This window comes from Engystomops pustulosus, chromosome 6 (assembly GCF_040894005.1).
Source record: "Engystomops pustulosus chromosome 6, aEngPut4.maternal, whole genome shotgun sequence".
In the NCBI taxonomy this organism is placed as follows: Eukaryota; Metazoa; Chordata; class Amphibia; order Anura; family Leptodactylidae; genus Engystomops; species Engystomops pustulosus.
This window is the reverse complement of record NC_092416.1, coordinates 11,362,421-11,506,599: the sequence shown is the minus strand read 5'-3', so window position 1 is coordinate 11,506,599 and position 144,179 is coordinate 11,362,421. Positions and strand designations below refer to the sequence as shown.

The window sequence follows — 144,179 nt, the reverse complement described above, 5'->3', positions numbered from 1 at the left end:
AGTTATATTCTTGTACATAGGGGGCAGTATTATAGTAGTTATATTCTTGTACATAGGGGGAGTATTATAGTAGTTATATTCCTGGACATAGGGGGCAGTATTATTGTATTTATCTACCTAGGAGTTTAGTGTTATTTGTGCCTTATTCCCTTTAATAATGGAAGAAATAGTACTAAGTTTGCTGAGTGAGGAGGAATGTGTTGAGAAGGAAGAGGAAGACACTGAAGAATATAGAGGAAGTGCAGTAAATGATTGGGTCGATAATCCGCTCCTCGCATTATAGTGAGATGGAGATGATTATACTCCGGACGCTCTTTGCACTTAGCACATGGTTGGTACAAGTGGAAGGTACAGTAAGTAACTGCATCCACTTCATCCTCCTCCCGGTGCTCACTGGTCCTGAACATTTCTTACATTGCTTTTATGGCCTATCACAGGATGAAGAAATTATTTAGGACCGGACACTTCCATCTTGATCTCTATAGCAGAAGTAGGGAACTAAGTAAGACTATGTTTATGACCTATAGCATGGGTCCTAAATTCGAATTGTTGGAGTATGACTCCCATCATCCCCACAGATTCTTAGCAACAGTAAACAGACAGCACCGCTCTCTTTGTAGTGGCCAGATCAGGTTACTGCAGCGTAGCCACCATTATTTGATGTACGACCTTCAGGGGTCCCAATTCTCTAGTGGGTGGGAGCTGCCTCTATCAGTGGGATATATTCCCTAGAAGCCATAACCGGAGCGCGGTGATGATCCGACGATGTCCCAATCTCATTCTGTTTTCCTTCATTAGATACAGATTCATCACAAGAAATATTCATTATATTAAAAAAAATGGATCTTTTTTTTCTGATTGCAATCGTAATAAATCTCAATGAAGCGAAGTGGAAATCTGTTTATTAATATAAAGTATAACTCCGCCGCTGCAGCGCGATCCGGGAGATAATGAATCTCAGATTTACTACAGATGAGGTTTGGAAATAAGAAAAGAAGTTTCTCTTAAAGGGATTTTCCGGTGTAATAATATAAGGTTGCTGAATGTTGCACCCGACCAATCTGATATTCATGATCTATTTTATGGATATATTTGCTATATATTAACTTGGAAGATCCCTTTAAATGAGCGTTGAGTTACTGAACACAGCTGATCCGTCTGGTACTGGGCATCTGAACCCCAATATTCTGTAATTTGGGACTTTTGTTGACGATAGACCATCAATTATTTTTTCCAGCACAGAAGATAATTGGACCCCAACCGCAAAGTTTGGGTCCTTGCTGACCCCAGCCATTAGATTGCCCCCCAGCTGATATATGTTGTCTTCAATCGGTGCCGCAAAGATGATGACATCATGGGAAGCAACGCACCACTGGGATATAAATGCCATGGGGGATTACTGGTAAGGGTTCTGGATACCAAACCCAAGCACAGCCAATCATGAAAGCGGGTGTGCTTATCACTACAGAAAACACCTGTTTTATAAAACCCATGCCCCCTTTCATCATAGTTTATACAATTGAAAAAAGACACATGTCCATCAAGTTTAACCAAGGAAGGGAAGAGATTGGATGAGGAACGGATTTAGGGGAAATAATTCTATATAACATAACCATCAATGTTATTTAGGTGTAAAAAGGCATCTAGACCCTTCTTGAAGCTCTCTGCTGTCCCTGCTGTGACCAGCGCCTGAGCTCTCTGCTGTCCCTGCTGTGACCAGCGCCTGAGCTCTCTGCTGTCCCTGCTGTGACCAGCGCCTGAGCTCTCTGCTGTCCCTGCTGTGACCAGCGCCTGAGCTCTCTGCTGTCCCTGCTGTGACCAGCGCCTGAGCTCTCAGCTGTCCCTGCTGTGACCAGCGCCTGAGCTCTCTGCTGTCCCTGCTGTGACCAGCGCCTGAGCTCTCTGCTGTCCCTGCTGTGACCTGCGCCTGAGCTCTCTGCTGTCCCTGCTGTGACCAGCGCCTGAGCTCTCTGCTGTCCCTGCTGTGACCAGCGCCTGAGCTCTCTGCTGTCCCTGCTGTGACCTGCGCCTGAGCTCTCTGCTGTCCCTGCTGTGACCAGCGCCTGAGCTCTCAGCTGTCCCTGCTGTGACCAGCGCCTGAGCTCTCAGCTGTCCCTGCTTTGACCAGCGGCTGAGGCAGGCTATTCCACAGATTGACAGTTTTCATAGTTCTCATGAAGGATCCCGAGTTATTTGGTGAAGAACTTTTATCTCTGGGTGAAACCCTGTATAGTATACTGAGAGCCAATCAAGAGTTGGTGTAATTGTAATGTTTCTGTAAGGGAAAGGTTTGGATGAATTGGAATTGGTAAATCCCCCTTCCCAGCTGTCCTTACTTAGTTGCCAAGCCTCCCCTAAGTGGTAGGTGCCAACTGGTTGACATTCCCTACCTGCGACCTCTCAAAGTGCAAACATGGAGCCAAAGACAAAATAATACAAACACAAATACAGCTCGGAACCAAGAGTACAATGCAGTACACAATCTAAATTCAAAAAGGGATAGTCAAGATAAATGCCAGCTGTATCCAAAGAAATGGAAAGCAAACCTTTTATGTGATGTCAGAGTCCCGGTCTAGAAGAGGATTGGACCAGTTTACTGATATACAAACAAGGCAGACCAACAGGAAAGAAATGTGAGTAGAGGAAGATTGTGTTTATCTCACCTAACGTAACCGGCTGCAGCCCAGGACAAAATCCACAGGAGACAGTAAACCAGTGTTCAAACTAGTAAAAACAGAATATAACAAACTCACACTTATCAGCGAATCCTAAGCTGTACTTTTCGGACAGAAGATGGCGCTGATGCCCAGAGGTGAGGGTGTACAGGTAAATTGCTACCAGTTTTCATGAACTGTAGCATCCTGTAAAACTTGCCTAATTGCTCTGTAGCACCTCCATCCGTGGTCTGTCTATTTAAAGGTTGCGTCCTCATGATAGAGACTTATCCCTTTATAAAATATTGTCAAAAAATATGTAATGGCTTAAAAAGATGTATGAATATATTGTTTTTAACCCAAAGTCAAGTATTTGAGCAGAATTCTATATGTAAGAGTTTAGGTTTGTATGAATAATGTATGTGAGCGCGGACGGGCGGACATTCGCTTTCTGTATTGTACAAGTTGAAAGGACGTAATAAAGACTGAATTGTTTCAGACCTTGGGGTGATAGAAAGAGAAAGGCTGGTGCCCTTGTGAGAGTTTAATCTTACATGTAATAACTTCCTCCTAGACCTCTGTCACTGTGTGAAGGCGCTTGAGTATTACATCTCTGAACAACGCGATCTGCAGTAGAATCTAGACTCCTGTGTTCCTTCTGTCTACTACGTGCATCGATTGTGTTTGGGTTAAGTTCATGTATTATTGTGAATCTTTAAATGCTTCTAATTTATTCATTACTAAGTTTTACTTGCAGCACCATGACTGTCCTCCTGGTGCGCTGTTATGAATCAAGTAAGAAAAGTAGAATTCTCTGTGGCTCCCACTAGTGGTAAAAAGTTTTACTGCAAGATCTTATTATATTTTGCAATATATAGAGGGTACAGAAAGTATTCAGACCCTTTTACATTTTTCACTTTTTGCTTCATTGTAGCCAATTGGTAAGATCCAAAAAGTTTGTTTTTTGCTCATTAATGTGCAATCTTCTCCCAAAAAAAGAAAAACCTGGAGATAAGTATTCAGCCCCTTTGCTCAGTGTTGAGTAGAAGCTTTGGAGCTGGTGCAGCCAGGAGTCTATTACGAAGATGCTACAAGTTTCTCTCCCCTGGATTTGGGGATCCTATGGCTCCTCCTTCCAAATCATCTTCATTTCCCTCAGGTTGGATGGTGAACATTGGTGGAGACTTTTTCCAGTCTCCCCAGAGCAGCTCAATTGGGTTTAGGTCCGGGCTCTGGCTGGGCCAATCAGGAATGGTCACAGAGATGTCCTGAAGCCTCTGCTTTGTTATTTTAGCTGTGGGCTTAGGGTCATTGTCTCGTTGGAAGGTTCCGCCACCGCTTAGAAGGTTTCTCCACAGCTTAGAATTAACACCAAAAAGGTCATTCTTCGTCTCATGAGACTGGAGCATCATATTTCTCATAGTCTGGGAGTCCTTCATGTGTTTGGTTCACTGTATGTGGCTTTTCTATGTCTTGCACTGAGGAGAAGCTTCCATCGGCAGCCTCTGGCATAAAGCCCTGACTGTTAGAGGGCTGCAGTGATAGTTGACTTCTTGAAAATTTCTCCCATCTCCATACTGCATCTCTGGAGCTCAGCCACAGGGATCTTGGGTTCTTCTTTACCTCTCTCTTGCTTGGTTTGGCTGGACGGCCAGGTCGAGGAAGAGTTGTGATTATTCCAAACTTCTTCCATTTAAGGATTATGGAGGCCACTGTGCTCTTAGGAAACTTTGGTGCTGCAGAAATTCTTTATAACCTTGGTCAGATCTGTGCTTTGCAAGAATTCTGTTTCTGAGCTCCTTGGGCAGTTCCTTAGACCTCATAATTCTCATATACTTTGACATGGACTGTGAGCTGTGAGGTCTTATATAGAAAGGTGTGTGCCTTTCCTAATCAAGTCATTTCAGTTTAATTAAAAACAGCTGGACTCTAATGAAGGAGTAGAACCATCTCAAGGAGGATGAGAAGGGAATTTGAGTTAAATATGAGCTAAAGGTCTGAATTCTTATGACCATGTAATATTTCAGATTTTCTTGTTTAATAAATTAGCAAAAATATCTACATTTCTGTTAGGATGGGAGCAGAGTGCACATTAATGAGCAAAAAAATAACTTTTTTGATCTTACCAATTGGGTGTGTGAAAAAAGAGTGAAAAATTTAAAGGGGTCTGAATATTTTCTGTACCCGCTGTATAAAGGAAACATGTCTTTTACTGATCTATTTATCTAGCATTTCACATCAGCCAATGTCATCTACTACAAATGAATTTCCATGCCTGAATATTCGCCTCCCGACTCAGGTCACTGCCTAGAACTGAGTGGGAAAAAGCCGCGCATGTGCAATGAGCCGGCAGAGGTCCTAAATCCCCTCCGCCACTCACTGCGCATGACTCATGCAGGGTGGCAAGTGCAAAGGTGCTGTAGCATAGCAGCGAATAATGTTCCATAACTGTAGGGGGGGTTAGGGAGCTGCTGTGGACCTGGGCTGAGTCACAAAGTAACTCGCATGAATAACATGCGCCATGTGACTCGCTGAGCCTTCTGGCAGGGTACCAGGTAGAGGGGGGCTGTAGCTGATCAATCCATTGGAGGTAAGGGGACTTTATATAAAATATCCATGAGGGGGGCTGTTTGGGATGATAAACTAGTGAATATTTTAGGGAACAAGAGACTTTTTTAGTTTCTGAATTTTTAATGCCGCCACATTCACTGCAAAGGGGCCACTGAGGCTCTGTCGCCAAGGGGCCTACTGACACCTGGAGCCGACCCTGCTACAAGCCATTCTGTCCTTCCACTATCTCCCCCTCAATGAAAATTTTTGAGTATTTCTGCATTGCTTCATTTTAGTTTTCTCCTGGTTACTTGTAGATTCTATTTAACCGTATGTAATTATGTACTAGACCTCAAGGTCCATTGTACCTTGAGGTGAATTGCTTATGGTATACTAACTGATAGGAACCCACTAATCCAGAAAGTGAGGGGTATCCCTGCCAATGATCCCCAAAAGAATAAACTGCACATACAGTACCATTAGTTTTAGCATACTCTACTTCTCTGCTGTAGACAACCTGAAACCACTCATGTGACCCCGTAGATGACCCCACTAGCATTGTGGTTGGTGAAAACTATTGACATCTGTGGATGGAGGTAGAAAAACAATTCTAACTGTACCAGAATTAGTGGAGCAGCACCTATTATAGGAGGTAATAGTTGAATTTGGTGGAGGTGGTAAAAAAATTCAAAAAATGAAAATATTACTGTTTTCACCTGAAATTAAGCCACAGCTCTGCGTGAATTGTTTTGGCTATGACAAGTATCACCACTGCTTGGGTCCAATCTACATAACAACATGTAATGTCTGTCAACAGGTATTCCGAAAAAATTTGTAAAAATCGGCCATTTTTTTTCCCAATTCTGGAAAAGTTGAAAGTTCTTGTCAAACAGTTTCTACCACTTCTTGGTCTTCATCATCTGTAGGTGGTCTTCCAAGTCACTGATGGAACCGCTACCCCCATCATGTGCAAAAAGAGGATTTAGTTGGTAAAAAACCTCAAAGAACAGCTGTGGAGCCACAGGTTTCATGAAGCCAGTTTTGGAGATAAAGCAATGAAATATGATACGGCTTCGGAGCCACGGTACATAACCCGAACAACAGTCTTTAAGGCCACTCAACCCATCGAGTTTACAAATTAACAAATGCATTTGCACGCACATTGTCCTCATTTACATACAAATTAGTTATTCATTGGTAATAAAAGGAATTGGGTTAAAAACCCCTGAAGGAGGCTTCAGACGGCACACTGTTTCAAGGCTCCTCACATCATAAGCCGCAGCTACCGGGAGAGACCTGATCTGCGGTAGCCCACCCCGTCTTCAAAGAGGAAGGGAGAAGACTCTGTTGACTTGACGATCTGAGTTTTTTTGACCGGCCCATGTTCATTCTCATCATGGGGGATGAGCTTCTTAATTATTGAGCGTTTTCATCACTTAAGAGATGTCATCTATTATTAATTCATTAACCCTCAGAAGACCTACTGGAAACACAATGATCCATATATGAAGGTTGTCCATTTACCATATGGCATAAGGACTTTTTTATCTCTGTTCCTCTACCTCATTTGGGGGGACATGACCGGACATAGGATTCTTGTAACAGTTTACAGTTGCCAGAGACTGGTCATGATCCATCATTTGCTTACCCTTAGGAGAGCCGTACCCTATCAGAAATACAAGAATCCATCTATGTACCATGATTAAGACTCCAGGGAGTGGAAATGTATAGGTCAGTTCCTACTCTGATGTGTATTTGGATTTTTAACACAACTTTGGAATAAAGTTGAAGATTTTAACCCTATATCACCCTGGTCTCCTTGGGATATGCTGGATTTCTTTTTCTTGAACAATTCATCCATATAGGGCAATGATGGCGAACCTTTTAGAGACAGAAGGGGTCATTTACTAAGGGCCCGAATGGCAGTTTTCCAACGGGTTACACGAATATTTACGATTTGCGCTGATTTTCCCTGAATTTCCCCGGGATTTGGGCGCACGTGATCGGATTGTGTCGCATTGGCACCGGGTTGCACGCAATGGAAATAGGGGGGCGTGGCCATAAGAAAACCCGACGGATTCGGAAAAACCGCCGCATTTAAAAAAAAAAAATGGCTTGGTGAACTTCAGTGCATTCAGCGCAGCAGCGACACCTGGGGGAACTACCTTAATGGATCGCCGGAAGACCCGAATACTCCACACAGAACGCACCGCTGGATCGCGACAGGACCGGGTAAGTAAATCTGCCCCAGAGTGCCCAAGCTACAACCAAAACCCACTTCTATGTCGCAAAGTGCCAACATAACAATGTAAGCAGTAACTTATTTATCCCTGCTGTATCACAGGTTTCAATCATATTGGCGTCCTGAGTTCACCAATACAATAGAAACATGGAGAAATTTGGATTGTAGCTTCCCACCAGGGAGCCCTGCAGAGGAAGAATCAGAGGACCCAGAGCAGGAGCTCCAATGACAATCCATCTCTTTCCACCCCTCCCAGCTCCTCCTGTAGTCCTGGTAGCCAAGGATGTTGCTTTTTAATAGTGCTGAGCATGGCGCGTCCTGGGCTGTATTGGACCACCACAGGGGGATGCCTTGAGTCCGATCTGGCAAACTCAGTGTTGGGGTGAAGGCTTGGGTGCCCACAGAAAGGACTTCAAATGCCACCTTGGCACCCGTGCCATAGGTTCGCCACCCCTGATATACTGATATAGGGTGATCATTGATTGTCTTTGGATCCTGTTTCTCTCCCTCCTGAAGCCTGGGAGCAATAATATCTAGAATTAGAGTTGCCAAAAACTGGCCATGATCTATTCTTTATTAACCTTTAGAAGATCAAATATCCCACAACGACCCCTCTTTAAATGGTTACCATATTCCATGAAGAAGAAAGAAACAAAAACATCACCGATCTCAGATAAAAATGGCGGAGGAGGCAAGAAGACTGCTGATCCAGATGACAGATCCCAAAGTAACAATTCTGAAGAAGGCTGCAGCACAGCTCAAGATTAGATGAACAATCCTGTGTCTTTATTCTCCCATCATACAATGTTTTGTCTGCCAAAGCAGTCATGATCATCAAAAAGTTGTACGATACGTGAATAAACACATTATACCGTTCACCAAATCTTGAGCTCTGCTGCCCTCTTCTTCTTCAACAACTGTTACCAAATTCCATAGCTAAGAGATTGGTCATCGTCCACTATTTGTTCGTTAATCCTTGAGATACCTTTATCCTATTAGAAACAAAACTATAATCCTGTTCGTTGCTCCTCTCTCTCTTAAAGGCTCGAGGAACATGACTTTTTGGGACATAGAATTCTGGCAACAAATTACAGTCGCAAGAGATTGCAGTCATCCATTACCATTTACGGTAAGTCTTGGAAGAACCTTCTTCACCCTATTGGAAACCTAATGATTATTCTTCGAAATGTAGCCACTACTTTGGTTACTACACCTTATTACTTATCTCCTGAAGTCCTGGGTAGGCATTACTTTTCTGATGGGAATATTACAGTTACCAGAAAGTGGTCATTGTCTTATTCCGCACTAGGAGATCTTCACCCTATCAGAAACTCAATGATTCCTCTTCGAAAAGTGATGATTTTCCATGTATGACTCTTGGGCCTTCTCTCTGTTCTGGACTGGGGGTTGGGAGGGAATTACTTTTTTGATCAATGAAATCCCAGTTGCTAGAGTTTGGTTGTCATTTATTATTTGTTCGTAAATCTTAGGATCCACCTTAGATGGGTGACCGCTTTCCATCTTTGGTTCCAGTTGCTCCATCGTTGCTCCTCTACCCTTAATAGTCCTTGTCTTGGATTGGATTCTGGAAACCAATAACAGTTGCCAGAGGCTGTCTGCCTTCCATTATTTGTTAACCCTTGGAAGAACCTTCACCCTATTGAGAATAGATTGATTCTTCACCAAATGATGGTCACTTTTGGTCTTTGTTCTTGTACAGTTATTCCCCTTCCTCTCGAAGACCTGGAAGTGAGAATTACTCTTCGGGTCTTAAAATTACAGAGTTTTCAAAGACTGGTCATCATCCAAATACAGTAATTTGTGAAGGGTGACCCTTCTACAGCATTGGCTCCTATACATTTCTGCTCTTCTCCCATGACTTTTTCGGACACGGAGCTACAGTTGCCAGAGGCTAGTCATCTAATCATCATTTATTAATAATTAACCCTTAGGAGACCTTCAACCCATCGATAACACAATAATCTTTGAAGGGTGACCACTTTGGCTGCATTTCTTCTCTCTCTCTTCCATCCAGACCCCCCCCCCCCCCCTTCCGCGAAGGCCTAGGGGCGCGACGCTTTTCCTGGCCATTTTTGGGCCCTTTGCAATCATCAAAAGAATCGCAACCTTGCCAAAGATTGTAAGAAAAATTATACCCTTCAGGTGCATTGTATCAGAGAGTCTAATCAGTAACGGCTTGTACTCGGGGAGGAAAATCACCGTTCAGGCTTCTTTCATAGACAAGAGAGTATTGTCTTGCATGAAAGAAATTTTCCCTGATGCCTTATTTCTCATTTCTACGACTTGTTACCTTCTTTTAAAGGGGAATATCAATGACTGTGAGAGCGGCCGCCGGATGCGTCACCATTATGTTTTATAACCATTCTGAGGGTCATATATAAAATGCCTGGAAATGCCTTAATTTCAACTTGTTGTAAACTCATCGGGGCAGAGACGTCCTCCTGCCTCCTGCCCGCACATATACTACACTCCAGTAACTCTTATTGGCCAATTTTTTTCTTAAAGCTCCGGATGCATTTGTGTTTTATATTTAATAATAATAACATTTAATGCCCCCGTGATGAGAGGACTCCAGCTGGGTTACCCGACACTCCGTAGACGCCATAAACAGAAATTACGGAACATTTGACTTTAAGAACCATTAACTTTATATGGTTTTATGTTGTGGTTGCGTTAATTATTTGCAGTGGTTAAGAATGTGTCTGTTTACTGCTAGTTTCATAGGTTTTTATGCAATTGTCAAAATATCATATTGTCATAGGCGTCTCAGTTGTATTTCCCATATGGCAACTATAGTTTCCAAATAGAATTGTTTGCTGTTCAAGCGTCTGGAAAACTTGGATAACACAACTTAAGGGAACTTTAATGGCAGCATTTATATAAATACTGTTCTCCTGATGCATTCACTATGTACATACATGACATTACTTATCCTGTACTGATCCTGAGTTACATCCTGTATTATACTCCAGAGCTGCACTCACTATTCTGCTGCTGGTGCAGTCACTGTGTACATACATGACATTACTTATCCTGTACTGATCCTGAGTTACATCCTGTATTATACTCCAGAGCTGCACTCACTATTCTGCTGCTGGTGCAGTCACTGTGTACATACATGACATTACTTATCCTGTACTGATCCTGAGTTACATCCTGTATTATACCCCAGAGCTGCACTCACTATTCTGCTGCTGGTGCAGTCACTGTGTACATACATGGCATTACTTATCCTGTACTGATCCTGAGTTACATCCTGTATTATACTCCAGAGCTGCACTCACTATTCTGCTGCTGGTGCAGTCACTGTGTACATACATGACATTACTTATCCTGTACTGATCCTGAGTTACATCCTGTATTATACTCCAGAGCTGCACTCACTATTCTGCTGCTGGTGCAGTCACTGTGTACATACATGGCATTACTTATCCTGTACTGATCCTGAGTTACATCCTGTATTATACTCCAGAGCTGCACTCACTATTCTGCTGCTGGTGCAGTCACTGTGTACATACATGACATTACTTATCCTGTACTGATCCTGAGTTACATCCTGTATTATACTCCAGAGCTGCACTCACTATTCTGCTGCTGGTGCAGTCACTGTGTACATACATGGCATTACTTATCCTGTACTGATCCTGAGTTACATCCTGTATTATACCCCAGAGCTGCACTCACTATTCTGCTGCTGGCGCAGTCACTGTGTACATACATGACATTACTTATCCTGTACTGATCCTGAGTTACATCCTGTATTATACTCCAGAGCTGCACTCACTATTCTGCTGCTGGTGCAGTCACTGTGTACATCCATTACATTACTTATCCTGTACTGATCCTGAGTTACATCCTGTATTATACCCCAGAGCTGCACTCACTATTCTGCTGCTGGTGCAGTCACTGTGTACATACATGACATTACTTGTCCTGTACTGATCCTGAGTTACATCCTGTATTATACCCCAGAGCTGCACTCACTATTCTGCTGCTGGTGCAGTCACTGTGTACATACATGACATTACTTATCCTGTACTGATCCTGAGTTACATCCTGTATTATACCCCAGAGCTGCACTCACTATTCTGCTGCTGGTGCAGTCACTGTGTACATACATGACATTACTTATCCTGTACTGATCCTGAGTTACATCCTGTATTATACCCCAGAGCTGCACTCACTATTCTGCTGCTGGTGCAGTCACTGTGTACATACATGACATTACTTGTCCTGTACTGATCCTGAGTTACATCCTGTATTATACCCCAGAGCTGCACTCACTATTCTGCTGCTGGTGCAGTCACTGTGTACATACATGACATTACTTATCCTGTACTGATCCTGAGTTACATCCTATATTATACCCCAGAGCTGCACTCACTATTCTGCTGCTGGTGCAGTCACTGTGTACATACATGACATTACTTATCCTGTACTGATCCTGAGTTACATCCTGTATTATACTCCAGAGCTGCACTCACTATTCCGCAGGTAATTTACAAGATAAGTAATGTTATGTATGTAAACAGTGACTCCACCAGCAGAAAAGTGAGTGCAGTATAATACAGAAGATGTGGATCAAGGATGAAAATTGGGGTGTAAAACCATCACTCTATTCAATGCAACTTATGGCTCAATTAACAAAAATGTATAAAGACTCCTACATGACTTCTTTAAATAACCGCACATTAAGACTGTAAGTAAACACCCCCTCTGCGTGGTGATCCCTCAGCACTGAATGTCACAGAAGAAAATACATGTAGTCTATTAGCCGTCAATCTACAAAGAAGAAAAAAAATTTATTTTCTGATTTTATTTGAAGCTGAATTTCCTTTCCCCCCGAAATGAATGGCGCTGAAAGTTGGAGGGGATGTTATCAGCAAATTGCTATTAGAGGTACATCTACCATTAATAGACCACTAGGAGAGCTTTAGTGAGACGTAATTATAATGTGAAGCGCGTTGGCAGCCTCAAAGGTCTGATTTATGTGCGCACCGGGCTTTGAAAACCTCACGCGTTTTCTATTCTACGAGAACAGAGGCTCGTCCTATTCTCAGGGCCGGGCGGCTGTGCACAACACAGGAAAGGTTTCAAATGGATGTACATTATCAAAGATGCAAAGAGAGGACGATTTTCATTAAATAAACACATTGGCGCCGCGAGTGGGAACGCAATAAATGGTTTATATAATTACGTGGCTGCATGAAAGGAGAACCCCAAAAAGAAGAGGGATTGACCTTGAAATACTTAATGACGGGATATAGTGAGCATAATATGTTTCAAGGAAGAGCTTTGTTAAGGTTACTTATCTCACCCGGTTCCTCATGGGTGGGGTTTGGTTTTGAAGGGTTCCTCTTCTGCCAATACTTAAAGGGGTTGTCCGGGATCTAGGTTCCCCTGACTAATCTAAAGCTATGTGTGGATTAACTAACTTTCTAATATACTTACCGTTCCCGAAGTGGCTGGTTCCCCTCGTTCCGGAGCCGGTCACGTGACGTCTTCTTCTCTCTTCACTTCCGCTGACGTCACATCCACAGGTCTAGCTTCTACAAGTTGCCGCCCCCGGGATGGATAGGTGGAGTCTTCTCCTCCTCGTCACTCGACGTGCGGGGAAGTCAGAAACTATCCGGCGCATGCGCAGTAGAGGAAGCGCTTCGATGCGGCCACTGCGCATGCCCGGAATAGCTAATACTCTGCAATGCCAAGGTGCGCATGGCACGTCCGCCGCCGCGTATTCTCGTCCAATCACAGCCCAGCTTGCTTGCTTAGACGCGGAGTGGCTTGCTGGGCATGAGAATTGTACGAGAATATCACTAACGATAAAATTACCATTATAAAACACCTTATTTTCTTAAGCTATGTATATAAAAAGAGAAAGCCTCCAGAGATGTGGTCACCAAAGATTTTTCGGTTTTGAAATCCTCTTTGACTCTGGTTGGTCTCGCTCTTTTCTTATAGGTGGAGTTAGCTCGTATATATGACTCCGCCTCTTCTTATCTTCTAAAACTAAGACATCACCAATAGTGTTTCTCACTCATGGATAGTGTTATCTTGTCTAGAGTTCTGTATAGGGATGAGCCTGATATTGTGTCTCCAAACTCCGACTTCAGCCAGAAGTTTGGGTTAGGGCTAAGCATTTGGGTGTTATCCCCCTTGGGAAACACCCAGAGGTGCTGATCCTAGGGCAAATGGGCAAACACAGCCGCCATTTATAAGCTCAGTGCCAGCACCGATTGCTGGTGTTAACTGGTGATGAGTGGACCTGCATTTAGATGGTTTTAAGGGAAGATGGTGGCATTTAAAGGGATATCACGATCGGTTTTACTGTAGGTGTTCAGATTCAGGGTTTTGTTATGTTTGGTTTGTCCGAACTCTGCAAACCCGAACCTCAGTGGGTCTGCTCTACACTTGTTCTGTCTCCTTGTTGGGCCTTGCCTATATGGATAGTCCTCCAGATTCTCTAGATTTCCAGCTATTTGGCTCAGGTTTGTTCCACGCTGTTTTCTTAGGTTATATAAGCGTCTATAGGGCTCCACCTTTTCATATGTTCCAAGAATAAGACCCTTTTTTAGTCTTTGCTCCTCATGGGTGATGTTCAGTGATGACTGGACCTAGGGGTGTAACTAGGAGAGGCAGGGCCCCATAGCAGACTTCCAAATGGCTCCCCCTTACCCCAACAGAAAATATACATTTGTATACACATATATACTCTTTTCCACACATACACTCATTGATCCACCCATGTGCACACATGTATACACTGATATATACATTTATACAGTAACACAGTTCTGTCCCAGTAGCTGCTGACCACATGGGGGAAGAAGGCGGCAGGAATCAGTGATGAGAGACCCTATGATTGTCGTTCTGCTGTCCTTTCTCCTGACATTTCATGTTTCATGCTGTGTACTATGGAAGATGTGCCCTGTTATATACATATTATACTGTACAATGTGCAGATGGTGCACATCCTCTATTCTTTAGTTTGTAAGGTTGGGTGGAAGGGTTTCCCAGGCACTGTGGGCCCCATAGCGGCTGCTATGGCTGCTATTGCTGTAGTTACACGACCCATTACAATTCAGAGTTTTAAAAATCAGTTCAGGTCTAGGTACTGAACCCACCCAAAATCTTTGCTGGGACCAGTCATTGACAACTCTTGAAATGCAGCTGACATAGGCGCCATGCATTTCAAAGAACAACATGTAACTTGTCTGTGCTGCTCACTCCTCAGCTCTCAGCCCCCCACCTTTGTGCTCCTGTACAGCTCTTCCCTCCTGCTCCTTTACAGAGCTCACAGCCTGGTGAGCTGACATCAGTGGGGGAGCTAACCTGACTCTAGGAGGTTCAGGTTATCTCCCCTCTGGTCCTCATGGGTAACTTCTATAGGGTTGCACCTCTTTGTAAAAATAAGGCGGCTGTAATAGAGGTCATCAAGATTTCCTACATTTCTAAATTGTATTTAACACACTGACTTACACTGTGTTCCTCATGGGTGGGGTTAGCTTTTATAGGACTCCACCTCTGAAAATGTATACAAAGTAAAAGATGGTAAGACATCCATATTTCTCACATTTCAAATTCATATTTAGCTAACATTGTTCTACGTTGTTCCCCATGGTTGAGAGATGGATTCCAATGGTCTAGTCATCATTTTCTAGTTTTCAAAAGGTTATTTTGCCCCCGTTATTCCCTATGGGAGAAATCAAGGATTTTAAATCAATCACACTGACATCCTGGTGTGTGCACTCTCTGATAGGATCTGGTCCTCTTTGAGCTTCCTATGCCCTTTGTTTTTTAAAAAAAATAGTCTTGAAGGCTCAGAGCCTGGAGCCCCACAGGGTCATTTGTATTATTTTTAAAGACTTGTATTTGTATAGTTAAGAGCATAAAAAGCTAAAATAAGAGCAGATCGTTACAGAGGGGGCACACACCAGTATGTCAGTGCGCTGGGTTTACACTCCTTCATCCTGGTGGTAGATTTCCTTTAAGCAAATGGAAATAAAGTAGATCTGAAATCCTCAGTTCACTCCTCCTTTTACCTGAGAGCAGATGTTTTTGGATTCGTTGTGACCTTGGCATTTAGAGAAGACTTGACAATTCTTCCCAGGGTATATATGAATTCTATATGATCTATGGGTGACATAAGGGATTAGTGCAATGTAGTCATCAAATATCCATGGTCCCACCTGATACCAAGGAGCAAAGGGACTCATTTGTTTCCATCTTAATTCATCTAACTTCAGCGTTACCTGATAAAAGTGCAGGATTCCTTTAAGAACATGTTGCCTGTGATGACCATATTGTAATATAACAATGGCTGATAACAAACTCCTCCTACAGCATATTGCAAAGAAGTTTTTTCACATTTCGAAAAAAATGATTTTGGAAATCATTTTGGACCTCTGTTGGCCCCTGGTTCCATCATCGTTGCTTGGAGTCCTTGGATCTTTCAGTCCTTTGGGGCCAGAAATTATAATGTCTTTCTAATCCTAAGCATTGGTGGTGCCCTGAGGCAAACAACTCTGTATATGATGACATCACTTCCTGTCCCCCGATTCTATCACTGACTCGTGCCCCTGGGTCGTCCGGTTCAGGAAGTGATGTCGTATAGCGTATACATTCTGTATGTAATCAAGATAAAGATATGTCCTGGCACCACCACTTCTAATCTAATATTTTATTCAGTAAAAATGAAACAAACTCACATATAAAAACTCAAAAAACTAAAGATTATATAAAAATAAAGATATACATAATACATTGATATTTTACCTTACAGTTATTTCATCTGCAATAAATGTACTAAGGTAAAACTTGCCAATGCATAATTTTTAAATAATCAGATTTTATTGTTGTGTAGTGATGAGCAGAGGTCCGTGCCTAAGCACTGAGTCAGAAGTTTGGGTTTGGCGTTTGAGCTGATCAGGAATACCCTCCGGCACCAGTATCGGTCGCAGGTGTGAACATTCATTCCTGCAAAAACGACTTTTATTCTTGCCCACGATGCAGTTCATGAGATGGGCCAGCCCAATCATGCAGTCAAGCAACCTTGCCTCCTACTGTACATTTCCACTGCCCAACCCGCCTCCTGCCTTTCGTATGCAATCCCGGAGCCATGTCCTCCATTCAATGTCACTCTCCGGCCTGCAGGAGTTCTCGCGCCTGAGATCTTGTCTCCAGCCTTATGCGTACCTGGCTGGATCACAGACGATATGTGCATGCTCCACACAACAGCAGCACAGCCAGGTGATAGGCTGAGAGTGATGTCGGATGGGGGAGGCAGGTTGGGCAGTGCATAGGAAAGGCAGGAGTCAAGTTGGACAGTGGAAACAGCCAACAGGAGGCGGGGTTGATTGACTGCATGGTCCAGCTTCCCCTCCTCCTTGACTGCATCTTGGACAAGAATAAAAGTTGTTTATGGAGAAATGAAGGAACGTTGGACTTCCAACCTCCTGGACAAGGTACTTTTTGTGGCTTTGGAGGGGCTCATGTGACAGGTTCCCTTAATATGCTGTGTTAGCTTTGCATCTGAAAAGCTGGTGGATTAGCACTGGCTTCTGGTTTGGGTCCTCAAACCGATCTTTTGTTCGAGGTTTGGCTGAACTCATCAAACCCTAGCCCGACTGGGTCCGATCATCTCTATTGCTGTGTATATGATTCATTTTTACTGAGTAATAATATTGCATTAGAAACAGAACAGTTTCTTGTGCACATCACTTCAATCCTTGATGTATTAGACTAAGCCTTCTGCATGTAATGGCTAAGCCAATCATAGTCAATGGTCATGAGCCGATCATTCAGACACAACCGCTAAGGCAGGGGATTGGCTCAGCCTTCATATAATGTAATATTTCCTGTCGAAATGGGACTGGAAGACCAAGAGACTAGACAGTTACTACTGAATAAAGGGGGCCCATCGAAGAGGCACCATGTGTTATTTATTTTTCTTCCGATTTTTAAATTAAAGTCACCCCTTAAAACACGAAAAAACCATTTAAAAAATTAAAAAAACTGACCACATTAGCGGACACCTTGGGTCCATCAGTAGGTCTCTGATATATATCTGCTATGATGTGAACCAGAAGCAATGATGTCACTTACAATCTCCATGTGAAAACTGAGCCAATCACAGGGATCTGTGGTCATGTGTAAAGACGTAACCTGACGTTCTGGTTTAGGGTTTGGGTGTCCATCTTGGATGGCGGAAATTCGGCAAATTGACGACCCAAGCTACTAGCCATGGCTATGATTGGCCTGAGGAACTACCCCTGACTGATCATAGCCATGGCTAGTTGTTAGCATCAATTTTGATGGATTGACTCTTCAGCCAACAATACGTCTGAGCTGAGTGACTGAACCCAAACCGGAATGTTGGGTGCGCTAATCTCTAGTCATGTGTAGTTTATTCCCGGAGGTGATTCCATTACGGTCTTACAGTCCCAATACTGGAAGATTAGAAATCTGCCTGAAAATTGGACTTGCCCTCACGAGGGTTGAGTAAGTGTTTTTGTGTATATTTTCATACAAAATCTTCCCCCGGGATTTATATAACTCTGTTCATTGGACACATACTGTCTGTCCTGCTTCATGAAGTGGTCTCAGTCCTGCTCCTTCAGTAGGTATATTTTATACATCAAAGAAGTCATTGAGCTGAATCGCTTTTATATTTCCGGGGTCAGTCCGGTAATTTTGGCTCTTTGATGCCACAAGTCGCTCTCATTGAGACTTGATGCTTTGGTTTGGGTTTGGCCTCTCGCTCCCCTCTGGAAATGGATTGTGAGCAGAGGTGAGTCACGCAGGCTGGGACGGCACGGCTGCCGATAAGTCAGGCTGGAGTGATGTATGGGGAGAGCATTGATCGCAGCTCTTTGTGGCGTGTGCTGAAAGCATTATTTTAGGCTGCTGTGTTTATTTATGGACAGAGGAGAAGCATTAAAAGCTCAGAGGTTAAAGGGGATCTATAGCCTTCCCCAAAATTATTAACACTCTCCTTCCCACTGGGGGGCCATTTCCTCCATTTGTCCATATTAAATGCCTTCATGGACAGTAAATTCATAAAGGAAAAAGACATATGTATAATCTTCAAGGAATGGAAATCGCATCTGCATCTCGAAGGATAAGTCCACCTCAAGAACAGAACTCCACCAGTGAATGGAAGAGGAGTTGTCGCCACCCGCCCCTTTTTGGATATTAAGTTTTATGCCACATGAAATTTATAGGTTTTTAAGTATTGGTGGAAAAAATTTGAGCTGTGTAATGCCTTATTCAACCTGTAGGGGCTCTGCATAAAAATTGAGTACTTGATGCCAAATTACCCAGCAAGCATGTGTCCTTGCTAGGTAGGAAAGGAGAAGCCATCAAGCTGGAGGATTAGCGGATGGTTACTCAAGGTATATTTCTGTGGCCACCCAAGGCTTCAGGGGTTCATGGCTGACCAAAAACTCAATGTAGATTGTGGTTTTGTACCAGTTTAATATAATAATTAGCCAGACCTGAAGAAGGACCTTCATATGCCAGGACACATGACCATTTCTATGCAGGTTCTATCAGAAGATTTGGAAATTAGAGTATTAGTTGCATTGAAAGCTTTTGGGGTCTAGTTTCTTTATTTATGGGTTCTTTTCTGTGGTCCGTATCTACAGTTGGGTCCTCCTTACCTGTCAGAGTGTCTGGAGACATGTGGTCCACAAGATGATTGGCTTTTTCAAAATATGATTTTATGATGATCCTAGGATCTTACTTATTTAGGTATCGGGTCTGGGGTCTCAGTTTCAATTGTTGACATAGTGGCTCGGTTTGTCTGCAGAACTAAGGCACCCAAGATTAGGGTTGAGTGGACCTAGTCCGATAGCTGAACCCAGAACACAAAGCTAATACCCACGATCGGTTATGGTGTAAATCCTTGTCATGCTGACAGCAAAGCCATTTTCCCTTGGATCAATTCTCCCTGTGATTCCATGGAAGAGCAACAATCCTAGTCAAAATGGCGGCACCTTTAGATCCACTCATCACTACCCAAGAGATCTGGATACCAAACTACCTAGCCATCAGAAGAAGTCATCATGATGGTCTGGATTGAATGCAGAAGATATGGAAAGGTCATATCTTCTGCAGGTGTCCCAAAGCTTGTTAGTTTTAATTTCTCAAGAAAAAATTAGTGTAATTCCTTGAACTGGATAGACAGTCTCTGTATACCCAAAGTCAGTTGTCACTACTAGAACAGAAAGGTGGTGTTGAATGTAGACAAGATGTGGCAGGAGGTAATAACATAAGGGTGGTAGTAACCGGGCCGGTTTATAGGGAGGGTGCCCGGGCGGTGCGCCACAGGGCCCCTATTACTTTGTCCTTAAAGGGGTCCCCACCAAATGCGGGCAATACGGACGGTTGCATGACCGCCTGAATCGCCCACACAGTGTTTTGGTCAGGGCTCCCTGGGCCATAACCCACAGACGTGCCCTGACTTCAGTCTATGGCAGTGTGGAGGAACAATAAGTTCCCTTCTCTGCCATAGACGATCGAAGGTATAACATGATGGTGCCTGCAACAGGGCCATCTTGGTACACCTCTGATATCCACTATCCTGACACCGTGATGGAAGGGAAGGAGGTTGGCGCACATCGGGGGAACGATGGAAGGTGAGTACAATTTTAATATTTTACTTAAGACCTTATATAGGTATTATGAGGGTGTATATAGTTATAATAGGAGTCTGAATATAGTTAGTTATTATATGGAGGCTGTATATAGTTGTTAAAGGGGGGCTGTATATAGTTATTATAGGGGACTGTATATAGTTATGGCGGCTGTATATAGTTATTATAGGGGGCTATATATTGTTAATGCTGTGGGATTGTATATAGGTAATGTTGGGGGGCTGTATACAGTTATTGCTGGGGGGGCTGTATATGGTTATTACTGTACACAGTGATTACTGGGAGCTGTATACAGTGATTACTGTATAGTGACTGCTGAGGAAGCTGTATATAATCATTGCTGGGGAAGCTATATATAGTGATTACTGGGGGCTGTATGTAGTGATTGCTGGATGAGCTGTATATAGTGATTACTGGTGGAGCTGTATATAGTGATTGCTGGGGGAGCTGTATATAGTGATTGCTGGTAGCTTTATATAGTGATTAGTGGGGGCTGTATATAGTGATTGCTGGAGGAGCTGTATATAGTGATTACTGGTGGAGCTGTATATATTTTGATTACTGGGAGCTGTATATAGTGATTGCTGGTAGCTGTATATAGTGGTTGCTGGGGGAGCTGTATATATTGATTGCTGGGGACTGCATATAGTCATTAATGGGGGGCTGTATAAAGTGATTACTGTGAGCTGTATATAGTGATTGCTGGAGGGAGCTTTATATAGTGATTGCTGGGGGAGCTGTATATAGTGATTGCTGGGGAGCTGTATATAGTGATTGCTGGGGGAGCTTTATATAGTGATTGCTGGGGGAGCTGTATATAGTGATTGCTGGGGAGCTGTATATAGTGATTGCTGGGGGAGCTGTATATAGTGATTGCTGGGGGAAGCTGTATATAGTGATTGGGGGGCTGTATATAGTAATTGTTGGGGGAGCTATATATAGTAATATCTGGGGGCTGTATATAGTGATTGCTGGGGGAGCTGTATATAGTAATTAATGGGGGCTGTATATAGTGGTTGCTTGGGAGCTGTATATAGTGGTTGTTGGGGGCTGCATATAGTGATTGTTGGGGGAGCTGTATACAGTGGTTGCTGGTGGCTGTATATAGTGGTTGTTGGGGTAGCTGTATATAGTGATTGTTGCGGGGCTATATACATTAATTGCTGGGGGGCAGTATATAGTGGTTGCTGGGGGCTGTATATAGTGAATGCTGGGCGTTGTATATAGTGAATACTGGGATTAGTATAAAGTTATTGCTGGGGAGCAATATATAGCATTTGCTGTTCCCTGTCTGGACTACATTCAATGGGGGCCCCCACCAGATTTTGCACCCAAGGGCCCCCACCAACCCAAATCCTGCCCTGCTAGTAACCTAAGGGTAAATTAGCTGAACGTCCCAGATCTGATGCTCTTAATAAGATGCAATTGACTAATGGATAAGCCTCAGGAGTTGGGGATTTGTGGGTTTGAGTCCAACCTAGATTGTATCATGTATGATTGTGGGGGCTCCACCCCTTTAAATGTATGAAGCTGCGATGGTCATGGAGTGCAGTCTGTCTTCTAATTTTCCTGTTTTTCAATGATGTCAGATTTACAATAAGCAAATAGAAGCGTTAACTATTCTGGGACGGTAATGAGTGTAAAATAATGCACATATCCCCGGCGCTGGGCTCGGATCAATAGCAGAGCTCAATAATGACCACCTAAGGGGAAATAGGGCTCATGACATAAAGGTATCAGCGCAGGTAACAAGACGCTTACATTTCCCCTGTATAATGTGCTGGAGCCAATCACAGGGTAAGGTCACCTTAAAGGGTAAACACGGAGCAAGGCAATATCCATCCTCATCCGCCCTACGGAGCACAACCCGCCCCGAACAGCCACCTCCACCTAGAAATACTTTATAAATGATGTTTAAAATCCAATCATACATGATGGAGGAGGGGGATCTCACCGCGACTATGTACAGACTCCCGGATACAGGACCCCGGGGAACAGCAACCAAAACTATTTTCTGATCGATAGTAGAGCTGATGCATCGAGCGGCATCTCCATAGATTTACCTGAGGCTAATACAATAAAAATATGTTAAAAATTGTCTACTGGAAGAACAGTTCTGACGGTACAGAAAATCCTCGGAGCAGGACGCGGCCGGATGGAAGAAATGAAAGGAGGAAAATAAGAAAGAGAGGGAAGAATTATTACAAATAGAATCTGAATTATTCAATGTATACAATCAAGACAACTGGCTGAAGCAGCAAATTGTGAATCTATGTGTGATATGTAGGAGGCAGCTTACAAGGGAGGAGAGTTTTAGGGTAATTTTGGGTAATAAAGTAAAAATAAGACTACTCAATGTCTGTCTGCTGCTGCAAAAGCCACAATGTATAAATGAATATGCATCAGTTCTCTACTAAAAAAAATTTATTATATCTAGTACTGTATATACTCGAGCATAAGCCGACCCGAGAATAAGCCGAGAACCCTAATTTTACCACCAAAAACTGGGAAAAACTATTGACTCCAGTATAAGCCGATAGTGGGAAATGCATTGGTCACAGTCTCCCAGTATATAGCCAGCCACCCCCCTGTAGTATATAGCCAGCCACTACCCAGTAGTATACAGCCAACCAGTCCCCAGTAGTATATAGCCTGCCCCATGTAGCATACAGCTAGCCAGCCCCAAGTAGTATACAGCCAGCCAGCCCCAAGTAGTATACAGCCAGCCAGCCCCAAGTAGTATACAGCCAGCCAGCCCCAAGTAGTGTACAGCCAGCCCCCATGTAGTATACAGCCAGCCCCCAGTAGTATACAGCCAGCCCCATGTAGTATACTGCCAGCCAGCCCCCAGTAGTATACAGCCAGCCCCCATGTAGTATACAGCCAGCCCCTATGTAGTATACAGCCAGCCAGTTCCATGTAGTACACAGCCAGCCAGCCCCCAGTAGTATACAGCCAGCCCCAAGTAGTGTACAACCCACCCCCATGTAGTAAACAGCCAGCCCCATGTAGTATACAGCCAGCCAGCCCCATGTAGTATACAGCCAGCCCCCAGTAGTATACAGCCAGCCAGCCCCGAGTGGGGCTCCCAATTCTTGGCGCGGCTCCTGGTGGCTTCTCTCCTGTCCTCTCTCTGCTGTATTAGCCGACAGAGACGCTTCCTTGCAATCTGCTGGCCGGTGCACACTATGATGCAGCGACTGATGATGTCATAATGTGCGCCGGCAGATCTCAAGGAAGCGTCTCTGTCGGCTAATACAGCAGAGAGAAGACCGAAAAGGAGCCACCAGGAGCCACGGCAAGAATCGGGAGCCGTGCCGAGCATCGGGGGCCGGAGGGTGAGTATCTAAATTTTTTTTATTGACTCGTCTATAAGCCGAAGTGAGGTTTTCATCACATTTTTTGTGCTGAAAAACTCGGCTTATGCATGAGTATATACAGTATATATAAATGTCATGTCTGACTACAGGTGTCAGATATCTGAAAATTGAGATATTTTGGAACAAAGGGTTTGGGTTTGTAGTTATTAATAACAAAGCAAATGTGTGCGCTCAATGCCAGCCTGCTGCATCGTAAGCCAAAAATATAATGGGTATACACCAGTGCTCTGCCATAAATACATAAAAATCCTATAAGGTTTCAACCTAAATTTCGCATTTCTACAGCCTGCGCGCTACTTTTACAGAAATATATACAATATATTATGGCAAATACATTATAAATTATTGAAATAGTAAAATTAATTTGGCAGATTTTTGCATTCTTTTCTATTAAATATTCAGCAACAGAGGAGGATTTGGGTATAATTATTAATAATAACCCATTTCAGAGCACTCAATGCCAGTCTGCTGCGACAAAAGCTTAAAAGGACATTAGGGCAGGTGCTTTTGCTTCAGTTTTGTGGTAATAAAATAATAAATCAGTTGTCTGGGCTGAACATGTCCATAGAATAAGTTCTCAATATCAGATAAGTTTGGGTTCAACATCTAGAACAGAGTAGAAAGTGGACAGCGCCAATCACCTTGTGGTGGATGAATGGAGTCACTGCAGCTTAGCACCAATTCAGATGATCTACAGTAACTTTTTTTGGCCACTACACAGGAATCGGCACTGTCTGATGGTTCTGGTTGTTGGACCCCCAAAAATCTGACGTAGAATACCAATACTATGACTATGTACCATACATACTCGAGTACAAGCCGACTCAAGTATAAGCCGAGGCCCCTAATTTTACCACAAAAACCTGTGAAAACATACTGACTCGAGTATAAGCCGAGGGTGGGAAATGCATTGGTCACAGCCTCACCAGTATATCGCCTGCCGGACCCTGCCCCATAGTATATAGCCAGCACCTGCCCCCAGTATATAGCCAGCACCTGCCCCCTAGTATATAGCCTGCCAGCCCATATCCCCCAGTATATAGCCAGCCCCCTTTTCCCAGTATATAGCCAGCCCATATCCCCCAGTATATAGCCTGCCGTACCCTGCCCCATAGTATATAGCCAGCACCTGCCCCCCAGTATATAGCCTGCCAGCCCATATCCCCCAGTATATAGCCTGCAACCCTGCCACAGTATATAGCCAGCAGCTGGGGACGCCGGAAAGGTGAGTTTTGATAATTTTTTTAACTCGAGTATAAGCCGAGTTTGGGTTTTCAGCACATTTTTTTGTGCTGAAAAACTAGGCTTATGCTTGAGTATATATGGTAATCCATATTTTTAGTACAGAAACCCCCTTTAACAAACATGGCCTCAGACAGAATTCTATATTTTTTAAATCCTTGCCAAAACATTTTCAGAAAACAATCGCCTTTAAAAAGTCCTCAATATAATTAAAAAAAAAATAATTAATGCGATATATAAACCATTAAATTATAGAAGCAGTGAAATAAAATATTCCGGCTGACAGTAAAATGACAGATTTAAGATGAAAGTTAAAGTCAATTTCCTGTAAAAAAAAAGTAAGAATCAAAGACGGAGACAGATCAGGTGGAGTGAAATCAGAGCTCTCAATGCCAGTCTGCTGCATGAAAGGCTCAATAGATGGCCAATGTATCGGTTACATTGGTTACATCAGGGTCTTCCACAGTGCTCTCTATCAGGCTGAGAAGAAGCTGAATTTCATCTGGTTCCTTGCAGTCATCAGTTGGAACAGTGATCTAGTGGCTGGGCTGCTGAATGAAACTATCGTATATACTCGAGTATAAGCCGAGACCCCTAATTTTACCATCAAAAACTGGAAAAAAATCTATTGACTCCAGTATAAGCCAAGGGTGGGAAATGCATTGGTCACAGCCTCCAAGTATAAAGCCAGCAAGCCCCCAGTAGTATATAGCCACCAAGTCCCCAGTAGTATACAGCCAGCCCCCAGTAGTATACAGCCAGCCCCCAGTAGTATCGGACAGCCCCCTTTAGTATATAGCCAGCCAGTCCCCTTTAGTATATAGCCATCCCCCTATAGTATACAGCCAGCCAGCACCCTTTAGTAGCTAGCCCCCTTTATTAGCCAGCCAACCCCCTTTAGTATACAGCCAGCCCCCAGTTTACCCAGCATGACTTACGTGCTCACCTTTGGGCTCACTGATGCTCGGTGCGGCTCCTCTTCTGTCTACTGTCATAGCCGGGAGAGCCACAGCTTTGTGTTGTGCCGGCTGGTGCACACTATGATGCGGCCACTGATGACGTCATAGTATGTGCCGGCCGGCAGAGTGCATGGCCATGTCTCTGCCGGCTGTTACAGAAGACAGAAGAGGAGCCTGGGGGGGGTGGAGCATTACGGAGCAGACAGAAGAGGAGCCGCGCCGACATGAGGGAGCCGTGCCGAGCATCGGGGGCGCCAGAAGGTGAGTACGCAAGCAGTTTTTTTTTACTCGTGTATAAGCCAAGGTATGGTTTTTCAGCACATTTTTTGTGCTGAAAAACTCGGCTTATATGCGAGTATATACGGTACCTCTCACTTCTCCCTACTAACTTTGCTCTGAACCGAACATGATCACACTCCCAGAGCTCTGCCCCTGTCAAACTCTCCTAAATACCCAGTGTGCACTATCCTCTTTGCTGTTTAACCAGTTAAAGGGCACCTACCACCACGAATCTACCTATAAAGGTAGATCGGGTGGTAGGTGGATGTATGGGACGTGAGGATAGCCCTTTTTAGAGCTAATCCTCACGTCCCCGCTAGCGTAGCATAAACTTTATTGCCCTAATATGTAAATTTAATTAAGCGGCTACCGGGGCGTGGAGTAGCCGGACACGAGGCTACACGTCGCGGCTACTCCACGCCCCAGTAGCCGCTTTCCCCGCCTACCCTGTGATCTTCGGCGCGCAGCTCCTGGCAGCTGCGCGCCCTTGTCCGAGAAGCCGGAGTTCTGCGCATGCGCAGTAACTCCGGCCTTGTTCCCGAGATCGCGCATCCTCGGGCTCCGATCTACCTTTATAGGTAGATTCGTGGTGGTAGGTTCCCTTTAAGGACCGGGCCATTTCCCATTTTTTCATTTCCATTTTTCACTCCCCACCTTCAAAAATCTATAACTTTTTTATTTTTACACGTAAAAAGCTGTGTGATGGCTCATTTTTTGCGTAACAAATTGCACTTCATAGTGATTGCATTGAATATTCCATGCCATGTACTGGGAAGCGTGAAAAAAATTCCACATGCAGTGAAAATGGTGAAAAAAACGCATTTGTGTCGTATTCTTGTGGGCTTGGATATAACAGCTTTCACTGAGCGCCACAAATGATGCATCTAATTTATTCTTTGGGTCGGTACGATCACAGGGATACCAAATTTGTATAGGTTTTATAATGTTTTCATACATTTACAAAAATTAAAACCTCATGAACAAAATTTTTTTTTTTATTTTGCCGTCTTCTTGTGCTTATAACTTTTCCATACTTCATTGTATGCAGTTGAGGGTGGTGTCATCTTTTGCGACTTTTGATGATGTTTTCAGTGATATTATTTTTAGGACTGTATGACCTTTTGATCACTTTTTATAGAATTTTAAATTTTTTTTTAAATGGCAAAAAAGTGCCAGTTTTGACTTTGGACGCGATTTTCCGTTACGGGGTTAAATGCAGTGAAAAACCGTTATCATATTTTGATAGATCAGGCATTTTTGGACGCGGCGATACCTAATGTGTTTATGATTTTTACTGTTTATTTATATTTATATCAGTTCTAGGGAAAGGGGGGTGATTTGAATTTTTAGGTTTTTTTATTATATATATTTTTTTTTTTACTTTTTATTTTTACCATTTTTCAGACTCCCTAGGGTACTTTAACCCTAGGTTGTCTGATCGATCCTACCATATACTGCCATACTACAGTATGGCAGTATATGGGGATTTTACTCCTCATACATTACAATGTGCTGATAGCACATTGTAATGAATGGGTTAACCCGAAGCTACCATGGCGACGGATCGCCGCTCCCCGATGACGTCACGGGGAGCGGCGATCCTTGGAAAGATGGCGGCGCCCATGCAAGAAAACACCCGCGATCGGTGCCGGCAGAGACTTACCGGCTATGGAGAGGGCTCGGCCCGCGAGCCCCCTCCATGCATCGGAACGCGACCACCGCCGTGAATACACGGCGGGCGGTCGCGAACCGGTTAAAGAAGCTCTTTGCTAGCTATATCGCTGGTGCTGGTACTGAGCTACTTCTGTATTTCTGGTTTACAAATCAGCTCTCATTTCTGACTGTTCTTTGTATCTGTGATTTTGAACTTTTTTAGCTTTCTCTGTTATTACCTGGATTGTCGCCCTTCCCTTTGTATCATCTGTTTGTCCATCTTGTTACTTCTCCACACTTTGGCACAGGAACCGTCTTGGTGGTTAACCCATATCAACTAGGATATGCAGAGGCAAGCAGGCAGGGCGGTTTGGGGGCTAGAGTTACAGCCACCCCCCTGTAGTATATAGCCAGCCACTACCCAGTAGTATATAGCCAACCAGCCCCCAGTAGTATATAGCCTGCCCCATGTGGCATACAGCCAGCCAGCCCCAAGTAGTATACAGCCAGCCCCAAGTAGTGTACAGCCAGCCCCCATGTAGTATAAAGCCAGCCCACAGTAGTATACAGCCAGCCCCATGTAGTATACAGCCAGCCAATCCCATGTAGTATAAAGCCAGCCCTATGTAGTATACAGCCAGCCAGCCCCCAGTAGTATACAGCCAGCCCCAAGTAGTGTACAACCCGCCCCCATGTAGTATACAGCCAGCCAGCCCCATGTAGTATGCAGCCAGCCAGCCCCAAGTGGGGCTTCCGATTCTTGGAGCGGCTCCTGGTGGCACCTCTTCTGTCCTCTCTCTGCTGTATTGGCCGGTGCACACTATGATGCAGCGACTGATGATGTCATAATGTGCGTCAGCAGATCTCAAGGAAGCGTCTCTGTCGGCTAATGCAGCAGAGAAAAGACCGAAAAGGAGCCACCAGGAGCCGCGGCAAGAATCGGGAGCCGTGCCGAGCATCAGGGGCCGATGGGTGATTATCTAATTTTTTTTTTTTATTGACTTGTGTATAAGCCGAAGTGAGGTTTTTCATCACATTTTTTGTGCTGAAAAACTCGGCTTATGCACGAGTATATACATCAGTATCAATGTTCTTATATCAGTTTTCTGATTTTCCAAAATGGGATTTAAGCCTGGATGTCATATTTCTAAGGACCTGCTGAATAAGAAGTTTTAATTACAATTAAATATAATAACTACTATAATAAATATAATAAATAATTTGAAATAAAATTAATTAATGAATTTACCAAAGATTGCATCTTTCTGGAAATCTTGTAATTTTGGAGTAAAACACCTTCCATGGAGAAGAATTTGGGTGTAAACTAAATACAGTATATACTCGATTAAAAGCCGAACCGAGTATAAGCCGAGACCCCCAATTTTAACACAAAAAACTGGGAAAACCTATTGACTTGAGTATAAGCCGGGGGTGGGAAATGCATTGGTCACAACCTCCCAGTATATAGTCAGCCAGCCCCTGCAGTATACAGCCTGCCAGCCACTAGTATATAGCCAGCCAGCCCCCTGTAGTATATAGCCAGCCAGCCCCTGTAGTATACAGCCTGCCAGCCCCTGCAGTATACAGCCTGCCAGCCCCTAGTATATAGCCAGCCAGCCCCCTGTAGTATATAGCCAGCCAGCCCCAGTAGTATACAGCCTGCCAGCCTCTGCAGTATACAGCCTGCCAGCCCCTACTATATAGCCAGCCAGCCCCTGTAGTGTATAGCCTGCCAGCCCCTGTAATAAAAAAAATATTAACACTGTACTCACCTTTTAGACGTCTCCCGTAGATCCTCTTCTGTGTCAAATGCTCAGGTACCGCCTCGGGTCCTTCGATCCTAATTGTGTTCTTCGGCTCCTCTTCGGCTCCTCTTTGGGACATTCCACTCCTCTTCAGGTCTTCGCGCTCGGCCGGCACACAAAATTATGTCAGCCGTTTGCCGACGTCATTGTTTGTGAGCCGCCGGCATCGCGAGAGGATCTGAAGAGGACCGGAACTTCCCAAAGAGGAGCCAAAGAGGAGCCGAAGAACCCGAAGAGCATCCAAAGGACCCGAGGCGGCACCGGAGCAATATGTATCACCACATACAACCTGTGCAATAAAATAAAATTGTCACTGAACCTGTATGGTGATAAGGAGATACGTGATATTTCCACATCTGACCTCATAAAACCAGGATAAATAGTGATCAAAAAATAATATTTACACCGACATGATACCAAGAAAAAGTACAGCTTGTCCCGCAAAAAACAAGCCTACAACAGGACTGTAAACGAAAAAATAAAAATGTTCTGCCCATTGCTACACGGCAAAAACATGTGAATTTCTCCCAAAATGAGTTTTATATTCTACAAAACAAGTCAACCATTAAAAATGGTGGCCAATATGTAGTGTTTTTGGTAATTTTCAGATTTTATGTTGTATGTGATTATTTTATGGGATGGGGCATCAGGCGACTTTTATTCTGTTTTAATAATTGTTTTATTTGATTTTTTTTATTTCAAAACATTTTTCTGACTTATTTAGTTCAATTCGACATAAACTGACTGTTAGATAGGTGCACTGTTAGATGGTGCTGGAAGCACAATCTAGTGGGCATCTATTGAAGGCAGCTCTGTGGTCCTTTATCAGACCTCTGGGCTGCCACAGCAACAATCGGCACCTCCATGTCCTACACGGAGGGTGCCAATCATTCCTGTAATGCCCTATAGACACCGTGATCACTATGACCGCAGAGTTTATAGGGTTAAATAGCCGGGATCGCAATAGTCGCAATCCCGGCTGGTACTGCGGGCGCCTGGCCTGGATCCCGCGGTGATTGCAAAGGCTCAGCTTCTGAGCCCGAGAAAAGACCAAGACATAACTGTACGTCATGGTGCAGCAAATACTCGCACCTTAGGACGTACAGTTACGTCAGGGTGCGGGAAGGGGTTAAAGGAAAGTAAAGTCACTGATTTTGGAACTATGTAGGGTTTGTAGTGAAATATTTTCAAGGCATGAGGATTTGGGTGCAATAAATCATTAAATAAGTAAACTATTTAGATCATAATAATAAGGCCAGTAATAAATTATATATAGTAAAAAAAAAAAATTGATTAATATTAGAAAAAATCTGGATGAAGTGATAGAATAATTACTAATAATGAGCACCTCCATTTTTCTGAAGATCTTGTCCTTCCCTGTGACGTCACGGGGAACAACAAGATCCGAAGGAAAATGGTGGCCCATGTGCCATTGGCGGCTTTGCCCGTTCCATTTGCATAATCGGTGCTAAGGATTGACCAATTATAAAAGCTGCCGGTGGTGGATTTACAAGAAACAATTACTGGTGGTCGGATTGGGGTCAAAGTTCAGCCAAAACCGGCAATTCCGATTCCTAAATCCCCCTCATTACTAATAATTACATATTTCAGAATAAAGAAGTCATTTTGGTGTAAAACATCTGTAGAGGAGAAAGAGAAGGTTCTGGGTGCAATTGTAGATAAGAAGGTAACTCCGAGCTCTCAGTGTCAGTCTGCTGCAGTAAAGCTCATGAGATAACGTCATGCGCCAGATCTATCACTGTGAATTTAGTAGAAGTTTTCTAGTGTAAACACAAAAACAACAACGGGTTCAGACCTTACCAAACAGGAAGTGGATGGGGGGGGGCGGGGTCTTTATTGACCGATTTCCTATATTACTATGTAAATTATTTAAGATATCAGTTTTCTGGCTCCGTTCTGCATCCGTCAGCGTCATCTTTTTTTTTTTTTATTTGTTTATAATATAATCAAATTTTATGATATTTTTATGACGATTGTAAAATCCTGTGACAGTTTTATTGAAGGCGAAGCCGCATGATAAGGAAGCCTGTGGATTTTTGTCCAGTCTCGTGTTAATAAAGCTTCATCACGGAATGATGTAAGGATCTGTACGTTTCTCATTTACAATACTTTGCATTTCAATTATTTATGATCCTTTCTTAGATCTTCATTTTCATGTCCGCAGTGGGTAGCTTATATTTTTTATACTTTTATGCTATTTTTATATATAAAAAAACATTATTTTTACTGTCGATGTTTTTTCACCCTATATGGGTTGTATTATGACATCTCTGTAAATGACTCTCATTCTGGTCAACATCTGCAAAGAGTTTGTATGTTCTCTCTGTGTTTCCGTGGGTTTCCTCCGGGTCCTCCGATTTCCTCCCACACTCCAAAACATACTGGTAGGTTGATTAGATTGTGAGCCCCATGGGGACATGAACCGATTTGGCAAAAACCTCTGTGTAGCGCTGTGTAATCTGTGTGCACTATATAAATAAAGCAATTATTATTATTATTAATTCATTACATGGGGACAATTCATTTGAATGACTGCATGTAATACCACATTCCGCCTCTAGTGGTCACTGTAGAAAAGTAAGCCACCTCATTTTCAACAGTTGTACAAAATTTTGGGGGAAGCCGGGAGACAATTAATTGACTTGGTACCTCTTGATATTAAAGGAGTTATCTGAGAAGCCTTTGACAGTACCACTAATGGTATGTAGAAGGTTTTTTTTCATCATTTGATATGTGTCAGTCTTCACTGAAAATCTGGAATTCCATTCGTAAACCCGGAAGCTCATCATGACCGATGCTTCTTTTTAAGAACACACTATGACGGGGGTGAATGTTATTGTAAAAGGGCAAAAATACTCAAAAATCAATCTATTATGGTGCCCCCTAGTGGTTTTAACCTGAATTTCGTAATTCTTGGATCTCTCCTTCCATATTTTTTGTAATCATTTCCGGTGAAAATGTTCTTAAGCTTCACGAGTAAGTGGAGTGTGTGTCCTCCCGCCACGTTCTCTCTCCTCTTCATCTTCGCTTTCACCTTGAGAAAGACTCGTAGAACGAGTTAGGCCAATTAAGCCGATCCGGGAGTCTCTAGCTGCACCTCTAATAGAAATCAGCAATCTGTCGGCTCGGCCCGTCTGCCGGATTTCCACACTAGACCCTTGATCTGCCGAAAATTCACTTCACTATTTGAATCAATTGAATTAGTCGCAGATCAATGGACTCGTAAATCTGCCTTCTCCCCGAGTCACGTGATTTCATTTCCACGGACTGCACGGAATTAGCAAAACAAGATGAGATTCCAAATCTAATTTACCCCGGAGCAGTACAGTAACCGTGTTTATTAGTGTAGTGGGGGGGGGGAAGGTACATAACAAACTCCTCGTGACAATGTGACATAATATCTGGACACAGAAATGGAGACCAGCTGATAAACTGGGATAAACTTATGGAATTAGTGATAATATACGATATAGAATGTCTGACAGTTACATTAATACAATGTATAAGACCCTCCCCCCCCCCCTATACACTGTATCATTCATAGTTATTGGTTATCGTTATCCACTATCATGAGAATACAGTTCCCATTCTCACTGATAAAGCGCCAAGTCGAGGACACATACTGCCGCTCCATTCAGTACTATGGGAGAGATGGAAAGTGCTGAGCACAGCGCTCAGGCACTCAAATAGACAGTGAAGGGGAGTGCTGGAAATTGATTGCTGAGCACAGAACTCAGACCCCAGAGCAATGCGCTTGCAATTTCCTCTCCTTCCGTAGCATTGAATGGGGCGGCAGTATATATGCTCAACCTGCTGCTCCATAATAATAATAATAATAATAATAATTCTTTATTTATAATAATTATTATTTATATATATTATTATATAGCCCACACAGATTACGCAGCGCTGCACAGAGTTTGCCAAGTTGGACCCCAATCTATAGAACCTACCAGTATGTTTTGGAGTGTGGGAGGAAACCAGAGGACCCGGAGGAAACCCACCCAAACATGGAGAGAACATACAAACTCTTTAGAGATGTTGACCTGGGTGGGACTCGAACCCAAGACTCCAGCGCTACAAGGCAAAAGTGCTACTCACTCAGCCACCGTGTCATCAGTGAGAACAGGACCCCCATTTTAGTGATTTGTAGCGGCCATAATAGAACCACCCTACAGAGTTAAGACCAATGTCTATCAACTACTGATATCATTTCCACCACTAGATGGAGCTGTCACCACCAGTAAGTGTCTTCCTTAATGTGAAATGTGTTATTTTTTAAAATTCTCACCAAAACCTGACCTTATGATACAAGTATAGCTCAGATGTAGCCTGCAGGTCCATAAAACCCACATATATCCTACACTTTCTGGGATTTTCCTAAGATTTCTGTAAAAGGAAAAGAACTCATATAAGTTTCAGGTCTTTCCAGCTTAACTGCAAGTAACATTCCCGCCACTAGTTGGCGCTGTGCAGCGCTGTGTGTTACTGATAAGGTGAAGACCTCACCATAGAGCACAGAAAACATTTCACCACTAGATGGCGCATGACTTTTTAAAGTATTTCCGCTAACCACAGCACACCGTGTGGCCATACATGGTATTGCAAGTCAGAAAATATTTATTTTTACATTACCAGATTACATGAAAAATTAATTCTTCTGTTCCTTTTATATTTTAAGGGCACATTGGACAATCTAGTCATAGGATACCCTTTACAGCTGAACATAGCTCATAAAACCCTAATTGTGGGGTAAAGGTCCATAAGACCCACATATGACCCTTACTTTTTTATCCTTTTAAGGTTTCTGCAAGTATTTTTTAAACTTGGGGTTTTAGGTCAATCTATTTCAATGGTAGGATATTTCAATGGTAGGAACAATTTTCACCACTTGTTGGTGCTGTGATCACTTCATAATGTGTTTATGATAAGCACAGCGCCTCCTATGTGGCCATACAAGGTATTGCAAGTCAGTAAATATCTATGTTTTTTAATGTAAAGGTAACAGCAATGAAATATTTAGTAAGAAACAAAATGAAATGTGAATTTAACTCTACCACATCACATTTATGGAGCACAGAATCTGAATTGTATTCTCCGGGTCCTTAAGGTTTCCCCCATCCCTACAAGGTTTTTATTGTGTTTTTGTAAAAGAAGAAGGGTTTACAAACCCAATGTACTCAGGACAATCATTTTCTATCACACAATTCCACTACAGAGTGTTGTGCATCCGTTTAACAGCACTCCGTGTGGTCAAAAGTGGTAGTGCAAGAAAAAAGTATCAAATAAACAATATGTAATGTAATATCTACGCAATTAATATGAAAAGTGGCAGAAACTTTAAGCAGAATGGTAAATACACCGCACCTACAATCTACCGATCACCTATGTCCCTTGTACACTAGTCTGCTGGGTCCTCCAACGAGGAGGCTACTCTCTGCTCTGCTTTATTAATGGAGGTGCTGAATGAATCCTCTTCCCTCCATCTTGTTTATAGTTGGAGACCTCATATCTCAGTCCTCAGACTCCGGGTCCATAATTCCTCTCCTCTCTGATTGGCCGGTTTTATATGGCAGTTATGGGGCAGTATTTTTTCCTATTTTATTATTATGGATGGCCCCTTTAAAAGATAAAAAAAAAATAGCCATTAGACTATTAATGAAACGGCTCTGAGATTTATCTCTTTGTCTTTTTCGGACGCCATATGGTTGGAAAACATTTCTATTATTTTGTCATCTAACTGGGAGACATTTATGATATATTATTTTCAATTAATGCACTCCAATGGAATCTAATTAACGGGGGCTTGGAAAGGGATGTTAAAATGAGACAATAAAACACTAGTCCGAGTATACCGGGAGGACGGGGAGCTAATTGCTTGCTACATGCAATGCAGAGTTGGGTGTGAGGACCTCGGGGTCAAGTACATCAAATGGAAGAGATCAAGAAGACACTGCAATACCATTGATCACCACTAGGGGCTAATGTAGAGACTGATGAAAAAAGAGGTTTTAGATAATAAACACTCGCCCAAGTCTATTACTAGAATGAAGGGTTAATCAATAACAATATGGAAATAAGATTTGGGTGCAATGTGCTACATCACTTGAAACAGATTAAGAAAACCCTGCAATACCTCTGATCGCCACTAGGGGCTAATAAAGAAACTGCAAGAGAAGGGGGGTTTAGGCAATAAAAGACAAAGCCCATGTATTCCCGGAGGGTGGAAAAGGTAATTGCTTGCAGCATCCACTACAGAACGAGGTGTAATACTTATTGGGGCAATAATATTATATGAAAGAGATGTAGGGGATACTGCAGTACCACTGATTACCACTAAATGAGGATTGCCCATGTATACTTGGAAGGTGATGGGGCAATTCATTGTACAGACAGTCCCTGGGTTACATACAAGATAGGGTACGTAGGTTTGTTCTTAAGTTGAATTTGTATGTAAGTCGAAACTGTATATTTTATAATTGTAGATCCAGACAAAAATGTTTTTGACAATTGGAGTTTCAAAAATTTTTGCTATAATGGGACCAAGGATGATCAATAAAGTTCCAGTACAGACACCTTACAGCTGATCATTGCAGCCTGGGACTATAGTAACATCCAGAGAGGTCACCAGAGGTCACAGTGGGCAGAGGGGTCCGTCTTTAACTATGGGTCGTCTGTAAGTCGGGTGTCCTTAAATAGGGGACCGCCTGTATTATACTTTCTGGTTTGGATGTACTCTTGAGGTCGAGAACACCATGTGATACCACTGATCACCACTAGGGTCCAATATAAAATCGGTAAAGAAAATGTATTTTAGTCTCTAGATCATTTATATGAGATATATAAGGGTTAATATTTGCAACGTTCAATTAAGATTAAGGTACAATGCCTTTCGGGTTAGGTACATTAATTAAAAAGATTAAGAACATCCTGCAATACCACTGATCACCACTAGGATTTAAACAAAACTGTAAGTAAAGGAATATAGACGAGCCCTTGTGAACTTGGAGGGTGAAGAGGTCATTGTATGTAACATGTATCTCATATATGGGCAGGTACATCACATAGAGATCAACAGCTCCCTGTAATATCAGTGATCACCACTGGGGGCTAAGACGATTGTAACAATGAGGAACATTATTTTAAAATGCTCACCTCTCTACTCTATGGGATGGATTGGTCAGTTTTGAAATTCTGAAACCTGTATTCCTGTTTTGGAACGGTAACTGTGACTAAAAGATCTAGATTAAAACCTCTCTGCAATACCACTGATCACCACTAGGGGCTAAAACAGAAACTTCCAGAAAAAGGGATTTTTTAACAATAAAAATTATGCCATGTATATGGAGAAGATGGAAAACACCACAACTACAACCTGCATGTCTGATTGAGGTGCAATGTCCTTTGGTGCAACTATATAAAATAAAAGAAGTGAAGAACGCCCTGCAATACCACTGATCACCACTAGAGGCAAACACAAAAACTTCAAAATAAAGGGACAAAGGGAAAAAAAATTCCACTTATTGTGACTTTTAGCTCCGTTAGGTCTCTGGGACTTACTATAGGTACTAAGGTTAGAAAAATAATGTGGGTCAGTTGAGTGTAGCCTGCAGGGAAGCCCGGTCTTATAACGGCCCATAACTCCTATAGGTATATTTATCGATGGGAAGTAAATCTCCACCACAAACACTTGTTCCACCTCATCCCTCAGTTGTCCACCACTGGGGAGAAGTTGATGAGCAGAATTTATTGACATGTCCATGGAGCCATTTCTACACAACCTTCATCTGGTGGAACTGGTCATTATCCCTCCGAGGGAGATCAATTCTCAGATGTGGTCACTGAAGCGGTGAGGGAACGTGAGTGATCACCGGGGATACATTATAGCACTGAGATGCCAATATCAAAAGATCAAGGGCTCCAGTGTGAGCCATAGAGAACCACTGTCTCCTGACACAATGCATTATGGGAAGGGGGACTCATGGTAATCTCCATAATGATCTCCCCATGAATCGTTAGAGACCATGATTGATCAGAAGATTGGATTTGCATCCTTCATTGAGTAAACTATTTTCAGAGTGGCTTTGGTGGATCCTCATCTGAAGACTAAATATAAACTGCAGATATTATCTAACATTTGTGAAATATTGCAGCATATTAAAGGGTTAATATGATAACATAACAAAGAAAGACTTCAAGATGTCAAAGTACTGGCCGACTCATTGATTTTAGTTATTATCATGTTTTACTTTTTTTTTTTTTTTAACTATGATTGTGTCCACCAGGGGGAGCAAATCTGACAAAGATCTACAGCCCTTCCGGCTGATGCAAGGCAACGTCAATTTTGAATTTACGGGAAGTATGTTCTAGACATGAGGAACATATTATACCGACATTACTATGACTACTGTCTATAGCGCCCCCATGTGGAGACTAATGCAGCAAAACTATATATATGTCTGATCTATGTGCTACAATGTCTAGGACACACCGAATAGTTGTGGTTGTAGGCACCAATACAGCACCAATACAACAGCTGGCTAGTGAAGAAGGTGATATAAGAGGGTCTCAAAGGACAGAAAGTCTCATATCCTGCACTGCAAGATACCAATATTCTGGCACCTCCTCCCCTATTGTTGTCCTTTGATCATTTTTTCCCAACCAATACTAAGAAATGGGTAGATGAGCCCCAGTTACACAGCCAAGTCCAGCCTCCTCCTTACTGCCCTGAACCTGTCTGTAAGACAACTGGCTGAAGCTGAAGTCTCCCCTTGTCCTAACTATCCAATGTCCTGCTGTAAGATAACTGGCTGAAGCCGGAGTCTCCCCTTGTCCTAACTATCCAATGTCCTGCTGTAAGATAACTGGCTGCAGCGGGAGCCTCCCCTTGTCCTTACTATCCCGTGTCCTGCTGTAAGATAACTGGCTGAAGCCGGAGCCTCCCCTTGTCCTAACTATCCAATGTCCTGCTTTAAGATAACTGGCTGAAGTCGGAGTCTCCCCTTGTTCTTACTATCCAATGTCCTGCTGTAAGATAACCGGCTGAAGCCGGAGTCTCCCCTTGTCCTAACTATCCAATGTCCTGCTGTAAGATAACTGTCTGAAGCCGGAGTCTCCCCTTGTCCTAACTATCCAATGTCCTGCTGTAAGATAACTGGCTGCAGCCGGAGTCTCCTCTTGTCCTAACTATCCAATGTCCTGCTGTAAGATAACTGGCAGAAGCCGAAGCCTCCCCTTGTCCTTACTATCCAATGTCCTGCTGTAAGATAACTGGCAGAAGCCGGAGCCTCCCCTTGTCCTTACTATCCAATATCCTGCTGTAAGATAACTGGCTGCAGTGGGAGCCTCCCCTAGTCCTTACTATCCCGTGTCCTGCTGTAAGATAACTGGCTGAAGCCGGAGCCTCCCCTTGTCCTAACTATCCAATGTCCTGCTGTAAGATAACTGGCTGCAGCGGGAGCCTCCCCTAGTCCTTACTATCCCGTGTCCTGCTGTAAGATAACTGGCTGAAGCCGGAGCCTCCCCTTGTCCTAACTATCCAATGTCCTGCTGTAAGATAACTGGCTGCAGCGGGAGCCTCCCCTTGTCCTTACTATCCAATGTCCTGCTGTAAGATAACTGGCAGAAGCCAGAGCCTCCCCTTGTCCTTACTATCCAATGTCCTGCTGTAAGATAACTGGCTGCAGCCGGAGTCTCCCCTTGTCCTTACTATCCAATGTCCTGCTGTAAGATAACTGGCTGAAAACGGAGCCTCCCCTTGTCCTTACTATCCCGTGTCCTGCTGTAAGATAACTGGCTGAAGCCGGAGCCTCCCCTAGTCCTTACTATCCCGTGTCCTGCTGTAAGAAGATGGTGAACTCCGGCGGACCTGAGCAGTGAAGTGACACGTGCATGATCTTAGTGAATCGCGGCACAGTGCATGATCGGCGGACAATGCACTTTCGGTGAACTCCTCCGGACCGCTAAGTAAATGTGCCCCATGTGTTAAATTCCGCTATTACATGACCTATAACTTTGGTGATGTTTCTGCCCCTAATATCTGACACTATGAGAAGATCATTACATTCCCGGATTCGGTTCCCTTGGTGGGGGCGGGCGCCGGGTGTAGCGGGCCATGTGCATTAGTGACAGTAGCACCGGAATATACAGGATTAGAAAGTTTGGGGACGTCACATCTGACCCCACATCCGGAGCCCCCCCCCATCCCCTGGCGTATGTAAGGTCGCGTGTGCGCCGATTAACATTTCCGATTCTTTAGAAGAAAACACAAGTGGTGAATAATGAAATACATTTAGAAGTTGTCGGCAATTACGGCTGACCCAGCTGCACTCCGCTGCCGATCCGCAGACACTAATGTTATGCCGAGTCCTTAAATTGAGATATCGGGAAAAAATGTTTATTCCTTTCGTTTTTTTTTTTGCCGTTATCTCATTGGGTAATAAATAGACTTGAGCTTCATGCGCTGCCGGGGCTTAGGCCAGAGGGCCCCGCGTGGAGGCTCCCGCACGACCCTCCCATTCCATACCAAGAAGAAGAAGTCGTTTTCTGTAAGATGATGTCTGTGTTGAGCTGCAGGGTGAATGTGGTAAGAGTGCCCCCTACTGGTCACCAGGGGGTCCGCAGTATCAATGCGTAGAACGCACTCGTCTTTGATGGTGGATTTAGAATATTTAGTAGCGGCAGTAGCTCAAGAATATTAAATGGATCTGTGACAATGTGACACCGGAGCTGATGTATGGCGCCGCGTCTCTGCCAACTCACAAGAACGACTAAGGTGAAGCTCTAAGATAAAACTGATGTAGCAGAGCTGAGGGTGTCGTGTGCCTACTCGTACAATGTTGGGGATGTTTTGATGTAGTACTACAGGCAGTATGTGCATTGTTATATTCCCTATTGTAGCATTTAGTCAGGTTAGTTTTCGAGGTAAAGGACCTGCGGTCACATGACCATAAGTCTACAGGTCCTTTACACATGGAAAGGAGCAGCAGGAAGATTGAAGTCTGCAGAAGAGGCAATAAAGAAAGGAAGGTGAACACTCCAGACAATGGGGCTCATTTACTTATCCGGTCCAGTCCCGATCCAGCAGCGCGTTCCCCGACGCTGATTCAGGTTCTGCCAGGATTCACTAAGGTCGTGCGCCCGATGTCCACTAGGTGTCGCTGCTGCGCTGAAGTCCGACGGAAATCACCTCCTTCGTCTCAGTGCATGTGAGTGCTATTTTTGCGACACAAATTTTTTAAAAAAATTCTGCGGTTTTTCCAAATCCATCGGGTTTTCCGATGGCCACGCCCGATATCCTGCATGTGTCGCTTCCCCGCTCAGGTCCCGATGCGCCACAATCTGATCACATGCGCCAAAATCCCGGGGCAATTTGGCGCAAATTGGAAATATTCGGGAAACCCGACGAAAGTGCGGCGTTCGGACCCTTAGTAAATGAGCCCCAATGTCCCAGTCTAGGAGAAAAGTGCTGCTGCTGGTATGAAGACTATGCTGTTTGGGAGCAGTGGAAGAGGGTAAATTCTACAGCCTAGGGGCAGCACTATAGTGCAGTGTGCATTGTGGCTGCACTACTGGGGAGGTATTTTGTGCTACACTGTGTTATTTGGGAGGTAATTGGTGCTTTGGGGCTGGTATTTGTCACTTCTGTGGAGGTTTTTTGTCCTGCACACTGGTATATGATGCACCTGGGGATGTACTTGGTGCTTCAGGGGGAGGTATTTTGTGTGGTGCTTTTGAGCAGGTATTTATTGCTCCCGGGCAGGTATTTGTCACCTCTGTGGAGGTATTTTGTCCTGCACACTGGTATATGACGCTCTGGTGGATGTAGTTGGTACTTTAGAGGAGATAATTTGTGCTTTATTCTGGTACTTGGTGCTTTTGAGCAGGTATTTGTTGCCCTTGGGGAGGTATTCGTCTGTTATGAGTTTTATTGGGTTTTGTGTTAATGTAAAAGAATTTTGTGCTTCCCAGTGCTTAAACTCCACAGTGATATTTGGTGCTCCTAGGGGGGTGTTTGGTGCATTTTGGGAGGTGTTTTATTGAGTATTGTGTTCTGAACTTTGGTACTTGGTGTTTTTGGGCAGATGTTTGGTGCTCCTGGGGAAGTATTTGTCAGTTGGGAGGAGCTATGTGGTGCTTCTGGGGAGCTGTTCAGGATGGATTTGGTACTTCTGAGGAGGTGTTTGGTGATTTTATGGAGACATTTTGGGGCACATTTACTTACCCGGTCCAGTCGCGGTCCAGCGGCGGGTTCTCCAACGCTGATTCGGGTTCTGCCGGGATTCACTAAGGTCCGTGCGCCGATATTCACCAGGTGTCGCTGCTGCGCCGAGGTCCGCTGGAGTTCACCTGCTTTTTTCTGGTGTATGTGAGTGCTTGATCTTGCGACACAAATGGCTTTTTAAATTCCTCGGTTTTTCCGAATCCTTTGGGTTGTCCGGTGGCCACGCCCCCTGATTTTTGGCGATTGCGCCAAAAATCGATCGCGTGCGCCACAATTGCGTGAAATACAGCGCAAAACAGAAATATTCGGGAAAAACCCGACGGATTCGCGGCTGCGGACCCTTAGTAAATGTGCCCCTTTGTGCTGCACTGTGTTATATGGTACTTCTGAGGAGGTGTTTGGTGATTCTTTGGAGGTATATTGTGCTAAACCATCTTATTTGGTGATTCTGGGGAGGTGTTTGGTGATTCCTTGGAGGTATTTTGTGCTGCAATGTGCTATTAGGTGCTTCTGAGGAGGTGTTTGGTGATTCGGTGGAGGTATTTTGTGCTGCTTTATGTTATTTGGTGCTTCTGATGAGGTATTTGGTGACTATGTGGTGGTATTTTGTGCTGCACTGTGGTAATTGCCACTTTTGGGATGGTTTGTTGTTTTGCATTAGAGTCTGTAAAGTTGCTAGGGTGCAGGCTTTGCCTTGTGGTATTAATTATTTGCTGCTGAGGCCAATAAATATTCCTGTTATTGGTGTATTCTATCATATTGTATCGGGTGGCTGTTTGGCGGTGTTACTTATGCACAGTAAAGTTCTGTAATTTTCAGTTTATAGTGGTGAGAGTAAGGACCTGTACGGGTCCATTATTCAGTGTTGTGTGGGTTGTTCCTGGGTAGTTCCACCAATTGCTCTTGCCATGTGAACACTATGGCACTTGTATCTGGGGACTCCATGCATAGTATGACACTATTATATGGGCACGGTGTGGCATTATTTTTTGGGTTTTGTGTGGCAAGTTTTAGCCAATGTATAACATTGCTACTAAGATATTACATAGTCCTAGAGTATTTCCGCGCTATTTGCCGGTGTTATTTAGGCACATTGTATGGCGATGGTAACCGGGCACCATATGGTACTGAGCACGGCCCGGTCTGTTCCCACCAATCGCATTTCCTACGGAGGTCTGTGATATACAACATTACCATCACCTATAGGTTATCAATATTAATTTTCAGAATTTTCCTCCCGGTTCTGTATTGTTTTCCTATGTAACGCGGGGCCGCGGCTGCATCTTTAGACCCAGCAATTAGCTCATGTTCTCAATCAATTCCTGCTAATGTTCCCAATCCATTTGCGGAGACCAATTAGGCAAAATGTCAGAGCAGAGCTCAAGTGCCGAATTATGTAATAGAAAGTGACCTTCAGCCGTCACTCCGCGCCTGAAATAAAACCGCACCCGCCGCCTTCAACCACATAGATTCCTCCACCTGGAAGCCGTCCAATCCTCATAACCACCCGGCACAAGAAGAAGTGCAAATAAATTAGTGCTAATGACTGACGAGGATTCTGCTCAGGTAATACCTGTCATTATACAAAACACAAATCCCAGAGGTTCACGCTTCTCAGAGAAATCTCCAACGTGTCACCCTGATAACCTTTACTGATGGCGCCGATCCAGAAGTGGTGGCGCCGATCCAGAATACAGCCGTGATCAGTGACTCCGGCTCAGCTACGGTAGTCTGACGTACATCTGGATAAAAATTAGCTCTCTAGATGATGCTGCCTCTCTGCTGTCACCTTTGGGAAGGGTAAGGACCCCACTCGGGACCTAGTGTATGGTCCTAGATGTGAGCCAGTGGATGAGGACTGGCTTGGTTGTGGCCTAGCCCCTCATGTCCTGGTAGCACAGTCCTAGTGTTGGCCTCTTCTATGCTCATCGGTGGGTGAAGCAAGAATTGGGGGTTGTGTGGTAACTCTGGGGTGCTCCCGGTGTATTATGGGTCCTGGGTGATGGTGCAGGGGGAGGTCCTTGGTGTTAGATTATAAAACTTGCAAGAGGCCGATCAACTTTCCTCTCTGGCCACATGCAATGGATGTCCAGTGTCTGGGTGAGGTGTCCATTCGGCTCAGGGGAAGGAACTGCTCATCATTCTGCATAAGTGGCCTCCAGGGCTGGGCAAATAATGTATGTGGAACTGTATCAGCTCTGCTGCATCAGCAGTACAAATCTGTACGGTGTATGCATTAAATCTTCTCTAAGAAAAAAACTCGGGTACCATGGCTGAGGCTTTATAGCCTTTAGGACTCAACCACTGGAACATTCTGTGGAGCCAGCTAATAAAACAGCCTGCATGTGCACCACGTGACTTAAAATATAAACATCATTAGAATATGTACAAATGGCAATCAATCTATCCACTAGGACCACTAGATGGTGTTAGCTAAATATGCAACCTATATAGGCAGAAATAGCTAAAGATGGGTTAAGAAAGCTGGGTTACACTCTGGAAAACCGTGTCTGTGAGTTACAGCTCCTAGTAGGGTGATCAATCCTACTGGGTCCACTCTAACATGATTACCAGATACAGAATTTAGCAATAACTCCAACTCTCTGAGACATTGTAGAAGTATGTAGCTTTCACTGCCGGGCTCCAGGATACAACTGTGATCAGCTTAGCTGCAGAGCATATAGGTGCCTATAGAAGGCTGAAATAAAACTGTATTAAAATGAGTTCTCTTGCAGAAGCCGTGTCTCTAGTGCCACCTATTGGAAGATTACAGCTATTTTTGTAGACTTTCTATAACAGACTATGGGAGTCTGGAATACAACTGTCTGTTTTTCGGGTAACACTTTCTCCGGTGCCACCTTGTGGTAATAGCAAGTCCATGGCCACCACGTGGCACTAAAGGGTAGGTTCTGCTCTTCTTCTATATTAATGGAGAACTGACTTCTGTCGACGAAACCTCCTTTCTAAAGTCCATGAGAGAAGGGGGGTAAGTAATAACCTGTAGGCACTTATCTTCCTTTGTTCCATCACTGCTGCTCCGGCCACATCCGATAAAGTAAAGCACAGTAAAGCCGAGGGGGAGGATCATCCCAGTATGAGACCCCCAGGCTGGTATCACTCCCATGTTCCAGGGTCCACTTAGTGTGTACATCATCCATGACCTCCCCATGTGATGTTATATGAGACTATTGATCCCGGAGATCTTTACCTCCCCCCATTGTATCACATTGCGCCCACAGATGCTGCGAGTCACAACGTTTCCATCTATGGGTTTTGGACTATTTTGACAGGAGGTGATGGATCTGTGTACTGAGAGGGAGGAATAGACTCTACTGCAGGAGCTTTAATAATTCATATCCCCAGAGACATCCCCCTCTTAAAGGGATGTGTATTTATAAATAGATCACAGTACACGGTGGTCTCATCTCCAGGCACATATCACGTTCACCACCTCTGTACCCCCCCACTTCCTGAAGTCTATAGTTGGAATCACACAAGAAGTTTTTGATGCCGTTTTTGGTGCCAGGAGGAGGGACATCAGTGCATTTACTAATGCACAAAATCTGCATATGTGTTTCTAGTCTGAGATAGACGCTGGCTTGTCTGGATGACTGACGTAGAACTCAATGATGAAGGCCTTGGCCAAAGATGTCAGATACAGTAACCCCCATATACACAGGTAAGATTCCAAGTATTGGGGCCCCCTCCATCGTGAGAACAGAGGTATCAATGGGACCCCCATTTTCCATGTTTAACTCATCGTTCTATTAAAATTGGAGAATAGGACACTCAAGTCTCCATGCTCAGACTGACCCTCTATTCAGATGAGGGAGAGGACCCCCAATGTCAGTGCTTTGTTGGCCTTTCTATTAAGATGGGGATCCCCAATCTTCAATCTGGACCCGCTTCTCCATATTGAGATGCAAAAGAACCCCAATTCTCTATACTGGACTTGGGCGCTATTTAAGCAGGAGGAAAAGGACCCCCATTGCTCATCTTGGACTTCCTGCTCCGTGAGGGACCCCAATTCCTTTCAATTTTCAGCCATCTAATGCTTCATTTAGAGGGAACAACTGGACCCCCCTTGATTGGTGCAGCCACCGTTCAGCAAGTTATCCTTACTCCTATGGATTGGGGATAGCTTAAAACCTTCACCCAACCCCATTATCCCGTTATGGACAACACCCGCTCTCCTCCATACATGATACCTTCCCACTTTGGAGACTTCCAAGTCGTAATCCATTGAGGGTTGTACGCCATGACCCCTTTAAATTGAGTAGCAATCGGAGGTCCACCTAGTAATGTGATATTTGTGGCAGATTAGAAGCTGAATGAGGGTTGATGTCACCTTTAAGCGCAGTCTATAGCAGGCGAGAGCTCATGATTGCAGAATGTAGCCCAATTATGTGAACTGCAGCGTAATTGTCGGCTTTTCTATAGACTGTAATTTCACTCCTAGAAAGCGGCTCTCTCCGGAGACTCTATGATCTCACCACATAACTTACAGTTTTACAGTTTTTTTTTACTCTTTATACTGTAAATTCTCGGTGGAAAACTTTGTAGATTTTTTTGATCAGTTGTCGGATACAGATTTATGGTTAATGGGGTTATCCATGGACGTGGGAGGCTAAAGCTTCTGTTCTAGACTCCGTTATGGGCCCCGCCAATTCCATGGGTGGCTTTTAGGGTAAATCTTACTCTGCTTCCATGGAAATATATTAACCGCTTATCCTTTGGGCACACACCGTTGGTCTCCCCTCTTTTCAGCATCAATGTGGACCCCAACTTTGATGGAGAACCACTGCAGTGTAACCCAGTCACCAGCTTCTTTGTGGTCTCCGCCTTCCTCCAGCCTTGAATCCTTCCCAGTTCTGCATTTTCATTGTATTTTTCCCAATTCGATGTTTTCTGGCGACGACCAGACATCAATATTGCAAATTCTCCTGCCCTGAAGCATTCGCGAGCGGTCTTCTTAACAAACAACTTTGTCCTCTCCCTCAAGGTTGCGCGTAGTCAACCCTTTTCCTTCCTGTCACTCGAGTTCACGTTCCTTCTGCTGACGGCTTGATTCTTTGGCCGCTGCCTCTGCAAGGCTCGCTGCAGCCTAGGTCAGTCATGCAAGGGTAACCTAGTAGAAGGCGAGTGCTGCTGATGCAGATAAGTGCTGCTATATTGTCTACACGTTCTGGATGGAGCACTCTCTCGTCCATTAACTGGATTCCACTATCTCTCTGCAGAGCTCTCACCTGCCCGAGTCCCCGGGGATCATGGAGTATTTGTGATTTATTACACCTGACTTTTCTTCATAGTCCCATTTCTCCTGACTCTTCATCACTACAAGGGGAGGGGGGGATCAAATCTGAGAGCACCTTAAAGGCTTAGATATTTTTAGAGTGGATCCATTACTTGCATTCTCTGCATTGCAGCCTAAACAGTCTCTGACGCATTTTGGGTAACTGAGAATATAAGGCTATTCTCGGTTGTGTCCAGCAAGTGGTACCAGGCGCAATCATCGGGCTTCAACTTCTCAAGACAATGGGGCACATTTACTTACCCGGCCGACGGAGTTCACCCAAAGTGCATTGTCCAACCGGAATGCAATGTGCCGCGATTCACTAAGATCGTGCGCCTGATATCCTGCATGTGTCGCTTCCCCACTCAGGTCCGCCGGAGTTTCCCATCCTCTTCCTGATGCATGTAAGTGCATTGGATGTGACACAATTTGAATGTTAAATCCCGGGTTCAGTCCGAATCACTCGGATCGTCCCAACCCTCGATTTCTGTTGCATTAAAGCTGGTGCCAGTGCGCCACAATCCGATCGCGTGCGACATAATCCCCTTCTAAATACCTGTCAAAGCAGCGCAAGTCCTGAAAACGTCGGTAAGTCCGGAAATGCGATTCGCAGACCCTTAGTAAATAAGCAGGTTTTCACGAAACTGGTTGTATCCATCAATGTTTTCATCTGTTGTCTTCTTCAATGATTTAGGTCTTCTGACACCATCAAGGGATTGGCCCAATCATGCTTTACCTTAACCAGATTAAGGGTCATGGTAAACCATGGAAACTACATCCCCAACCACCATCACCACCCATATTCCCTCGTCATCCTCATAGCACTTATAGGACAGAAGTTATGGCGATAACTACAGCCAGTGTCAGCCATGACACCTATAAGACCATGACCACAAAACAACCATCAAATAATGGAGGCTCCTAGTCATGTGCACCCTTCTATGGCCAATCATAAAGGAAGAGCAAAGAGGCACACATATAAGAGTGAACAACCTAACACTTTTAGTGAACACCCCCTGAGCTCTGAACTTGTAGCTACACCAGTCAACATATACACTGCAACTTAAACAACTTATACATATACAAACTGCATCTTTATTGACCGGTTATTTTATGATGATTTCAGTTCTTGGCTTATTGGTCTTTGATTTTCATTTTCATTCACATTAACACATTAGTATTATATTAACTTATACATCATATTATACTATTATATTTCATATTGGAACATAAATCTGGGAATTGAACTTCTTCATTTTTTAAATCCATGAGATGTTATTTCAGCTTTGAAAGAAAGAAAGGAAGGAGCCCCAAGCACACAAGCTCAAGCATTGAAAAGACAGAGGAACTTCACAGGGAACACCCACTGAGCTCTGAACTTGCAGGTGCACCAGTATGCATGTGAACAGAAGCCGCTTTGTAAAAAGAAGACAAAAAAATAAGAATGTGACCTCATTACATGTTTTAAAATACATTTTCCATTGGCATGCATGTATGGGATTGTCCCATTGCTTATGATAGCTCATACTTTCAGTTCATCTTCAGTTGACCGTTTCATAAACCTGAAAAATTAACCTTCTTGCCTTTTGACATCCAGCCGGAGTAAACCACAGGATTTTGTTGGATATATTCATGTCCTTCCTAATCGGCTGTGCCTCCAGCACTGGAACGAGAAGGACGTTGGCTGTGGGTGATTCAATGAAGAGAATTCCTGATGGATGAGGGAGCTGATTTCTCTTGCCCATAACACACAGCCAGTGTCTCTCTCATTCATGAGAGAAGGGTCAGTGATGTAGCATAAGTTTAGTCCCCAACCCTTTGTCAAACAGGAAGCTGGTCGCATAGTTGATCTGGAAAACATGAATATGCATAGATGGTGAGTCAACTTTGTGAAAGACATGGTGGCTCCGTGGTTAGCACTACAGCCTTGTAGCGCTGGGTGTCCTGGGTTCAAGTCCCATCCAGGTCAACATCTGCAAAGGGTTTGTATGTTCTCTCCGTGTTTGGGTGGGTTACCTCCGGGTCCTCCGGTTTCCTCCCACACTCCAAAACATACTGGTAGGATGATTAATTGAGAGCCCCATTGGGGACAGGGACTGATTTGGCAATCTTTGTGCAGAGCTTTAATCATTATTATTATTAAAGACTGTTGAGCATTACAGGCATGGGGGGGGGGGGGAGAATAGGCATAGTTGCCCCGCTATATGATAACAGTTTTCAAAGATAGGTTCCCCTTAGAAAATTGCATCTGTGCAATCCACAGTATTATTATTTGTGGTGATTAACTTTTTTAATTTGCAAAAGCATCTTTACAGTGAACACGTTCCGAGCTCTGAACTTGCAGTCACACCAGCAGAAATATGAGGAGAAGCATCAGCAAAAAATCAGAAGAAAAAAAAACTATGTCACATATAAGAAGAGAATCACTGAACCCTAAGTGACATATTTTTGGTGATTTGTTGCTCCGGTTTCCCCTGTACCGGTACGCCGCTGCGTTGGGCCGCTGCATTGACCTTCATATACAACCGGAGAATGAAGTTCTCCTTTGTGTCAGGATTTTATTGGTTTGTTTTACCCGCTTCAGCCGCTCAGTGATTTAGACGACACGCTCCTCAAACCTGACTTTTTCGATAGAATCTTTTAATCTGAAATTTTTATTTCTTCTCATCCTAAGGAGGGGAAACAGGTGGAACCGCACAGAGTTGTGTCTCCTTCTCTGTTCTGCTTGGTTACGATGTATCCACCTCTTAGAAATTGCCTTAAACAAAAAGATGTAAAAGGAAAGGTCCCCGGGGGCCGGAGCCGATCCAGATACGCTGGCGGGAGAGAGACGCTCGCCGGGTTATTGAGAAAAATGTGTCCTTTCAGCGACGCTGCTCCGGCCTGACCCCCCGCCGGCCCCCGGTCCAATCAGGTGGCATTTTACAGCAGATGGTGTGAATATTGATGAGGGAACACAGAGGAAGAAGTAATAAAAGATTCACAACATGAGGAATAATGTATGGGCAGCCATGCATGGGAAGGCTGGGGAGCCATGGGGGGGACTCCGAATCCGAAATATAGGCCTATGGAATGTGGATGGTGCAGCCCCCCCCCCCCCCTCCCCTCTCCGGACACACGGGGAGAATTCTCCATTGTACAAATGTGTTTCAAGTGTTTCTTTCACATGGTGGATCTATAGTGAAATTCTTTACATCAGAAGAGGTTTTTTTTATAAGAATACTTTTAGAATTTTGGGTGAGAGAAAGAATGTGAAGATTCAGGAAATTTTCATTTTCTGCAGATTCATTTTCCAGGTGAAAGGAGTCACAGCAGCCAGGTGATATATGAACACGAAGAATGGAGACCGGAGTAGAAGAAGAACAAAGAAGAAGGACCCAGGGGATCCGAGCCCACAACAATACTACAGGACTGCTGCACCATAGAGGCATAAACATACAGGATCTGGGACAGAGATACAAGCAATTTTGAAATACTTGTATACTGTACATAGGGGGCAGTATTATAGTAGTTATATTCCTGTACATAGGGGGCAGTATTATAGTAGTTATATTCTTGTACATAGGGGGCAGTATTATAGTAGTTATATTCTTGTACATAGGGAGCAGTATTATAGTAGTTATATTCTTGTACATAGGGGGCAGTATTATAGTAGTTATATTCCTGTACATAGGGGGCAGTATTATAGTAGTTATATTCTTGTACATAGGGGGCAGTATTATAGTAGTTATATTCTTGTACATAGGGGGCAGTATTATAGTAGTTATATTCTTGTACATAGGGAGCAGTATTATAGTAGTTATATTCCTGTACATAGGGGGCAGTATTATAGTAGTTATATTCCTGTACATAGGGGCAGTATTATAGTAGTTATATGCTTGTACATATGGGGCAGTATTATAGTAGTTATATTCCTGTACATAGGGGGCAGTATTATAGTAGTTATATTCTTGTACATAGGGGGCAGTATTATAGTAGTTATATTCTTGTACATATGGGGCAGTATTATAGTAGTTATATTCTTGTACATAGGGGGCAGTATTATAGTAGTTATATTCTTGTACATAGGGGGCAGTATTATAGTAGTTATATTCTTGTACATATGGGGCAGTATTATAGTAGTTATATTCTTGTACATAGGGGGCAGTATTATAGTAGTTATATTCTTGTACATAGAGGGCAGTATTATAGTAGTTATATTCTTGTACATAGGGAGCAGTATTATAGTAGTTATATTCTTGTACATAGGGGGCAGTATTATAGTAGTTATATTCCTGTACATAGGGGGCAGTATAATAGTAGTTATATTCTTGTACATAGGGGCAGTATTATAGTAGTTATATTCCTGTACATAGGGGGCAGTATTATAGTAGTTATATTCTTGTACATAGAGGGCAGTATAATAGTAGTTATATTCTTGTACATAGGGGGCAGTATTATAGTAGTTATATTCTTGTACATATGGGGCAGTATTATAGTAGTTATATTCTTGTACATAGAGGGCAGTATAATAGTAGTTATATTCTTGTACATAGGGGGCAGTATTATAGTAGTTATATTCTTGTACATATGGGGCAGTATTATAGTAGTTATATTCTTGTACATAGGGGGCAGTATTATAGTAGTTATATTCTTGTACATAGAGGGCAGTATTATAGTAGTTATATTCTTGTACATAGGAGGCAGTATTATAGTAGTTATATTCCTGTACATAGGGGGCAGTATTATAGTAGTTATATTCCTGTACATAGGGGGCAGTATTATAGTAGTTATATTCTTGTACATAGGGGGCAGTATTATAGTAGTTATATTCTTGTACATAGAGGACAGTATTATAGTAGTTATATTCTTGTACATAGGAGGCAGTATTATAGTAGTTATATTCCTGTACATAGGGTGCAGTATTATAGTAGTTATATTCCTGTACATAGGTGGCAGTATTATAGTAGTTATATTCCTGTACATAGGGGGCAGTATTATAGTAGTTATATTCTTGTACATAGGGGGCAGTATTATAGTAGTTATATTCCTGTACATAGGGGGCAGTATTATAGTAGTTATATTCTTGTACATAGGGGGCAGTATTATAGTAGTTATATTCCTGTACATAGGGGGCAGTATTATAGTAGTTATATTCTTGTACATAGGGGGCAGTATTATAGTAGTTATATTCTTGTACATAGGGGGCAGTATTATAGTAGTTATATTCTTGTACATAGGAGGCAGTATTATAGTAGTTATATTCCTGTACATAGGGGGCAGTATTATAGTAGTTATATTCTTGTACATAGGGAGCAGTATTATAGTAGTTATATTCTTGTACATAGGGGGCAGTATTATAGTAGTTATATTCCTGTACATAGGGGGCAGTATAATAGTAGTTATATTCTTGTACATAGAGGCAGTATTATAGTAGTTATATTCTTGTACATAGGGGGCAGTATTATAGTAGTTATATTCTTGTACATAGGGGGCAGTATTATAGTAGTTATATTCTTGTACATAGGGGGCAGTATTATAGTAGTTATATTCTTGTACATAGGGGGCAGTATTATAGTACTTATATACTTGTACATAGGGAGCAGTATTATAGTAGTTATATTCTTGTACATAGGGGGCAGTATTATAGTAGTTATATTCTTGTACATAGGGGGCAGTATTATAGTCATTATATTCTTGTACATAGGAGGCAGTATTATAGTAGTTATATTCTTGTACATAGGGGGCAGTATTATAGTAGTTATATTTTTGTACATAGGAGGCAGTATTATAGTAGTTATATTCTTGTACATAGGGGACAGTATTATAGTAGTTATATTCTTGTACATAGGGGGCAGTATTATAGTAGTTATATTCTTGTACATAGGGGGCAGTATTATAGTAGTTATATTTTTGTACATAGGGGCAGTATTATAGTAGTTATTTTCTTGTACATAGGGGACAGTATTATAGTAGTTATATTCTTGTACATAGGGGGCAGTATTATAGTAGTTATACTCTTGTACATAGGGGGCAGTCTTATAGTAGTTATATTCCTGTACATAGGGGGCAGTCTTATAGTAGTTATATACTTGTACATAGGGGACAGTATTATAGTAGTTATATTCTTGTACATAGGGGGCAGTATTATAGTAGTTATATTCCTGTACATAGGGAGCAGTATTATAGTAGTTATATTCCTGTACATAGGGAGCAGTATTATAGTAGTTATATTCTAGTACATAGGGGGCAGTATTATAGTAGATATATTCCTGTACATAGGGGGCGGTATTATAGTAGTTATATTCCTGTACATAGGGGGCAGTATTATAGTAGTTATATTCCTGTACATAGGGGACAGTATTATAGTAGTTATATTCCTGTACATAGGGGCCAGTATTATAGTAGCTATATTCTTGTACATAGGGGCCAGTATTATAGTAGTTATATTCTTGTACATAGGGGGCAGTATTATAGTAGTTATATTCTTGTACATAGGGGGCAGTATTATAGTAGTTATATTCTTTTACATAGGGGGCAGTATTGTAGTTATATTCTTTTACATAGGGGCAGCATTATAGTAGTTATATCCCTGTACATATGGGCCAGTATTATAGTAGTTATATTCTTGTACATAGGGGGCAGTATTATAGTAGTTATATTCCTGTACATAGGGGGCAGTATTATAGTAGTTATATTCTTGTACATAGGGGGCAGTATTATAGTAGTTATATTCTTGTACATAGGGGGCAGTATTATAGTAGTTATAGTCTTGTACATAGGGGGCAGTATTATAGTAGTTATATTCTTGTACATAGGGAGCAGTATTATAGTAGTTATAGTCTTGTACATAGGGGGCAGTATTATAGTAGTTATATTCCTGTACATAGGGGGCAGTATTATAGTAGTTATATTCCTGTACATAGGCGCAGTATTATAGTAGTTATATTCCTGTACATAGGGGACAGCATTATAGTAGTTATATTCCTGTACATAGGGGCAGTATTATAGTAGTTATATTCCTGTACATAGGGGGCAGTATTATAGTAGTTATATTCCTGTACATAGGAGGCAGTATTATAGTAGTTATATTCTTGTACATAGGGGGCAGTATTATAGTAGTTATATTCTTGTACATAGGGGGCAGTATTATAGTAGTTATATTCCTGTACATAGGGGGCAGTATTACAGTAGTTATATTCCTGTACATAGGGGGCAGTATTATAGTAGTTATATTCCTGTACATAGGGGGCAGTATTAAAGTAGTTATATTCCTGTACATAGGGGGCAGTATTATAGTAGTTTTATTCTTGTACACAGGTGGCAGTATTATAGTAGTTTTTTTTTTGGTGATGACTACTTTGTTACGTGATTGGGTTTTCTCTTAACCTCCCCTTTCAGTGCAGACACTTGGGTCAGAAAACCACAGGTGCCATTTATCATTACTTTGAGGCTGTGGAGGACTCAGTAATGGCTTTCGGAGCAATTAGAGCTTGAGTCTGACAGAATCTGGGCGAATTTGAAATATCAAAGTTTATGCTTTAATGAGGAGAGTAAATGTTAAACTAAAACGTTTGGAACTGTTAATGTTACATGATGTTCTCCAGTCATTGTAAGAGCTTTTCAATTTAGTTGTGTTTAGTATCTTCTTGTCCATCTATCCGTACATCGTCTCCTCCTCAGGATATAATTGAGGAGCAGGGGCATAACTAGGAGAGGTCTGGCTTCATCACAGACGTCTGAATGAGGCCACCCTTCACCAAAATATGCAAATAGGTTTCTAGGATAGGATAAGGAAAGCCACGCCTCTTCTAGTTACCTTGTAAGGCAGCTGCCTTGACATCAAGCATGACCTTCAGGAAGCCTAATGACATGATGTTAGATTAAGACCAAACCAGTATATCTATTCCAGAAGGAACAGATTCCCAAATGCAGGCAGCGCTGTTTCGAGGTGGTTGGGTCTCTTCAGTACAGTGTAGGGAACTGGTTTGGTATGACAGTCTCTGTGAGGAGTACTCTTACTTCCCGACCCCCTGTGCTGGGCAGTTTTGTATATCCCAGGGCGGTTAAGGGCATATCTCTGTCCCATTAACTACAGACCACATGAGAGAGGCAGACAGCAGAAACCTAGAGAAGAGAGATTCCTAGTCCTGCCGCCCCCTCCCGACATTTAGCTGAGTTCCCAACTCCTCTGTACTATAAAAGTTTTTGCTGTTATTTACATATTGTGATGTACAGTGTGCAACAAATTATGTATTTTATGGTGCACCTTCTCTATTCTTTAGTGTTTCAGGTCATTTTCCAGGGCCCCATGAAACTACGGGCCCCATCGCAGCCGATATAGCTGATCCCACTGTAGGAGAAATGGAAGGCGTCTCATATCATTTCCCATCCTTGATTTCCCTCTTGTTGCCCTTGGTTTTATGTTTTGCTTGGCACTTGTGTCCCTTTTTAGGCCTATACGCAATGGTGACATGTCATCTACAGGCCCAGTAGAAGTGACTTCACTCCTGCTGGCAGGTTGTGGACCTCTTTACTTTGTCTCCCCACTTGAGAAGTCAGCATTGCTCGTCCTGTTTGGCATAGACATGTTGGGTATACAGCAGAAGGTGATGGCACACCTTGAGCTTATGCCCTGCCCCATATTCAGCCATCATTGGGACATCGCTCTATGCTGCAAAGCTCTCCACTACCAGGGGGACAATCTCATGCTCCAGCAGTTCTTCATTTTTTTCAGAACTGCTCTTGTTCATTTATATTCTGTGTCTGTCACTCAAAGATGAAAAGGATCGGAACAGTTTTAGGTTTAAGTTTTTGAAAACTTAGCTTCAACTTACAACTAAACCAAAGCATAACGACACAAAGAAAAAAATGGCATAGTATACTTGTGATAAAATTTGTCAAAATTTGCAATATTTTTAGAAATCTATCTTTTGTGGAGAAAAAGATATAAAGGACCAACCAATGTCTCTTCCTCAAGGACCTTGTGATGGAAAAATTTATATATATGTACAGAGATATTGTTTGCAGCAAATGCTACTGTATGTAGAAGCTGAAGGTGATGCCATATTAGGCAGGTTATGCACTGGTGAGGGGTAGGTGTGGGAAATGCCCACAGTCTGTGACTACAACTCCCCCATACCAAGCTCCTGTGTGTCCTGACACCTTTCTATCATAGCCAGCAGTGGTCAGGGGTCAGCATGGGCGCTCTGACCCCTCTGTGACTACACCGCCCATACACAGCAAGCTGCCATGTCCTGTGTGTCCTGACACCTTTCTATCATAGCCAGAAGTGGTCAGGGGTCAGCATGGGTGCTCTGACTGCTCTGTGACTACACCCCCCATATACAGCAAGCTGCCATGTCCTGTGTGTCCTGACACCTTTCTATCATAGCCAGCAGTGGTCAGGGGTCAGCATGGGCGCTCTGACCCCTCTGTGACTACACCCCCCATACACAGTGAGCTGCCATGTCCTGTGTGTCCTGACACCTTTCTATCATAGCCAGCAGTGGTCAGGGGTAAGCATGGGTGCTCTGACCCCTCTGTGACTACACCCCCCATACACAGCGAGCTGCCATGTCCTGTGTGTCCTGACACCTTTCTATCATAGCCAGCAGTGGTCAGGGGTCAACATGGGTGCTCTGACCCCTCTGTGACTATACCCCCATACACAGCGAGCTGCCATGTCCTGTGTGTCCTGACACCTTTCTATCATAGCCAGCAGTGGTCAGGGGTCAGCATGGGCGCTCTGACCCCCCTGCGACTACACCCCCCATACACAGCGAGCTGCCATGTCCTGTGTGTCCTGACACCTTTCTATCATAGCCAGCAGTGGTCAGGGGTCAGCATGGGCGCTCTGACCCCTCTGTAACTACACCCCCCCATACACAGCGAGCTGCCATGTCCTGTGTGTCCTGACACCTTTCTATCATAGCCAGCAGTGGTCAGGGGTCAGCATGGGCGCTCTGACCCCTCTGTGACTACACCCCTTATACACAGCGACCTGCCATGTCCTGTGTGTCCTGACACCTTTCTATCATAGCCAGCAGTGGTCAGGGGTCAGCATGCACGCTCTGACCCCTCTGTGACTACACCCCCATACACAGCAAGCTGCCATGTCCTGTGTGTCCTGACACCTTTCTATCATAGCCAGCAGTGGTCAGGGGTCAGCATGGGCGCTCTGACCCCTCTGTGACTACACCCCCCATACACAGCGACCTGCCATGTCCTGTGTGTCCTGACACCTTTCTATCATAGCCAGCAGTGGTCAGGGGTCAGCATAGGCGCTCTGACCACTCTGTGACTACACCCCCTTACACAGCGAGCTGTCATGTCCTGTGTGTCCTGACACCTTTCTATCATAGCCAGCAGTGGTCAGGGGTCAGCATGGGCGCTCTGACCCATCTGTGACTACAACCCCCCATACACAGCAAGCTGCCATGTCCTGTGTGTCCTGACACCTTTCTATCATAGCCAGCAGTGGTCAGCATGGGCGCTCTGACCACTCTGTGACTACACCCCCTTACACAGCGAGCTGTCATGTCCTGTGTCCTGACACCTTTCTATCATAGCCAGCAGTGATCAGGGGTCAGCATGGGCGCTCTGACCCCTCTGTGACTACACCCCCCATACACAGCGAGCTGCCATATCCTGTGTCCTGACACCTTTCTATCATAGCCAGCAGTGGTCAGGGGTCAGCATGGGCGCTCTGACCCCTCTGTGACTACACCCCCCATACACAGCGAGCTGCCATGTCCTGTGTGTCCTGACACCTTTCTATCATAGCCAGCAGTGGTCAGGGGTCAGCATGGGCGCTCTGACCCCCCTGCGACTACACCCCCCATACACAGCGAGCTGCCATGTCCTGTGTGTCCTGACACCTTTCTATCATAGCCAGCAGTGGTCAGGGGTCAGCATGGGCGCTCTGACCCCTCTGTAACTACACCCCCCCATACACAGCGAGCTGCCATGTCCTGTGTGTCCTGACACCTTTCTATCATAGCCAGCAGTGGTCAGGGGTCAGCATGGGCGCTCTGACCCCTCTGTGACTACACCCCCCGTACACAGCGACCTGCCATGTCCTGTGTGTCCTGACACCTTTCTATCATAGCCAGCAGTGGTCAGGGGTCAGCATGGGCGCTCTGACCCCTCTGTGACTACACCCCCCATACACAGCGACCTGCCATGTCCTGTGTGTCCTGACACCTTTCTATCATAGCCAGCAGTGGTCAGGGGTCAGCATAGGCGCTCTGACCACTCTGTGACTACATCCCCCATACACAGTGAGCTGCCATGTAGAGATGAGCGAACATGCTCGTCCGAGCTTGATGCTCGGTCGAGCATTAGCGTACTCGAAACTGCTCGTTGCTCGGACGAATACTTCGCCCGCTCGAGAAAATGGCAGCTCCCGCCGTTTTGCTTTTTGGCGGCCAGAAACAGAGCCAATCACAAGCCAGGAGACTCTGCACTCCACCCAGCATGACGTGGTACCCTTACACGTCGATAGCAGTGGTTGGCTGGCCAGATCAGGTGACCCTGGGATAGACTAGCCCCTGCCCGCGCTGCTCGGATCATTCTGTGTCTGGATGCCGCTAGGGAGAGAGCTGCTGCTGGTCAGGGAAAGCGTTAGGGTGTTCTATTAGCTTACTGTTAGGCAGGAGTGATTCTACAAGAACCCAACAGCCCTTCTTAGGGCTACAATAACGTTATAATTTTTTTTTTTTTTATTTGCATCTAGTACCATTTTGTGAGGAATTAGCAGGGGGACTTGCTACCGTTGTGTTTAGCTCTTAGTGACACACATATCCACCTCAAACACCAAAGTGGGAAAATTTAGTAGGGGTTGGATTTCAATTAGGCACAGTCTGCCATTTGTCCTTTTTTATTTTACGTTTATTTTGTTTAATAACTTAGTGTCATCTCATCTGGCATAGTAGTGTGCTTTCATACTTGGCTAGAAAATAGCCATAAGAGAATCCAAATGGCTTACTTGCGCCTACAGTAGCGTTATATATATTTGATTTCTGGTTGATCTGCTGGTGGCTGTACTTGCTGCAGTGCATCTACTAGCCAATTGTGAGCAATTTGTAGTGAGACTTGCGACCGCTGTGTTCTGCGCTTAGTGACGCACATATCCATTGCAAAGACCGAAGTGGGAAAATTTTGTAGGGGTTGGATTTCAATTAGGCACAGTCTGCCATTTTTCCTTTTTTATTTTACGTTTATTTTGTTTAATAACTCAGTGTCATCTCATCTGGCATAGTAGTGTGCTTTCATACTTGGCTAGAAAATAGCCATAGCTATAGGATAGCATTGTTTGTTTTTAAAAACTCAAAAACACAAAAAAAAACAAAAAACACAAAAAAAAGTTAAAAAAAAATTAAAGTTATAACTCTCATTTTAAAAATGTTTAACCCGAGGGCTAGGGGTGGAGGACGAGGGCGGGGACGTGGGCGTCCAACTACTGCAGGGGTCAGAGGCCGTGGTCCTGGGCGGGGTGAGACACCACCTGCTTATGAGGGAGCAGGGGAACGCCGCAGAGCTACACTCCCTAGGTTCATGTCTGAAGTTACTGGGACTCGTGGTAGAGCACTGTTGAGGCCAGAACAGTGCGAACAGGTGATGTCGTGGATTGCTGACAATGCTTCGAGCAATTTGTCCACCAGTCAGTCTTCCACGCAGTCCACCCATGTCACCGAAATCGCCACTCCTCCAGCTCCTGCACCTCAGCCTCCTCCCCCCCAGTCTGCCCCCTCCCAGGAAAATTTGGCATTTGAACCGGCATACTCTGAGGAACTGTTTTCTGGACCCTTCCCACAGTCACAAACCACTTGTCCGGTTGCTGCTGAGCAATTTTCCGATGCCCAGGTTTTCCACCAGTCACAGTCTGTGGGTGATGATGACCTTCTTGACGTAGTGGAAGAAGTGTGTAAAGAGGTGTCCGACGATGAGGAGACACGGTTGTCAGACAGTGGGGAAGTTGTTGTCAGGGCAGGAAGTCCGAGGGGGGAGCAGACTGAGGGATCGGAGGATGATGAGGTGACAGACCCAAGCTGGGTTGAGAGGCCGGGTGAACACAGTGCTTCTGAGACGGAGGAGAGTCCTCGACCAGAACAGGTTGGAAGAGGCAGTGGTGGGGCCAGACGGAGAGGCAGAGCCAGAGCTGGTGCATCAGCGCCAAATGTGTCAACTAGTGAAGCTCCCGTGGCGAGGGCTCTTGCGGCGAGGGCTAGATCTTCAGAAGTCTGGAGGTTCTTTAAGGAAACACCGGATGACCGACGGACTGTGGTGTGCAACATTTGCCAAACCAGGCTCAGCAGGGGTTCCACCACTACTAGCTTAACTACCACCAGTATGCGCAGGCATATGAATGCTAAACACCCCACTCAGTGGCAACAAGCCCGTTCACCTCCGGCCGTGCACACCACTGCTCCTTCCCCTGTGTCAGCCCCCTGCCCAGGACCCTGCCACAAAAACCCCATCGTCGCCTCCACGATCCTCCACAGCATCCACCAGCGTTCAGCTCTCCATACCCCAGACGCTGGAGCGGAAACGCAAATATAGTGCAACCCACCCGCACGCCCAAGCCCTTAATGTGCACATCTCCAGATTGCTTAGCCTGGAGATGCTGCCCTATAGGCTAGTAGAGACCGAGGCCTTTCGCAACCTCATGGCGGCGGCCGCCCCTCGGTATTCGGTCCCCGGCCGCCACTACTTTTCCCGATGTGCCGTCCCAGCTCTGCACCAGCACGTGTCAGACAACATCATCCGTGCCCTGACCAACGCCGTTTCTGACAAGGTCCACCTGACCACGGACACCTGCCTCCTCCTCCTCCCACCCCTCCTCCACCTCCTCCTCCGAACTACCATCCGTGGGCACGGCGCCATCAGTCGGTAGCTCTAGGCACAGCAGCAGTGCCGTCGCTAAGCGACAGCAGGCGGTGCTCAAACTGCTGAGCCTAGGCGATAAAAGGCACACCGCCCAAGAGCTATTACAGGGCATCACGGCGCAGACTGATCTGTGGCTGGCACCGCTGAACCTGAAGCCAGGCATGGTTGTGTGTGACAACGGCCGTAACCTGGTGGCGGCTCTGCAACTCGGCAGACTGACACATGTGCCATGCCTGGCCCATGTGTTAAATCTGATAGTTCAGTGTTTCCTCAAGACATACCCCAATCTGTCTGATTTGCTCACGAAGGTGCGCCGCATCTGTGCGCATTTCAGGAAGTCCAGCACAGATGCTGCCACTCTCAGGGCAGCGCAGCGCCGCCTCCAACTGCCCGCTCACCGACTGTTGTGCGACGTGCCCACGAGGTGGAATTCAACACTGACCATGTTATCCAGAGTTTACCAGCAGCGCCGAGCGATTGTAGACTGCCAGATGTCAACTTCCACCAGAACTGGTAGTCAGGTCAGTCAGCTTCCTCAAGTCTACAATGAGGAGTGGACGTGGATGTCTGATATCTGTCAGGTGCTGAGTAACTTTGAGGAGTCAACACAGATGGTCAGTGGCGATGCCGCCATCATCAGCCTCACCATCCCGCTGCTTGGCCTGTTGAAAAACTCTCTGATCAGCATGAAGTCGGAAGCTTTGTGCTCGTCACAAGAGACGGGGGAAGAAGATTCCCTTGTTGATAGCCAAAGCACCCTCAGGTCTGTTTCTCAGCGCATATCGGAGGAGGTGGAGGTGGAGGTGGATGAGGAGGAAGAGGAGGAGAATGTTGGCGAGACACAAGAGGGGACCATTGTTGAGTCCTTCACTGTTCAGCGTGTATGGGCAGAAGAAGAGGAGTTGGAGGAGTTGGAGGAGGAGGAAATGGACAGTCAGGCCAGTGAGGGGAGTGAATTCTTACGCGTTGGTACTCTGGCGCATATGGCAGATTTCATGCTAGGCTGCCTATCCCGTGACCCTCGCGTTCAAAGAATTTATTCCAGCACCGATTACTGGGTGTTCACTCTCCTGGACCCACGGTACAAGCAAAATCTTTCCACTCTCATCCCTGCAGAGGAAAGGAGTGTGAGAATGCATGAATACCAGCAGGCCCTGGTGCACAAGCTGAAACAGTATTTCCCTTCTGACAGCGCTAGCGGCAGAGTGCGTAGTTCTGCGGGACAAGTAGCGAGGGAGAGTAGGCGAGCAGGCAGCTTGTCCAGCACTGGCAAGGGTACGCTTTACAAGGCTTTTGCCAGCTTTAAGTCACCCCAGCAAGACACTGTCACCTGTCCCCAGTCTCGGCAGAGTAGGGCTGATCTTTACAGAAAGATGGTGAGGGAGTACGTAGCTGACCATACCATCGTCCTAAATGATCACACAGCTCCCTACAACTACTGGGTTTCAAAGCTGGACATGTGGCACGAACTGGCGCTGTACGCCTTGGAGGTTCTTGCCTGCCCTGCCGCTAGCGTCTTGTCCGAGCGGGTTTTCAGTGCAGCTGGTGGCATCATCACCGATAAGCGTACACGCCTGTCGACTGACAGCGCTGACAGGCTGACGCTTATTAAGATGAATAAAGCCTGGATTTCTCATAATTTCCAATCTCCACCAGGTGAAGGAAGCTCAACCTGAATAATTGATCCACTCCTCCTCCTCCTCATTTTCCTCCTTCTCCTCCTCTTTGTACAGTAAAGCAGAGGAAACTGGCTATTTTTTGACAGGGCCCACTGGCTCTAGCTATAGTACTTTATGCATTTAATTTTTCTGGAGGGCCACCTACCCGGTCCTCTGTTTTAAACAATTTTTGGGAGTGCCACATACAGGCACTCAATCTATTCAATTTTTCTGGAGGGCCACCTACCCGGTCCTCTGTTTTAAACAATTTTTGGGAGTGCCACATACAGGCACTCAATCTATTCAATTTTTCTGGAGGGCCACCTACCTGCTCCTCTGGTTTGAAAATTTTTTTGGACTGCCACATACAGGCACTCAATCTATTCCATTTTACTGGAGGGCCACCTACCTGCTCCTCTGGTTTGAAAAATTTTTGGGACTGCCACATACAGGCACTATCCAAATTAAATTGTCTCCATAGCAGCCTCCACACGTTGTCTCCATTGCTACCTCCAAAAGTCGTCCATATAGCTGCCTCCATACATCGTCCCTTTATCAAACGAGGTGTGTCAGTCAGAAATTTGGGTTGTTTTCATGGATTCCACATCAAACTTGTTAACTTTGTCGCCACCCTGCTGTGTTATCCACAAAATATACTGGCAAACTTTTATCATTTACCAATATTATTTCAGCGCTTCTTGCGCATCTGTTTACATTCCCCTCACCCGCCATATCCCAAACTTATAAGAACGCTACTGCACTTAACTTGGTGCAGGCTGGGACCGAGTCTGACCCTGGGGCTGGTCATATACTGCCGACGCAGAGAATTGCGGGGCCTACCTCGGTCCAGGTCTCAAAGGCCTACTATACCTCCTCCCAACCCTCCTCTACCTCCTCCTCCTCCGAATTACCATCCGTGGGCATGGCGCCATCAGTCGGTAGCTCTAGGCACAGCAGCAGTGCCGTCGCTAAGCGACAGCAGGCGGTGCTCAAACTGCTGAGCCTAGGCGATAAAAGGCACACCGCCCAAGAGCTATTACAGGGCATTCCACATCAAACTTGTTAACTTTGTCGCCACCCTGCTGTGTAATCCACAAAATATACTTGCAAACTTTTATCATTTACCGATATTATTTCAGCGCTTCTTGCGCATCTGTTTACATTCCCCTCACCCGGCATATCCTAAACTTATAAGAACGCTACTACACTTGATCTTATACAAAAGGTTCTTAGAAGTGCTGTTTGGGGAGTAGCCTAGAGACAGGGGCTTGGATTGGCGAAAGCTCGCCTGGCAGCGGAGCGCCAGCTCCATGCCAAGATCCAACTAACATAGTTTTAACTGCAGCACCTTTAATCTACTACTAGTTCACTGCCTCCATACATGGTCCCCTTATCAAACGAGCTGTGTCAGGCAGAATTTTGGGTTGTTTTCATGGCTTCCATGTTAACTTTGTCGCCACCCTGCTGTGTAATCCACAAAATATACTGGCAAACTTTTATCATGTACCGATATTATTTGAGCGCTTCTTGCTCACCTCCTTTGGTTCCTCTCTGCCACCCATTGGTTTGAAGCCTGAGTCCATTTAGGGTATGTCGCCATGACACTCTCTAGCCTGCTGCCGCTGCCTCTGCATGCTGTCCCCTATAGTGTCAGGGTCAATTATTGGATGTTTTAGATGCTATCTAGCTTCATTCTGTCACTCTTTCATGGCCATGCTGTTGCCCATAATTTTGGCATAATGGTGCGTTTAAGCAGCCTCAGAGGCATCCATGCATGCTGCCCCTGCTGTTTCCTGTCCATTTCCGTGGTGTTTCCATCCTTTTCTGAGGTTCCCAGGTGTTTGGCCAAGCTTCCCTGTGCAGAGCCATGGTCCCCTTGAAAAATGCTCGAGTCTCCCATTGACTTCAATGGGGTTCGTTATTCGAGACGAGCACTCGAGCATCGGGAAAAGTTCGTCTCGAATAACGAGTACCCGAGCATTTTAGTGTTTGCTCATCTCTACTGCCATGTCCTGTGTGTCCTGACACCTTTCTATCATAGCCAGCAGTGGTCAGGGGTCAGCATGGGCGCTCAGAACCCTCTGTGACTACACCCCCCATACACAGTGAGCTGCCATGTCCTGTGTCCTGACACCTTTCTATCATAGCCAGCAGTGGTCAGGGGTCAGCATGGGCGCTCTGACCCCTCTGTGACTACACCCCCCATACACAGCGAGCTGCCATGTCCTGTGTGTCCTGACACCTTTCTATCATAGCCAGCAGTGGTCAGGGGTCAGCATGGGCGCTCTGACCCCCCTGCGACTACACCCCCCATACACAGCGAGCTGCCATGTCCTGTGTGTCCTGACACCTTTCTATCATAGCCAGCAGTGGTCAGGGGTCAGCATGGGCGCTCTGACCCCTCTGTAACTACACCCCCCCCATACACAGCGAGCTGCCATGTCCTGTGTGTCCTGACACCTTTCTATCATAGCCAGCAGTGGTCAGGCGTCAGCATGGGCGCTCTGACCCCTCTGTGACTACACCCCCCGTACACAGCGACCTGCCATGTCCTGTGTGTCCTGACACCTTTCTATCATAGCCAGCAGTGGTCAGGGGTCAGCATGGGCGCTCTGACCCCTCTGTGACTACACCCCCCATACACAGCGACCTGCCATGTCCTGTGTGTCCTGACACCTTTCTATCATAGCCAGCAGTGGTCAGGGGTCAGCATAGGCGCTCTGACCACTCTGTGACTACACCCCCTTACACAGCGAGCTGTCATGTCCTGTGTGTCCTGACACCTTTCTATCATAGCCAGCAGTGGTTAGGGGTCAGCATGGGCGCTCTGACCCATCTGTGACTACAACCCCCCATACACAGCAAGCTGCCATGTCCTGTGTGTCCTGACACCTTTCTATCATAGCCAGCAGTGGTCAGCATGGGCGCTCTGACCACTCTGTGACTACACCCCCTTACACAGCGAGCTGTCATGTCCTGTGTGTCCTGACACCTTTCTATCATAGCCAGCAGTGGTCAGGGGTCAGCATGGGCGCTCTGACCCCTCTGTGACTACACCCCCCATACACAGCGAACTGCCATGTCCTGTGTCCTGACACCTTTCTATCATAGCCAGCAGTGATCAGGGGTCAGCATGGGCGCTCTGACCCCTCTGTGACTACACCCCCCATACACAGCGAGCTGCCATATCCTGTGTCATGACACCTTTCTATCATAGCCAGCAGTTGTCAGGGGTCAGCATGGGCGCTATGACCCCTCTGTGACTACACCCTCCATACACAGCGAGCTGCCATGTCCTGTGTGTCCTGACACCTTTCTATCATAGCCAGCAGTGGTCAGGGGTCAGCATGGGCGCTCTGACCCCTCTGTGACTACACCCTCCATACACAGCGAGATGCCATGTCCTGTGTGTCCTGACACCTTTCTATCATAGCCAGCAGTGGTCATTGGTCAGCATGAGCGCTCTAACCCCTCTGTGACTACACCCCCCATACACAGCGAGCTGCCATGTCCTGTGTGTCCTGACACCTTTCTATCATAGCCAGCAGTGGTCAGGGGTCAGCATGAGCGCTCTAACCCCTCTGTGACTACACCCCCCATACACAGCGAGCTGCCATGTCCTGTGTGTCCTGACACCTTTCTATCATAGCCAGCAGTGGTCAGGGGTCAGCATGGGCGCTCTGACCCATCTGTGACTACAACCCCCCATACACAGCAAGCTGCCATGTCCTGTGTGTCCTGACACCTTTCTATCATAGCCAGCAGTGGTCAGCATGGGCGCTCTGACCACTCTGTGACTACACCCCCTTACACAGCGAGCTGTCATGTCCTGTGTGTCCTGACACCTTTCTATCATAGCCAGCAGTGGTCAGGGGTCAGCATGGGCGCTCTGACCCCTCTGTGACTACACCCCCCATACACAGCGAACTGCCATGTCCTGTGTCCTGACACCTTTCTATCATAGCCAGCAGTGATCAGGGGTCAGCATGGGCGCTCTGACCCCTCTGTGACTACACCCCCCATACACAGCGAGCTGCCATATCCTGTGTCCTGACACCTTTCTATCATAGCCAGCAGTTGTCAGGGGTCAGCATGGGCGCTCTGACCCCTCTGTGACTACACCCCCCATACACAGCGAACAGCCATGTCCTGTGTCCTGACACCTTTCTATCATAGCCAGCAGTGATCAGGGGTCAGCATGGGCGCTCTGACCCCTCTGTGACTACACCCCCCATACACAGCGAGCTGCCATATCCTGTGTCCTGACACCTTTCTATCATAGCCAGCAGTTGTCAGGGGTCAGCATGGGCGCTCTGACCCCTCTGTGACTACACCCTCCATACACAGCGAGCTGCCATGTCCTGTGTGTCCTGACACCTTTCTATCATAGCCAGCAGTGGTCAGGGGTCAGCATGGGCGCTCTGACCCCTCTGTGACTACACCCTCCATACACAGCGAGATGCCATGTCCTGTGTGTCCTGACACCTTTCTATCATAGCCAGCAGTGGTCAGGGGTCAGCATGGGGGCTCTGACCCCTCTGTGACTACACCCCCATACACAGCGAGCTGCCATGTCCTGTGTGTCCTGACACCTTTCTATCATAGCCAGCAGTGGTCAGGGGTCAGCATGAGCGCTCTAACCCCTCTGTGACTACACCCCCCATACACAGCGAGCTGCCATGTCCTGTGTGTCCTGACACCTTTCTATCATAGCCAGCAGTGGTCAGGGGTCAGCATGGGTGCTCTGACCCCTCTGTTACTACACCCCCCATACACAGCGAGCTGCCATGTCCTGTGTGTCCTGACATCTTTCTATCATAGCCAGCAGTGGTCAGGGGTCAGCATTGGCGCTCTGACCCCTCTGTGACTACACCCCCCCATACACAGCGAGCTGCCATGTCCTGTGTGTCCTGACACGTTTCTATTATAGCCAGCAGTGGTCAGGGGTCGGCATGGGTGCTCTGACCCCTCTATGACTACACCCCCCATACACAGCGAGCTGCCATGCCCTGTGTGTCCTGACACCTTTCTATCATAGCCAGCAGTGGTCAGGGGTCAGCATGGGCGCTCTGACCCCTCTGTGACTACACCCTCCATACACAGCGAGATGCCATGTCCTGTGTGTCTTGACACCTTTCTATCATAGCCTGCAGTGGTCAGGGGTCAACATGGGTGCTCTGACCCCTCTGTGACTATACCCACATACACAGCGAGCTGCCATGTTCCGTGTGTCCTGACACCTTTCTATCATAGCCAGCAGTGGTCAGGGGTCAGCATGGGCGCTCTGACCCCTCTGTGACTACACCCCCCATACACAGCGAGCTGCAATGTCCTGTGTGTCCTGACACCTTTCTATCATAGCCAGCAGTTGTCAGGGGTCAGCATGGGCGCTCTGACCCCTCTGTGACTACACCCCCCATACACAGCGAGCTGCAATGTCCTGTGTGTCCTGACACCTTTCTATCATAGCCAGCAGTGGTCAGGGGTCAGCATGGGCGCTCTGACCTCTCTGTGACTACACCCCCCATAAACAGCGAGCTGCCATGTCCTGTGTCCTGACACCTTTCTATCATAGCCAGCAGTGGTCAGGGGGTCAGCATGGGCGCTCTGACCTCTCTGTGACTACACCCCCCATACACAGCGAGCTGCCATGTCCTGTGTGTCCTGACACCTTTCTATCATAGCCAGCAGTGGTCAGGGGGTCCGCATGGGCGCTCTGACCTCTCTGTGACTACACCCCCCATAAACAGCGAGCTGCCATGTCCTGTGTCCTGACACCTTTCTATCATAGCCAGCAGTGGTCAGGGGGTCAGCATGGGCGCTCTGACCTCTCTGTGACTACACCCCCCATACACAGCGAGCTGCCATGTCCTGTGTGTCCTGACACCTTTCTATCATAGCCAGCAGTGGTCAGGGGGTCAGCATGGGCGCTCTTACCTCTCTGTGACTACACCCCCCATACACAGCGAGCTGCCATGTCATGTGTGTCCTGACACCTTTCTATCATAGCCAGCAGTGGTCAGGGGTCAGCATGGGTGCTCTGACCGCTCTGTGACTACACCCCCATACACAGCGAGCCCCCATGTCCTGTGTGTCCTGACACCTTTCTATCATAGCCAGCAGTGGTCAGGGGTAAGCATGGGCGCTCTGACCCCTCTGTGACTACACCCCCCATACACAGCGAGCTGCCATGTCCTGTGTGTCCTGACACCTTTCTATCATAGCCAGCAGTGGTCAGGGGTCAGCATAAGCGCTCTGACCCCTATGTGACTACACCCCCCATACACAGGGAGCTGCCATGTCCTGTGTGTCCTGACACCTTTCTATCATAGCCAGCAGTGGTCAGGGGTCAGCATGGGCGCTCTGACCGCTCTGTGACTACACCCCCATACACAGCGAGCTACCATGTCCTGTGTGTCCTGACACCTTTCTGTCATAGCCAGCAGTGGTCAGGGGTCAGCATGGGTGCTCTGACCCCTCTGTGACGACACCCCCCATACACAGCGAGCTGCCATGTCCTGTGTGTCCTGACACCTTTCTATCATAGCCAGCAGTGGTCAGGGGTCAGCATGGGGGCTCTGACCTCTCTGTGACTACACCCCCCCCATACACAGCGAGCTACCATGTCCTGTGTGTCCTGACACCTTTCTATCATAGCCAGCAGTGGTCAGGGGTCAGCATGGGCGCTCTGACCTCTCTGTGACTACACCCCCCCATACACAGCGAGCTACCATGTCCTGTGTGTCCTGACACCTTTCTATCATAGCCAGCAGTGGTCAGGGGTCAGCATGGGTGCTCTGACCTCTCTGTGACTACACCCCCATACACAGGGAGCTACCATGTCCTGTGTGTCCTGACACCTTTCTATCATAGCCAGCAGTGGTCAGGGGTCAGCATGGGCGCTCTGACCCCTCTGTGACTACACCCCCCATACACAGCGAGCTGCCATGTCCTGTGTGTCCTGACACCTTTCTATCATAGCCAGCAGTGGTCAGGGGTCAGCATGGGTGCTCTGACCCCTCTGTGACTACACCCCCCATACACAGCGAGCTGCCATGCCCTGTGTCCTGACACCTTTCTATCATAGCCAGCAGTGTTCAGGGGTCAGCATGTGTGCTCTGACCCCTCTGTGACTACACCCCCCATACACAGCGAGCTGCCATGTCCTGTGTGTCCTGACACCTTTCTATCATAGCCAGCAGTGGTCAGGGGTCAGCATGGGGGCTCTGACCCCTCTGTGACTACACCCCCCCATACACAGCGAGCTGCCATGTCCTGTGTGTCCTGACACCTTTCTATCATAGCCAGCAGTGGTCAGGGGTCAGCATGGCTATTCTGACCCCTCTGTGACTACTCCCCCCATACACAGCGTGCTGCCATGTCCTGTGTGTCCTGACACCTTTCTATCATAGCCAGCAGTGGTCAGGGGTCAGCATGGGGGCTCTGACCCCTCTGTGACTACACCCCCCATACACAGCGAGCTGCCATGTCCTGTGTATCCTGACACCTTTCTATCATAGCCAGCAGTGGTCAGGGGTCAGCATGGCTATTCTGACCCCTCTGTGACTACTCCCCCCATACACAGCGAGCCCCCATGTCCTGTGTGTCCTGACACCTTTCTATCATAGCCAGCAGTGGTCAGGGGTCAGCATGGGGGCTCTGACCCCTCTGTGACTACACCCCCCATACACAGGGAGCTGCCATGTCCTGTATCCTGACACCTTTCTATCATAGCCAGCAGTGGTCAGGGGTCAGCATGGGCGCTCTGACCCCTCTGTGACTACACCTCCCATACACAGGGAGCTGCCATGTCCTGTGTGTCCTGACACCTTTCTATCATAGCCAGCAGTGGTCAGGGGTCAGCATGGGCGCTCTGACCCCTCTGTGACTACACCCCCCATACACAGCGAGCTGCCATGTCCTGTGTGTCCTGACACCTTTCTATCATAGCCAGCAGTGGTCAGGGATCAGCATGGGCGCTCTGTTCTCTGTGACTACACCCCCCATACACAGTGAGCTGCCATGTCCTGTGTGTCCTGACACCTTTCTATCATAGCCAGCAGTGGTCAGGGGTCAGCATGGGCGCTCTGACCCCTCTGTGACTACACCCCCCATACACAGCGAGCTGCCATGTCCTGTGTGTCCTGACACCTTTCTATCATAGCCAGCAGTGGTCAGGGGTCAGCATGGGTGCTCTGACCTCTCTGTGACTACACCCCCATACACAGCGACCTGCCATGTCCTGACACCTTTCTATCATAGCCAGCAGTGGTCAGGGGTCAGCATGGGCGCTCTGACCCCTCTGTGACTACACCCCCATACACAGCGAGCTGCCATGTCCTGTGTGTCCTGACACCTTTCTATCATAGCCAGCAGTGGTCAGGGGTCAGCATGGGCGCTCTGACCTCTCTGAGACTACACCCCCCATACACAGCGAGCTGCCATGTCCTGTGTCCTGACACCTTTCTATCATAGCCAGCAGTGGTCAGGTGTCAGCATGGGCACTCTGACCTCTCTGTGACTACACCCCCATACACAGCGAGCTGCCATGTCCTGTGTGTCCTGACACCTTTCTATCATAGCCAGCAGTGGTCAGGTGTCAGCATGGGCGCTCTGACCCCTCTGTGACTACACCGCCCATACACAGCGAGCTGCCATGTCCTGTGTGTCCTGACACCTTTCTATCATAGCCAGCAGTGGTCAGGGGTCAGCATGGGGGCTTTGCATGTTGTGTTTGTCTACCTGCTGAGTACATGACGTCTTTCAGCCACTTTAGACAAGGATCTAGAGGATGGTCACGGTAATAACATCTCACTGTATAGAGTTATAGTTACTATTTGCTGGTTTCCTTCTGCTCTCTAGTGGTTGTATTTGATCAGGTCTCTCTGGATAGAAGCTGCTGGTGAAAATTCACCTTTAATGATTATACATTTACACAATAACTATAATCTTCAATGGAAGTCAATGTAATTGATTCGGCTCTGTATTGTGTAACACTGGCGGCCCCTTTGTGACGATTTTGCTTCTCCTAAAAGCCAATAAATGCAATAAAGCATTTATCCTGCAATAAAATACACCCTCACACAGTTATTTATATGGAGAATGTGAACATTTATGATTCCCCAAGGGCAGAGGTTAAAACAAGCAAAGAAAAAATTACATTGCCCTCTGGCCGAGATAATCTGCCTTGTCAAGGAGCTAAGGGGTTAACACCGCAGGCTCCAGGGGTTTGTTTCCACCGAGCAGCCTGGGATCATCCGATCCATAAAATCATTGCCAAGAGATATAACGGACAGAGACAGCTGTGGGGTCACTACTGCAGGGGGCGTCACCTTATATTATATTACACTACAATAATAATAATAATATAACCGTCCCGCAGCACAGAGAGGAATGTTCTACGCAGAATTCAACGCTTGGATATTTTATTAAAAAGAAACTATAAAGGAGAATCTATAGAAATGGTGTTTTAGAGGAGGAGCTACAGAGATGGTGCTATAGAGGAGGAGCTACAGAGATGGTGCTAAAGAGGAGGAGCTACAGAGATGGTGTAATAAAGGCGGAGCTACAGAGATGCTGCTATAGAGGAGGAGCTACAGAGATGGTGTTATAGAGGTGGAGCTACAGAGATGGTGCTATAGAGGAGGAGCTACAGAGGACAATCTATATAGCATAAACTACAGAGGCGGAGCTACAGAGATGGTGCTTTAGAGGAGGAGCTAGAGTGGAGATACTTTAGAGATGGTGATGTAGAGAAGAAGCTATACAGGACAAGCTACAGGGGAGGAGCTTTAGAGATTAAACTATAGAGTAGGAGCTGTGGATGAGGAGCTATAGAGGTGGTGCTATAGAGGAGGAGCTACAGAGAAGGAGCTATAGAGATGAAACCATAGAGTAGGAGCTGTGGAGGAGGAGCTATAGAGGTGGTGCTATAGAGGAGGAGCTACAGAGGAGGAGCTATAGAGATGAAACCATAGAGTAGGAGCTATGGAGGAGGAGCTATAGAGGTGGTGCTATAGAGGAGGAGCTACAGAGGAGGAGCTATAGAGATGAAACCATAGAGTAGAAGCTGTGGAGGAGGAGCTATAGAGGTGGTGCTATAGAGGAGGAGCTACAGAGGAGGAGCTATAGCGATGAAACCATAGAGTAGGAGCTGTGGAGGAGGAGCTATAGAGATGGTGCTATAGAGGAGGAGCTATAGAGTAGGAGCTAGAGAGGAGACATCTAGTGGAGGAGTCTCTAGTGTAGTCCGGATTCTGCTGTACCGATGACACTTATATAACACAGGAATGAATCAGTATTTAGTTTATTATGTGCAATGGTCAAAATATTACAAAAATAACTTCTCTACATCAGGATTACAAGATATAGGATATGTCAGATATGATATCGCACCAGCATCACTCACAGCACTGCTCGTCCCCAGGAGCTCACAATCTACGGCATTTGTACTATATTATCCATTTTAAGAAATTAATGATTTATCGTTAATTTATTTGGCTTCAGTGTGAGAATGATGGGGGTCAACCCAAAATACTGCCCCCCCCCTCCTCCCCATCATCCACAGAGAGGAAAGTCATAGAGAGCTGAGGATCCATGTATACGGTGGGGGCTGTAGAAGGGGCTTCCCTGGGCACCAGCAGCATTAGGTCTCATCCTGTAATAAATGGGCTTAGTCTGTCAAAGAAGTTACTTCCCTTAACCAACACATAGAAGGGGGCGCTATTTCACATAGATCAAACCAATACCCTGTTGCTCGGTGGTACTGCAGAAAAAGAAATTAAATTATTTATAATAAACGTTTATATTTTTCATATGTTTTATAGGTTTTAAAAATCTCTCTTTAAGAATAAAATAGTCTTTATCTGTGATGCAACAACAAATCTGATAGACCTAAACACTGTCCTTTACTGGTGGCCTCAGCCGTGATGGTAGAGCCAGATATCCCAGGATTCATCTCTTCGCCCCGCAGGAGGTTATCAGTACAAAGCGTCATTCTCCCGAGAAGTTTGTTTTCGTTTTCACTATTCATTGAGATTCTGTAAGGAAAAATAATGGAAAAATATATATAAAAAGTATATACTCGAGTATAAGCCGACCCGAGTATAAGCCGAGACCCCTCATTTTACCACCAAAAACTGGGAAAACCTAGTATAAGCCGAGGGTGGGAAATCCATTGATCACAGACCCCCCCCCCCTTAGTATATATTCAGCAAGCCCCCAGTAGTATATAGCCAGCAAGCCCCCAGTAGTATATAGCCAGCAAGCCCCCAGTAGTATATAGCCAGCAAGCCCCCAGTAGTATATAGCCAGCAAGCCCCCAGTAGTATATAGCCAGCAAGCCCCCAGTAGTATATAGCCAGCAAGTCCCCAATAGTATATAGCCAGCAAGCCCCCAGTAGTATATAGCCAGCAAGTCCCCAGTAAGTCCCGAGTAATATATAGCCAGCAAGCCCCCAGTAGTATATAGCTCACCAGCCCCCAGTAGTATATAGCCAGCAAGTCCCCAGTAGTATATAGCCAGCAAGCCCCCAGTAGTATATAGCCAGCAAGCCCCCAGTAGTATATAGCCAGCAAGCCCCCAGTAGTATATAGCCAGCAAGTCCCCAGTAGTATATAGCCAGCAAGCCCCCAGTAGTATATAGCCAGCAAGCCCCCAGTAGTATATAGCCAGCAAGTCCCCAGTAAGTCCCCAGTAATATATAGCCAGCAAGTCCCCAGTTAGGTAAAAGTTTTTATACTTTACAGATGTAATTGAAGCTACGAGCAGAGGGGAGAGGCTGGGGAGCAGCTCAATGCCAAGAACTAAGAGCACAGCAGTGTGAGGACACACCTCAAATGTACTTGCATAAGTTACAATTCTGGAATACAACTCAATTTTCCACAGTCCTGCTGCTACTTACAACATATATAATGTAGGATTACACATCGGAATGTGCAAATTGTATGTTAAACTCCATTGTGTGTGGAGTATAATGTCGTATATATCCCACCTTGTAGACCGAGGTTGTCCCCCGGGCGCTCAGCTCTTCTCCATTGTTTATGATTGCTAAAAAGTGACGGCATTGAAGAAATTGATATACAGAAGAACAGATGACATCACAATATTCCTGCAACAATGGGGCCCATTTACTAAGGGTCCGTCGGACGCATTTTCGTCGTGTTTACCGATGATTTCCGTTTTGCGCCGAATAGCCCTGAGATTTTGGCACACGCGATCGGATTATGGTGCATTGGCGCTGGCTTGCACGCAACAGAAATTGGGGGCAGGCCGTCAGACAACCCGACAGATACGAATAACGAGCGGGATTTAACAATTAGAAATGTGTCGCAAGACACGCACTTACAAGCACCGGGAAGAAGCAGGTGAACTCCGGCAGACCTCGGCGCAGAAGCGACGGATGCAGGAACTCAGGCGCACTCAGGTGTCCGAATCCTCATCGGACAACACACCGCGGGATCACGACAGGACCGGATAAGTAAATCTGCCCCAATGTATCTTATTCCTAATCTCTCCTGTCTGTTATAGGACCCTGTTCCTTCCACCACTTTAACACGAGACCCCACACACACTTCGAGACCTCACTCAACACTCACATGATTGTGTGCCCCTCCACAAAGCCAACACACTCCTTTCCTGAAATATTCTGTGCTGCTGTGGTCGCCCAGTTTTTTTTCCAATTTTAAAAAATTAGCACCTGGCTAATTCATCTACCTCTTCACATCATGACACAACTGTAACCATATGGAGATAACTGCCTGATCCTGGGGGGTCCCTCAGCCATTGGCAGATAGGGGGTCCCAGGATTATCCATACTTCAAGTCATCCTGGAGAGCCCATAAAAATCAAATCACAGGACAGGCTCTTTCTGTGCTTCTGTGGGACATTGGGGAAGTCTTAAAGGGTGGCCAATCTCAGAAGTCCTATTACTGTGGGGCACCTCAGGGGGCATTCGCTGGGGGTCTCAATGGTAAGTCTCCCAACAATAAGACATTTGTATAGGAGATAAAAACCCCTATTTTCTCTTATTAAGATATTAATGACTAGACAAGTCACTGCCCTTACAAAATCATCACAGTCCTCTTGTGCTGCAGGGGCCATTTCCATCATCCGAAAGTTCTGTTCTGCTAAATTTCATCAAACTGCCCCATCATGTGATCCCGGACCCCACTGCAGGATTATACTGAGTGATTGGGGACATCACTGCCTCCTGCAAGGTGAACACACTCCTCCTCTGCTGCTGTTATACTTATAATGTCGCTGCCTTCAGGTTTTTACCTTCTTGTCTTTTCTTCATGTTTCTCCTGACAAAGCAGAAAAGAGCGAGAGCGATGAGGGAGAGGATGAGGAGGTTCCCGGCTATGAAGGCTCCGAGGAGTGTGAAGTTGATGTCTCGGGCATCTAAAATAAAGTAGACACAATCTGCTACACATAATCAAGTGCGAATATACCAACAACTGGACCTTAGTGATGTCAGAGGAGAGACCCCTCATAGCAGACTGACCCTATCACCCTTCCCACAGCTATGATCAGTGACTCAGCTTAAGGTCAAAGCTCAGTTGAGTCTATGAGAATCCAAAATCTACTGTGTGTCTCCCCTGGTTGTTACATCCTCCCCTCCTCTGTCTATTCGATATTCTTTACACTGCAACTTGGATTATACTCTTCAGATTATCGGTATAACATTGCAGTGGATTTACCCCGATGGATGGATTTGGGATACTTATTCGATTTGCAAGATCAAGAATGGGGTTTACACAGGATTGACCTCAGCAGTTAAGTGACCATTGGCTATATTAGAGGAAAGACCCCCCGAATCAGACTGACCCTATTACCCTTCCCACAGTTATAGGACCAGCATCAGCACTGCTGGGCAAGTGCCAGGGCCCACAGCTGCTGGGGGGGGGGGGGGGGGCACATAAAGAATCTATACATTTTCGCTATACATTTTAGTGAATTTACCCATTTACCAACATAAGGATTGCCCTGGGGCCACAAACTAATTGCCCTGGAGCAAAAATGGAGTTTTCATGGATTGACCTCTCTAGTCATGTGACTAGTGATTATAATAATTAAAATGAATTAAAATAATTTAGCAATTATTTACCGGAGTGAGGGGAAGGAGCCGTCACCACCTCTGGAGCCGGGGTTGGAAATGTCTCTGAAATAAAATCAAATAATTTAATATTATATATTCACATCAAAAGTCTTGGTTATGTTAGCAAAAGAGGACAATTTGGACAATTCCTTTTAGTTCGGATGTTCTCCCATCTATAAGAGGATAACAAGGTGACAGTCTGTGCTGAGACCTCCAGAAATTGTATGGGAACTCAGCATATGTGATATAACCCTATAGTGCCCCCGCAGGACAAGTGAAGTATTACAAAGTTTACCTCTAAATAAATGTCTGTCATTGTATTACAGGAAAGTGTTGGGTCCTACAGCTTTGGGCAGATAGGACCCTTCTATTAACTAAAAATTCCCTACTGGAAACTACCATCAAAATCCATCATGATAAACACTTACAGCCACCGTGATAAAGAAAACACACAAAATCTTACCAATGGAGACTTTGTCTTCCGGAATTTCATTTTCAGCTGTAACAATGTGACAGTAATCAAAGAATATTACAATTGTAATTATATAATTATAATGATGTAATACAGCGATCTCATAGTACGATGTTGACAGAGATAAAACTTTATTCACAACAATAATAAGAACAGTGGATTATCAGGCAGGCATCAGGTTATTGTGGAGAGAACTGTGCAGTCATATAGATAGAGCTGCACAGTTCTCTCTATCTCCTCTCTGCTTTCATATCTATAATCAATGTGGGAGTTTACAGGCCAATGGAGGAGCCTGGAGAGGTGAGAGGTCAGGAAGGGGTAATCATTGGACCCTTCCCCTTCCCACGGCAGATATTTTACACTAAACAATATAACTGCTTTACAAGATACTGGAAGAAACATTGTATTCACTGTTTTCTATTACAAGTTGTGAAAACCCTTCTAAAACACTTGGTGGTAAATATGGTGGAAGGGATTTAAGTTTTTCGTAAACTGATACATTTGCCCAAATGATTCTAAAATTTTAATTTTCTTTTTTTTTTTGTAAGTGGTTTTTGGAAGAGTAGATGTCAGAGTGCGGCAGGCATCCTGGTGGTCGCACCTTGACTAATCAGACTCTTACAGCAGTGAGATATTTTCCCACAACCTTACAAGTGCAGAATATACCCTGTGACTGAATCGCTCTGGGACAATCATGTAATTCCCATCTTGGCCCAATATCACTCGCTACTCACATTGCAGAATAATATCAACAAAGTCGCTTGTGTCCCCGTGTGGATTCCAGGCCGAGCAGCTGTACGTATTAATATCATTGGGAGGGACGTCCATCAGATACAGCTCCAGCCCCTGCCCCGTCACACTGCTGACCACAGTATTCTCTCCCCTCGTCCAAGTCACGTAAGCCGCGGGGTTACTCATCACCGAGCAGTTAAGGCTCACAGACTCGCCCTCATTCAGGACCAGGGTGTGGTTTGCTTTAATTCCTGGGAAAAATATGGAAAAATAATCATGGAATTAAAATAAATATAAAATATAAGCAGCAGGATAAAGGAAACAAAAAAATTCCAGACATGTATAAGGTAGAATCTGAATACATACTGATATTATGCTGTTACTGTCTGCTGTGAGAGGGGAGGAAAGAGCTGCTTCAGTAGTATAACAAAATACATAATATCCTAAAATGATGGTTAATATAACAAAAATCTAGCAACACCATGCATGAAACTGGAGGCATCTAGGATACAAACCATGCACACAGCAGAGAACATGTCATTACCTGAGGAACCAATATAAATATTTATAGAGGGGGGATCTGAAAATAATAAAGAAGATCAATATAATGTACAAAGTAAAAATATCACATGAGAAACACACAGATACCCACATATCCAGGTATTTAGGTCCTGTCCATTAGCACTCAGGATACATTTTACTGTATATCAAATGCCCCAGTTTGGGTGTCTGGTACAACACCACCACCAAGTGGCAAGAATAGGTCTGTACATAGTGCCTTATATGTACGTTGTTAACCCAAAGGTTTATACTTTTGCTTACAATATATTTGTAATATTATGTATCTTTCCTGAGGCTTCACAGGCTGTGATTGGCTGGCACCTTGTGTTGTCTAGACAGAGGAGGTCTATAAGTATAGGCACTGCCTGGAGCTCTGGCCATTTTTCTGGTTCTTAGTGTATTGTTACTACACTGTATGCTGACTCAGCTCCCTGGAGATTATTGCCAGCCTAGTTGACCACTGGTCCAGGTTGAAGTTCCAGCTACAAAAGGACTTTTCCTACTGTCGGAGTCGGCTAATCTATAGCCATGCTATTCCTCAGAGGAAGGAGTTGGTTGTCAGCCTGTTACCTGCAGCATCTACAGTTTTTTTCACTAAAGGAACAATGGGGGTCATTTACTTAGGGCCCGATTCGTGTTTTCCCGACGTGTTACCCGAATATTTCCGATTAGCGCCGATTTTTCCTGAATTGCCCCGGCGCACACGATCGGATTGTGGCGGATCGGCGCTTACCTTCACCCAGGGTAGGACGGTGAACTCCGATGCAATCCGATGGTCTTCAGCTCAACAGCGACACCTGGTGGACGTCGGAGGAACTGCCTTAGTGAATCCCGGCCGGACCCGAATCCATCGCATACACCGAATCCACCGCCGCTGGATCGCGAATGGACCGGGTAAATAAATCTGCCCCAATGAGTTTTTTGAGCTCTCCATTTGCTGTGTGCATCTCTGGCCACTACATCATAGGCCTACCATCTGCCGGGATTTGTGGCTGATCTGGGAGTACACCAGGGGTAAACCTTAATTGTGATGTGGCCTCTTCTTGCTTCACCTTACTAGCCCAGACGGGAGTGGACGAGGCTAAAAAATATTAAATAAAAATATAAACACATGGAGATTTCCCTTGCGGTGACCTGTATATATATAACGGTTTATGGGATGAGTAATGGCGCTGTGCCCGGGGAGGGATTTAGTGATCTCGGGGTTTGACGTTACGTGGCACAGAGTCAAGTTTGTCCAGAACATTTCAGGCTCTTGAGAAATGTGAGCGGTAAATCATGTGGCCGCAAAACAGCCGGGAGCAAAAAGGTGTCAACATATAATGATCACGACTTCTGTGGAATAATAAATGGTTCTGCAAACGGAAAATGGAGCCAAAGCAAGTTTACACGGGAAATAGAGGATGAGTTACAATGTTCAGTTATAGACTCCTGACCTACCTGTAAGAGTGGTAGGTACTGCCCCTGCACAGCTGTGTAATCAGACCTGTGTGCACCCTGGAGCAGCAAGACTTTAAAATATAGATTAAAATTTCAGGTATGTAGCTTTGCCCAAGTGCACTAGGGGTGTTTCCTCACACTGCTGCACTCTCAGATCTGAGTGGAGGGGGGGGGGGTTGTCCTCACACTGCTGTACTCTCAGGGGATGTGTCCTTATGCTGCACCTTCAGGTCCCAGGGGGTGTGTCCTCACCCTGCTGCACTCTTAGAGGGTGTGTCTTTATGCTGCACCTTCAGGTCTCAGGGGGGGTGTCTTCACACTGCTGCACTCTCAGCTCTCAGGGGGTGTGTCTTCACACTGCTGCACTCTCAGCTCTCAGGGGGTGTGTCTTCACACTGCTGCACTCTTAGAGGGTGTGTCTTTATGCTGCACCTTCAGCTCTCACGGGGTGTGTCTTCACACTGCTGCACTCTCAGCTCTCAGGGGGTGTGTCTTCACACTGCTGCACTCTCAGCGCTCTGTATGAAACTTCTCTATGGCCTCCTCTATGCTCTCAGTTAAAGCTTCAGTTATTTGGTTTGAATTTACTGCAATCACCCAGAACAGAGATGAGTGATAGTTCACAGAGCACAGCAGTGTGAGGACACACCTTGGAAAAGCTAAAGGTTACTCAAAGTATACACACTGCTGTGCTCTGTGAACTAGGCTGCTCTACAGTCCCTTATCTCTGCCCTTATCTTGTAATGTTAAACCAAAATGCTGCTACAGCTCTTAATGAGGGCAGAGGGGAGGCAGCAAATAAGCTCCATGCAGAGAGCGCAGCAGTGTGAGGACACATCCACAGGAGAATGCTGGAAAAAATGATATTATTTTGTAACTAATTATTATAATATCACATTGTTTAAAAAAAAAAAAAGCTGATTATCTTGTGCCCCACACTTCTGGACCTGTGCCAGGCTAAAGGATGGAGAAGGAAGAACCTCACAGGACTATGCCCTAAGCCCCATACTCACACTGCACGTCCAGGACAATTGTCTTCTGGGTTGTGACCCTCACGGCCGGGTAGTTGACCTCGCAGGTAATAGACGTCTTGTGATCGCTCAGTGAAGGGGAGAACGTTATAGACGATGACTTCCTCCACGCTCTGGCCACGTTGTCTTTCCACCATGTGATCGTAGGATCTGTCCCATCACAGTCCCCGGGAGGAGTACATGTCAATGTCACCCCCTCCCCAACCTTCAGATGCCCTGAATATGTAATTTCAGGTTTTTGTATAAGATCTGTAACGTAAAAGAATAGAAAATAAAAATGGCTTTATATCATTGGTCTGTTATATAAGGTCCTTTCTGCACCCAGGGACAGTCTCCTGTCAGCACTCACACTGTATATGCATCTTGGGAACAGATTGAACCTGTATACACAAATCCTCTAAACTTAACATATAATTCTCACCTGACATATTTTCAAGCATGGGCGGAGTATTATTCTTATACATTTTTAAGTGGCTCTTACTAAGTTTTAGGTTTGCATCACCCGTCTAAGTGTGACTGATTACTGCTGTAGTAGTGAAACTGATAATGAGTAAAATGACCCCCCTTAGACTGGTGTGCAGAAAAACAAAAGCTCAAATCTGATCTGTCAATCACACTTAAACTCCTCCCATGAGGATCTACGGATACATTGTTCAGCTGATTCCAGTCAAACATTGTATATTAACGGCAAGTAGTCGGAGGTCCCTGAAGCCGACATCATTGTGTATGTTTTGTGTAGGCTTTAGGAATCTGCCTGAGCAATCAGATAGCCAAGTGTTGGGTCTTCTGCTGCAGGCAGCTGTAGGGTCCCTGAAGAGAAGACAGAAGTGGTAGGTATATCTTCTGTCTTTCCAGATTTTTCATACACAACATTCAATCTAGCAATTTGCAGAGAATAAATGCCTCCATGGATGTCTACTCAGGTGGCTGCTGTGATTTCATGTGATCAGAGACATACATGGGGTAGATTTTTCCAATCTAACAGGACCTTAGGTGACATCACCCTGGTCACATGACATGAAGTGCCCAATGATGTAATAGAGCTCTCTCTCAATGTTCCATACAGCAGCGTGTCCTAGCAGTGAGACCTGTGAATTAGGACTAGGGAGTGATCACTGCATCTAAAGGAATCCATTGATATTATTGGACTCGCATCAGGTGATTTCCATAGTTTTTAATGAAGTATTTATTTTTGGTGGGTTCATTTGCATGGTAGGTTCCCGTTAAACAGACTTGTGATATATCAAAATTTGTGGCATAAAGTCAGACACTATAATAAGATAAAAAACTAAAATGCAAAAAAAAACATATTTTCTATTTTTTTTGCCTAAAATTCTGTTTAAAAATCAAAATTCAGACCAAAGAATTCTTAAAATAAGAATCACGTATTTCTCCCGAAACAAAAAAAAAAAAAACACTGCCAAAATCTTGTTGTGAGCCCAACAAATGAAAAATTTAGAGCCAAAAAAAGGCCAAATCAGTCTGGTCTTAAAGGTACAAATTGTCCTAGTCCTGAATTAGTTAAAAGGGGTTGTCCTGGGGTTAAAAAACATGGCTGTGTTCTTCCAAATCAATGCCCCCCATGGTGTATGTTGGTATTGCAACTGAGCTCCTTTCATCTCTATGAAGCTGAGTTGCCATACCGGCATATATATATATACATATGATTTCTACTGTGAAAAGTCCTTAAAGGGGCGCTCACCTGTCACCAGGAAGGTGATCTTGTGTGATAAGAAGTTATACATAATTCCAGTCTCTTCATTTCCTACAAATCGGAAGAAATACGTCCCAGTGTCCTGTTTCCGGGCGTCGGTGACTTTCAGGGTGCAGTCGCCATGATCCGGATTTCCTATCACGTGGAAGTTCTCTTTTACAATGGGCACCGAGGGGTCGCTGGAGGCCACGTTGGTTTCGAAGTCGCTCTTCCAGTATCCGGTGGAGTTTGTGAAGGTCGTCCTGTGCTCCGCCGTAAAAGAACACGGAATAATCACGCACAGACCCTCCTGCACGGTGACGCTGGACTCCACCTGGATGGAGTAACGCTCCGGGAAACTCTGGCACCAGCTACCTACAGAGGGGACGTCATACACAGTCATGGGCTATATGCAAATTTAAAGGGGAAAATTTTTTTTGCAATTTTTAAAAAAATAATATGTTTATAGGTAAAATAACATATATGAGTCCATATAAATGTAAAAAAAACGTACGTGTCTGCATCAGAGACATATAATCCCAGGACCTAAAACCTGACCATGGGATGAGCACAGTTGTAATACCATACACTGCCCACGGTCAGGTGTGGAGCTGTTTTTTGAAGACCGAAGCCATGTTTTTTTCGAATCATGGACAGCCCCTTTAAGTGTCTGTAATTGGATATTTTTGGCAATTTAGTAAATCTCCTTTCATTTTAATGTTACTAGATATAGACACGTGGCTTTTATGCCATTTTTTTAGGATTAGGATTCCCCCTTTAAGCCTCTTCCATACCAAGTGGATGTGTTGGGGTGTGAAGGGGCAAGGGGGCCTCTGGATGTATCAGGTGCAGCAGAAAAGTGAGGACTTCCCACCTGGTGCCGGTGTGTGATAAATCCCTCCCCAATAACTTCATATTATGCTGATTGATTTTGTCTGTCTTAAAGGGGCGATGCCACAAATAATACTAACCCTCTAAATACGGGATGGTTAACGAGTGGCTGATTGCTGGTCCCATTGAAGAGACCATGAGAATGGGGAGTCCCAAGTCACCTGATGTGCCCCATATAAACACAGAGATGTGGATGCTCAACCTGCACTCCCCTCACTTATAACCCCCCAAAAATATTACATGTGACTAGAGATGAGCGGACCCAATGTTTGGGTTCAGTGTTCGGGTTTGGTCGTCTGACCTGGACATATTGCTAGATTGGCAGCCAAACAGCCTATCGGGGGACACCGATCCGGCAATGTGTCCTCATTAGGTGGCCGAACCTGAACTCCGAACCCAACCATCGGTTCCGCACATCATTATTTGAGACCAATGTCTTGTCATACTTACACATCCAGAGCTGAGACAGGATGATAATAGCATAGTGCACCTTGCTCCTGCCAAAGCTTTCCAGCCTCATCTTGACACTGAGCTGAATGCAGAACGTCTGCTGCACCGGATCAGAAAAACCTCAAAAACAAAAATAAATTGACATTTTTAACTAAATCTACAGAAAATTCAATCATGGAATTTTAACTCCAGAATTACACCCCAGTCACAGAGCAAACGTGTACAGCAGTGCAGAAAACGTTAACTCATGTATCCGTGAGGTGTGTGCATGTACAGTATTATGTATGTATAAGGTGGGTGCATGTACAGTAATTTAATGTATGTATGAGGTGTGTGCATGTACAGTATTATATATGTATGAGGTGTGTGCATGTACAGTATTATGTATGTATGAGGGGTGTGCATGTACAGTATTATGTATGTATGAGGGGTGTGTACAGTATTATCATGTATGTATGTATGAGGTGTGTGCATGTACATTGTTATGTATGTATGAGGTGTGTGCATGTACAGTATTATCATGTATGTATGAGGTGTGTGCATGTACAGTATTATCATGTATGTATGAGGGGTGTGCATGTACAGTATTATGTATGTATGAGGGGTGTGTGTACAGTATTATCATGTATGTATGAGGTGTGTATGTATAGTATTATGTATGTATGCGGGTTGTGCATGTACAGTATTATCATGTATGTATGAGGTGTGTGCATGTACAGTATTATGTATGTATGAGGGGTGTGTGTACAGTATTATCATGTATGTATGAGGTGTGTATGTATAGTATTATGTATGTATGAGGTGTGTGCATGTACAGTATTATGTATTTATGAGATGTGTGCATGTACAGTATTATGTATGTATGAAGGGCATGTGTACAGTATTATAATGTATGTATGAGGTGTGTATGTATAGTATTATGTATGTATGAGGTGTGTGCATGTACAGTATTATGTATGTATGAGTTGTGTGCATGTACTGTATTATGTATGTATGAAGTGTGTGCATGTACAGTATTATCATGTATGTATGAGTTGTGTGCATGTACAGTATTATGTATGTATGAGGTGTGTGCATGTACAGTAATATGTATGTATAAGGTGTGTGTATGTACAGTATAATGTATGTATGAGGGGTGTGTACAGTATTATCATGTATGTATGAGATGTGTGCATGTGCAGTATTATGTATGTATGAGGTGTGTGCATGTACAGTATTATGTATGTATGAGGGTTGTGCATGTACAGTATTATGCATGTGTGAAGGTTGTGCATGTACAGTATTATGTATGTAAGAGGGGGGTGTACAGTATTATGTATGTATGAGGGTTGTGCATGTACAGTATTATGTATGTATGAGGGGGGTGTACAGTATTATGTATGTATGAGGGGGGTGTACAGTATTATGTATGTATGAGGGTTGTGCATGTACAGTATTATGTATGTATGAGGGATGTGCATGTACAGTATTATGTATGTATGAGGTGGGGGGGGGGGTGTACAGTATTATCATGTATTCATGTGTAGCATTTTTTTGTGAATAGTCCAGTCATACAGCAGGTTATTGATCCTGTATCTTCCTGGCTGAGGCAGCGGTGCTGATAGTCGCCCCCCCCTCCCCTCAGGACCATGGCAGCCACCCAGCTACACCACCCATCACTATGCCACGGGTGCACGTATTACATTATAATCATCCTGGCCCCATTATGACCCTCCGGCTGTGACAAACCACAAAGCTGCATGATGGGAGTGGTAGTTTTGCTATAGTGCTGCTGGTAAGAGAGACCCCTCCTGTATAACATACAGATGTTACTCCTTGTATCAGCACTGAGCAGTTACAGGAACATATTAAATGATATTACAAAATATGTTATAAATGTAAAGTTTCTCAATGACGTCTGTAAATATAATAATAAAATCTACAGAGCGAGGACAAGATCTACTCACCCACAGGCTGCTCCAGAGTGTGGAAAGTTCAAAGCCAAAAATACAAGCGTGAATATCCCAGTGCATATGAGAGAGAGACCAGCGCCCTCTAGTGGGACACCAGGGAACAGCACCATGACTATAGATGGAGCCGATACTCAGGGGTAACATGACCCCCGGGGGGGGGGGCTACTCAGCTCATTGCCAAGACTTTAGATATTTCCAGCTACTATGATACCAACGAGGTGTAAAGGAGGAATATACTCAACATCCTTCTGCTGTACAATAGGTGCATTAGTCTGTACGGAATCATTTCTTAAAGGGGTTGTCCAGGATTTATTATTGATGACGTCAGGATAGACCATCAGAACCCGATCATTGGAGAACTTAATTCTTGCTCTAGCGACTCTGATTCAATATAATTGGGAGCCAAAGAGCTGGTCAGGGAGGGGCTTGTGACTCCTCCTCCACAATCACATAAATAATAATTTTTTTAATTCATCTTTTTTATTACAAAATAAAAAGTCCTGATTCAATGACGTCACATATGTCATCGATACTCTATTGTCTTGCCCTTTAATACTCTGCTGTCAGTATTGTCCCCTGTACACAAAACACATCCTGGAGTTTTATAAATATTTTCGATTTTGGGGGGCGCCCTCCTTTGTTACCTTCACAAACAGCCATTTGATGGCAACTTCAAAACTGAATATATTGTTAAAAACCAATAATCTGAGACACCAGCATGGTCAGTATGCACCCCCACAGCAACCTTTTGTCACAGTGCCCTCCCAAGCATCCACAATGTCCCCCCCCAATAGCCATATAAACCCCCCCACAATAGCTACAGTGCCCCCCTGCAGCCACAGTACCGTCCAAGCAGCTACAGAGTCCCCCGGCAGCCACAGTGTCCTCCAGCAGCTACAGTGTCCCACAGCAGCCACAGCGCCCCCCAGCAGCTACAGTGTCCCACAGCAGCCACAGCGCCCCCCAGCAGCTACAGCCCCCCCAGCAGCCACAGTGCCCTCCAGGAGCTACAGTGTCCCCCAACAGGTACAGTGTCCCCCCAGCAGCCACAGTGTCCCCCAGCAGCTACAGTGTCCCCCAACAGGTACAGTGTCCCCCCAGCAGCCACAGTGTCCCCCAGCAGCCGCAGTGCCCTCCAGCAGCCGCAGTGCCACCCAGCAGCCGCAGTGTCCCCCAGCAGCCGCAGTGTCCCCCAGCAGCCGCAGTGCCACCCAGCAGCCACAGTGTCCCCCAGCAGCCGCAGTGTCCCCCAGCAGCCACAGTGTCCCCCAGCAGCCGCAGTGTCCCCCAGCAGCCACAGTGTCCCCCAGCAGCCACAGTGTCCCCCAGCAGCCGCAGTGCCCTCCAGCAGCCGCAGTGCCCTCCAGCAGCCGCAGTGCCACCCAGCAGCCACAGTGTCCCCCAGCAGCCGCAGTGTCCCCCAGCAGCCACAGTGTCCCCCAGCAGCCGCAGTGCCCTCCAGCAGCCACAGTGTCCCCCAGCAGCCGCAGTGTCCCCCAGCAGCCGCAGTGCCCTCCAGCAGCCACAGTGCCCCCAACACAGCCACTGCCCCCACTAGCAGCCACAATTCCCAACAGTGCCCCCCGACAGCCACAGTGCTAAATGAGGTTGAGATCAGGTTCATTCGTACCAGACTAACTTAGCAATATCGTTACCGGTGGATGAAGGCTTACATTGCCCTGTAAGTATTGTTGATACTGTGGGTCCTCATCTAAATACATAGATGCAGACCTCTAGCTCATAGAAACACTTTTCTGTCCTGCTGCCCTGCTTGTACAGCGATGATGTCCGCTTGTCAGGACAGGAGCAGAGCCCATACAATACATTGCAGTAGAGCTGAGAAGACAATTTCTGCGAGGTGGACAATACTGCCAACTGACAAAGGAAGGGAAGGAGACTGATTCCTTCTAGGGACCACCCAGTCCAGCTGCCAGAGGGGAGTGGAAACTAATCCTGCCCAAGGTCCTTCTTGGCATGAAAGATTAGCAAATTAGAAGCAACAGCAAAAATGCTGAGAAACAATTTAAAACTATAGAAATTATTCAAGAAAAGGCCCCTTTATTTGAATCATTCCTGGATACAATGTATATTATGTATTGGTACATAGCTAAAAATATACTGGGATACAAGTTGTAACTAACATCTATTTCTCATGACTTAAACATTGATGTCAGTTTTCTTATCTGGCTCATCGTTGGCCAAAAAAAATGAATAAAAAATGTAAAATGAAAATGCAGAATAATCAAGGTGAGCCCAAACGAGGCAAAGACACACATGGATTTGCTATTACAAGCCAGTGGCTATAACTAGAGTTATTTGGGTCCCAGGGAAAAATTCCTAACAGGGTTGTGATTGCATTTTGAGACTCAATCCAAAGGCTCCGACCCCGATCTCACTCTGATGTAACATTATGGGGCACATTTACTTACCCTTACTCAGACTGTCTGACGATGATGCACTCTCCCGCGATTCACTAAGATCCTGCACCTGATTTCCTGCATGTGTCGCTCCCCGCTCAGGTCCCCAGAGTTCACCTTCTTCTTACCAGTGCATGTAAGTGCTTGGCTTGCGACACACTCCATTTGCGTGCGCCAAAAACCCCTTTTACATCCCTGTCCCAGCGGCACAAAACGGAAATCGTCGGGTTGTCCGACGAAAGTGCGGTCCGCGGGGCCCTTAGTAAATGAGCCCATATGTTTCCAATGTGTTTGCTAAACGTGATGGTAAAGCAAAGTTACCTCCGATGTGATCAGCGGGGAAGCATTTGCATTACATCTCAAATGCAATCAATGTGAACGTGGCCCAAGTCCAAAATACCTCTTGTAAATGGGGATGTGTGCTAGATATAGGGTTAAACACCATGGGGGTCATTTACTAAGGGCCCAATTCGCGTTTTCCCGATGTGTTACCCGAATATTTCCGTTTTGCGCCGATTTCCCCTGAATTGCCCCGGGATTTTGCCGCACCCGATCGGATTATGGCACTTCGGCGCTGGCATGCACGCAACAGAATTCGGGGGGCGTGGCCGAACGAAAACCCGACGGATTCGGAAAAACTGCCACATAAAAAAAAAAAAAGTGTCACAAAACTTGCACTTACCTTCACCAGGTATAGGCCGGTGAACTTGAGTGCATTTCGGGGAACTTCAGCACAGCAGCGCCACCTGGTGGACGTCGGAGGACCTGCCTTAATGAATCCCGGACGGACCCGAATCCACCGCAAAGAACGCGAGACTGGATCGCGAATGGACCAGGTAAGTAAATCTGCCCCCATGTCCTAAGGATGTGGTCACATGTTTCACCTTGACTCCATTTAGAAGCGGAATCAAAGCGGACAAACGCATGCCACGACCAAATCGCATATGTGTTTCTATGGAAACGGAGCAAATCCGCCCCTGGAATGCCCCTTTAAGTGCACATTATTGTGTCATGGTGTGTATACACAATACTGGCAGAAACGCTTCATAAATACACGGGAAACCAGCTCGTACATTTATGTGCAGTCTACGAATTGCTTAATAAACGTGAACCATTGCGGATTCTCATGCAGAAAATCAGCATCAAATGCACAGTTTTTATTTGCGTTTTTAATGCGGATTTGTGTTATTTCAGGGTTTGTATACATTTTTTCCACGTGCTTTATTTACCTGTTTTATTTCACCTGATCTGACATTGTTTCAAGCAAAAAATCTGCATAAAAATCTGCATATCATGCAGATTTTCTGCACAGGTTGTGGATTCCATGTTTATGCACAGATTTTGGTGCGGAAAATCCACAACGTGATACAACACTAAAGTTAATGGCCCGAATCTATTATTGAGGCTGCGCCAGTTTTCTGGTGACTTTGCACTGATAGAACGTCTTTGGGTCTTGCTCATGTAGTTATCAAGTGTTGGCGCCAGTTTTGCGTCGCGGCTGCTCTGTGTCCGACAAGACAGAAAAAATGTGCAGCTAAAGGGGCAGTTACTGCAACATTTATTACAGCGACTCGATAGAATGGTATTGCATGCTGTATAGTAAAGGTGCACCAATATAAAACTTGGGGTGCAAACTCCCCAAGTGGTCCAGGCAGGACCCCCACTAGGAAGTTCAGGCGCCCCCGGACAGAATAATCATCCACCCCTGTGTAGTGAGCTCCCTGCACCTAGGAAGGAGGAGGACTTACTGTGATTTAGGGCCCCTTGTCATCCTGGGCCCCCTGAACACAGTCACACTAAACCCCCCTGGTGGCGACCCTGAGGGGGGCGCCAGATTCAAGAAGAACGTGCGCCAAAGTGATTTGGAAAAAGTAATATAGCCTCTGCACAAAAAATTGTTGCTCAATTCTGAAAATAAAATAATTGATCATGTTACTTTTCTTGTGCTTCCTCACAGATTTTTTTACATTGAAGTCTATGTGAGAAGGAAAATCTGCATCAACGTCTGGTTTTCATGAAGAATTGGCTTAGCTGAAAGGAATGGGAAAAAAAGGGGGGAAACTGCATAAGGAAAATCTGCATTAACCCCTTAACGCTGAAGCCACTTTTCACCTTCCTGACACGGCCCATTTTTTCCAATCTGCCCTGTGTCACTATAAGTGGTTATAACTTCGGAACGCTTTAACATATCCAAGTGATTTTAAAAATGTTTCCTCGTGACACATTGTACTTCATGTTAGTTGAAAAATTTTGGTGGTGTGTTTTGCATTTATTTATGAGAAAATCAGATATTTGGTGAAAATTTGGAAAAATTCTCGATTTCTGAACTTCTAAATGTTCTACTTTTTCTATACATAGTCCCGCAAAAATACCTAATAACTAACATTCACTAAATGTCTTCTTTATGCCTTTGCGGTTTTTTATACATACTCTTATTTTTGTAGGATGTTCTGGGGCTTTGAACGTTAGGTGCGATTTTTAAAATTTTCATAAAAAACACAAAATCCTGCTATTGAGGGACCTGCTCAGGTTTGAAGTCACTTTGAGAGACCTAAATAAAAGTAAAACCCCATAAATTACCCCATTATAGAAACTACACCCCTCAAAGTATGTAAAACCACTTTTATGAAGTTTGTTAACCCTTTAATTGTTTTACAGGGGATAAAACAAAATCGGATACAATTTTGAAAGTAAATTTTTTTGGGCTAAATGAATGTGTTTTTCATAAAATGTACAAATTCTCAGTGGATAAAATACCAAAACGCTCCACAAAATTTGATACCCAATCCCTCCCGCGTATAACAATCCCCCATATGTGGTGGTAACCTGCTGTATGGGCACACGCTGGGGCATCGAAGGGAAGCTGCGCCATTCACAGCAGATTATGCATTGTCACTTTTTATTGGCTTTACAATCTTTATTTTTTTGGCAATTAGAACATATAAGGGGCTTATTTTGTGCGACATGAGATGCACTTTACAAATACTTCCTTTTAGTGGGTCATTAGCTTATTGATGAGATTTTATTAACTCTTGAATGTATGGAGGAAAAGAAAATTGTCAATTTTGGTTTCCTTTCTTTTTGTATTTTTTGGGGGTTCGTAAACCGTTCACTAAAAATACTATATTATCTTTATTCTATAGGTCACTATGATTACGGTGATACCTCATTTATATAGTTTTTCATTTATTTTGAAAATTTTACTGGAAAAAAAACTAATATAGAGGAAATCTCATTTGTTTTTGCATCGCCATCTTTTCGGAGACATAACTTTAATATTTTTTGGTTGACAGAGCTAGTTTAGGGCTTATTTTCGCGGGTGTTATAGGCGGGTGTCGGCTATAATATACTGGCGGCGGCCCCGAAAAAAAAAAATGTTTTTTTACTTTTTTTACAATGTCCACCATGGGACATGAACAAGCAATCATCTGATTGCTTGTTCATGATAATACTCTGCAATACTGATGTGCACATACATAGGCTGACACTGTGCCTTTAAGATGACATCACTGACGTTATCTTACTGGCACTGCCTGCAGGCATCTCTGGGCTCAGATCTTGAGCTGAACCGGCATCGACTCAGCGTCCGATATATCGGACGCTGAGCGTCAACGGGTTAAAAAAACACAAAAGAACAAAAATATTAAATAGAAAAATCTGCATGAAAAACACAAAAAAATCCCCAAAAATACTACAGAGAAAAATCTGCATGAAAAACACAAAAACACCCAAAAATACTAAATGAGAAAAATCTGCATGAAAAACGCACATGAAAACATTTTCAGCGCGACAGCCGGCAACGTGTGCAGATCCCAATTCTCTAGGAATAAATACAAATACCTGTAGCTGCCTTTTGGTTTTGTTTTTTGGTAACAGAAATAATTTTTTTTTCTCTTTTGTTACTTCCATATTTTAATGAAAATAATAATAACTCCGATGCTCCAGTGTTTGTGTCATAAACTATGGAAGCGTGGGAGGAAGGGAAGTTTTCTGGGTTTATTTTTGCAATTTTTTAAATTTTTAAATTTTATGTGTTTTGAATGAATATTTAATCTTCCGTTTCATCCATTATGGAACAATAAAAAACAAATGTAACTTTTAAAACATGAAACTTAAAATAAATCTTAGAAATACAGATCATAACTGAACTAGATGAAAAGTAACACCTGGGTTGGTTTAATGGATACTTGTTAAAGTGTCAAAATGGAAACATTATTTATACAGGCGGTCCCCTACTTAAGAACACCCAACTTACAGACGACCCCTAGTTACAGACAGACCTCTGGATGTTGGTAAGTTACTGTACTTTAGCCTTAGGCTACAATAATCAGCTATAACAGTTATCACAGGCGTCTGTAATTAAGGTAGATTGTTACTCCGGGTTATTATGACAACCCAACTTTTTTAAAGTCCAATTGTCACGGAGACAAAAAAAAAATTGGCCTGGAGTTACAATTATAAAGTATACAGTTCCGACTTCAACTTAAGAACAAACCAACGGAACCGATCTCGTACGTAACCCGGGGACTGACTGTAATTAAATCAGTTAAGAATTTGTTGACAATATTGACAATAAAAAAATGGATGAACTAAAACCAAATACAGATGGAAACGTTCCGGGGCATTTACTTTGTGTTGTACGAGTCTTTTCTGGAGCCGGAATCCTTTCTTGTTCTTTCTGCGTTGCATGCGCCAGATTTATTATGTGTTGGGGCAACAAAAACATAATTTTTCCAACACTCACTTTCGTAGCTCAATTTGGGCGCAGCTTTTCAATCCCGACACTTTTCCTGAAATTCTAGTTTTCCAACACTTTTTGGGTGCATAACAAGATCCCCCCAAAAATTAAGTCTACCAACTTCTTTATGAATGGGGTTTGTATTTTCTTACAGTGCGCCAAATACAATAAGGCCGTCCCCAAAAATATCTAATCACAGTACAAAACACCACTAAAATCAGTTGCCAAAAAACTTCTAGCGCCAAAAATAATAAATGGGTATTTGTCTTAAGAAGTTGTATCATGATGTAGATATATCCCCTATCACAACAATATGAATAAATGTCTAATTTTTGGGGTTATGGGCAGTTGTACACCTCCCTCCCCCTTCCCCCCCGAGATCATCTATTTATGCCTTATGGCAAGTCCCAACTGACCTGGAACACAGAGGTCCTGCTGGTATGGAACAGGTCAGGTGGGACTCGAATTCCCCATTTTGTAGATTCTGGGGGGCTTGGATGTTGGATTTCCTCCCCTAAAAACAAATTTACCATCCATCCTGTGGGAAGGGGATAATGGGGCAGATTTACTTGCCCGGTCCATTCGCGATCCAGCTGGATTCGGGTCCGGTCGGAATTTATTAAGGCAGTTCCTCTGGCGTCCACCAGTGAAGTTCCCTGGAACGCACTGGAATACACCGAGCCGGGCTGAGTGAAGGTAAGTGCAAACTCCGCGACAGAGTTTTTAAAAAAAATGCAGCGGTTTTTCCGAATCCTTCGGGTTTTCATTCGGCCATGTCCCCCGATTTCCGTCGCATGCATGCCAGCGCCAATGTGCCACAATCCAATCCGATCGCGTGCGCCAAAATCCCGGAGCAATTCAGGGGAAATCGGTGTAAATCGGAAATATTCGGGTAACACGTCGGGAAAACGTGAATCGGGCCCTTAGTAAATTACCCCCAATGTCTATTACAACACAACCCTTTAACTCTATAACATAACTTGTGTATGACTGCAGGACAATTTATTAAGTTTACAGGATCAATTTATTTTTTCCTTAGAATCTCTGCAACTGTTGGAGCTGGAAGTTTGCCATCAGTGACCCCCAAAAATAAAGCAGAGGCAGTTTATTATTCCCTCGAGCCTCCTCATTGCCAGATACACATCATGCATTGTATATTGTTTACAGCGGGTTGAATAATTGTTGAACAATTTAGTAAAAAGTGTTGAAACATGAAAAACAAAAAGAAAATGTCATAGGAAGGTCACGACACCAGCTGAAATGTATGAGTAATTAGGAAGCAATCATGAGACCTTTATTATGTCATGATATTTGTAGGAGTTTTAAAGGGAATTCGTCTGGTTTAAAATGTCCATCAATGTTGCAACAAAGTCCTTTCGTCGATTCAGAAAAACACTCTTGTGACCATAATCTATGAAGCAATGCATAAATGATCAAATTTGTATGTATATGCAAACCAGTCGGCAAGTGCAATAAGGGCTGACTTGATTTGCCAGGTTTACCTTTAGATTTTGGCAAGTTCTCTGGGTCCCCTCTGGAATAACCGTGGAACACAACTTACTGATATTCGCAGCCTTGGTCTGTGTCACGTTTGTCTGTAGGCAAAACAGTCTCCACCACGTTGTACTTGCAGGTTGATTTGCTGTCCAACAGCCCTGTGTGATCTACAGGTTGTCCCCTACTTAAGGACACACAACTTACAGATGACACCTGGTTACAGACGGACTCCTCTGCCCACTGTGACCTCTAGTGACCTCTCTGGATGTTACTTTAGTCCCAGGCTGCAATGATCAGCTGTAAGGTGTCTGTAATGAAGCTTTATTGTTCATACTTGTTCCCATCACAGCAAATAATTTTGAAAATCCAATTGTCACTGGGGCAAAAAAATGTTTTGTCGGGATGTACAGTGATAAAATATACAGCTTCGACTTACATACAAATTTGACTTAAGAACAAGCCTATGGACCCTATCTTGTATGTAACCCGGGACTGCATGCATTTAGGATATCTATGTACATAATTTACATATAAATGGTTAGTTCTCTTGTATATTTTCTCTCTGCCAGTCTTCCTTGCCTCAGACCCCACTATGGGCATGCCCTTGCTGTGCCTGGTGCATACAGTAGCTGGATCTATTGGCCACCAACAAGGACATGAGATGAAGCTGCAAAGCCCAATTTGTTCCAGGCTCCTGGCTATAAAGTATAATTTCTAGCACTGGTCTCTTAGTATATGAAAGAGATATCCCATGAGCCATCTGGGCCGGCAAAACCGAAAGTCTCTTATCAGGTTAGAGAATAATATTTATTCCTTATAAGTATATATCAGTCCTATAAAATCTAATGGAACGACAGGATCATGATGATGGCTTCATCTATTGCTTTTGTATTTGTGCATAATCCGATTCTGGTTGACTTGACGGCACTTTGTTGGGTTTAGCGGTGAACGCGATTGTAGAATAGTGCAATTCTTCTTCTTGATCCGGTGCAACACCGTTTGCATCCAGTTGACCATTGCTGTCTGTGGCTTCCTGTGTAAAAAGGAAAAAAATAAATTATTATTAATAACAAATTTTCTAGCCCATCACAAAGATGGAAACCGGGACGGGAGCTACTTTAGACACAGTGGGTGAATTCATGATTGTTCCTATGCCTGAAAATGCCAGATTTGCACCTAAAAACTGTCTACAATGCCTCCCAACACATATATATAGGCCTTTAGACCATTTTGTGTCTGACTTGTCCAACAAAGGGGGCGTGACCTCGTGAAATCTGGTCATATGGTCACATAGAAATTACTCCGTGCACCAAAAAGGAGGGTGCGCCATTATGGAGGGTGCGCCAAAATGTGGTGTACATTTTAGACCGAATGGGGCACATTTACTTACCTGGTCCTGTCGCGATCTAGCGGCGCGTTCTCCGTCAAGGATTCGGGTCTTCCGGCGATTCACTAAGGTCGTGCGCCCAATGTCCACCAGGTGTTGCTGCTGCGCCAATCTGCCGGAGTTCACCATCCTATCCTGGGTGCAGGTAAGCATGTGTGAAGCGACACATTTTTTTAAAAAATACTGCGGTTTTTCCGAATTTGTCGGGTTTTCCGATGGCCATGCCCCTTCATTTTCGTCGCATGCATGCATGCCGGTGCCGATGCCCCACAATCCGATCACGTGCGCCAAAAACCCGGGGCAATTCAGGGGAAAACGACGCAAATCGATAATATTCGAGAAACCCGAAGAAAAATAGCAATTCGGGCCCTTAGTAAATGATCCCCAGAGTATACCAATCACACTCACATTGAGCTGTTGGCACCCTGGGGCGGGCACTTCTCTCCAAATCTCCATAAAACATTGCAATTTCTTCAGAAGTTGCAAATTAGCAACTGGTGCTCCTGCTTAGTGCTCAGTGCTCCTCGGCTAATAACTTATGTGCACCTTCTGTTCTTCTTCTATCTCGTCCCAACCCTTGGTCTTCAGCAGTTCCCGAGAGCCAATGTTGTCACCCAGGTCTCGGGAACGGCCGCACAGTCGTCTCACTCAATGCCCAGCCGCTTGCACAATACAAACTCCGCTTGAGTGAGACGACCGGTGCACATGACCAAAACGTCATGGATGTCAGTTTCATGTGTTATACATACACAGCACATATCTACTGTCACTGATACCTACCTCATCTTTGTGCTCAGGCTCACTAACATTCATGTATATATCATCCGCTGTTGGATCCCCATTGGCAGATGGTTCGACCGCTTTCATATATTCCTTGTTTTTGGAGTGTTTTTTCCTGAAAATGAGTTGAACAATTGATTGGATGATAAAATAATATATAAATGTTTCAGGTATTTAGAAGTAAAATAATAACCAAAAAAAACCCCTTTCAATTATTTATTTCATATAATTTTAAAATTGGTTACACCCAGTGGTCAAGTGGGGTACTGCACGTAATAAGAATTTTAAAGAAATTTGTTAATTGTTACTTCCTTTAGCTGGTGGATTAAAAGGATAAAATTTCATTAAGTTCAACTATTTTATACCTGAAAAAACCCCATGTTGGAATGGAAAAACCCACTTACCATCAATTAAAGACAATAAGTATATAACAGATCAATTGATTTAATATTAACCCTTCCAGCAACTTGTATGTTCTGGTATCCAATAAGGCTACTATATCTGACCTCCTAAATTTTGTGGTGGGAGGGGCATGTTTTGTGACTTCACGGTTTGGATACTGTTAGAGACCCATTGACCTTCCGTCGAAGCACCTGTTAATTTCCTATAGGAGAAAGTTCTGCTTTTACGAGTCTTTGACCACGGCTTTTAAAGGAATCTCCAGATGGAATCTGAACCTGGTCTCAGTAACATTGTAGAGATCTATACATGAAGTCTGTACGGAATTTATTTTGTGATGAAACCTGACAACAGCCGAGCAATACAATGCACGTGGGTTTTTTACCTCCCAATTAGTTTGTAGAGCAGAATGAATAACACAGCGATAGCAATTCCACAAATGAATCCGATCAGGACATTCAGGTAAGATATAGTGAAACCTGGGAAAGGGAAAGACAAAAAGGATTAAAGGTTGAAGGGAAGTTTTCGGTTAAAGAGAGAAAAAGCCATTGGTTTGATGGCACAATACACTTTATCAGTGACTATAGATACCTCAAAACATAAGTTGAAATAATTCCGGAAATGATGTGACTCCTGCTTTGTAGAGTCACATGGTGCAACACATGATCCCTCTCAGTCAATCTACCAGGTACAAAACATTAATCTGATATGGTCAATAATGGCAAGAGTTCTGATTACGGAGACCTTACCAATTACGACCGCCTTGCAAGTGTGTGGAGACTTATAACTATTGATGCTCCACTAGGGGATTTTGGGAAAGGTGTAAATAAGTTTTCCAAGATGGGACAAAAAAAACCAACACGTCCCTTATGCTACCTTGTAAGGCAGCCCCATTAATATCAGGCATGACTTTCAGGAAGCCTAATGACATGATGTGGGGTTAGGCTTCATGAAAGTCAAATTTGCTTTTTCTTGTTCCATCTTGGAAAAGGTATTAGCATATTTCCCAGAAATCAATATAGCTGGATGATAGGGGCTGATCAGGTAAAAGAGGAAAAAAGAGTAGAAGAAAGTGGAAGAAGAAGTGGAAGAAGTGAGGGTATGAAATAGAAGAATAAAAATTAGAAGGAGAAAGACAAGAGAGAAAGAGTACACGGAGGAAAAGACAGCGGAGAAGAAGAGGAGGAGATAAAGAAGTGGCGCTGGTAGAAAGATTAGGAAGAAGAGGATGAGGAAAAGAATAAGAGATTATAGAAGGATAAGGAAAAGTAACAATGAAAAGAGGGAGAGGAAGTAGAAAAATAAGGAGGAAAAGGAGGAGGAAATAGTAGGGAAGTAGAAAGATAAGAAGGACGAGGAAAAAAAGAAGAGAAAGTAGAAATATAATAAGAAAACTTTGTAAAAGAAAAGAGGAAGTAGAGACATTAGGAGAAATAGGAGGAAAATGACTGGAAGAAGAAAAATGAAAAGAAAGAAGAAAAGTGAGAGAGGAGAAAGAGAAAGAGAAAGAGAAGGGAGAGTGGTGGGTGAAGGAATAAAGAGAGGAGGAGACTAAAAAAAGAAGTGAGACAAGAAAAAATAATAGACGGAGTAAACGGAGGAGAAAAGAAAGAAGAAGGAAGAGAAAACTATGGAGAATGTGGAGGAGAAAGATGAAGAGAAGGATAGAGGAGGGATAGAAATAGGAAATGAAAGGGATAAAAGAGATGATAGTAAGAAGATATAAGAAGGAGGACAAAAGGTGAAGAGATTAAAAAAGGGAGAATATTCTAGAAAAAGAAGTGATAACTGATACAAACAGGATTAAAAATGAATGATGAGTAATCCATACCGCCAGCTGTCTGCTCCGCAATTTTCACTGGATAATCTGAGGAGGAAGAGAAATAGATCAAATAATGTCATCTGCAAACTGTGCAAGACTTGATACTCAAAAACATATAAGTAGTAGCCTGAGATATTCTCATGGCCGGCAGGTGAGAGCCCATGGGTGTGACTGCAGCCCACAGTAATCGTCTTGAAGAAGAATAAGCTGCAGTACCAGGTATTGCCTGCAGGGGAGTGCGGCTGCGTCACTTTTCAAAAAGCAGAATCGAAGTTTCACCATTTTGTAGCAGTCTATCTCCATACTTCCACATTCTGGTGCTGATCAGGTTGTTTCACCCATTACTTTTAGGATTAGTGGTTCCTTATCTGATGTTTTGAGTATCTGGTTCCTGCTTTTCACTTTATTTTAGATTTAAGACATTTGCTGTTTATTTCTTTTGAGGAACAATTATTCACTTATATAAAATCGCACACCAAGAGGAAGTGACTGTAATGAGGATAAACTACAGAAACTGTAATGAGGATAAACTACAGAAATAACAATATTAGCCAGAAATAAGACGTTTATTCGGTAGGGGGGGGGGGTTGTGTGATTGTGTTCAAGGGGCCCCGAGGTGGGGGGGCCCACAGGTGACAGCTGAGCCTGTGGCCTCTGCACACTTATAGGTTGATATGAACTCAGCTGGACCCTTAAGTGCTAGATCGATAAGAAACCTGGTGACTGGACACCAGAGAAGCGTTATGATCGGACAGAGACATTCCTGTGTAGCTGAGCATTACCCTGCATCTGAAACCCACGGGGAGGAGAAACGTGGGGTCATAGAATGTCCTACAAATATCATATCAATATCAATATTAATGACCCTGTTATCACTACTAGGTTTGACCTACTGTTAGTAATGGCTTCACATCGGCAGTGGGGTCGGTGTGTCGCTAGACAACAATGACAAACGTGAAGCTACCATACTCAGATCCCACCATTGCCGGATCCTTTACAAAACTTGGATTCATCACTAAAAATATATATACGCTCCTAGACAATAGAAGTTACAGAAACACCACTGCAAACAAAAGTGATGGTGACCAGTTAAAATGGCCAAGTTGGTGGAAGAACGGAGTAAGACAGGGGCCGCTTATGTCTAGTTGGTGGACAACAAAACTGTTGAACAATTCTATTAGTGGCCTAGTGGCCTGTCTGTGACATCTAGAGACCTTTGTCATGTGTACATCTCCCCATGTAGCCATAACTCTCAAACCTTCTAACAGCTCGTTCAGAAAGGCTAATTTGATTTTGATTGTCCTACTTCTCTCAGTCCATTGATGTATTTGCCTCTCTCAAAATCTCTGAACAGAGGTTAACTAGTCAAAAAGTATCTAATAGATTTTCTAATTTTCTCACACTTTTCAAGATCTGTGTTTGCAGCATTAGAGGAAAGCCCTAACTTTTCTCTCAGTTGTGATCTTTCCTCGACTCTCTTGGAGATTAGTCTCCACTCGGTTGTTCTGCTAAGGACTTTGAGTCTTACCTTTAAGAACCCATGCCTCCAACTCTTCTTCTCACTACCAAGACTACATTCCTCATACCCTCATCCGCTACCTCAAGTTTGTTGTTTGTGCTTCCTTGAGAATCGGAAATTGGAAAACAGTATTCAGAAGATGACTGGCAAAAAGTACTTCTGCTTACTCACTCAAAATTCTGTCCCACTGGTACTGATACCCTAAATCCTTCACAAAGCATACCTATCAGTGTCAGAGACCTACTGGCTGTGTAACACGAAAATTGTCTCCCTTCTCCATAAATGGTGGACTTGCCCAGAAATCTTGCTCTTAAGAAACTTAATCTTTATCCTCTATTCCTCCTTGTTGGGCTTCCACATTGCCTATCTTCTATATAAGATGCCAGGTTCATCGCCTTCCCTCGAAAAAAACCCCCCCTTTAATAATTTTTTGATAGCAGCGGGAACTTTCCATTAGAAATCTACCTCTTTACGCTTCCCAACAGAATAGGTTACCTGATGAGGATGGAGATACTTATGGCTCACGATGCTAACCACTTTGACAAATTGGTTCGTACTTGGTCAACTTGGTCTACCTATAGGGAAGTAGACGGCCTACCACAGTGGCTTAACATGAATAGAACCATTCCCATAGATGGGGTCTAGGTCCCCCTGTGTGCCCCTATTTCCTTGAGGCTTCCTCATAATGACTGCTACACACCTTGAAGATGTCTACCTACCCCATTTTCTCCCCGCTCCTTCCCTTTCTTCCTTTTGCTTCACCTTCTTTCTGACTTTTCTCCTCTTTGTAATTTTACACAATACTTGTTTTAAGACATAGTATGGTTTAAGCAATTCTATGCCATTTAGGACCACCACTATGTTATCTGTTTGCCACACTGATTACATCTTCTTGTTTATATTGTCGGTTCTTTTTTCACTGTTAATATTCCCCGATGCCTTATTATTACGTCCTAAAAATGTAATTTTCAACCTGACCGTGTGTTTTTTTTTTACATGTCATAGCCACTCCAATTTCCAGTACAAGCTCCTTATACAGTGTCGGACTGGAATCACTAGATCACCCAATCATTATGGATATATACAGCACATTTTTAACTTAGTCCCCTTTTATAAGTTTTTCGGAAAGTCACGAATGTTTTGTTTCCTGTATCATAAATATCATTTATTTTACCTTTTATTTTGTCAACATGAATCCGTTTTTCTTTGAATCCATTTACATTCCATGCAAAGCATCGGTAGACGTCAGCCTCGGAGAATGTCACGTTTATCATTGCCGGGGATCCTATGTTACTTGCTTTAGGGGCCTCTACGTCAGTTTCCCCCTTTACCCAGATGACGTTGACCAATGGGTTCCCCTCCGCTCTGCAGACCAGGGTCAATGTTTCAGTTTCACTAATATTCACGTGATGACTTGCTGGAAGATCTGCGGACAAAGAGCAATGTAGAAGTGTTGTCAAGGATGAGGAAAACATGTCTGCTTCATCAAACATTGCCACAACTGACCAGATGTCCTGTGAGGTATTGGAATTCGGCTCAATGCACTCGATCTTTCTAGAAGGAGATCCACTGACAAATCAGATTTTTATGCTTTCCACATGGAGACTACTCCCTTCACCTCTTAAAAGTGGGTCGAAAAATGGGGATAGTTATCCTATTTACAGCAAAGCAACTTTTATTAAAAGGCATAAAAATTTTTGCAAATCCCATTCCAATTCATAAATTGGAGTTACATTTCGGAAGAGACTTTTTTAAAATTTGTAAAATATGCATTAGATTATATGCAATTTGATACATTTCACCAAATTTGACTTCAAAATTTCCCCTCATGATATTTTTCCCCCGATATGTAACTCCACTTTAAGATACCAGTTCCGAAAATTACAAAAACATCAGGAGCACGTGATTAGGTTCCATCATTTAACCCCTTGCCACCGAACCCACTTTTCACATTCCTGACACGGCCAATTTTTTAAAAACTCTGCCCTGTGTCACTCTAAGTGGTTATAACTTTGGAACCTTTCAACATATCCAGAGGGTTGTGAGACGGTTTACGTTTTAGTGTTCCGATCATTTAAAATACGTTAAAATAAAATTTTAAATAAAACAGACGCGGCCGATGTAATATTTTGGCACACTTCTCATGTGCCGGCATTTTTATGTAGTTCCGTCTGCACATTAATTACTTACAGTGCTACTTTAATACATCGGGCTACGCTTTCCGGAGACTGATCTCAGATGCTGACTGTCTTGGTTGCGACAGAATTGGTAAATCCCCCCCCCCCCATTGTCCTTCGTGTTAGTTGAAAAATTTGGGTGATATTTTTGGCGCTTATTTATGAAAAAAAAGATATTTGGAAAAACTTTCTACTTTTATGACACATAGTCATAACAGCACAATAACTTGATAACTAACATTTACCGAATCTGCTTTAGGTTGATGCGTTTTTTTTTTTTATGCATCCTCTCATTTTTGTAGGATGAGGCTTAGAACTTTAACTGCGATTTTTCACATTTCCTTAAAAACACAAAATCATATATCATTTCAAGTCACTTTGACAGGCCTAAATTATAGTAAAACTCCATAAATTACACCGTTCGAACTTTCCGTTGTTTTACAAGGGTTAAACCAAAATCAGTTGCAATTTTGACATTTCAATTTTTTTTTGGCTAACTGAATGTATTTTTCAAAAAATGTTCATACATAGTTGATAAAATACCAAAACGCTCCACAAAGTTTGATACCCAATTTCTCCCAAATATAACAATCCCCCATGTGTGGTGGTGACTGCTGTATGGGCACACGCCAGGGCATCAAAGGGAAGTTGCGCCAATCAAAACCAATTTGCTTTGTCAGTTTGTAAAGGTCGCACAATCTTTATTTTTTTGGCAATTTGGACACATAAGGGCTTATTTTCTGGGAGATTAAATGCACTTTACAAATGCTTCATTTTAGTGGGTCAATAGCTTATTGATGAGATTTTATTAACTCTTGAATGTATGGAGGAAAAGAGAATTGTCAATTCTGGTTTTGTTTTTTTTGCATTTTTTTTTTTGGGGGGGGGAGTTCACTGTATCATAAAAATAATATGTCTTTATGCAATAGATTACTATGATTACAGTGACATGTCATTTAAATATTCATATATTTTTACAATTTTACTGAAGAAAAACTAATATAGAGAAAATCTCATCTTTTTTCTTCTCGTCATCTTTTCGAAAAATAAAACCTTTAAAATAGTTCTGGTTGACAGAGCTGGTTTAGGATTTATTTGTTTTACGTGTTGAGTTGTGTTTTTCAGTGGTACCAATTTGGTGCACAAAACTTTTTTGGATCATTTTTCGGAATATTTTTGTGTTCACTAAGTAGGTCTATTAATATTTTTGATTTACTGTACAGATTGTTACAGGCACAACCATACCAAAAGTGTGGGGGGGGGGGGGGAGGGGGGTTGTGGTTTTTGTACTTTATTAGAATATGTATTGGGGATATTGGTGTTTAGGGGGCTATTTCTTTATTTAATTAATTATTTTTATTAAAGAAAACATTATTAAATGTTAAATATCTGATTGCGTTAGGTGGGTGTCAGCTGTAAGATGCAGCTGACACCCGCAGCTTCTGGTGGTTCTAGGGTTGTGTCAGAACCTGGATGTAGTAGCGCGTCATATTGCCGGAAGTCCCTGCCTCCAGTGACTGACTATTACGTCAAATGGTGGGAAGGATTTAGGATGGAATATGTCTTAAAATATGTTTACTTACCTTTAGATGAAATAGAAATTTCCATATTTCTAGGTGGGTCTGTAAAAAAAATTGTACAGTTACTTGTCTTAACGTCAGTAATTAGAAATGGGCAAAATATTCAAGATTCTAATTTGCAGAATATTCGCCAAATATTTGTAATATTAGATTTGGGACAAATAGAATCGGTCTAAAGCAGTGTTGCTTGAAGCGTCCTAGAAATTGGTAGAAAACTCCTCCTAGTCCTGTATAAACACAAGTATTTTATTTAAATGTCTTTTCGTTCATTTTTTAAAATATTTTTTTTTTCATGTTCAGTTAACGGAAATGGTGCAAAAAGAACCCAAGGTCTAATGAAATCAATGGACATTTTTAGACTGTTTGTCTTCAATTATTAATGTAAATATCAGATTTACCCAAAGCGAATCAGAAAATATTCAGATTTGATTCAGATTTGATTTGTTTCGAATCAACAAATAGATTTGCTAATACTAATAAGTATAATTATTTCTATTATCCGTAATTTAATTTTTTAGGTAAATGTTATTTACTGACGCCTGAGGACACTCACATGGCACAATTACACTGATACTCGCAGTACTTATCACATAGTCGGTCAGCGCTGAGCAGGTGTAGACATCGGTCTGGTATATCGTGATGTTGTCCAGTCTCAGTTCTAGCTCTTTCACAATCCCGTGCTGGAGAACATTATTCTTCCCATCTGTCCAGGTCACATTCAGTTTCAGGTCACTTTCTACTGAACACTTTAATATCAGGGATTCACCTTCGTCCACTCTGATTGGGTCTAGTTTAATTATTTTTTTTTTATTTTTTTTTCCTGGAGAAAGAGGAAAGCAAAGCTGTGATGAAACCCACTTTTGAGTCTATAAGAAACTTGGTAATGTAAATCTCTTCAGAAGCGCAAATTAATTAAGACTACAAGCAGAGACTAATTAAGTTTTAAAATTGAATACACAAGTGTGCAGTGCAGACATAAAATATGCATCTGTCAGATAAAAGAAGGGCAGAACACCAGAAATTATATATAAAAGCTGAAACATGATCTTTATTAAGTATCCATTATAAAGTACCTATATAGATACACATACACCACATAAAACACAAGGCTCAAAAGAAAATACACCAAATAATAAACTATTCAAACCAATCAGCAACAGGTCTGATTAGAATAGCGACCACCAGCCAGAAAATACGGAGAGAAAAAAAGAAGTTTTTTCCTTATCAGATCCGCTTGTTTTGTCTGGTTTGTGGGCACCAATATTATGCTGGTAGTACTGAAGCCATGGAAGAGTATTTTAATGGATATAACAACTTACTGTCCCTAACCCCCATGTAATGACTCCCACCCATACAAGGGCAGCACCTCATAATGAAGCCTAACAGACACCCCACATCTGCCCTCCCTGGCACATTTTTACAATAAGATGGATTCTTCAGAGGGACACTAGAGTAGATGCATAAAAAAAACCACGTATGCGACATTCATGTATGTGACATGTCCTGGGGTGTATGAAGAGTGCGCTCGAGTGTGAGACGAACCACATACAGGCCTGTGTGCGGGACCCGCTATCTTTGCAGATAAAAAATGGGTATACAAAATATACACACAGTACAGGTGGTCCCCTACTCAAGAACACCCGACTTACAGACGACCCCTAGTTACCAACGGACCTCTGGATGTTGGTAAGTTACTGCACTTTAGCCTTAGACTACAATGATCATCTCTAAAAGTATATAGTTCCAACTTACATACAAATTCAACTTAAGAACAAACTTATAGCCCCTATCTTGTTTGTAACCCGGGGACTTCCTGTATATACATAAACAGTTATGAAAATAAAACAAGATAAAATACTAAATAAACTTACTATGGAACAGTTAGAATTATTTGGATGTGGAAACTCAGCAAAAATGATTTGGGCAGCCTTCCAGTGAAGATGGATTTTCCAAGACTGACAAAGGAAATTCCCTGGAATCACTAATTTAAATCCAGTGCGTTTTTTACTCCCAGAGGATGAGGTTCATGTGCTAATGTTGCCTACCCCTCTGTTCAGTAAAGACCATTTTTTAGTTGATTTTAGGAAAACCATCATAACCGTGGCAACGCCTCCAATCATCTCGCTATCTCACTACCTCTTACCTCATCCCAAACTTGGGGTGGCTGGGCTTAAAATCAGGGGTGTTCCATGATTGACCATGTTCCCGCATAGCTAAATTCTTGAAATTTAAGAGGCAGATACAGTAAACCCCTTAACCCTATCCTGTAAGTGGGGAATTATAACCATGACTTATTATATATTGTATATATACATATATAAATATATATAAAATGGAGACTTGGACATGGGGATTTGTGCATAGAGATAAAAGAACAATGTGGGTTACATTCATATTTAATTATCTTAAAGGGAACCTGTCAGCAGAAATTGACCTAATAAACCACTACCGGTATGTTGCCAAACAGCTGAACGCCTTCCAGATCATGTTGCTTTCATGACCCAGTGTGGTGGAATCATCAAGATAATTTACTTTGAAATGAGATGTAAATTGGTTGCATAGAGTCAGCGAGGCAGAGATTTTAACACTGAAGTCAAGCTCTCTCTTCCTCAGAAAGCCCCTGCATTGTAATTGATGGTTCTGCATCCAGAGACATCACTAACAGAACTCCTGAAGTCCGATGCATGATGTAAGTCACAGAGGAGGAGACTTTCACAGATCCCCACCTTGACTTCAGTGTTAAACTCTCCTCCTCCTTGACTTTACACAACCAATTTACAGCTCACTTCAAAGTTGATTTTCTGGATGATGCCACCGCACTGTGTCATGAAAAAAAAATAACTAGAAGGTGTTGCACTGCTTAAAAATATTCTTGTAGGGATTTATTAGATCATTTGCTAATGACAGGTTCCCTTTAAGGACACATTAGAAAAAAAAAACAACACACAAAAGGGAGTATATGTACAGTTGACCACATGCAGATTACAAGAGTACAAGAAGTGTGTCGATGGCCGGCACTTGTAGATTCTTCCTCCTCCTTCAATCACATGTCATAATAATCCCTCAGAAAAGAATGATGACCAAAAGGGGCTCATGTGCTTTTATTGGTGGTGTAGACAAAGCCCTCCCACCCCTAGAACACCTCCTATCTGTCCAGATCCAGGACTTTGGATGAATTCTAATTTCTTAATAAGAGAACGATCACTCCAGTGTCATCTGACCCAGCAGGGTCTTTTGAGACCGAACATGACCCAATTACTGTGCTCCCGTTGAGAGTTCTGCGTATCTCTTAATCCAAGGCCTCCAGAATAGATTGACCCAGGTGCGTGTTCACCCCACTGCACCAATCCAAGAAAGGTATTTGGCATCTGTCTGAATTGGCCTATACTTAGATCACTGGCTTATGAAGATGTTGGCCATATACCTCTCTGTAGTTCTGGAGAGAATTCTTTGAAAACTCTCAAAGAAGAGAACCCCCCCCCCCACACACACACACACACTTTGCTATATACATCTATATTCATGTGTGGCAGAAAAGTAAAGAATAATGGAAAACAGATGGAGGAGGTCAAATCCTCCGATCCCAGCTGAGTTCTCCCATAGAGATGGCAATCACAATTAGAGAAGGTCACCATACAGCACCTCGACAGGACATTCCCGCTGCAGCCCATACTAGTCTGTAGCACGTGTGCAGCATCATTTCACTTGGACGACCAAATGATTTCATTGCAGTAATGGGATATTTGTACCTTGAACAAGAAAATATTGCCGATACATTTTTCCCAATGTTTTCAGCTCATCAATAGATTGCACTACAAAAAGGTCAATGTCACTGACCATTTAACATGGAACCGAAGCTTTAACTCAATCCCGAGCATTTACTGACGAACAATGTGGGATTTATATTATTATTATTATTATTATTATTTTTGTAATTTATTATTATAGTTCAATTAGTTCTCTTACCACACAAGAAATACAGCAACAACTTATACCATAAGTATGACCTTACCAGTGATCTGCCATGTGATAGTGATAACGGGAGGACCTGGAACACACATAACATATAGGATAAACATTGGCATAAGATTGAGATCTAAAAAATACATTTAACTTGCTCTCTATTCCCATTTCATTCCATACACACAGATGAACCCTCCCTTACCAGAGGTGAACATTGGTTAAGAATATAATTTCTCATCTGAACAATACCGATCCATCATTGTCACCACCATTTGTATTAATGGCTTTCACCGTGTGGTCCATATGATACCTCCTCTTTATTCTTTGGATCAGTACAGTCATGGAGGTACCTAATCTATATAGTTAACTCACTGGGGCAGATTTACTTACCCGGCCCATTCGCGATCCAGTGGCGCCTTCTCTGTGGTGGATTCGGGTCCGGCCAGGATTCACTAAGGTAGTTCCTCCGCCGTCCACCAGGTGGATCTGAAAAGCATCCGAATGCCCTGAAATTCACCGAGCTGGACCAAGTGAAGGTAAGCGCGTCCCAAGCGACACATTTTTCGTTTTTAAATGCGGCAGTTTTTCGGAATACGTCGGGTTTTCGTTTGGCCAGGCCCCCCGATTTCCGTCGCGTGCATGCCGGCGCCGATGCGCCACAATCTAATCGCGTGCACCAAAAACCCTGGGCAATTCAGGGGAAATCGGCACAAATCGGAAATATTCGGGTAACACGTCGGGAAAATGCGAATCGGGCGCTTAGTAAATGACCCCCAATGTTTTAATTACTTGAAAAGATTTGCAAAACAAAATTATTTGTAAAACTTGAACTCTTTACTTTGCTGTACAGATCTGTGTAAGGTCTAATATTCTGTTAGACCAGTTTTCCATTTTCATTTAGGCCATTTTGGGAACTGTATTTGGATGGGTTTTTTCAATTACAGGGTTCACTGCATGGGATAATAATTAAAGGACATCTACCCCGCCGTGTGATGGAGAGGAGGAGGAGGTGGCCCCTCCTGCCTCCACAGAGAACAGCGACTCACGGCCGCACACTTGGAAAAAGATTCAGCGTGCTCTATGTTTTCCAAGTGTGCGGCGCTGAATGGTACCACCACCGCGGCGCCATTGCTGGCTATAGGGACGTATGTGCGGCCGCAAATTTGCGGCCGCATATACATCCCCATAGACGGCCGTCTGAATGAGCCCTAATAATGGTAGAATGTCCTCACTTGCATGTTTCCCAGGGGATGGATTAATTCCTTTCATGTTCTGGAATTGCTGGATTCTTCTGAAAATTACATTATAAAAATATGCAAATTAGCCTGTGGCGCTCCGGCTTATCACACTAGAGCGCCTCTTGGCTCTGACATCCTTTAATATGTGCATGCCCCCTTCTTTTAATGTAGTCTGGTTCCTCCCATTTGGCTGAAGTCTTCAGTAGTAGGGCGGGACCAGGCTACATGGGCTCACAGTTCCTCCTCCTTCTTCCCTGTCTGTGGAGTTCTCTCCTTCCAGGAATGGCAGTTCTTCCCTTCTCCTTTACCTCTTCACAGAGTGCTCCAGTCCACAGCCCAGTAGAACACATGCATATCAACCTACCCCCTTGCAGAGTGCTGGTGTCATCTGTTGGACAGGAGTTATCAGTCTTCATTAAAAGAAGGGGGTGTGCATATATTAGAACACAGCAGAGCCAGAAAGCTCTGCAATAACGTAAGGGGGGGTGCCTCTGGCTCATTTGCCGATTTGTATAAAGTTATTTTCGGAAGAATCCAGCCATTCCAGGCAAGGGGAAGAGCACGTAAGTGAGGATAATCTACCATCAGTAAATCTGATAGTAGATGTCCTTTGACGAATTTTAATAAATCAGGAATGTTGTGACACAATTTTTACATTTTTACTCTGATCACTTTTCCAATATACTGCGACACATCTTTATTGCAGTATATTATGAACTTGCTGCCTTTTATGAACACCTATTGCCACCAGCACACTGTAAAAGTGTCATTGGAGCCTTGGCTGCTGTTGTCATCGGGGCCTCGGCTGCTGCTCCAAGCTCCATAAATACATTTTGAAGATGTATTTGTGTGTAATCTACGCCAGAATACTGGTGAATAGGGTTAATAAATCTGGGCCATTTTCACTAAAATGAGGAATCACTGGGAAACAGAAAGGGTAGGTCTAAAATCACAATAAAGTAGCCCAACACTCTTTACTTGTGGGGGTATTTGGTATTTGATAAGCATTTTACGGATATCTGAGGGCCTTCCAAAGAATATTTTGGTACCTTATCCTGAAGACGGATTTCTCTAAGAGTAATACTGTACTTACTGTAGACTACAAGAGGAATGGATTTTTTTGTTGTCCTCCATGAGTACTTTGACATCTCACATGTAATTGTTGTCTTGTTATCATCTAGCGATGGGGTAAATGTTATATTAGATGAATTCTCCCTCCAGATATCAGGAACTTTACTCTTCTTCCAATGGAAAGTTAAGGATGTAGCAGGACAGTTCCGAGGAGGAGAGCAGGTCAATGTCTTCTCCACACCAGCAATCACTGCCCCAGGATCTGAGATGACCGGTTCGTCCACAAGGTCTACATGAAGTAAGATGAGATATTTTTTAATAGAAAAAAAGTTTTTTTGAAACGGAAGAACATTAGTAACCAACACCAATAAACCAATAAAAAGGTTGTTCACTTTCAGAAAATTCCAGAAAATAATCGATATTCTTTGTGTAATGAAAAGTTGTACAATTTTCAAATATAACTTCGTTATTAATTCCTCACTGTTCTCTGGATCTCTCACTGCTGTTATTCTATAGGAAGCTTCTATCTTTACTTCCTGTGGAAAAACACAGGTCAACGGTCATGTGATGTCACACAGCTGCACAGCTCATTATATCCCTGGTCATGTGATGTCACACAGGTGCACGGTTTGTGATAATCCCGGCGATATGGTGTCAGACAGATGCATGGCTCATTATATCCCTGGTCATTTGATGTCACACAGAATTCAGCGAGCTGGAGACCAAGTGAAGGTAAGCGCGTACCAAGCGACACATTTTCCGTTTTTAAATGCAGCGGTTTTTCCGAATACGACGGGTTTTCGTTCGGCCACGCCCCCGGTTTCCGTCGCGCCAATGCCGGCGCCGTTGCGCCACAATCCGATCGCGTGCGCCAAAATCCCGGGGCAATACAGGTCACACAGATGCATGGCTCGTTATAACCAGGGTCATGTGACGTCACACCGATGCATGTTCTTGCCATGGTCATGTGATGGTCATACAGCTGCATGATTCATTATATCTCTGGTCATGTGATCTCACACAGGTGCACATGCGCAGTAGCTCCTCGTCCCATTGCCATCTTGATCAAAACCAAGTGTGTGTGCTCTGCGTAGGTAGCAGTCACACAGGTGCTTAGCCCATTATATCCCTGGTCAAGTGATGTCACACAGGTGGGACATCACATGACCAGGGATATAATGAGTTACACACCTGTGTGACAGCACCTGACCAGGGATATAATGGGCTAAGCAACTTTGTGACTGCTACCTACGCAGAGCACACACACTTGGTTTTGATCAAGATGGCAATGGGATGAGGAGCTACTGCGCATGCACGGGCACAGATAACTGTGCAGAGAGGACAGAGATACTGTGGGAAGAAAAGAGAAAAACACAACAGAGCTACCGCTCTCTCACGATTTGTCCACAGCATTGGTCATAATGTTCTCTGTGCAGCTCCCGATGCACAGAATTAGAGAATCTTGTTGGACGACCATGTCTTTTACAGAATGATAGAAAGGTAGGATTCCAGCATTCATTATTCCACATCTTAAAAACAGTGAAGTTTTTTTTCATCAGTTTAAAAGAGTAGACAAAACTTTTGCAAGATCCCTAAAAATAGATTTACGCGTTTTGGACTTTTTTTTTTTTATTTAGTCCTTACTCATGATCTGCCAGATCATAAGTAAGGACTAAATAGTAATAGTTTTTTTCTACCCTTTTAACCTGATGGAATAAAACTTCACTGTTTTTTAGAAATGGAATAACGAGTGCTGGAATCCTACCTTTCTACGATCCTATGAAATACGTTCTACAACACCCTACAGGTTCTCTGCTGCCAGGAAATACCTGTTTTTTAATGTGATTGGGTCGAATTGAATTTTTTTCGGAAAATTCGGCGAGTTTGGCAAATCAAATTTTTGAAAAATTCTCCCATCTCTATTCGCCCATCTGTATTTTGGGAGGAACAACTGGCATACTATAGAGAAATCCTGTGCACACAGTTGGCCGCTGCCTATGTGCGCCATTGTCCATCCTCTGTCAGGTCTGACCAGGGGATTCCTGACAGTCATCGCTCAAGTACTACTACCACGGCTGCTGTAGGGAGATGGTGGGGGGGGGGGTAATAGCAGTAGCAGCTCCATCAGCAGCAACTTAAGTCTGGAGTCCTTAATGAGCAGCTTCCTTCACCCGCCTAGTGAGGAGGGTAGCCGCCACCAGCAGCAGCAGGACATGGAGCAGATCCTGCACCAGCAGGTGGTGGCCTACTTGGACAGCACTTTACTACCTGAGGTAGAGGATCCCATGGACTACTGGGCAGCCAAACTTGATATGTGGCCGCAACTTGTGGATTTGAAGTACAGAAGCTGTCCTGCCCGGCCAGTAGTGTGGCATCAAAGCGGGTGTTCAGTGTGGCGGGGGCCATCGTTACCCCAAAGAGAACACGCTTGTCCACCCGTAATGTGGAGAGACTGTCAAGATAAATCAGGCGTGGATCGGCCAGGATTTCAACTCACTCATCTATGGAATCATCTGATGTCAGTGTAAAAAGAGTGCACTCTCTGATGTTATAGCGGGATCTTGGCCGTCAACTCAGTCCTTTCGAGCTGGCACAGACGTTACCTTGTCAGGCTGCATTCCCGCTTCACTTATTTGGTCATTGTTTGAAGACCAAACCACCCTCCCTATGCATATTTCAGCAAATTTCTCACTCCCTTGATAAAGCGAGATAGCGAAACACGTGTCGGGGTCTTACATGTGTGGTCTCATCCTATGGTATGGTATTTACTACTTTTTATTCACTCGGCATTATGTGAGCTGTACTCATGCTGCAGTCTTATGTTTACATTTTGTGTATTCTTGATTGTATAACCTACCTCCAGCCTTCAGTGGCGATACATTGCTTCCTTCATGCTTTGTTTTTATTGTGTCTTGTAAAACTTATACTGCATTGGACTTAATAAAATTGATATTTCACTATATTACTGTTGTCACATATATGACTCATATTTTCCAAGCATTTGGTGTTATTTATCTAAGTGGATGGCAATCCGGCCCAGGCTAATCTGCTGTTTTCCCTTTTTGTAATATTTCAGCATGGCACAACGTTCCACAACATCCTACAGGTTCTCTGCAGCCAGGAAATGCCTGTTTTTTTAACGTGATCTGGTCGAATCATATTTTGTCGGAAAATTCGGTGATTTTGGCAAATCAGATTTTTTAAAAATTCGCCCATCTCTAAAAGCTACGCATGTCAAAATACAAAAAAATTTGTAGCCTTAAGCTACAAAAAGGGTTTATGTCATCATTAATTGTTTTGGGTTTGCTAATTTATTTTTTCTCCAGCTGAAATTTTATTTAAAGGTTGAAGTTTCACAGGAATAAACGATACAAAAATAGTAATAATATAATTATGCAAAATGCGTATTGCAAGCCACTTACTTGATTGGGTCACGCTAGTTGGGTCACGCAGGACCCTTAAGAGTATCAGTAAATATTTACACAACAAGTAAACCTTAATAAAGAAGAAACAAAGTAAAAACCCACCCATAAGTCTCTAAATGCAAATAGATACAAATATAGTTTACAATGTTAGGTTTAGGTTGTCTCCAATAGCATCCCAGATTTTGGAAAACCTGTCTGATTTTTCATGTAGAGAGGCGTATGCGGGAACATAAATCCGCTAGAGAAAGAGAGCTGCACATCCCTAAGTGTAGGTAGGGAGCCAGGCAGCCAGGTATTTCCGGACTCAGGGGAAATAGGCCAAAAATTTTAAATACCTTCTGATTGTGTACATTTTAGTGATATTTGATAATATTCTTAAAATGTCTAATCATTTCATCCTGAGTAAGAATTAAAGGGTTAACAGATGTCTTAAATGTTAATTTGAATACTTTGAGATGTTCGGTGTTACTTGTGGGGAATTATAGTACATAAGCCTTTATAGGGCACTTCCAAAATGAATTGGTCCCCAAAAATGTGTCAAATTTCTCTTGCTTGCTTCTAAAACTATAAAACCTTCTAAAGAAAAGGAAACATAAAACAAATTATGGAAACACATATAAGTCAAATGGCAAAAGGTTTCTACAAAATTCTGGTATGAATTTTTGTCTAACTTTGAAAATTTTTTTCAAATTTTTTTATTAATTTACTGAATTTTTACCCCCCGCAAAAAGTTAAATGATTAGCGAAATTCCACTACTAACATAAAGTACAATGTCTCACGAGAAAACAACCTCAAAACCACAGGGATAAGATAAAGTGTTGAAAAGTTATTACCACAGGAAGAGACACTGGTCAGATTTAAAAACGAGGACTCAGCCTCAACTCAGAAACAGGCTACGTCCTTAAGGGGTTAAAGCAGGGGGGTGTTAAAGAGCCAGTGCTCTTCTATCTTTATCCACCTATCAAAGGCCAACAAAGATGCCTACGAGACTACATGCCACAGATGAGTTGCGTAATAATTCATGGCTGTGTCAGGTAGCCCTAAACCACCTTCCCATCAGGGTGATACCAGGACTGTTTTCAGAAGAGTTATACAAAAAATGTAAAATAACAATTGAATCAATCATATAGCCGATATCGGAAGCCTCACTGGAAGGGTCTCAAACAGATGAAGTAATCAAGGGAGGACAGACACTTTGATCGCCGCTACCTTTCCCAGCAATGACAAATGTATGGGACTCTAACTTTGCAATTGTTTTCTCACTTAATCAGTGGCGTTAGCTATATGGCCAGTCGAACGGTTAGGTACATGGGCCTAGATGTGATAGTTAACCCGGAGAGACCCAGAGGGTACATGATATTCAAAAGGAGTAGGTGCAAAGAAAAGAAAACTTCAAGGGACGCACCAGAAGCCTCGTCTAGTGGAGAGGAGAGAGGAAGCAGAGAAGGGAGGTTTGTGTCTGTTGAAGTGTAGTCCACGAAAGGTCCTGATAAAGTTGGAGCCCGTGAAGGATACTGACTTAAGCAAATAGGACCTCTTCATAATTTCCTCTTAAATCTCAAAGTCAGTAATATGGCATATAACATCCACATGAGGGCCAGTTTTTTCAGACGGCGAGCTCTATGGGTCCTATCCTTCATGAGCGGAGCTTCCAATGGCCTGTCCAAGATAGTGTTAAATAATTGCAAGTAATATTGAACATCCTCCTCACCATGATACTCAGGAATACCACAGATTGTAAGGTTATGATGGCGCCCTCTATTATCAGGAACTTCTATATGGCATCACAGATCCCTGGTCAAAGCTTGTGCCTCCACATGATGTTTTAGAGTGAACACCACCGCCCTAGCCATGTTATGATCATCATCCAGCACATTCACTCTCTGTGCCACCTGTTGAACATCCTTGCATACTGCAGCCATTTTCTGTCTGCAGGTCTCTTTGTTTAGTAGTCATTTGTTGAATATAGAGCCGGGAGGGGGGGTGGGGACACATGGCTCTTCTTCAATGCTGCAGCATAGGACATGTCCTTCCTCAGTGACTCACGATCATCTTTGGGTATGCTACAAGTTATGAGGATGGGAACTGATCCAGGCAACAATCCTTCTACCTCTTCTCTTGTGCTCTTAACGGTTAGCATCAGAGGGGCTAAGGTGGAGACTAGAGACCCATAAGACTGGTTTGAATCCTACTGTGCAAGCCTCTTCCAGGGTTCATAAGGCGATAGAGTTGTCAGCCCTCCTGGTGTTGTGGGGCTCTCAGGTAATCGCTCTCTCCCGAGATCCAGACTCCCTCCCCCCGGGAGTAGCAATTCATTTGTGGCTTGTTGCCGCACTACCTCAGTTGCTAGAAGAAGCAGGTTGCACTGTGGCAAGGGTAAGGACGAAGGAGGGAGCTCACTGCTTTGTGTAGCAGGTGCAGGCGCCATTTTGGATTTCACTGTCGGCACTTCTGAGCCCCGTTTCCTAAAGAAATCTACTGCCGGTTGTAGCAGCAATGGCCTCTCCTAAATCCTGGAGAGTCTAGTGGATGGTCCCTTGCGATTACCCATCGATGGGTGAGTTGGAGCCACTTTCCGAAACACGCCCCTTGGTGTTTGGTAATTTTTAATACTGATCAAATTCCATAGAAAAGTGATGGAGAACCTTCTGGAGATTGAGCGCCCAAACTACAAGCAAAACCCACTTTTATTTAGCAAAGTACAAAGATAACTTATTGCTCCCTGCTCTATCACAGCACTAAGGACATCAATACAGTAGAAAGAATATGGAGAAATATGGATTATCATTAGAGATGAGCGAGCACTAAAATGCTCGGGTGCTCGTTATTCGAGACGAACTTTTCCCGATGCTCGAGTGCTCGTCTCGAATAACGAGCCCCATTGAAGTCAATGGGAGACTCGAGCATTTTTCAAGGGGACCAAGGCTCTGCACAGGGAAGCTTGGCCAAACACCTGGGAACCTCAGAAAAGGATGGAAACACCATGGAAATGGACAGAAAACAGCAGGGGCAGCATTCATGGATGCCTCTGAGGCTGCTTAATCGCACCATTATGCCAAAATTATGGGCAACAGCATGGCCATGACAGAGTGCAGAGGCAGCGGCAGCAGTGGCAGGCTAGAGAGTCTCATGGCGACATACCCTAAATGGACTCAGGTTTCACCAAAGGAGGTGAAATTATTTCCTATGTGAACAAAAGGTTGACGGTATATTTAGTCGATAACACAGCATGGTGGCGACATAGTGACCAAGTTCCATAACGTATCTGGTGAAACACCCTAAAAACGAGCCTGACACAGCTCTTTTGATAAGGGGACAACATGTGGAGGCAGCCATGGAGACGACTTCCATGATTAAGAGCGACAGTATGGGGCATTCATATTGCGCTGCTATGATTGCAACTTCAGGTCTCCAGCATGGCGGCGACAGATGGGCCGAATTCCACTATGTATGTGGTGAAACACATCAAACGAGCTGTGTCAGGCAGAATTTTCAGAAGGGGATGGTGTGCTGCATATCCTCTCGTGCTCCAGCGTCTAGGGTATAGAGAGTTGAAATGAGACATTGGTGGACGCTGTGGAGGATCGTGGAGGCAAGATGGACAGAAAACAGCAGGGGCAGCATGCATGGATGCCTCTGAGGCTGCCTAAGCATGGCGGCGACAGATGGGCCGCGTTCCACTATGTATCTGGTGAAACACCTGAAAATTCTGCCTGACACAGCTCGTTTGATAAGGGGACGATGTATGGAGGCAGTGAACTAGTAGTAGATTAAAGGTGCTGCAGTTAAAACTATGTTAGTTGGATCTTGAGATGGAGCTGGCGCTCCGCTGCCAGGCGAGCTTTCGCCAATCCAAGCCCCTGTCTCTAGGCTACTCCCCAAACAGCACTTTTAAGAACCTTTTGTATAAGATCAAGTGTAGTAGCGTTCTTATAAGTTTAGGATATGGCGGGTGAGGGGAATGTAAACAGATGCGCAAGAAGCGCTGAAATAATATTGGTAAATGATAAAAGTTTGCCAGTATGTTTTGTGGATTACACAGCAGGGTGGCAACAAAGTTAACAAGTTTGATGTGGAATGCCCTGTAATAGCTCTTGGGCGGTGTGCCTTTTATCGCCTAGGCTCAGCAGTTTGAGCACCGCCTGCTGTCGCTTAGCGACGGCACTGCTGCTGTGCCTAGAGCTACCGACTGATGGCGCCATGCCCACGGATGGTAATTCGGAGGAGGAGGAGGTGGAGGAGGGGTGGGAGGAGGAGGAGGTATAGTAGGCCTTTGAGACCTGGACCGAGGTAGGCCCCGCAATCCTCGGCGTCGGCAGTATATGACCAGCCCCAGGGTCAGACTCGGTCCCAGCCTCCACCAAGTTAAGTGTAGTAGCTTTCTTATAAGTTTGGTATATGGCGGGTGAGGGGAATGTAAACAGATGCGCAAGAAGCGCTGAAATAATATCCGTAAATGGTAAAAGTTTGCCAGTATATTTTGTGGATTACACAACAGTGTAATCAACAGATGCGCAAGAAGCGCTGAAATAATATCGGTTAGTCATTAAAGTTTGCCAGTATATTTTGTGGATAACACAGCAGGGTGGCGACAAAGTTAACAACTTTGATGTGGAATCCATGAAAACAACCCAAATTTCTGCCTGACACACCTCGTTTGATAAGGGGACGATGTATGGAGGCAGCTATATGGACGACTTTTGGAGGTAGCAATGGAGACAACGTGTGGAGGCTGCTATGGAGACAATTTAATTTGGATAGTGCCTGTATGTGGCAGTCCAAAAAAGTTTTCAAACCAGAGGAGCAGGTAGGTGGCCCTCCAGAAAAATTTACTAGATTGAGTGCCTGTATGTGGCAGTCCCAAAAATTGTTTAAAACAGAGGACCGGGTAGGTGGCCCTCCAGAAAAATTAAATGCATAAAGTACTATAGCTAGAGCCAGTGGGCCCTGTCAAAAAATAGCCAGTTTCCTCTGCTTTAGTGTACAAAGAGGAGGAGAAGGAGGAAAATGAGGAGGAGTGCATAAATTATTCAGGTTGAGCTTCCTTCACCTGGTGGAGATTGGAAATTATGAGAAATCCAGGCTTTATTCATCTTAATAAGCGTCAGCCTGTCAGCGCTGTCAGTCGACAGGCGTGTACGCTTATCGGTGATGATGCCACCAGCTGCACTGAAAACCCGATCGGACAACACGCTAGCGGCAGGGCAGGCAAGAACCTCCAAGGCGTACAGCGCCAGTTCGTGCCACATGTCCAGCTTTGAAACCCAGTAGTTGTAGGGAGCTGTGTGATCATTTAGGACGATGGTATGGTCAGCTACGTACTCCCTCACCATCTTTCTGTAAAGATCAGCCCTACTGTGCCGAGACTGGGGACAGGTGACAGTGTCTTGCTGGGGTGACATAAAGCTGGCAAAAGCCTTGTAAAGCGTACCCTTGCCAGTGCTGGACAAGCTGCCTGCTCGCCTACTCTCCCTCGCTACTTGTCCCGCAGAACTACGCACTCTGCCGCTAGCGCTGTCAGAAGGGAAATACTGTTTCAGCTTGTGCACCAGGGCCTGCTGGTATTCATGCATTCTCACACTCCTTTCCTCTCCAGGGATGAGAGTGGAAAGATTTTGCTTGTACCGTGGGTCCAGGAGAGTGAATACCCAGTAATCGGTGCTGGAGTAAATTCTATGAACGCGAGGGTCACGGGATAGGCAGCCTAGCATGAAATCTGCCATATGCGCCAGAGTACCAACGCGCAAGAATTCACTCCCCTCACTGGCCTCACTGCCCATTTCCTCCTCCTCCAACTCCTCCAACTCCTCTTCTTCTGCCCATAAACGCTGAACAGTGAAGGACTGAACAATGGTCCCCTCTTGTGTCTCGCCAACATTCTCCTCCTCTTCCTCCTCATCCTCCTCCACCTCCACCTCCTCCGATATGCACTGAGAAACAGACCTAAGGGTGCTTTGGCTATCAACAAGGGAATATTCTTCCCCCGTCTCTTGTGACAAGCGCAAAGCTTCCGACTTCATGCTTATCAGAGAGTTTTTCAACAGGCCAAGCAGCATGATGGTGAGGCTGATGATGGCGGCAGTTGGAGGCGGCGCTGCGCTGCCCTGAGAGTGGCAGCATCTGTGCTGGACTTCCTGAAATGCGCACAGATGCGGCGCACCTTCGTGAGCAAATCAGACAGATTGGGGTATGTCTTGAGGAAACGCTGAACTATGAGATTTAACACATGGGCCAGGCATGGCACATGTGTCAGTCTGCCGAGTTGCAGAGCCGCCACCAGGTTACGGCCGTTGTCACACACAACCATGCCTGGCTTCAGGTTCAGCGGTGCCAGCCACAGATCAGTCTGCGCTGTGATGCCCTGTAATAGTTCTTGGGAGGTGTGCCTTTTATCGCCTAGGCTCAGCAGTTTGAGCACCGCCTGCTGTCGCTTAGCGACGGCACTGCTTCTGTGCCTAGAGCTAGCGACTGATGGCGCCATGCCCACGGATGGTAGTTCGGAGAAGGAGGTGGAGGAGGGGTGGGAGGAGGAGGAGGCATAGTAGGCCTGAAAGACCTGGACCGAGGTAGGCCCCGCAATCCTCGGCGTCGGCAGTATATGACCAGCCCCAGGGTCAGACTCGGTCCCAGCCTCCACCAAGTTAACCCAATGTGCCGTCAGCGATATATAGTGGCCCTGCCCGGCAGCACTCGTCCACGTGTCCGTGGTCAGGTGGACCTTGTCAGAAACGGCGTTGGTCAGGGCACGGATGATGTTGTCTGACACGTGCTGGTGCAGGGCTGGGACGGCATATCGGGAAAAGTAGTGGCGTCTGGGGACCGAATACCGAGGGGCGGCCGCCGCCATGAGGTTGCGAAAGGCCTCGGTCTCTACTAGCCTATAGGGCAGCATCTCCAGGCTAAGCAATCTGGAGATGTGGACATTAAGGGCTTGGGCGTGCGGGTGGGTTGCACTATATTTCCTTTTCCGCTCCAGCGTCTGGTATGGAGAGCTGAACGCTGGTGGATGCTGTGGAGGATCGTGGAGGCGACGATGGGGTTTTTGTGCCAGGGTCCTGGGCAGGGGGCTGACTATCAGCTGACATAGGGGAAGGAGCAGTGGTGTGCACGGCCGGAGGTGAACGGGCTTGGTGCCACTGAGTGGGGTGTTTAGCATTCATATGCCAGCGCATACTGGTGGTAGTTAAGCTAGTAGTGGTGGAACCCCTGCTGATCCTGGTTTGGCAAAGGTTGCACACCACAGTCCGTCGGTCATCCGGTGTTTCCTTAAAGAACCTCCAGACTTCTGAAAATCTAGCCCTCGCTGCGGGAGCCCTCGCCACGGGAGCTTCACTACGTGACACATTTGGCGCTGATGCACCAGCTCTGGCCCTGCCTCTCCGTCTGGCCCCACCACTGCCTCTTCCAACCTGTTCTGGTCGAGGACTCTCCTCCGTCTCAGAAGCACTGTGTTCACCCGGCCTCTCAACCCAGCTTGGGTCTGTCACCTCATCATCCTCCGATCCCTCAGTCTGCTCCCCCCTTGGACTTCCTGCCCTGACAACAACTTCACCACTGTCTGACAACCGTGTCTCCTCATCGTCCGACACCTCTTTACACACTTCTTCCACTACGTCAAGAAGGTCATCATCACCCACAGACTGCGACTGGTGAAAAACCTGGGCATCGGAAAATTGCTCAGCAGCAACAGGACAAATGGTTTGTGACTGTGGGAAGGGTACAGAAAACAATTCCTCAGAGTATGCCGGTTCAAATGCCAAATTTTCCTGGGAGGGGGCAGACTGGGGGGGAGGAGGCTGAGGTGCAGGAGCTGGAGGAGTGCCGATTTCGGTGACATGGGTGGACTGCGTGGAAGACTGACTGGTGGACAAATTGCTCGAAGCATTGTCAGCAATCCACGACATCACCTGTTCGCACTGTTCTGGCCTCAACAGTGCTCTACCACGAGTCCCAGTAACTTCAGACATGAACCTAGGGAGTGTAGCTCTGCGGCGTTCCCCTGCTCCCTCATCAGCAGGTGGTGTCTCACCCCGCCCAGGACCACGGCCTCTGACCCCTGCAGTAGTTGGACGCCCACGTCCCCGCCCTCGTTCTCTACCCCTAGCCCTCGGGTTAAACATTTTGAAAATGAAAGTTATAACTTTAATTTTTTTTTTAATTTTTTTTGTGTTTTATTTATTTTTTTTTTTTGTGTGTTTTTAGTTTTTAAAACCAAACGATGCTATCCTATTGCTATGGCTATTTTCTAGCCAACTATGAAAGCACACTACTATGCCAGATGAGATGACGCTGAGTTATGAAAAAATAAACGTAAAATAAAAAGTTAATGGCAGACTGTGCCTAATTTCAATCCAACCCCTAAAAAATTTTCCCACTTCGGTCTTTGCGATGGATATGTGCGTCACTAAGCGCTAAACACAACGGTCGCAAGTCTCACTGCAAATTCCTCACAATATGGTAGTAGATGCACTGCAGCAAGGACAGCCACCAGCAGATCAACCAGAAATAAAATATATAACGCTATTGTAGGCGTAAGTAAGCCGTTTGGATTCTCCTATGGCTATTTTCTAGCCAAGTATGAAAGCACACTGCTATGCCAGATGAGATGACGCTGAGTTATTAAAAAAAGAAACGTAAAATAAAAAGAAACTGGCAGACTGTGCCTAATTGAAATCAAACCCCTAATAAATTTTCCCACTTTGGTGTTTGAGGTGGATATGTGTGTCACTAAGAGCTAAACACAACGGTAGCAAGTCCCCCTGCAAATTCCTCACAATATGGTACTAGCTGCAAATAAAAAAAAAAAAATGTATAACGTTATTGTAGGCCTAAGAAGGGCTGTTGGGTTCTTGTAGAATCACTCCTGCCTAACAGTAAGCTAATAGAACACCCTAACGCTTTCCCTGACCAGCAGCAGCTCTCTCCCTAGCGGCATCCAGACACAGAATGATCCGAGCAGCGCAGGCAGGGTCTAGTCTATTCCAGGGTCACCTGATCTGGCCAGCCAACCACTGCTATCGACGTGTAAGGGTACCACGTCATGCTGGGTGGAGTGCAGAGTCTCCTGGCTTGTGATTGGCTCTGTTTCTGGCCGCCAAAAAGCAAAACGGCGGAAGATGCCATTTTCACGAGCGGGCGAAGTATTCGTCCGAGCAACGAGCAGTTTCGAGTACCCTAATGCTCGAACGAGCATCAAGCTCGGACGAGTATGTTCGCTCATCTCTAATTATCATTTTAGCTTCCCTCCAGGGTTCCCTGAACAAGAAGAATCAGGGGGCCCAGAGCAGGAGCTCCAAAAATAATCCATCTCTGCCCACAGCTTCTCGCTATTCCTTTAGTCCTGGCAGCCAAGGAAGTGTTGTTTTAAAATAGCGCTGAGTGCAAAACATCTTGAGCTGCGTCCAACTGCAGGAGGAGGCTATGAGTCCTGTCCGGCAAACTCTGTGCTGGAGTGATGTCCTGGGTGTCTACAGAGAGGGCTCAGAGAGCCACCTTCAGCACCGGTGCCATAGGGTCACCACCATTGTCCTAGAACCTGACTCAGAAGATCAGTAGTGTCCAAGAGAATAATTTACCAATATAAAAATAAGGACATTATGGGGACTGCTGGTACCTATAGTACAGGGTCAGTGTGTGATGTGACTGCAGGATCCTGATCACTTACCGGTCACAGTGATTCTGGTTGTCACTTCTTTGTTATAACCATATTTTAGTTCTCCTTTTTCAAATCTGAAGTAATATTTAGACCAGTCATCTTCACTCCCGGCGTCAGTTATGGTCAGGCTGCAGTTTCCGGTATCTGGATTTCCCGTCAGATGGAAGTTTGGCTTTTGCCCAGGTTTAGATTTATCATTACTGGCTGCAATGTAACGTGGATTGGAACCTTCCTTTATCCAGTATCCGGTAGAACCAGTGAATGTTGTCTTATAGTTGGCAGTGAAGTTACAAGGAATGGAGACACAGAGACCCTCCTGGACACTAACACTGGAAGCCACAGTAATAGAATATCCGGGTTCATATATGCGATGACATGTGACACCTGCAGGAGGACAAAGGAGGGAATTATTATATATAAGATATTACATGTATCACATCTATACCAATAAGTGTCTTATAAATATAATGCTTATATGATTAGAGACAGAGGTGAACATATGATTTTATATAAGGGAGTCAGTAAGCTGTTTCCTACTGTTCAATTCTATAGAGATTCCTGGGACAACATATTTCATGGCTAACAAGTCCTAGGACAGTGGTGGCGAACCTATGGCACGGGTGCCAGAGGTGGCACTCTGAGCCCTTTCTGTGGGCACCCAGGCCTTCACCCCAACTCAAGGCTTTCTCCTGTGATCCAATAAAGCCCAGGACATGTCATGCTCAGCGCTATTTGGCTGCCAGGACTACAGGAGGAGCAAGAAGATGTGGATAGAGATGGATTGTCATTGGAGCTCCCGCTCTGGGTCCCCTGATCCTTCCTCTCCAAGGGAACCCTGAAAGGAAGCTACAATCCTAATTTCTCCATCATCTTTCTATTGTATTGGTGTCCTCAGGAGGCCAATATGATTAAAACCTGTAGGGATCAATAAGTTACTGCTTAAATTGTCATGTTGGCACTTAGCGACATATAAGTGGGATTTGGCTGTAGCTTGGGCACTCTGTCTCCAAAAGGTTCGCTATCACTGTCCTAGGAGATTGTTATAAAGACATGAGGATGGAGCTCCATGATAAGATATGGTAACACAAAGGGCTGTATCCAGTACTGTACAGGAGCCCCCTACTGTCTGTATCCTGTACTGCACAGGGCCCCCTACTGTCTGTATCCTGTACTGCACAGGGCCCCCTACTATCTGTATCCTGTACTGCACAGGGCCCCCTACTGTCTGTATCCTGTACTGCACAGGGCCCCCTACTATCTGTATCCTGTACTGTACAGCGGTTCCCTACTGTCTGTATCCTGTACTGCACAGGGCCCCCTACTGCCTGTATCCTGTACTGCACAGGGCCCCCTACTGTCTGTATCCTGTACTGCAAAGGAGCCCCCTGCTGTCTGTATCCTATACTGCACAGGGCCCCCTACTGTCTGTATGCTGTACTGCACAGGAGCCCCCTATTGTCTGTATCCTGTACTGCACAGGAGCCCCCTACTGTCTGTATCCTGTACTGCACAGGACCCCCTACTGTCTGTATCCTGTACTGCACAGGAGCCCCCTACTGTCTGTATCCTGTACTGCACAGGGACCCCTACTGTCTGTATCCTGTACTGCACAGGGACCCCTACTGTCTGTATCATGTACTGCACAGGGACCCCTACTGTCTGTATCCTGTACTGTATAAGGGCCCCCTACTGTCTGTATCCTGCACTGCACAGGAGCCCCCTACTGTCGACATCCTGTACTGCACAGGGACCCCCTGTTGTTTGTGATCCCTACTGTATAGTGCACTTACCTATCCAGAGGAGAGGGAGGATACCCATAAGACTGACAATTGTGCTGCTGAGCTTTATGTGCCTCATCCTGACACTGAGTTGATCCTTTGGAGATTATATGTGGATTGTCGAGTCTATGGAAGAATTAGATCTCGCTTTTCTGTCTTGACCTTTTTTGAATGAAAAATAGCAATGAATTAAAGAGAATCTCTCCTTCTATCATTCATCATTACATTTATCAATATTTATGAGTTTCTATAAAGAAATCCTTGCTTGTACATTGTTACATATAGAATAAAGGATGTATATACTGTATAGCCTCTAGTATTCATACACGACCCCTTCTCAGTGTAACCTCCGGCTGATGGGCTCCTCACAGTCCTTCTGCTTACACTCATTACTCAACATCTTTCTATATTGTAACTTCCTCCCGGACGCTTTTCCTTAGCTTCCTCTTTTTCATGTGATCTTCTTGCTAATAACTTTATAAGATACAAGACATTGTTTTTGTATTGTTATATCTGTCACATTGTTCTCATCTCCTTTGTATATCTTATTATATGTATTCAGATCATAATACGACCCCCCTGCTACAATGTTACACAACCATTAACCATGTGTGATACATGCCATAACACCAAGAGAGAAATACATAGCAGAGCTATATTGTTATTGGTGGGAAATTACCACCTTCCTTTGCACCCAAAAGTAATCTAATGTAATCTCCATTGATCAAAATTTTTCAATAATAGTTAGAGAACAGCAATGACTGTAGCACATAGAAAGATTATCATTACATTCTCTGCAGGTCCCAGCAGTTACCAGTCAGTAGGGACAGCATAGGACTTCACCACGGCCACAGGACATGACTAGTCTCTCACTCGGCTCTGCTGGGACTGTTGTTGGTTTCTTGGCCAATGAATTTTCAATGCTGTTCTGTTTCAAGGAACTGCTTTACCCATTTTGCCGTGTGATAGGTGGAATTGTCCTGCATGAAAATTGCTGGCCGATTGAGTGAAGAACGCAAGGAAAGAACCACGTGTTGTTGAAGAAGGTTCTGATACACACTCGCATTCACTCTGCCATGTAGCTGTATGAGAGGTCCTACTTCTACTGCAGAAAACATTCCCCAAACCATAACACATCCTCCACTACATTTCACTGACTTCTTTACACACTTTAACTTCAGTCTTCCCAAAGTTTGTTGATGAACATAGGGGCACATTTACTTACCCGGTCCAGTCGCGATCCCGCGGCGCGTTGTCCGACGAGGATTTGGGTCTGCCGCCATTCACTAAGATCGTGCGACCAATATCCAGCAGGTGTCGCTGTGGTGCCGAGGTCCGCCGGAGTTCACGTTCTTCTTCAGGGATTGTCCGACAGCGATGCCCCCCAATTTCTGTCACGTGAAAGCCGGCACCGATGCGCCACAATCCGCTCTCGTGCGCCAAAATCCCGGACCAATTCAGCGCAAATTGGAAATATTCGGGAAACCCGCCGAAAGTGGGGCGTTCGGACCCTTAGTAAATGAGCCCCATAATGTTACCAATAAACTTATTTTCATCCCTAAAACTAACTGTGGACCACTTCTCCTCTGTCCATGCAAAATAATCTGCAGCAAAGGTGATTTGCTCCTGATTCTTTACCTATATCATCATATTTAATTTGTTCAAAATGTAATAGTTTTTTTTTTCATTCCCTTAAAGTTTGCGCAGGGGGCAGATTAAGACTGCCATAGACCATGGGCTGTATGAAAATTATAGCCCCTACAAGTCTGGAATTCACTTCCGACATATTTTAGCTCTACTAATGTGATGAGGACTGTCACCCTAGCAAAGCGGAACTTATACATTTTTGAGAGTGGTCTTTTTGTACCCCATAAAAAAATAAAAATTCCGATTTAAAAAAAAAAAATCCTTTTGCCTAATTCTAACATATAAGTCAATTGTAAGTATTTAAAATATAGCTCATCTTCTATCCCATTAAGTTTCTTCATCGTTAAGAATACGATTATTTAATTGTGCCTAATTGTATGCAAAGTTACATTTATTCCTTTTTTTCCAAAATATCTTTAAAATAATTTTTTTAATTGAATATTTTGCCATATGGAGGAAAATTGTTCCACCCTTGATACCTACTACCTACTTAATCCATTTCAATACTTTATTAAAATATCTACATAAAAGAATATTTGTTGGTGCAGATGTATTCAAAATTCCAGATTCACGTAGAGCCAATCCTTTTTCCATATTCCATCTTGTTCTTCTGTAAAGCAGAGATTACCACAGTGTCATAAATCACTTTCCTATCTCCTTAATCTCCTCCTACTAGTACCAGGTAATATCCCTCTGGTCCTCGTTCTTTCAGCTTCAAACTTTCCAGCTTTCACAGAAAACCTGCAAACCTCATCAATAACACCCTCCTCCTCCTGTAGCCCATTTCAAATGTGTCCTCGGGAATGCCCGATCAGTGTACAATAAACAACCTGTTCCTTTCTAAGTCCTTAGACCTGCTGGCCAACACAGAAACGTGGCTCCATCAAGATGACACTGCCTCCACTGCTGCTCTGTCTTATGATGATGAGTAAATTTGATAAAATGTGATCCCAACCCCAAACTTTTTAAAGTCTCACTGAAGAAACCCTTTTTACCCCATCAAATGCCTGAGATGGGTCTATAAACAGAATGGAAAGGTTCTCCGCTGGTCCATGTGTGTATTGGTAAACAATCTCATAAGGTTACTCAGAGAGTGTCTATTTGGGATAAACCCATACACTTTCTCATGAATCAATGCAAATTCAACACTTTTTATCACTAATATCTTAGCATATCATTTTAAATCCATTTTTAAAAGAGTTTTATAAGGTCATAATAGTCATTCTCATACTTACTTTTATTCAGGACCAACGTAATTTTTTCTTCCTTCACTGAATCATGTAATATACCAATCTCCATTGCTCAAGATTTCTATAGTAGAATGGGCAGACCTATACTGATTTGAAAGATGCATTACCAGTGAAGGAATCCAGTGGCATTTTTAATTCCTCTAAAGTGATTGGTTCATCTAATTTTTTAATTTTTTTGCATTGATGATAATATTAATTGTAAGTAATTATGTATTTGCTCAGAACCCATTTAATTCTCAGATTTATATAAATCAGAAAAAATTCCTGATCCATTCTGATAGAGTCAATGGGGATTATTTATCATACGCCGGCGCTCGTGCTCAGTCCAATACATCAAGAGGCTCCGGCCTTTTGATGTATCCGGTGGGGTCCTGCGCAGCGCTAATTTATAAACACAGCCGGTCGACTTTTCATTTTTTGGGAGGGAAATTTATTGATCTTATTCTGCTTCATGTCCATAACACAATTGTAATCACCATATGATAAAACAAAACAATCTTGTCTATTTCCCTTAAACAATAAAAGTCGCTTAACCCCTACGGGACTCCGCCTCTTTTGACCATAAGGACGCGGTCCCATTTTTCAAATCTGCCCTGTGTCACTATAAGTGGTTATAGCTTTGGAATGATATGAGATATCCAGGGGATTTTGAGATTGTTTTCCCGTGACACACACTTCAAATTAGTTTAAATCTTTTGCTTTTAGTTATGAAAAAAAACAAAATTGGGCAAAAATTTGGAAAAATTCTTTATTTTCAACGTTCTAAATTCTCTACTTTTGATGCAGATAGTCCTAGCACCCAAATAAATTCATAACTTACATTTCCCAAATGTCTGCTTTATGTTGGATGGTTTTTTAAGATTCCACATATTTTACTAGAATGTTATGAGGCTCAGAATTTGGGGGCCATTTTTAAAATTTTTTGTAAAATCACCAAAACCCGTATTTAGATGGACCTGTTCAACTTCTAATTGACACTGAGAGGCCTAAATAATAGCGAGACTCATAAATTACCCATTGTGGAAACTACACCCCTCAATGTATGAAAAACCACTTTTAAGAAGTTTGTTAACCCTTTAGGTGTTTTATAGGGGCTAAAACAAAATGGAGGTGCATTTACAATGGATTAAATGACTAAAGGCTCCACAAAGTTTGATACCCAATCTCTCCCGAGTGCCGATCCCCCATATGTGGTGGTGACTGCTGTATGGGCGCACGGCTGGGCATAGGAGGGAAGGAGGAGCATAGAATGGGAGGAGCCATCCAGAGCCAATCCCCCATATGTGGTGGTGACTGCTGTATGGGCGCACGGCCAGGCATAGAAGGGAAGGAGGCGCCATGTAGAGCAGATTTGCTATGTCACATGGTACAGGCTATAATTTTTTTCTTTTTTTAATGTAGACCTATAGGGGCTTATTTATTTTGCCACATGAGATGCACTTTCCTGGTACATAATTTTGGGGCATCTATAGCTAATTGGTGAGATTTTAACTCTTTGTTGGTGGAGGAAATGAAAATCATCAATTTTTAGGAACATTTTTATGGTTTTTTTTTTGCCCGTTAAAAAAAAAAAATAGTATATTATTTTTATTCTACGGGTCACCACGATTATGAAAAGACCTCATTTATATAGATTTTTATTTTTTTCCCATTTTTACTGAATAAAAAGTAATTTGGCAAAAAATATAACTTTTTTATTTTTTGCCTCACAAATCTGGTTAAGGGCTTATTTTTTGCGAGACGGATTGTTCTTTTTAGTGGACTTATATTAGAGTGCATAACATTTTTAAAATCACTTTTTAGAGCATTTTTATAGGGTATTAATTGAAAATTATCTTTTTTTGGAGCTTTTTTGGGGTTTTTTTTTACGGGGTTCACTTTGCGGATCTAATAACAATTTTGTTTTATTATGCAGATTGTTGCGGATGCAGGGATATAAATATGGGACCAAATATGTGGGGGTTTTGTGTATTTTATTCAATTGTACTGAATAAAAACTAATTTGGAGAAAATCTTGTTCATTTTAGCATCACCATCTTTTCATATGCATAACTTTTTTATTTTTCAGCTGACAAATCTAATTAGGGGCTTATTTTTTGCGAGAAGAGTTGTTCTTTTTAGTGGACTTATATCAGAGTGCATAACATTTTTTAAATAACTTTTTAGAGAATTTTTTATATTATTATCATTAGTATTAATTTAAAATGATCTTTTTTCGGAACGTTTTTGCGTTTTTTTTCTCCGCCGTTTACCGTGCGGGTCCAGTAATGAGTCTGTTTTATTATACAGATTGTTACGGACGTGGCAATACCAAATATGCAGCGGTTTTTTTTTTTAGTTTTTGTGGTTTTTATACTTTATTAAGTGTTTTTATGGGAAAGTGACATTTTAGGGGCTTATATTTTCATGTATTTATTTTTTGTTTATTCTAATGTGTTAACTTTAGTGTTTTTCACTTTTTTTTTACTTATACATACTTGAACTTGAACCAGTGATGCTCTGATCGCTGGTTCAAGTTCAATACACTGCTCTACAATATTTCATTGTAGAGCAGTGGAAACTGTCTGAGCATGCATGTGCATGATCAGACAGTTTACAGTCAGATCCGGAAGGGGTCTGGCTGCCAGGGACATCGGGCAGCTCTGGGCCACATGGCAGTCCTCGGAGCTGCCCAGAAGAGGATCGGATCCCCCAGAAAGCAGCACGGGGGATCCGATCCATAGCGCAAACACCCTTACAAGCCGCGGTCATGCTTGACCGCGGCGTGTAAGGGTTTAACACCTGTGATCGGAGCCGGCTCCGATCGCGGGTGTTAGCGCTGGCTGTCAGCTGTGATAGAGCCGCTGCTTCTGGTGCCGGCTCCATTCGTGAGTCGGTGCCAGAAGCAAGACGTTATAGCAAGTCCCCGTGCGCTTAGCATTTTGCCCCCGGGACGTACTATAACGTCCTGGTGCGCCTAGGGGTTAAACGGGTTGTCCCTTTAAGCACATTCCAGAAAATAATTGATATTGTTTGTGTATAAAAAGTTATACATTTTTACAATTCACTTTCTGTATCCATTCTGCATGGTTTCCAAGATCCCTTTAATCATGTCTCATTAACACAGGGGTGGTATACTGGGGCATGACTAGGAGATGCAGGGCCCCCCTTTCCACTTAAAAAAAATATACTTACTACCTGTACGCTCACACATGTGAGTTAGAATCACACATTGTATATACATACTCTATATCCATATATACAATAAATATACACATACATACATACTGTACCATATACACCCATGAATCATATACTCAGGCATACAGCATAAACACATCACATATTCACACACATATAGTACATACATACAATATGCATACATATAATACAATATATGGAAATAAAGCCTATGCACACATATAAGGTATATACACACATTCAGCATTCAGCATGCAATACCTAGGATTCCAGGGCCCCCTTACACTGTAGACCCCATAGCAGCTTCTACGGCTGTTACCCCTGCAGTTACACCCCTGCTGGTATATATATAAATTACACTATAAATCTAAATCCTTTAGGACACAATCAATAAAATGGCATTGCCCCATATTGACCCGTATGTGATGCCAACATTTAAATTCAAGTCTTATGTGTACCACTAACCCCCTCTAGCCTTAGATAAAAAGTAGCAAAGAATTTTGTATATTGACTCCCTTGTAAAGTGAGTTTCTGTGACCACAAAATGGCAGGTAGATGTCTCTGCACATAATCTAGGACTGTTCTTGTTATCAAGTTTCCCAATTCCCTAACATTCCATGTAAAGTGTTGCATTCATATTAATATATATATATATATATATATATATATATATATATATATATATATATATATATTAATATTCATTTATAAACAGTGTGAATATAAGAATAAGCCAATGAGGTAGCATAGCCATATAATAAGTGTAGAGCATCCCCAAAATAAAAAATAAATAAATAGGGGAAACCCATTCCCTGGCTAAACCCCCCAAACCCACCTTCATTAGCTACTAGCTGTAAATCCTGGCGTTGTCTGGGTGAGTGAATAACTGTGCTTAGCTATAGCAAAATAGAATTGGTTAACAAAAAATATTTTATCTCTAATTATGCTTGCCTCTCACTCATTCTCCCTGCTTGTCTTATTGTCTCTTACTCTCCCTTCCTGTCTCTGTCTCTCACTCTCTCTTCCTGTCTCTGTCTCTCACTCTCCCTGTCTGTGTCCTTCTCTCACTCACTCTCCGTCTGTCTCTCACTTACTCGCTCGCTCACTCTCCCTGCCTGTCTCTCACTCTCCCTGCCTGTCTATCTGTATCAGTTTCCCCGCCTGTCTAGCTGTCTCACTCTCCCTGCCTGTCTCTCTGTCAATCAATTTCTCTCCTTGCCTAACTCTCTGTCACTCAATCACCTGCCTTTCTCTCATTCTCCCTGCCTGTCTTTAAGTCAAACATTTTCCTGCCTGACTCTCTGTCACTAACTCACTCTCCCTGCCTGTCTTTATGTCAAACATTTTCCTGCCTGTCTCTCTGTCACTAACTCACTCTCCCTGCCTGTCTTTCAGTCACTCACTCTACCTTCCTGTCTCTCTGTCACTTATTCTCTCTTCCTGTCTCTATTGCACATGCTTACTCTCCTTGCCTGTCTCTCTGTCACTCACTCTCCCTGCCTGTATATCACTCTCCCTGCCTGTATATCACTTTCCCTGCCTTTCTCTTTGTCTTTATGCCTATCCATCTTACCTCAAACATAAGCTGTCTTATGCTCATTGCCTAAAGTAACAAATCAATTAATGACCTGTGTCAAAACAGCAACCAATCTCAGCTCAGCTTCTAACTGAAACAGTAGCAGCAGACAATGGCTCCTGTTTATGGTGGTTAAAGAGTGTAATTAGGATATCGCAGGGTGAAAATTTCAATTCAAAACCGACTCTGTGACATTCCCTGAGTCATAGAGAGCGGCTGTGGAAAATCTGGTGATTGTAAACGCCATGGTGCAGATTCCTTTAGTGGACATACATGCAGTATATACATGCACACACATACACATCCATACACACCCATACACACACATACACATACATACACATACACACACATACATACACACACATACATATGCATACACATACATACACATACATACACATACACATACACACACATACACATACACACCCATACACACACACACATACACATACATACACACCCATACACACACATACACATACATACACACACATACACATAAATACACATACATACACATACATACACATACATACACACACATACACATACATACACATACACATACACACACATACACACACATACACACACATATACATACATACACACCCATACACACACATACACATACATACACATACATACACATACATACATACACATACATACACATACATACACATACATACACATACATACACACACATACACATACATACACATACACAGCCATACACACACATACACACACATACACATACATACACATACATACACATACATACATACACATACATACACATACATACACATACATACACATACATACACATACACAGCCATACACACACATACACACACACATACACATACATACACACCCATGCACTCAGCTTTATATATTAGACTACGTATGTAAGTCTCTTCCAAACTCTCTAACTCTCCATGTATCTTAAGGAAGTCAAATACCAAAAGTAGAATGTTCCCAGTGTAGTTATAATAAGAATAAAATCCTCAATACATCAAATTAGCTTTAGGTACCGCCCAACAAGGAGCACCACAAGCTAAGTCATCCAAAATGACTCACAATATATCATTGTCCCAGTTACAGCCTCTCATGGGACTTTCTTTTGCTCATTATCAAAAAAGTTGTACAACACATGGATCAAAGCCCCTTAGAGGGAATAGTTATGCATATAAAACTTAGATTTCCTTATTTTGCCTTTGATTCTGGAGAGGTCAGGTAAATACATTGGGGGGGAGAAGTATGAAGCCATTTTTTTTCCAGACATCTGGTGTAATTTGTGCCAAAAAAACTTTCTGCAGCAATTAATAAAGACTACACTTTTCTGATTTGTTCCACTAAGGGGCGTGGTCTTTAAAGGATTGGGTGAGTTCTTCTGAAAAAGGGGTGTGGTCTGCTGGAAAATAGGGTGCACGCCCAAAAATGAAGACTGTGCACCACGTTGTGGCACAAACATTTAGACCAACTGCAAGGAGCTGTGAAGTAGAACACCACAGTTTTAAACTGCGCCAGAATTTAACATCACAGTAATAGATATGGCACAGCAAAAACCTAGTGTTGTCTGACAGACCTGCGCCACCTTCATCCATTCCCCTGATTATCTTTACACCATGGTAAAGATTTTCTTCTCATGGCCTGCAATACCATATCTCAAGCTCTTAAAAAGATACATTTAAAGGGGTTTTCCTATGAAAGAAAATTCTCAAATCTCACTCCCCTAGTGATGTTTACACATTAAAGATCATGTTTAACCCCTTACTTTACAATGTTACTCATTATTATTGGTGTTTTATCCCCTATTACTCAGTGAGGGTCAGTGTAAGATACCAGAGTGTGAGCAGGGACTCTCTAATCAGACACTTTATGATCCCTTTAGTGCTATGAGATTCTGTGAGCTGACAATGTGCTTCGATTATTACGGTAAGAAGTTTATCTACACTTTCATTTACCTTCTGAACATTCTACTAGTATCTGACACATAGAAAGAGAGATGAGACAGATCAGAGACGAGTGATGATGAGATCCATGAGATGCATATTACACATAATGACACTCTCAGCTCTATTATCATAGCCATAACATACACAGTTCTGCTGTATGCCTCCTACCCCCTCCCCTGGATAAAGACCTTATCTGCCTATAGCTTGTGGCTTTTCTCTCCTTCCATTTAAGATGTAATAATTTCTAGTCATAACGATGAGCACAACAATACAGTTAATGTATTTCAAAATTATAGTTGTTGTAACAATTACAGTAAATTGCCACATATCTAGATACTTGAATTTATATCCATTACAACACAGGATGAAGGTCAGAATAGAGAAGTCTCAGGAATACTACATTACATTAGTTTCCATCATGCAAACCAATGGTTAAATGTATTGTAATAATAGAGCAGCTACCCAGAAAGTTTGTATAATGGGGCTATGGGCTGGCAGGCTGTATACTGGGGCTATGGGGTGGCAGGCTGTATACTGGGGCTATGGGCTGGCAGGCTGTCTACTGGGGCTTTGGGCTGGCAGGCTGTATACTGGGGCTATGGGCTGGTAGGCTGTATACTGGGGCTATGGGCTGGCAGGCTGTATACTGGGGCTATGGGCTGGCAGGCTGTATACTGGGGCTATGGGCTGGCAGGCTGTATACTGGGGCTATGGGCTGGCAGGCTGTATACTGGGGCTATGGGCTCCCTGGCGGTATACTGGGGTTATGGGCTCCCTGGCTGTATACTGGGGCTATGGGCTGGCAGGCTGTATACTAGGGCTATGGGCAGGCAGGCTGTATACTGGGGTTATGGGCTGGCAGGCTGTATAATGGGGCTATGGGCTGGCAGGCTGTATACTGGGGCTATGGGCTGGCAGGCTGTATACTGGGGCTATGGGCTCTCTGGCGGTATACTGGGGCTATGGGCTCCCTGGCTGTATACTGGAGCTATGGGTTGGCAGGCTGTATACTAGAGCTATGGGCAGGCAGGCTGTATACTGGGGTTATGGGCTGGCAGGCTGTATAATGGGGCTATGGGCTGGCAGGCTGTATACTGGGGCTATGGGCTGGCAGGCTGTATACTGGGGCTATGGGCTGGCAGGCTGTATACTGGGGCTATGGGCAGGCAGGCTGTATACTGGGGATATGGGCTGGCAGGCTGTATACTGGGGCTATGGGCTGACTGGCTAGCTGTATACTGGGGGGCTGGCTACATATATATATATATATATATATATATATATATATATATATATATATATATTACAGTGGGCTGGATATATACTGGGGCGGTGCGCTGACTATATACCAGTATTATAGTAGTAATATTCCTGTACGTAGGGGGCAGTATTATAGTAGTTGTATTCTTGTACATAAGGAGCAGTATTATAGTAGTTGTATTCTTGTACATAGGGGGCTGTATTATAGTAGTTAGGGGGCGGTATTATAGTAGTTATATTCTTGTACATAGGGGGCGGTATTATAGTAGTTATATTCTTGTACATAGGGGGCAGTATTATAGTAGTTATATTCTTGTACATAGGGGGCAGTGTTGTAGTAGTTATATTCCTGTACGTAGGGGGCAGTATTATAGTAGTTGTATTCTTGTACATAGGGGGCGGTATTATAGTAGTTATATTCTTGTACATATGGCGCAGTATTATAGTAGTTATATTCTTGTACATAGGGGGCAGTATTATAGTAGCTATATTCCTGTACATAGGGGGCAGTTTTATAGTAGTTATATTCTTGTACATAGGGGGCAGTATTGTAGTAGTTATATTCTTGTACATAAGGGCGGTATTATAGTAGTTATATACTTGTACATAGGGGGCAGTATTATAGTAGTTATATTCTTGTACATAGGGGCATTATTATAGTAGTTATATTCTTGTACATAGGGGCAGTATTATAGTAGTTATATACTTGTACATAGGGGAGCAGTATTATAGTAGTTATATTCCTGTACATAGGGGCAGTATTATAGTAGTTATATACTTGTACATAGGGGAGCAGTATTATAGTAGTTATATTCTTGTACATAGGGGGCAGTATTATAGTAGTTATATTCTTGTACATAGGGGGCAGTATTATAGTAGTTATATTCTTGTACATAGGGGGCAGTATTATAGTAGTTATATTCTTGTACATAGGGGCATTATTATAGTAGTTATATTCTTGTACATAGGGGGCAGTATTATAGTAGTTATATTCTTGTACATAGGTGGCAGTATTATAGTAGTTATATTCTTGTACATAGGGGGCAGTATTATAGTAGTTATATTCCTGTACATAGGGGGCAGTATTATAGTAGTTATATTCTTGTACATAGGGGGCAGTATTATAGTAGGTATATTCTTGTACATAGGGGGCAGTATTATAGTAGTTATATTCCTGTACATAGGGGGCAGTATTATAGTAGTTATATTCTTGTACATAGGGGCAGTATTATAGTAGTTATATTCTTGTACATAGGGGGCAGTATTATAGTAGGTATATTCTTGTACATAGGGGGCAGTATTATAGTAGTTATATTCCTGTACATAGGGGGCAGAATTATAGTAGTTACATTCTTGTACATAGGGGCAGTATTATACTAGTTATATTCTTGTACATAGGGGGCAGTATTATAGTAGTTATATTCCTGTACATAGGGGGCAGTATTATAGTAGTTATATTCTTGTACATAGGGGGCAGTATTATAGTAGTTATATTCTTGTACATAGGGGGCAGTATTATAGTAGTTATATTCTTGTACATAGGGGGCAGTGTTATAGTAGTTATATTCCTGTACATAGGGGGCAGTATTATACTAGTTATATTCTTGTACATAGGGACAGTATTATAGTAGGTATATTCTTGTACATAGGGGGCAGTATTACAATATATTTTACTTAGGGAAACCTTAGAAGAGCACATGAGTGAAATCTGGTTCATAGAAATCTCATTATACCATTTGGTTAAAATTTAATTCCTTTTATTTAATCATTACATTTATTTAAAAACAACAGTATGATAATGCAATTTGTAAAATACAAACAAAAAATGAGTTATCCTCGGGAGTTATTCCTTTACAAGGAGGCAGTATGAGTCTCTTTCTCTGCGGTGTACATGTTGATTTAGACCATCTATTAACAGTTTGTATGGAGTTTAGTAACTCCACCCACATCACAAGGCCACACCTACTTGTTTTGACCCCGCCCACAAAATGGGGCCACTTTTACAGTTTTTTCCAGGGCCACTTTAAATTCCCAGTCCGCCCCTGGATACAAGGGTATTAGATCAGCCTACATACCCCCTAATTTCTATGCCTACGGGAAAATTTGGTGCAATTCTATCAGATGTCATGAAACTTTCGTCACACATTGGACAAAAATCTTATGATTTAATTTGTAGACAACCGAAAACTGTGATGGACAATCAACATTAAAGAATCCAGTTAATTATGTTATTGCTTTTCTATTTTCAGAATACTGTGGCAAATTTACTTACCCGATCCTGTCGCGATCCCCAACGATCCTGTCGGTCCGACGAAGATGAAGTTCGGCGCGATTCACGTAGCTCGTGCGCCCGATTTCCTGCATGTGTCACTTCCCCCACTGAAGTCCGCCGGAGTTCACCTTCTTTTTCACAGTGCTTTTAAGTGCGTGTCTTGCCACACAAAGTCCTGTGCGTTGTCCGAATCCGTCGGATGGTCCAAACCCCCCCCCCCCCCGATTTATGTCACGTGAAAGACACCGCTGATGCGCCAAAAACCCTTTCTAAATGCGGCACACATCGGTAATATTCAGGTATTCCAACGATAGTGCGGACCGAGGACCCTTAGTAAATGAGCCCCACTGGGTATTAGAAATAATATCTTGTATTTCCTAAATTTTTCACTAAAACACTTCCTTCTACACAATAAAAAAATAAAAGTAAGTAGTTATAAATATATATTTTTTATTTTTATGATTTTTATTTTTAACTTATCTATGTTTTTCGCCTGCTTGTCAACAGTCTCACTTGTATGTCACAATAATAGATTGGATTGGTCTTCCACCAAACTTGATCTTGGATGTATCTAAATTTTTCAACTCCCTAGATGACCTCTCTTTTAATTTTCCCTGAAACGTCCATAGGATTTTTAGGAACCACAGACAACCTTTGAGATTATAAAGGGCAGAGGTATAATCCAGAAGCTAATGTCCCACAGAAAAGAGATTTCCAGCTGAGGTTCATCTGTCTTTTCCTTTCTTACATGAGCCCTCGAGTCTTCCTTCTACTGTTTCTCGTAACAATAATATTGAAAGACTTTTTTTAAATAGTTGATTGGAAAGAGGTCAAAATCCAACAACCCTGACGGTAAGAGTAGGGAGTGGGGTCACCGCGCTGTAGGGATTATGGATACAGTCCTAAAACTTTCACTGGAAACCATCAGAAGACATTCCAGGTAACTCTTCGAGTCAGTGATACTTCCATGTTTAACAAAATACGTTCTTGGTAGATTTTAGAACTTGATCAACACAACTTAGTATCATTCATCGGGAGGGCACAGACCCTTTCATGCTGTTAACAAAAACTAGATCAATTCTTTATATTCAACTAAGGAAACACTTTCCTCAAAACCAACACCAATCTATTGTTGTTTGGAGAGTACATCAACGTTATATTTAGAGATGAGCGAGTATACTGCTTGGTGGAGTATTAGCATACTCGGACCGGCTCGTTACTCGGACGAGTATTTCCCCTGCTCGAGCATTAAATTAAGTGAAGAACAGTGTTTTTATTGTTTAATAAAATATTCCAGATGTTTCCTGATGTTTTGCTTGTAAGAACACATTGAAATAACACTATTCTTCACTTTGCAGGTGTGTCCGCGTGTCTCCCGCTAGGTTCGGAGATGTTCGGAACATCTGGAATGTGAAGAATATTGTTCTTTCAATGTGTTCTGCACTTATATGGTCCTGTATTCAGTGTTTTTAATGTTTTAATTCTATTCTTCACATTGCAGGTTTGTGTGCGTGTCTTCCGATAGGTTCGGAGATACGCGCACACATCTGCAAAGTGAGGAATAGTGTTATTTCAATGTGTTCTTACAAGCAAAACATCAGGAAACATCTGTAATATTTTATTAAACACTGTTCTTTTACTGTTCTGTTTTATCAAAAAAATACTCGGGTCTCCCATTGACTTCAATGGGGTTCGTTATTCGAGACGAGCACTCGAGCATCGGGAAAAGTTTGTCTCGAATAACGAGCTCCCGAGCATTTTAGTGCTCGCTCATCTCTAGTTATATTTTTTTACATAAATCAGATAATTATTTAGTTAATAGATACTGATAACACAGGACTTACATAGAATAGGAATATAATAACAGTCTACAATACCTCCATGATATGTAATATTCAGAGATAGCTATAGGGGATGTCGAGGTATTAGTACCACACTGGCCCTGGTGAATGAGGGGGATCAAAGGCTCCCCCAGTATTATAGATGCCACATGGAGGGAAACCTGTACAGATTTTGTATTGGGACCCAGGAATCACAATTCCTTAATAGAAAAAATAGTAATAATCTACATAAGATATAAAAGCGTCTCCTATACTCACCAGATGCCGTAGATCCTCTGCATGTTCTCACTTAGTCCTGACCCTCATCGTTCTCCGACACTTCCCCTTTCTGTGACTTCCCCATTCTATACACTCAGCGCTGTATTGCCACATCCAGTATATAGAAATCAGATAGGAATCAGCAACGAAGTGTTTGTAAGTGAATTATATAGATAGCAGTGTGTTATACATTAGTCAGTGGAAAGTTAAAAATGTGCTGAAAAATCTCAATGATTTCTGAGAATTAAGCTAAAATGTACAAACTTCAAATAGAGGACAGAATTACTCAGAGATTTGTCTTATTTTGGACACATTGGGGGTCATTTACTAAGGGCCCGATTCGCGTTTTCCCGACGTGTTACCCGAATATTTCCGATTTGCGCCGATTGTACCTGAATTGCCCAGGGATTGTGGCGCACGCGATCGGATTGTGGCGCATCGGCGCCGGCATGCGCGCAACGGAAATCGGGGGGCGTGGCCGAACGAAAACCCGACGTATTCGGAAAAACCGCCGCATTTAAAAACCGAAAAAGTGTCGCTTGGGGAGCACTTACCTTCACCTGGTCCGAGGTGGTGCATTCCGGCGCGATGAGATGACTTTCAGCGCAGCAGCGCCACCTGGTGGACGGCGGAAGAACTGCATTCATAAATCCCGGCCGGACCCGAATCCAGAGCAGAGAACGCGCCGCTGGATCGCGACTGGACCGGGTAAGTAAATGTGCCCCATTGTGACATATAAACTAAAACTTAAAGGGAACCTGTCACCACATTTTTCACATATACTGCTAGTGGCAGGTTCTTATAGAGCCCTAGTAACTAACTGACAGCCTTCTTTTAGCTAACTATAGTTCTCTTAGAAGCCCATATAATCAAATTAATAATTATATCTGGTATCCAGGGATATCTGTAGTAAGTCAAGGTGGGAGGGGGCTCCTCGGGCTGACATCTTCACAGGTTTTTTTTAGCCTTCCCAGGCTGAATCCAGCAGCTCATCGTTTTCTCAGCATTCAGCAATAATGTCATGTGACCAGAGTGACATCATCACAGATCCTTCAGCCTCTTAACATTAGCAAACAGCAGCCTGTATGGACTTCTACCCCTCTCAATGCCTCCCTGCAGGGATGCTGGGATTTCATTGCTATATATGTGAAAAGTGTGGTGACAGGTTCCCTTTAAGTGATCTCAAGCAGAAGATTAGCTATAGGACCCCATAACAATTCTTAATTATGCAGAGAAAGCCATTAGGTTTATTGCCAGGGTCTTAAAAAATTAGGATTACAGGTCTCCCTTTGACTCCTCCAAAAATCTGTATGTATTTTGGAAAAATAATTTCAATACATCCCTCCTGTCAAAGCAGCTTAGATATAGAAGCTTAGCTCTACAATAGGTAATGGGATGTCTATGCAATGGGAGTTTAGATACAGCAGCTAAGATTTTTGGAAGGTGGATGCATATTATACATACTTACAGGGGTTGTCCAGGTTTATACAATTTGTATATATGGGGGGGGGGGGGGCTATAAGAAAGACCTTATATTCTCCTCTCACCATGTTTCCATTCAGCTGCAGTGGTGCCCCCCTCACCCCGATCTCTATGTGTAAAGAGTGGCTGGCAATGTACCTTCTAGTACCAGTACTGCTGGAGAAACATGCTGTGGGAGGCCTGTAGACGTGTTCGGGACAGCACCGCCAGCCACTACATACAAATAGAGCAGTGAGGGGCCACAACACCTGAATGGGGACACGGTGAGTGGTAAATGCAGTAAAAGAAATTAGTTGATCCATACCTGATACTGCAAGGTTGTCAACTGACAAAGACATAAACAGTCTGTAATTATAAGGGTGAAGAAGAGTGCAGTACGCTCTCGAAACGCGTTGTCCACTATTGTGAGAAATAAAGAACCTTTTACTAGTCTGCTCTTTGGTAGAGCATCTTTCAATGATGGTCATGGCTGGGTCTTCCAGCAACACAATGACCCAAAACATACAACAAAGGCAAACAAGGAGCAGCTAAAAAGGAAGAGCATTAAGGTCATGGAGTGGCCACTTCTGTCTCCAGACCTTAATCCCATAGAAAATTTATTAAGGAAGATGAAACTCCAAATTGCCAATCTTGATGATTTACAGATGATCTGCAAAGAGGAGTGGAGCCACATTTCTCCCAACATGTGCCGAAACCTCATCATCAACTACAAAACTGCTGCGCTAGCCAAAATGGGTTTTGTTGCCAAGTATTAAGTCTTGTTTGCCAGGGGGATCAAACACTTATTTCCCGAAAAATGTATACAATTTCTACAAGGTGATTTTCTAAAGTAGCCTGAGCTGAGGCCACACGTCGCGGCTACTCCACGCCCCGGTAGCCTTTTTGTTCTGCCTACCAAAATCTTCGGCGTAGCTGCGCACCCTCGTCCGATGATCCTGCCATCTGCGCAGCTCCGGGTTCGGACCAATGACCGCGCAGCCGCGGGCCCGCTGTTTTGCGCATGCGCAGACGGAAGAATCATCGGACAAGGTCACGCAGCTACGACGAGCTGTGCGCCGAAGATTTTGGTAGGCGGAACAAAAACACTACCGGGGCGTGGAGTAACCGCGACATGTGGCCTCAGCATCGGCTACTCCACGCCCCACTAGCCGCGTACGGAAATTTACATATACACTGAATAAAAGTTTGCTAAAGATTGCAGGGACGTGCAATCTAAGGGACGCCCTTAAAAGGGCTATCCTCACGTCCTATAGGTCCACCTATCACCCTATCTACCTTTATAGGTAGATATGTGGTGGTAGGTTCCCTTTAAACATTTAATGGTCTCCTAAGGGGCGGGTGGGGTGTCATGGGTTGTAATAAATCTCAGTGCACAGAGTAAGATGAATGATTTTATGACATCTAAACTGTGAGACCTCCAAGGAGAATAAAAGTTATGTGAAAGGGTTTATGTGTTCAGTCCCAACCTCTATATTTATAACCACTGGCAGGGACCCTCATAAGTTGTAGAGACATCCCATGTCTGTGGACGATATAGGATTGGATAAGGAAAACCACTCCTCTTTTAGATACCTTGAAAGGCAGCTCCCTCGACATCAAGCATGACCTTCAGGAAGCCTAATGAGATGATGCGGGGAAAAAACAAACCAGTATATCTATTCCAGAAGGAACCGACTTCCAACTGTAGACAGTGCTGTTTCGACCTGGTTGGGTCTCTTCAGTACAGTGTAGGGAACGGGTTTGACTGAATGAGAGACTATTGTCTATGGTCAGGAAGTTAGAGTTTTCCGGAGACCCAACCAGGGTGAAACAGTAAATTGGCAGTCTCGTCTCTGTAAGGAGAACTCTTACTTCCGAGGATATAGAATGGCAGATGTTTTTACTGCTTCCTGGAAAAAGCTTTATCTTCCCTGTGGGCAGTTTCTGCCGAGTTCTAATCCAGATTTTAGTTTCTGACTTTATGGTTTCAGAAATCAGAAAGATCTTTCCATGAAAATGATTCTGGTAATGAATTGATATACAGTATTGAAATGATGTATTAGTGTTGTTTTACGTTACCATATTACAACATTCCCTCATTCTGAGGACTTTCTGCTGTATGGTGACTGCTCGGAGGGGAAGTCCTCAGTGGTGATGACTTCTAGACATTGTGCAGGAAACCACAGA

General features: G+C 44.0%; 2 protein-coding genes across 2 annotated transcripts; both read right to left on the bottom strand.

The window, feature by feature from the left end:
• Positions 1 to 72,795: 72,795 nt before the first annotated feature.
• On the bottom strand, positions 72,796 to 85,873 carry LOC140134571 (sialic acid-binding Ig-like lectin 13). The gene is made up of 11 exons (XM_072154975.1): positions 85,821 to 85,873; positions 83,875 to 83,994; positions 82,543 to 82,908; positions 80,823 to 81,089; positions 78,353 to 78,388; positions 77,811 to 78,059; positions 77,068 to 77,103; positions 76,614 to 76,667; positions 75,785 to 75,907; positions 74,499 to 74,554; positions 72,796 to 73,544 (listed from the first exon to the last, which is right to left on the bottom strand). The coding sequence occupies exons 2-11, from the start codon at positions 83,942 to 83,944 to the stop codon at positions 73,530 to 73,532; spliced, it is 1,272 nt and encodes a 423-aa protein (XP_072011076.1). The 5' UTR covers positions 83,945 to 83,994; positions 85,821 to 85,873; the 3' UTR covers positions 72,796 to 73,529.
• Positions 85,874 to 94,244: 8,371 nt separating this feature from the next.
• Positions 94,245 to 140,614, bottom strand: LOC140134569 (sialic acid-binding Ig-like lectin 14). The gene is made up of 12 exons (XM_072154973.1): positions 140,532 to 140,614; positions 125,286 to 125,435; positions 123,505 to 123,879; positions 110,437 to 110,703; positions 108,155 to 108,190; positions 104,696 to 104,962; positions 104,146 to 104,184; positions 101,560 to 101,811; positions 98,876 to 98,911; positions 97,430 to 97,523; positions 96,646 to 96,760; positions 94,245 to 95,511 (listed from the first exon to the last, which is right to left on the bottom strand). Exons 2-12 carry the CDS (start codon positions 125,350 to 125,352, stop codon positions 95,356 to 95,358), a joined length of 1,704 nt encoding a protein of 567 aa, XP_072011074.1. The 5' UTR covers positions 125,353 to 125,435; positions 140,532 to 140,614; the 3' UTR covers positions 94,245 to 95,355.
• Positions 140,615 to 144,179: the final 3,565 nt, after the last annotated feature.

What these genes read in the sequence shown, in the direction of transcription:
- LOC140134571 (XM_072154975.1), bottom strand. Translation starts at nt 83,944, where the DNA reads ATGAGGCTGGAAAGCTTTGGCAGGAGCAAGGTGCACTATGCTATTATC. An exon ending in TATTTATATTGGTTCCTCAG is followed by an intron (nt 78,060 to 78,352) that starts GTAATGACATGT and finishes TATTTTTCCCAG; the next exon opens with GAATTAAAGCAAACCACACC. An exon ending in GGAAGACAAAGTCTCCATTG is followed by an intron (nt 76,668 to 77,067) that starts GTAAGATTTTGT and finishes ATTTTATTTCAG; the next exon opens with AGACATTTCCAACCCCGGCT.
- LOC140134569 (XM_072154973.1), bottom strand. Translation starts at nt 125,352, where the DNA reads ATGAGGCACATAAAGCTCAGCAGCACAATTGTCAGTCTTATGGGTATC. An exon ending in TCATGTTGACAAAATAAAAG is followed by an intron (nt 98,912 to 101,559) that starts GTAAAATAAATG and finishes CTTCCTCCTCAG; the next exon opens with ATTATCCAGTGAAAATTGCG. An exon ending in TGCGGAGCAGACAGCTGGCG is followed by an intron (nt 97,524 to 98,875) that starts GTATGGATTACT and finishes TCCCTTTCCCAG; the next exon opens with GTTTCACTATATCTTACCTG.